General features: G+C 39.9%; 1 protein-coding gene across 3 annotated transcripts; it reads right to left on the bottom strand.

Annotated features, from left to right (window-relative positions):
- Window positions 1–38,824: 38,824 nt before the first annotated feature.
- IGF1 (insulin like growth factor 1) lies at window positions 38,825–113,016 on the bottom strand. Of its 3 annotated transcripts, none has more exons than XM_058191459.1 (5): window positions 112,983–113,016; window positions 106,168–106,330; window positions 54,556–54,737; window positions 48,903–48,958; window positions 38,825–40,464 (listed from the first exon to the last, which is right to left on the bottom strand). In XM_058191459.1, exons 2-5 carry the CDS (start codon window positions 106,322–106,324, stop codon window positions 40,425–40,427), a joined length of 435 nt encoding a protein of 144 aa, XP_058047442.1. In that variant the 5' UTR covers window positions 106,325–106,330; window positions 112,983–113,016; the 3' UTR covers window positions 38,825–40,424. The 3 variants fall into 3 exon arrangements, with proteins under 3 accessions (XP_058047442.1, XP_058047441.1, XP_058047440.1); XM_058191458.1 differs by lacking the exon at window positions 112,983–113,016 and adding an exon at window positions 112,726–112,949; XM_058191457.1 differs by lacking the exon at window positions 112,983–113,016 and adding an exon at window positions 110,219–110,451.
- Window positions 113,017–143,621: the final 30,605 nt, after the last annotated feature.

Raw genomic sequence — 143,621 nt, 5'->3', positions numbered from 1 at the left:
AAAACATAGTCACATGACTGCAGGACACTGAGCTATTAAGCATATTATTAGATTTATAGACAACAATATCCAAAGCATGCATAGCTATTAATTATATTATTAGATTTATGGACAACAATAACTAAAAGGTACATTGAATTCAATATCATTTTTTTGCCTCCAAAACAGTTGTTGAATAATATTAGCAAAGTAGCATCCAATACTGGCACATAAAATATAATAGTTTTATCTCAGAGGTGTAAATTTCAGCATAATCGCCTTTCCTGTTTAAGTTTCATAAATACATTTTAGCATGAAGAATTATAGCATTAAATAATAAACCAAAATTATTTTTAAAAAGTGAAGATGGCATACTTTTTTTAAAAAAAAGTAGTGACCATTTTCCTAAAATAAACAAGTAGAGAAAGATCAATATTAATAAACATAGTGTTTAAACAAATGTAGTCTACATTACCATTTATAGTTTTATATTTTTTGTAATTCTTTGCAATTTCCTTTTCTCTCATTTAATCATTTATAGTCCAGAACTCTTACAGGCAGTTAGTACTTTATGAAAGTAAAGTATTTCCAAAGTAAGCCAGTTTGTTCTAAGAATTTCTATGTGCTTATCGCAAGTCATTCTTGGTAAAAACAAAAAAACAAACATCTCTGTTTGAACCTAAGTTCATGGTAGCAAGAGAAATTCTGAGATTCTGAATTCTGCTTGTGAAGATTTCAGAAGAAACAAATTGGCACAAATGTCATCTAAAGACATTTCTAGGGCTCACTCTACCCCTCCACAATTTAAATATCCATTTTTCTTATATCACAGTTACTTTTGAGGAGGTGTAGTGGTGGTGGGGAATATGTAACTGATATTGATCTTGGGCCAAACTCAAAACTGTCTTGCAATCAGTGAAAAACAAGCAATGCTAAAAAACATAGGTTAAGTTTCCTAAAAGTACATGGCAACACTAAACAGTTGTGGCCAAATGTAGCATAGTACAGATCGTTCTCGACGTATGATCATAATTAAATCCAGAATTATGAACATAAGTCATGGCAGTCATTAAATAAGTCACCATATGACTGCATCCAGTTTTATGACCTTTTTTGTGGTGATCATTAAACAAATCCATTGTCCATTTTGCTGGAAATCAGAAGTAAGCACAGCTTTTGAGCCAAAAATCTCATAATTTGTAATCATATGACAATGGGACGCAGCAAAATGAGGGCTGGTTGCTGAGTGCCCAAAAGGTGATCATGTGACCATAGGCCAGCTGTCAGAGCTTTAAATCCAGGTCATAAGTAGCCCTGGTGGTGGGGGTTCCTTTGTAACTTCAAATGGTCATTAGGTGACCTGTTATAAGTCAAGAACTACTTGTAGTCACTGCCTATTCCTTCCTGTTGGAATACAGATACATAAGACATCTTTCATATGTTGTAACATTCACTAAAGGACAGAGAAAAATCCTTTCTTCAAATATTTTTCTTTCTTTAAATATCTTTCTTCAATTGTCTTGAAATTAGTTTCCAAGAAACAATGGATGGAAACTAATCAAGGAGAGAAGCAACCTGGAATTAAGGAGAAACTTCCTAACAGTGAGGACAATTAACCAATGGAATGCTTTGCCTTCAGAAGTTTTGGGTGCTTCATCACTGGAGGTTTTTCAGAGGAGACTGCACAGCCACCTGTCTGAAATAGGGTCTCCTGCTTGAGCAGGGGGTTGGACTAGAAGACCTCTGAAATCCCTTCCAGCTCTGTTCAGATTGAAATAACTGTCCTTTGAGAACTCATACTAAATTTCATATTGCTAGAAGACTGAAGATAGGCTAATGTTGGGATCAGTGGTGAAATCCAATTTTTTTTACTACTGGCTCTGTGGGCGTGGCTTGGTGGGCATGGCAGGGGAAGGATACTGTAAAATCTCCATTCCCATCCCACTCCAGGGGAAGGATACTGCGAAATCCCCATTTCCATCCTACTCTGGGGCCAGCCAGAGGTGGTATTTGCTGGTTCTCCGAATTACTCAAAATTTCTGCTACCGGGTCTTCAGAACCTGTCAGAACCTGCTGGATTTCACCCCTGGTTGGGATGATTATAAGCCTGGAAACCTCAAGACATCAAATTTCCCCACATAGTTTAATATACTTCCCATTCATTTGGAATGGCATGGGTTCATATACAGGTATAATTTTGCTTATTGCAAAAGCTCTGCTGAATTAAAAGCAAAGATACAACAGCATATTTCCTTCCACATTGTCCAAAAAGATGCTTCTGGGAAGGTCACAAACAAATACTGAATGCAATTCCTTCTTCAGGCTATTGTCACATGTAGCATATTCTGAAATAGAAGTTTGTGAATTTACATGGCATTCTGAAGTTATGGTGACTTGTTGAGCTAGGTTTCTATTATATTTACTTTCTAATTAGGAACAATCCAAGAATCTCTGTTTGATAAATAGATCAAAATGATTTGATTTTAATTAGGTCAGGAGACCATCACATCAGAAAGAAGGAAGCAGGATGGGAAAGGAGAAAAACAGTTCTTACAGATATATTTTTCTCTAGCATATTTGACCTGATAGATTTGAAAGTGTGAGATGAGTCATAATGCCAGGGAAGGTGACAATAAAATAATTTAAATGAGACCTAAGGAAGTATTTACAATCTGTACAAAAACATCTGTTTTGACATCAAGGTTTCTATGCATCCACTGACAGAATCTCAGTGATTTAGCTGAATAGGAGCCATTACAGATCAAATCCATTATTTATTTATTTATTATTTATTTATTTATCGTATTTATATACCGCCCTATCTCCCTAGGGACTCAGGGAGTCACATTACTGAAGCATTATTTATTAAACAAGCTTATATGGGTATCCAACTCACACATGACTCTGTCCAGCTTACAACAATTCCTCTGCTCGCAACAAAATACCTTATGCTACCAGACTTGAAATTTTGGGCTTAGACAACTTTGAACTTTGCCGTCTTCAGTCTGACCTAAGCACAGTACAAAAAATCATCTGCTACAATGTCCTACCTGACTATTTCACTACAACCAAAACAATACAAGAGCACACAATAGATACAAACTCATGGTAAACCGATCCAAACTAGACTGCAAAAATACGACTTCAGTAATAGAGTTGTCAATGCCTGGAATGCACTACCTGACTCTGTGGTTTCTTCCCCAAATCCCCAAAACTTTAACCTTTAACCTTCGACCTCACCCCATTCCTAAAAGATCTGTAAGGGGCGTGCATAAGCACACCAGCATCCCTACCGCCCCTGTCCTAATGTTTTCTTTTATTCATACCCTTTACATGTCTTTATAATTATGTTTACACTTGTATCTGTCATAAAATACATGCTTGACAAAAATAAATAAATAATAAATAAATAAATAAATTCATTCAAATATACAGAAGGGACATTTTTATATCAGAGCTGTTGGTGTTGGGGCAATTTTAAGATTGTTATATGTGGCAATTTACAGAAGTCAGTTATTTAAGAAGACCATCCTCTGTCTAAAGATGATTTTCCTGTTTAATGTGTAAATTGTGTAAATTATACAATTTAATGCAAATATTCCTGCCAACAATACTGATTAATCCAGGCCTGCTTTGGTTTGGAAGATGCAGTTCTATATAGTCAAGTCAGGATAAATCTGGGAATCAGATGTTTAGCTCATTCCAAGCAGCTACATCATACAGTATGTACAAAGGCAGTGAATAGTATACCTGGGGAACCTTTGATGAGACAAAAATTTATGGATGGGATAATGCTCTCACAGGGGGGCCCCAGCTGTTTATTCTGTGAGGTACATTTGAAGAGGCAGCAGGTCACAGAGGCTCTCTGTGGAGGTAGATGAAAGCCAAGGGTGAATTAGAAGTTGAAGGAATGCTCAACTTTTGCAAAAGCAGAAAAGCAGGGTAACTTCCAAGAAATAAAAATAGCAGATGCTTCATTTATTAAAAACTTATGATTTATGGTCATTTTACACGTTTCTCTGCCTGGAATTAGACCATCTTTGCCCTCACCAATTTTGGACAGTTTTGAAGAATGGTTTTGTCAGCCAGTTACAAATCCATCCGGTAGTCTTGATAAACTAGAAAAATGTGGGATAGACAGCATCGCCACCAGATGGCTTTGTAATTGGCTTACATCACCACCAGATGGCTTTGTAACGCTCACAAATCGTACTCAATGAGTAGTCCATGCATCTACATGGAGGGAAGTAAGCAGTGGGGTACCACAAGGTTCCGTCTTGGGCCCAATACTCTTCAATATCTTCATAAATGTCTTAGATGAGGGAATAGAAGGGGGACTCATCAAATTTTCAGATGGCACTAAGCTGGCAAGAATAGCCAACTCCCCCAGAAGACAAACTCACAATCCAAAAAGATCTTGACAGACTTGAACAATGGGCCCTATCCAACAAAATGGGATTTAATTTAGAAAAAAGCAAGGTTTTACACTTAGGCAGGAAAAACCAATGGTACAAGTACAGATTAGGTGAAACCTGGCTCAAAAACAATAACTGTGAGAGGACTCCCTTGCAGTCCTAGTAGATGATCACTTAAATACGACCTAGCAGTGTGCAGCAGCTGCCAAAAAAGCTAATACAATCCTTGGTTGTCTAAACACTGGCATAGAATCAAATCTTCTCCCAGTCGGGGAAAACAGCCGTCAGGACTGGGTAAATCTCCTCGTTGCTGATTGGACCGAGTCTTTAATTTGTTGCTCATAATCCCCGCCTTCTCTTATCTCCCTCCAGCTTTTTCGACTCGGTTTTGCTCGGATCGAATGTGTTTGGAATTACCTCAGGCATTTTTAGCATAGCTAGAGATTTCCAGACTTGTTGCTTGTAGTTTTTTTCTAGTTTTAATTTCTTTTCTCTTCAATACCTTTATCTTTTCAAAATATATATATATTTTTTTTAAACATTCTTTTTGTGACTCAGTGAGAAGGGACTGGCTCCCGAGTCCGCTGAGGGCCGCCGCGGCGGTTTCGCTGGCTAGCCGAACAGCTGGGAAGCGCTCATGGGCTTGTCCCCGACGCGCTGAGGCTGCGATTACAAATTAAAAGAGCAGTAATATTGGAGAGGCTCACGGGCAGGTCCCCGACGCTCTCTCTCGACTGGCGGCTCGCTCTTTCCGCTCCCCACTTCGCTCCCACTCTCACAGCGTTGGATTGCCTCAGGGAGCTTTGCAAAGCCGCGCCAGAAGCCGCGAGGTGAGCGGCTTGCCCCGCCTCTCGGCAGGCGGTTTTGGAGGCTAGAGAAGCACGGGGGAGCTTAATTAACGGCGATCGGGCTAGCGTTCGAGCGGCGGTAGCTGGAAGTGCGGCAGAAAAAAAGAGGTCACTTTAAAATTTGCCGCTTGACTACCAGCAATCAAGGAACTAGCCCCGCCAGCTGGGCATTGACAGATTGGCTTTCGGCAGCCTCCTCAAAGAGCCGGTGATTCAACAGAAAAACTGTGAGTAGGCCACAGCGGCCGTAAATTGGCGGGAGAGTTTCAAAATGGCGGACGCCAATAACAACCAGCCAGATTTGCCGGCTTCGCCTCCAGAGTATTTAAGCCGGGAAGATCCTGGGGAGGGCCCATCTTCAGCCCCTCAAGTCTCCCCTCCCAGGGGGCGAAAAGTAGCCAAGGCCAAGGCAAAAAAGGGGGTGTGTGCGGAAGAAAGGCGCCACAAGGCTCTCGAAAGGGTCTTTTCCAGGGCCTCTAAGAGGGCTCACAGGTCCCCTTCACCTAGAGACAGGGGGAAGCAGAATATGACAGACATTCCTGCCCCCCCCAAGCCCAGACCATATCTCCCAGACTATGCAGGGATCTTGGGCCTGGTTCCCAGACAGGACATATCCCTTACCTATGGTTCAGGCTGGGACTACCCCATTGTTCCGCACTCTGTCTGAGATGGAACTTCAAGATAATCCCGGCTCCATACCAGGCCAGTCAGTGAATGTGTCCCAAGGGACTTGGGCATCTGTACAACAACCAGAGACTAGTTTGCCCCGATTGCCAGTGTTTCAGCTTCCTGACTCCTTTGGGCTGATGATTCAACAGGCTCTACGCCAGGAGTTAGCTCAATCCCTTCATCGGGAGTCCCCGACCTCAGCTTCCAAATCCCGTAGTAGGGAGAGGCAGAGGAAATCTGCAAGTTCAGCATCAGCGATGTTCAGGCCTCAAAGGGATAGATCCTCGGAGGAGGACAGCCAAGCCTCAATATCTGGAGAGGAAGACACCGGAGAAGCCTTGTCGGAGGACGAAGGCCTCGGGACGGATCAACCCTCATTTGTGGGGCTCTTTAAGCCCCATATGTTTCGTTCCCTTCTGTTTAAAGCATTGGCAACCATGGGTCTGGGTGGGGTTCAGGCTCCTTCAGCAGATCCTCAGATCTTACCTAGCACTTCAACTAGTCTCTTTGTGGAGCCCACGGTGGTGGCAGAAGCCATTCCTGCGCCAAAGATGTTTGTGGACGTGGTCCAGCGGCAGTGGACTCATCTGGGTTCGGGCTCTAACCCCAGTACCACGGACAAAAAGTTCTATAACTGTGCTCCTGATCTGGAAAACATTCTACAGGTGCCCACAGTGGATGCTCCAGTAGTCGCCCTTACTACGGCCTCACACGTGACGGGTCCCGAGAATGAGGCTCTTCGTCCGGAAGACAAAAGGGCGGACCAATCCCTGGTCAAGTCCCATCAAGCCTCGGCCTGGGCCATCAGGTCCTCCATAGCATCTTCATTTTTTAATAGAGCATCAATTATGTGGCTCAAACAGCTTCAGGGCCGTTTATCATCATCAGACGTGAGAGTTCACCAGGACCTTAACAAGGTTATTGCAGCCTTAGAATTTTTGGCCGATTCGACTCTTAACGCAGCCAGATTCTCAGCCAAATCAATTGGGTCTATGGTTACATCCCGCCAGCTCTTATGGTTGCGCCACTGGAGGGCAGACACTAGAAACAAGTGGCGACTGGCATCTTCCGCTTATGCAGGTTCAAAATTGTTCGGAGCCTCTCTGGACCCAATCCTGGTGGAGACTAAAGACAAGAAAAAGGTGTTACCGTCTTTGTCGCGCAGGGGCGAACTGCGACAACAGCCTTATTTTCGTTCCTCGGCTTCCTCTTCTTCTTCCTTTCGTAGCCAGAAATTCGGAGGATCGGGGTTGCGACGACAAAGATTTTCACCGTATAGAGGAAACTCCCAACGGGCCGACCAGGTTAGAACAGGGTCCAAATTCATCGCCCGTAAACCATTCCGTGGGGGGCGGGGTAAACTGTACAACCGTTTCAAATAATCCCTCAGTGGATCTACCCATTGGAGGCTGGCTGGCTTATTTTTATTCCCAATGGGATTCTTCCACTTCAGATCGATGGGTCCTAGAGACCATCCAACAAGGTCTGGCTTTAGAATTCCTCTCCACCCCCCCGACGGTTTTCTTGCATTGCCCTGTTTCTAACCGCTCTTCCAGTGTTTCCCTTGTGGAGTCAGCGGTCAACCATCTTCTAACTATCCGGGCCATTCAACAGGTCCCTATTGATCAACAGAAACAGGGTTTCTATTCCAAACTCTTCGTAGTAAGCAAACCGTCGGGTGGCTGGAGGGCTATTCTTGACCTGAAAGCCCTGAACAAATATATTGTGTACCACCGCTTCAAAATGCACTCATTACGTTCCATCTTAGAGTGCATATGGCAGGGGGATTACATGGCTTCCATTGATTTGACGGAAGCTTATTTGCATATTCCCATTAGAAGAGATCACCGTAAGTTTCTCCGGTTTTGCTTTAAAGGCTCTCACTATCAATACAGGGCTTTACCCTTCGGGTTGTCTTTGGCCCCCAGGGTTTTCACTAAAGTTATGGCGGTGCTAATGGCCCATATTCGGGGGATTCCTGTTAGGCTTCAGGCCTACCTAGATGATATTCTCATTCTGTCGACCTCTAAGGAAAGGGCAAACAGGGATATCTCCTTGACCATAGAGATATTACAATCACACGGGTTCTCGATTAACTGGGATAAGAGCCACCTTGTCCCTTCTACCACCATTGTCCGCTTAGGGGCACAAATTGATTCACATGAGTCGATGGTCTATCTATCGGCGAATCGTCAGGCTAGTTTAGCTGAGTTAGCCAGTATCTCTAGGATGTCATGGCCAGTTCCCTTAGACCAACTTTCCCAGCTCCTAGGGAAAATGGTATCGTCCTACGATATTATTCCATGGTCTCGCCTCCACAGTCGGCCTCTTCAGTGGTTCCTCTTGCCACACCAGAGGAAACGACGCAGCTCATCAAGGCTTCGGGTGACTCTTCCACGGGAGGTGGAAGATTTTGGCATCTTTGGCATGGTGGAATCCAGAGATGGTAGCCAGAGGCTCGGTCTTCAGGGAGCCAGTGAGGGTCGTCATCACCACCGACGCCAGTCTATCGGGATGGGGAGCCCATCTCGACCAATACCTAGCCCAGGGCAAGTGGTCTCTCTCGGAAATCCGCCATGGCATCAACTTTCTGGAGCTGCGTGCCATCCGTCTGGCTCTTCTAGCTTTCGAGGATCTCATCCGGGACAGAAATGTCCTTGTCCTCATGGACAACGTGACGGTGAAGGCGCATATAAACAGGTGGGGTGGCACTCACTCTCGCACGCTGATGATGGAAACGCTCACCCTCGGTCATTGGACCGAATCCCACCTGTGTTCATTAAAGGCGGAACATATTGCGGGGATGGACAATTGCACGGCGGACTCCCTCAGCCGTCAGACTATCGATCATTCAGAATGGTCATTGTCCCCAGCGAACTTCCAAGAGTTATCAACCCGCTTCGGGCTTCCCCTGGTGGACTTGTTCTCCTCCAAGACCAACAATCAAGTCCCTCGGTTCTTTTCAAGGTTCCCCTCTTGGGGGGCGGAGTCAGTGGACGCCCTACGCAGCAGGTGGCCTCCGGGCCTTCTATATGCCTTTCCGCCAATTCTGCTGATCCCCAGAGTAATACGGAAGCTCCTCGCGGAGAAGGCAGAATTGGTATTGGTCGCCCCCTTCTGGCCCAGGAGACCCTGGTTTGCAGACCTGATGACTCTTTCAATCCGAGACCCGTGGAGGATCCCGGACAACCAGGTGTCTCTCCACCAGGGACCAGTCCTACACCCCGACCCGCAATGGCTTCGTCTAGCCGTGTGGAGATTGAGCGGGGCATCTTAACTAGGGCGAAAGTTCCAGACCAAGTCATTCCCACCATGCTGGCCTCGCGCCGGGACTCTACCAAGAGAATTTACGAGGCCACGTGGTGCACCTTTGATGGGTGGTGCTCGTCCCAGGGGTTAGTAGCATCTGCGGCTTCCGTCTTGGACATTCTGGCTTTTCTACAGCGAGGTCTCGACTCCGGACTGGCGACCAATACGCTCAAAAGACAAGTGGCGGCACTTTCCTCAGTGTTGAGATGTGGTTCACTTATTTCCCTTTCAAAAGAACCTCTCATTCAACAGTTCCTCCGAGGTGCTACTAATATCAACCCTCCTGTGGTCCACCATTTTCCAACCTGGCGACTGAACGCGGTACTCAATGCTCTGACTAAGACGCCGTTTGAACCACTTAGAGAATCGTCTCTTCACTTTCTGTCACTCAAGGTCGCTTTTTTAATAGCCATTACCTCGGCCCGCAGGATTTCAGAGCTGTCAGCCCTGTCTATCCGTCAGGACCTCTGCACGTTCTTCAACGATAGAGTGGTGTTACGACTAGACTCTACCTTTCACCCTAAGGTTAACAGCCAATTCCATAGGGCTCAAGAAGTAGTTTTGCCTAATTTCTGTCCGAATCCCAGGCACCACTTAGAGAAAGTGTAGCACACTCTAGACGTACGAAGAGCATTGAAAATTTACATTGATCAGACATCTGCATTCCGCAAAACAGAGGCCCTCTTTGTGTCGTTCCAACCACTTTCTCTGGGTCAGAAGGTGACCAAATCGGTTCTGGCTAGGTGGATCAGGGCAACGATAGCCACAGCATATGAGAGTCTGTCTCTCCCGGTGCCGCGCAATATTACGGCACACTCGACCAGGAGCGCAGCTTCTTCTGCCGCTTGGGGCGCCCAGGCATCAATCGACGAGATCTGCAAAACGGTGACGTGGTCCACTCCCTCTTCGTTCATTCGACACTACCGGGTGGACTCCTATGCGTCGGCCGACGCTGCGTTTGGCAGACGTGTCCTGCAGACGTTTCTCTCTCAACAACAATGACAAGCCGCCATCAACCCTCCCGGTAGGACATTGGGCTTTGGTATGTCCCAGTCCTGATGGCCGTTTTCCCCGACTGGGAGAAGGGAACGTTGTCTTACCTGAACGTCCCTTCTTGGAGAGGGGAAAACGGCCGTCAGCCCTACCCAAGGCGACTGTCTAAGATGGGTTCAGGGGCGGGAGGGCACTAATTCTTTCTCATTTCAGTACTACACGACGGCCTGCACTTGGATCCTTGCCGAAAAAGCTGGAGGGAGATAAGAGAAGGCGGGGACTATGAGCAACAAATTAAAGACTCGGTCCAATCAGCAACGAGGAGATTTACCCAGTCCAGACGGCCGTTTTCCCCTCTCCAAGAAGGGACGTTCAGGTAAGACAACGTTCCCATGTGAAGTATTAGTACCATTTTATAAATCCTTAGTAAGACCAGACATGAATACTGCATCCAGTTGTGGTGACCACATTACAAACAAACAAACAAACAAAAAATGCTCAGACTTTAGAAAAAGTGCAGAAAAGAGCAACTGAGATGATTAAAAGCTTGGAGACTAAAACACATGAAAAATGGTTGCAGGAATTAGGTGTGTCTAGTTTAATGAAAAGAAAGACTAAGGATGGATAGCAGTATTCCAGTATTTGAGGGGCTGCCACAAAGAAGGGGGGGGGGTCAACTTATTCTCCAAAGTACCAGAAGGCAAGACAAGAAACAATAGATGGAAACTAATCAAGGAGAGAAGCAACCTGGAATTAAAGAAAAACTTCCTAACTGTGAGAACAATTAACCATTAGAACAGATTGCTCTCAGACGTTGTGGCTGCTTCATCACTGGAGGTTTTTTTAAGAAGAGCCTGGACAGCCACTTGTCTGAAATGGTAAAGGGTCTCCTGCTTGTGGGCTGGACTACAAGATCTTCAAGGTCCCTTCCAGCTCTATTCTGATTCTGGTTTCTTCTTTAACAATTGTGCTAAGGAGGATTTCACTGACCTTACTTTCTATTTCAAAATTAGGTGTCATGGCAGAGTTTCTGTGCTGCCACAAATCTTGTGTCAGGATTTCTTGACTTTGCTGGAGACAAGAGGTGGAAGTAGATATGTAGGAAAAAGCACTGGCTATGAGACACCTTTTAAAAAATATGTGGCAGTGAAGATCAATATTGTCTGATCTTCACTTTGATCTCTGTTCTCAAACTCTTGTTTTCCAAGATTTTCTTCAGAACTGATACCTTCTATGTTTCATATCCAATTTTACAGTATTTTCAAAAACTTATTGTTCTACTATGCCGAAACAGAAATTGAAGCAAACAACATGACCCATCACAAAATTCCTCATAATCTTCAGAGGACAGAGGAGTTATAAAGCTAATGAGAAAAAGAAAGGCACATATCTTTCGTGAAATATGTTCAATTGACTTCTCAGGAATCAGTGATGGGAATTCAAACTGTAAAACATATTTTTCTCTGATATTTAGCCTAGAGAATTGTGTAGCTTTAGTCTCAAATGGTGCTTAAGTAATGATTGGCAAGTAAAACAAAATTCTAAAGCTGTTATAGAAAAAACAACACGGGGAAATTTATAGTGCTAGTTGTATATTTCATTTAACAGATCCAGCAGCAAAATATGTGGCAAAGCTTCTTTCCTTTGATCCACATATTTTTCTATTGGATCTTTATAAAGATTTTGAAATAAATGCTAAGCAAAAATAATTTCCCAGAGAAGATATTTCCTTTTATAATGGTCAGAAAAATCCTGAAAAATACTGCAACTTAATAGGCAAGTATGAAAGGCTTCACAATTGAAAGTGTATTTTATTGTGTTGAGGAATGAACCTATAGCATCAAAACCTCAGAAAATAGGAGAAATAGATACATATTCTGGTACTATAGAGCAAACATATTCAGGTTAATTCAGAACTAGGGTACATTTCTGAATGCAGTTATATCTAATTTAGGAGCTTATACAATTTACGCACCACTCTATTTTCAGAACAGTCAGTGCAATATTATTAACAACTCAAGCTCCATATAAGAAGGCACTACCCACCCAGAATCAAAAATGGATTATCCCTGGACACATGTAGTTTCAGAATCTATTGTCTCTGTAGAGTTTGCTTGTTTCTTCATATCTAAATTTTGAGATCCAGGCATCAAGTTACACCTTCTGCTTGACTTGGGATACTGCATCTTTGGTGTATTTTTTTATCTTTCCCATGAATGATTTCCTTCTGAGGCCTTATGTAGATGTTAAACAGCAGCATAGAGTTCCCTTATAGCACCTTATAATATAATCCAAGGTCTTGATTTTTTCCACTCACCAAAACAACTGGAATTGGCCATTCAGAAATGAAGAGAACCAGAGTGAACTCTCTTCCACTCAGCACATACACTTATCTAACTCTCGCATTTCATCCAGGACAATACCTTGGCTGATGGCATCAGGAGGTCCAGCAAAATTAGATCAGTCACACTCCATCCTGGTCCTGAGAAAAAGCATCAAATAAGAGCAACCAGGTCTGAATCCTGACCATATTAGTTCTAGAATGGGGGACTGCCTTAAACACTCAAAGAACCATTTGGATCCGTTTCCCACAGAAAAGAAAACACCAGGAGTCACAAAACCCTTCCCATGCCTGACCATTTCATATGTACTATATTATATGTAGATGAATTAAATGTTCTGTTTTCTTCTGAAACTTTTCTTTTCTTGGATTTATCCATGGTTAGCCTACCGAGGGTTGAAAAGCTCAATAAATTGCATGCTGGTTGGTGTCTCACATTGGTGGTTGTGACACATATTTTGAGTGACAGGGAACCACAGCAGTGGGTTGAAAGAGCCACATGTGGCTCCAGAGCTGTAGGTTGCTGACCCCTGGACTAGAGAGACAAGAAAATAATTTGTAGAAGAAGATACTGGCAACTTTCAACTTAATAATCATTCAAAGTTTAATTGGATCCATCCTTCCAAAGCTGCTTATGACAGGGGTCCCCAACCTCCAGACTGCAGTTGATTAATGGGCCATGGCCTATTCAGAACTGGGCCATGCAAGAGGTGGATGAACATGCGTATGTGCGCAGCCCCAGTTGCATGAGTGGCGGGCGCTTGCACTTGCAGCCTCTCTCATGTAAATGGTGGGCACTTGCTCTCGCAGCCCCATTTGCCCACCTGCCACTTACCCAAATGAAGCTATGCATGCATGCAAAACCATCCCCTCCCCCCCTGTGCCAGCCCACCAACCACTTATAACACAATTACAATGGCTGTTTCCTTTGCTGCGGTCATGTGATTGCATTTTGCTCACTTTTATAGCCATTTTCAGTGCCCTGCGGTCACATGACCATGATTTTTTTAAATTTGCATTTATATCCCGCCCTTCTCCGAAGATTCAGGGCGGCTTACACTATGTCAAGCAATAGTCTTCATCCATTTGTATATTATATACAAAGTCAACTTATTGCCTCCAACAATCTGGGTCCTCATTTTACCTACCTTATAAAGGATGGAAGGCTGAGTCAACCTTGGGCCTGGTGGGACTTGAACCTGCAGTAATTGCAAGCAGCTGCTGTTAATAACAGACTGTCTTAGCAGTCTGAGCCACCAGAGGCCCCTGATTTGTTTTTTATGGGGGGGGGTTTGCTGGTTTCTGGTGTTTGCTTCCAATTTCCAGCAAAAAACGCCTATTGGAGAAAATTTTCAGGCTATAATTTGGAACACCTTTACATATAATTTAATAGTAGGTTTTATTTTATCCCGGTCACTTTGTGTGAGATGAGTGGCCTAAAAATGTGACAAATAAGTTATTTATTTTTATTTATTTATTTATTTATTTTGTCACACAGTATATATAAACATAAGCATGAAAGTAACTATATAATATAAAAGTATATATATATATAAGCATAAGCATGCAATAACTATATTAATTGGATATAATGAAAGAAAACAATAGGACAGGAATGATAGGCACATTTGTGCATGCCCCTTACGGACCTCTTAGGAATGGGGTGAGGTCAATAGTAGACAGTTTTTGGTTAAAGCTTTGGGGATTTTGAGAAGAGACCACAAAGTCAGGTAGTGTGTTCCAAGCATTAACAACTCTGTTACAGAAGTCGTATTTTCTGCAATCAAGATTGAAGCAGTTAACATTAAGTTTAAATCTATTGTTTGCTCTTGTCTTGTCTTGTCTTGTCTTGTCTTGTCTTGTCTTGTATTACACCAAAGCTCCAGCTGGAAATAAAGTTATGCTCCAGATACAACTGAAGGACTACTTGTCTCCTATAACATGTTCCCAGCTGATTTGATAATCTGTAAGCTTGGCTCTCTTCAGATTCCTTCAGTTAAACAGCGTCATCTCTTAGAACCCTAGTACTATGTCTTCTCTGAAGCAGCATCTGCCCTCTGAAATGAATAGAATAGAATAGAATAGAATAGAATAGAATAGAATTTTTTTATTGGCCAAGTGTGATTGGACACCCAAGGAATTTGTCTTGGTGCATATGCTCTCAGTGCACATAAAAGAAAAGATACCTTCATCAAGGTACAACACTTACAACACTTAATGATAGTCATAGGGTACAAATTTAACATTTAATGATACAACACTTAATGATAGTCATAGGGTACAAATAAGCAATCAGGAAACAATCTCAATATAAATTGTAAGGATACGAGCAACAAAGTTACAGTCATGTAGTCATAAGTGGAAGGAGATGGGTGATGGGAATGATGAGAACATTAAAGTAGTGCAGATTTAGTAAATAGTTTGACATGTTGAGGGAATTATTTGTTTAGCAGAGTGATGGCATTCGGGAAAAAACTGTTCTTGTGTCTAGTTGTTCTGATGTGCAGTGCTCTATAGCGTCGTTTTGAGGGTAGGAGTTGAAACAGTTTATGTCTAGGATGTGAGGGGTCTGTAAATACTTTCACAGCCCTCTTTTTGACTCGTGCAGTATACAAGTCCTCAATGGAAGGCAGGTTGGTAGCAATGAGATTCAAATGGAATCTGTACAAATTCTACTGTTGTTTAGAAGTGTTCTGAAGACCTGGCTCTTCACCCAGGCCTCCTCCTCATTTAATTTGCTGTCTTTTTTTCTTTATTTGTTATTATGTTTTATTATAATTTCTTTGACTGTTGTGAGCCACCCAGAACTGTTGAGAGTTGAGTGACATACACAGTTAATAACTCATCATCACCATCATGGAAACCAACATTGCTTTCTCAGGTGAGTCTATGGGCAGAGGGCAACTGATAGTACTTTGCTGGTTCCTCCTCTTAATCGTTGCCCACGCTGCAAGTTCCTGTTGGGTTACATGATATGCTTCCAGGCTATATATATGCCTTTGCATGAGCATTGCAAAATGATTTGATGCTTGTGGACTTGCATAATGTTCTTTTTTAAAGACTATCCTAAATGTTTTCTCTTTCCTTCAACCTGCAGCTTCCTTGAGCAGACACATTCTCAACTGAATATTCATCTTCACAAACTACTTCACATGTTAACTTACATGTTTTATTTATTTATTTATTTTTGTCACAACAGTATACGTAAACATCGACATAAAACACATCATAAAAGAAAAGAACATATATATGAGCAAATTACTGTGAATACTCTTTTTTTAGATCTTCAGACTTACAATTCTTGTTGTATTCTTATTGTACTGAGCAGCTATTTATGTCTTGATCTCTGCACTAGACAAACTTCAGTGTCACTAGATGATAGACCCATCACCTAGGAAAACTCATCAATTCCTAATTATCAAAATGAGCAAGGGTTATACATACATTGTAGATTTCGAACATTTGTTTCAGATTTTAGTTATAGTTCACTGAACGTAACTAAAGGCAGGTTTACTCAAAAGTAATTCCATGTGCAGAAACAGAATAGAGAAAAAAATCTGGATCTTTTCCAGCTGAACTTTCTTTTTCCTTTACCAAGGCCATCTACTACTTTTTATATAATTAAAGGAAGGAGATAAATGTTTAACGATTTCATGAAAATCTAGGCTGTATTTTTTTTTTAAAAAAAGGTGGCCTGGTAATGTTAATCTGGCTGGTAGTCAAAGCTTCTCTATCAGCCAAAATGAAAAAAAAAATGAAAGAAAAGAAAGACCTGGCAGGAGTATTTCATTTTTCTACCAAAAACGCTAAAGACTACAGTTGATTTTTTACAGATGATTTGAAATTGTGTTGAGCATTGCAAACAGCAAAGGGCAGCTGTGAATAGGTGAACAGTCCAGCTTCCAAACACAATTTATTTGAAAATTCAGCATTGTTATGAAGAGTCCTTTGTCCTGAAAGCAACACTCTGATGTGTTGGGCTTTTCAACATTTTACATATTTAATTTATTCAGAAAATAGGAGGGATTTTAATGTAAAGGTTTGCTACATTTTTCACATTACTTTTTAGACAATAAAATCAGCATTTCATAAGTGACTATGTAAAATTGTAGCTGACAGCTCATTTATAACATTTTGTTACCTGAGAATGAAACTATGAAGACTGTTGATATGAAGACAATATCATACAGTAGACTTCTTCCAAAACCCAATTACTTATTAGCATAACTCTATCAAAAGCTATGGATATTTAGAAATAATGAAAAGATCTTTCAGCATTGTCTTTAAGTGAAAACCAATTTTGGCACAACCTTACATTGTTCAGCAGTTTTGGGACATATTTTCTATTGGTCTAAATTTAAATGACAAGAGACAGTGCCTTTTGTCTAAGAGAATAGGAACAGACAACAGAAAGCAATGACATTCTTGAAATATAATTTGCCCAGAGTTGTCTGAGACTTGGGTGGCCTTAAATAAATAAGAAGCAATAGCACACATTTTGCAATGGAATAGTATGAGGATGGTTAGCTTGAATATCTGACATTCAAATTATGATTTAAATGGAATAATAATTTGCAAAATTCTCATTTTAGTTGTACTTCACCTGCTCCACACTCAATGAGTAAAGAAGGCCCATAGATAGAGATAAGTTTACTCAAAATTGTTAGATCTATCGTGAAGAAGAAGAAGATACCAGCAGCAGTCTAGCATGTTACATATAAACTTGCATTTGTAATATGTTCATTTTTCACTGGTTTAATTTTTTTAATACAGTTACACTTTACATTTGTGTATGTGCAAAAGCATTTTATTTCTAATATTTTTTTAATAGGGTTGCCAGATCACTTGCCTATCCTACTATGTCATGACGTGTACTGATTTAGTGTCTTGGTTTTCACTTAAAGACAATGCTGAAGGATCTTTTCATTATCTCTACGTATCTATAGCTTTTGATAGAGTTATGCTAATAAATAATTGGGTTTTGGAAGAAGTCTACTGTATGCTATTGTCTTCATATCAACATAGTTTCATTCTCAGATAACAAGATCACAATTAAAGCCATCCCTGGAATCTCTTGGTTTTGCTTAACTCCTATAGGTACCAATGTGTCTGCTGATACCTCCTGCTTTACTGCAGGAGTTTCTGCCCCTCTCAATTTTCAAAGAGGTTCAGTCTAGATCAAGGGTTTTTCAATTCTCTTCAAGCCACAGAAATGCTTAGGAAAAAAAATATCTGATAATTCCTGATCAAGGGGGTAGACTTCTGAATATTAGATGACAAGCTATGCCTTTTCCACTGTACCTTAAGGGTTAAAAATAAACAAAAACAAGAGGTCCTTTCTAGAGACGTTTGGGTTTTACTCTCAAAGAGTACATTCAAATCCTTATGGAATCCTAGTGTGCTTAAACTTTGGCTATTTTGAGTCTGAAAAGTTATATTTACACTGAACTAATACTCAACTAATCACATTTTAGCCTAGTGGACTTTGTAGACTCAACCTTTGGGATTAAGGTTCAGTGTGCTAATGAATACAGAAAATTGGCTTAATGGGATAAACCAACATTTGGCTAAACAAGGATAGTCATTCTGTGTAAACGTAACTAGTTGTTGTATGAACCAAATCAACATAATTAATGATATGGTGTCACATAGCCAATAATAAAGAAAATGTCACTCATTTATAACAGGAAAACAGTACAAAGTAACTTAAGTCATGTGGGATCATAAATCATCCTGTATCAGGAGAAAGCAGCTGGCAAAGAAGCCTCCGCCAAAAAGTACTGGAGGTCGCAGAAAAAGCTGCTGCCGTCATCGCCATGTTCTTTGCACAAGCGCTCCCATTAACCTTGTAAGGCAATGGGATGCGCGTGCACGACAAACATGGCGGCGACTAACATGGCAGGTGGGTTGAGCGAGCAGTGACCAGGGGGACCGGTTCAGGGGGGTGGTCAGCTGGCCATCACTACCAGTTCAGTGACCTTGGCCAAATTTCTGCCAATGGTTTGTGTGAATCAGTGCGAACTGGCTGGATACTACCTCTGGTATAAAGACACTGCTGGCCAAAGTTGTACTTCAACATTCAGCAAAAATCCAGAACGACTCCTAAATTATGCACAAATTCTACCTGACAACCAATACTGGAAAGTTTCTGGGAACCGAGGGCCTTTATATTCCTACCTATTTGTAATGTATTTGAAATTTTGGAGGGAAATTTGGGCGGGAAAATACATGTTGCTGATTGGCTGGTGCCTCAGCCAAATACTATATAAAGAGAGGTGTTTGCCTGTTGTCTTTTGCTGGGTTTCACAATAAACTAAAGAGCTGTTGTCACTTGCATCGTCTCCTGCCTCTTCATTGCCCAAACCTAACACTACTCATCTACGTAACAACTTTTGTTTCTGGTCAAGATAAAATTAAAGAAGCTGTTGTCTGACATGTTCAGCTGAGACTGAGATCAAAGACAGCAGACATTTCACATCAATATCAAAACTCTTTCCTAGGAAGTGAAGGCAAGTCACTACCCTCATCTTTCATCTCCACCTCTGCCATAATAGCAAAAAATAATCTGGAACCAATGGAAAACCTACTATTCAGAACTTTAACCTGGCACACTGCCTCTTGAACCCCATAGATGCATTGCCGATTATGACTTCAATGTCAGAAGATGCTAACATAAGTTCATGTTACATTAATTTACGAGGCAGTTTGCTTCTTTACAGCCTAATATGTTTCCTGTATACAGGCATTGTGATTGATTGATCACAGTTTATGCTTAACAAGTTAAACTGAAGTTAAACAAATGAAGGCTTACGATATCAAAAAAAATTAAAACTTTACCACCAAAGATAACCATCAAAGCTTTCAATTTATTCCTAGCTATACATCTACATCCTAGGTACTGTGTACATCCAATCTAATTATACATTCATAATAGCCGTTGTTTCTGCCTATAATGTATTATCTCCCTTTTATTATAGTTATAAAGAAAAATTGCTTTGCTAATTGTTCAGGTTAGATTCCTACTGCCAGGACGACTCGTATATCCTCTAACACAGGGGTCTCCAACCTTGGTCCCTTTAAGACTTGTGGACTTCAACTCCCAGAGTCTTTGCTGGCTGAGCTTTGCTGGCTGAGGGACTCTGGGAGTTGAAGTCCACAAGTCTTAAAGGGACCAAGGTTGGAGACCCCTGCTCTAACACACACATGCTGAATGCTTTTGCCTTCAACAATAGGTGCAATTTTATTTTTGTAGGTATAATTTAATCAGGGAAACCACAATGAATTTACTGGGGTAGCTGAATCTGTCTAATATGTGTCTAGACACATTTCTGCTCAGTCCAAGCTTGACCTGAAATAACAATAAAAATGGGCTGAGGTGGCTCTGCAAAGTTGCAGCTAAACTTGCACAGGTAAAGCACTTTATCTTGGGGTTTGTTTTTTTTGACTCATGAGCTGAGCATGATCATAATCCTATAATCTTGAACTGAAGGGTTTTTAAAAATTATAAATGTACATTTTAACAAACTGTAGCCAGATAATACAGTTGTTTAGTAGTTTTGAAAGTAAGGCAGTTAAACAACAGAAAATTGGCTTAATGGGATAAACCAACATTTGGCTAAACAAGGATAGTCATTCTGTGTAAACGTAACTAGTTGTTGTATGAACCAAATCAACATAATTAATGATATGGTGTCACATAGCCAATAATAAAGAAAATGTCACTCATTTATAACAGGAAAACAGTACAAAGTAACTTAAGTCATGTGGGATCATAAATCATCCTGTATCAGGAGAAAGCAGCTGGCAAAGAAGCCTCCGCCAAAAAGTACTGGAGGTCGCAGAAAAAGCTGCTGCCGTCACCGCCATGTTCTTTGCACAAGCGCTCCCATTAACCTTGTAAGGCAATGGGATGCGCGTGCACGACAAACATGGCGGCGACTAACATGGCAGGTGGGTTGAGCGAGCAGTGACCAGGGGGACCGGTTCAGGGGGGTGGTCAGCTGGCCATCACTACCAGTTCAATGACCTTGGCCAAATTTCCGCCAATGGTTTGTGTGAACCAGTGCAAACTGGCTGAATACTACCTCTGGTATAAAGGCACTGCTGGCCAAAGTTGTACTTCAACATTCAGCAAAAATCCAGAAGGACTCCTAAATTATGCACAAATTCTACCTGACAACCAATACTGGAAAGTTTCTGGGAACCGAGGGCCTTTATATTCTTACCTACTTGTAATGTATTTGAAATTTTGGAGGGAAATTTGGGCGGGAAAATACACGTTGCTGATTGGCTGGTGCCTCAGCCAAATACTATATAAAGAGAGGTGTTTGCCTGTTGTCTTTTGCTGGATTTCACAATAAACTAAAGAGCTGTTGTCACTTGCATCGTCTCCTGCCTCTTCATTGCCCAAACCTAACACTACTCATCTACGTAACAACTTTTGTTTCTGGTCAAGATAAAATTAAAGAAGCTGTTGTCTGACATGTTCAGCTGAGACAGATCAAAGACAGCAGATATTTCACATCAATATCAAAACTCTTTCCTAGGAAGTGAAGGCAAGTCACTACCCTCATCTTTCATCTCCACCTCTGCCATAATAGCAAAGAATAATCTGGAACCAATGGAAAACCTACTATTCAGAACTTTAACCTGGCACACTGCCTCTTGAACCCCATAGATGCATTGCCGATTATGACTTCAATGTCAGAAGATGCTAACATAAGTTCATGTTACATTAATTTTCGAGGCAGTTTGCTTCTTTACGGCCTAATATGTTTCCTGTATACAGGCATTGTGATTGATTGATCACAGTTTATGCTTAGCAAGTTAAACTGAAGTTAAACAAATGAAGGTTTACAATATCAAAAAAAATTAAAACTTTACCACCAAAGATAACCATCAAAGCTTTCAATTTATTCCTAGCTATACATCTACATCCTAGGTACTGTGTACATCCAATCTAATTATACATCCATAATAGCCGTTGTTTCTGCCTATAATGTATTATCTCCCTTTTATTATAGTTATAAAGAAAAATTGCTTTGCTAATTGTTCAGGTTAGATTCCTACTGCCAGGACGACTCGTATATCCTCTAACACAGGGGTCTCCAACCTTGGTCCCTTTAAGACTTGTGGACTTCAACTCCCAGAATCTTTGCTGGCTGAGCTTTGGCTGAGGGACTCTGGGAGTTGAAGTCCACAAGTCTTAAAGGGACCAAGGTTGGAGACCCCTGCTCTAACACACACATGCTGAATGCTTTTGCCTTCAACAATAGGTGCAATTTTATTTTTGTAGGTATAATTTAATCAGGGAAACCACAATGAATTTACTGGGGTAGCTGAATCTGTCTAATATGTGTCTAGACACATTTCTGCTCAGTCCAAGCTTGACCTGAAATAACAATAAAAATGGGCTGAGGTGGCTCTGCAAAGTTGCAGCTAAACTTGCACAGGTAAAGCACTTTATCTTGGGGGGTTTTTTTTTGACTCATGAGCTGAGCATGATCATAATCCTATAATCTTGAACTGAAGGGTTTTTAAAAATTATAAATGTACATTTTAACAAACTGTAGCCAGATAATACAGTTGTTTAGTAGTTTTGAAAGTAAGGCAGTTAAACAACAGAAAGATAGAGCTTGGTTTATTCTTTAATAGCAGCAAAGAAATCTCATTTAAAAGTTTGCTTTTCTCTCCCTAGGTGACTCAGACGACCAGCCGTTTGAGGAAGGGAGAACATACAGATGTGCTATTGCACAACAACATTTCTGGACGATGGCCCTAATTTAAATTATATTTGGCAGGACCAAGATGTGTTTCCTGTTTGGTGTAATAGAGAACATAGTGATGCCAGAGTTCTCAGTCAGCACTTTTCTAGCAGCAGTGGATTCTAAAGTGAAATAGAAGTGGCAATTGGCATCATAAAAAACAGGAATTTTGAATACTGTTATTCCCTTGGTGCATCTCATCATCAGTCTACATGATGCAAATGACTTTCTGAGGACCCATCTGCTGTAATCTTGTTGGGAAGTCAAAAGCATGAGAGAAGCATCTGGTGGGGTTTCTCCCCCCTCCCCCATAATGGTTTCTTCCCAATTTTTGTGTAGGGACATCGTTTTCTAACTATACTTACATTAACCTACAGTTTGTAAATCCATTTTAATCAGAGTTACAAATTGCAGTTTGAGGCAAACTGTGGTAAAATTGCTGACACAAAAATAATGATGGACATCTCAAAGAAGGAGAAGAAGAGCCTCTAAAAACTGGTACCTTTGATTCTACATGTCAATTTGGAGGATGGAGAAAAAAAGTTGCTTTAACTCTCCATTCTACTTATATGCTTTTTTTTATGCCCGTGATAAATTACCTGTCATATCTTTTTTTCTATTTGGGGCAGATTTCAATATCCCACAAATGTTTTAGTGTATGTTCTGGAAATTTTTATCCTTTTATTGATGATGATAATAAAAATCTTACATATGTTCTGGCTTCCCTCCATTCTGTGCGATTGAACAAACATAAAGGGCAGAGGGCACCTGTGGGTTAACTTTCTTTATGCTTAAAAAGTAAAAAAATGGTAGCTGCAACTAGTTCAGGCTCCATTTATTATGTTTATGTGCAGAACATATGCTATATGCCTCAGAGGTAGACTTTCTTTGCCAAGATGCCATTTTGGTTTTAATTCTCCAGCAAACTTTTACCTTCATGTTTAAAGTTCAGCCAAGGACCTAAAGTAGATAAATGTGAAATGTGTCCTTAGAAAGCATTCAGCTTTTAAGAGCAATTAATAGTAATTATTCACCTTCTATTTTTATCTAGGTCATAGGTCATAGGATATAGTTAGAGAGATTTAACTATTATTAGCTGTAACTCTGTTGAAAATTGACATGCTTGCCCATATTCATGTACATTTTTTTAAAAAAAAAAGCTTATTTCCAAATTCCATTTCACAGACCAGATTCATGATATGACAGATTGCCTCAGTGTATTTGAATTAGCATTCTGTCTGCTTGTAACAACTGTGGTATTCCAAGGTCATCTGATGCATGGATGAGCAATCCCTTACCAAATTGAACAGTCTGCCATATTATTTACTGGCAAAAAACGGTAATATTTTACAGTGGATATGTGCCTTATCATTTGAGCTTTATCGTGCTCATGTATATTCCTGACATTGCAGAAGGACAGCTATGGTGGCAAAAAATTAGGAGTCTGGTAGCACCATTTCCAAACTAAGAAATTTTATTGAAAGACATACAATTTTGTGAGTTGTAGTTTTGTGAGTTGTAGTTCACCATGTAACGGGGTGAGCTCCTGTTACTTGTCCCAGCTTCTGCCAACCTAGCAGTTTCGAAAGCACGTAAAAATGCAAGTAGAAAAAATAGGGACCACCTTTGGTGGTAACAGCGTTCCATGCGCCTTTGGTGTTGAGTCATGCCGGCCACATGACCACGGAGACGTCTTCGGACAGCACTGGCTCTTCGGCTTTGAAAAGGAGATGAGCACCACCCCATAGAGTCGGCAACGACTAGCACATATGTGCGAGGGAAACCTTTAGTTCACTTCATCAGATGTGTAGCGTGGCAAGATTGATGTAGGACAGGGGTGTCCAAACTTGGTCCCTTTAAGACTTGTGGACTTCAACTCCCAGAGTTCCTCAGCCTGCTTTGCTGGCTGAGGGACTCTGGGAGTTGAAGTCCACAAGTCTTAAAGGGACCAAGTTTGGACACCCCTGATGTAGGATATAAATTGGGGGAGATAAGTTGGTTATACACATGCAGTGAGACAGATTAGAAGTAAAGTAGCAATTATAATGCATTAAAGATCCATTGTGGTGGCTGAGATCTTTTGCGACTGCCTAAAACTGTGTGAGTTTAATAATTTATCACTTGATGGTGCTATTAAAGTCCCACTTTTCTAAAACAGTCACTTTGAGACCTGCTATGGAATCTTCTGGAAAGTTGACATGTTCTGATATTAAGATGTCTTTTTCTTTCTTTCTTTCTTTCTTTCTTTCTTTCTTTCTTTCTTTCTTTCTTTCTTTCTCTTTCTTTCTTTCTTTCTTTATCAACAAGTACTAGGAAACAGTATCAGTATAGACGTAAACATGGACACATGAAAAATGGTACAAATAAATGGATATAAATAAGCAAAACATAGCCATAAACACATAAAATGAGTACATATAAATGCGGACAGCAGGACAGGGACAGTAAGCACGCTGGTGCGCTTATGCATGCCCCCTTAGGGATCTCTTCAGAAACATGTAAGGTCCATAGTAGGCAGTTTAAGGTAAAAGGTATGGGGAAAAACAGGATCAGGTAGAGTATTCCAGATATTTACTACTCTATTGCTGAAGTTATATTTTCTACAATCAAGATTAGCACGGATTACATTTAGTTTGTATCTATCGATAGCCCTTGTGTTATTGCGGTTGAAGTTAAAGTAGTCATTAACAGGTAGGACGTTATGGTAGATAATCTTGTGTACTAAGCTTAGGTCATAACGTAGACGGCATAGTTCAAGGTTATCCAGGCCTAAAATTTCAAGCCTGGTGGTATAAGGAATTTTATTGCGAGCAGAGGAGCTGAGTACTCTTCTTGTAAAATACCTCTGGACCGGGGATGAAATATAAAATTTGTTACTACCAGTTCCGTGGGTGTGGCTTGGTGGTTGTGGGTAATGCGACTGGGTGGGTATGGCCAACTTTTTTTTTTTACTTTTAAAAGCATTTTTTCTACAGCCTCTTCACCCGAAGAGCTTGTAGAAAACATGCTTTTAAAGGGTTCTGATGATCAGGCAACTCAGCTGGGATCATCAGAGGACCCTTTTAAAAGCATTTTTTTACAGCCTCTTCGGCTGAAGAGGTTGTAGAAACAATGTTTTTAAAGGGTTCTGACAATCCCAGCTGAGTTGCCTGATCGCCAGAAACCTTTAAAAGCATTTTTTTATAGCCTCTTCGGCCGAAGAGCTTGTAGAAAAAAATGCTTTGAAAAGGTTCTGACAATCCCAGCTGAGCCGCGCGATCATCAGAGGCTTTTTTTTTTTACTTTTTTTACTTTTACTTTTAGGCCAAAGAAAAAAATGCCTTTAAAAGTAAAAAAACCCTCTGATGATCGCATGGCTCAGCTGGGCATGCGGGGGTGGGGGTGGGGGTGGGGGGGAAGGATTTTTGCTACAGGTTCTCTGAACCACCCGCTGCCATAGCTACTGGATCGGGTGATCCGGTCTGAACCTGGAGCATTTCACCCCTGTTCTGGACTCTCTCTAATGTATTAATGTCCGAAATACAGTATGGGTTCCAGGCAGGAGAGCAGTATTCAAGGATAGGTCTGGCAAAAGTTTTGTATGCCCTAGTTAGAAGTATAGAGTTACCAGAGAGAAAACTTCGTGAAATAAGGTTGACAACTCTTAATGCCTTTTTAGCAATGTTGTTACAGTGAGCTCTAGGGCTTAGATCTTTTGAAATGAGTACTCCTAGATCCTTGACAGAGTGTGGGTCATCTTTTAGATCATTTCCACCCATTTTATATTTGATGTTCTGATTTTTATTGCCAATGTGTAGGACTGAGCATTTGTTAGCAGAGATTTGGAGCTGCCAATTGTTTGACCGTTCAGATACATAATCTAAGTTGTTTTGATAGTAGAATTGTCTGTGGTGTTAAATAGTTTTACATAGTCGGCAAAGAGGACTCAGCTGCTTGTAATATGATCACAAAGGTCGTTTTTATAGAGCAGAAAGAGCACTGCTAGAACACTGCCTTGAGGAACTCACTGTTAACTGGTGCAGGGTTTGATACAGCATTTCCAATTTTAACTACTTGTTGCCTGTTTGGTAGGAATGTAGCTATACACTTATGCAAAGATACAGAAATGCCATAAGAACTTAGTTTTAACAGAAATTTGTCATGTACCTGAATCAAAGGCTTTGCAGAAGTCTATGTAGATTGCATCTATTGTTTTACCCTGGTGGAGTTGAGAGGTCCAAATGTTTTTGCAGTGTATGAGTTGCAGATTACAAGAAAATTTTTTCCTGAAACCAAATTACTTATTAGAGAGTAGGTTATTTGTCACTAAGTGGAGGATGATGGATTGATTTATGATGGATTGCATGACTTTAAAGGTGACATAGCAAAGGGAGATTGGTCTATAATTCTTGACAAGGCCGGGATCACCTTTTTTGAAGATAGATATGACTATTGCTAATGACCATATGTCAGGCAAGGAGCTCATTCGAAAAGATACTTCATATATGGTGCTTAGAGGTTTGGCTATGGTGGAGGAGAGCTTTTTTAGCTTTAGTTTGTTTAGTGCCCTTTTGACGGTATCTTCAGTAAAATCAATGTGGATTAGATCATTGCAATTGGTACGACTAGGAAATATGTCCTTGTTTTGACTGCTGATTTCAAATTTTCATCCTTTAATTCTTTGGTGCAAAGTTTACCCCATTTGTTCTATGTAGAACCCAGCGGGACATTGATGGCAGATGACGGCATGTGAAGGTTCCTCTAATCTTGTGTGTGTATTTGTTGGGGCCTGTGATGGTGCTGTGAGTATAGATGCAGGGGCAAAGTAATCATGTGGGCTTGTTGCTTGTTCCAGTTCCCATGTTCGCATTATTATTCTGTTGTTCCTTGTTGCTTTTGAAAATCTGCTTCAGTTTGGTTGTTATTTTTATGCAATATTTGCCTGCCTCTCAATGCTCAAGGAAGTGTGCATCATTGTCCAGTATGGACTGTAGCTTATTAATGTTTTTGAGTTGTCTGAGCTGTATTTTTAAAAAAACATCTAAGAATTTTTTTAAAAAGATTGATTCGGTAAACCTTACCTAATCAAATGAGACTCGGTGTGTGAAGTGTGGCCTATGAATCTTAATTCCCTGTAGCCATCTAAGACAGTCTGCAAAACACCTTGGGACCTGGGAGATGTTCTCCTTGTATCCAAGGTAAACACTAGGCAGGAAAGAAAAAGTGGATAAACCAATGAATCAGAACAATAGTTATCAATAGTTATCATGACCAGTGAGCAGCTTTAATTTGATTTCAGTTTGATTTACTTATGGCAACATTTCTCTATTTTGTGTTCCCCAGTTGTGATGCATTCTGTCTCCCACAATCCCTGACCAGTCTTCCTTCTGGAAGATTAAATCAAGATTTAACAGATATTTAAGGACGTCAATGCTTGTTGCTGTGGCTCTCTTGACAATCATTCTTTCAACCTCTTCTCTAGTTAATCTGGAACTGGCTCAGTTTGGCTCCAGTTGCAAAAAATAATATATGGTCATAATGCTTTGTGAGAATGACTTCTCTGAACTTATAGCCAGGTCAGCTTGACTTTGGCTGCAGAGCAAATTGTTAAAAGCATTCTTATTACTGTGACAACTTCTTATAAACTCCATCCAAAGGAGAGAAATGGAGGGGAAAAGTAGGATAGCTAAAATAATTTTAGAGTTTATAAAAAATTTCTTACTCGCCAAATAATGATGGTTGATGTCACATACACAGTGTCCAAAGTTCAGAGGAAACAGTCCTCCCTCAATAGCCAAACTCACGTAGAAGAAATTGGGGAAAGGCTTGAGTTTCTAGGGATGCAGAATATTTTGTGGAAAAATAGATGAGGGACATGAAGACCGAAAACTCTCTGTACAACTGTTGTGGTCTGTCGGCCACTGGCCCCTCCAGCAGCCAAATCAGAGGAAGAGGAGGTGTGGGAGTCAGGGTTAGCATCAAGGCAACCTGAGAGCTCCAAGGGGGAAGAGGGAATACAGCTGTCAGAGAGAGAGACAGAGGCAGAGCCTGGGCCATCCGTCAGATGGAGAGTCAACAGACCCCAGGTCTGGAGGTGGCTGATGAGGAAGAGGAGGAACAGCTGGGTCCAATGCCTGACACACGGTTGCACAGAAAGCGGAGGAGAGGAGAGCAGTGGAAATCTGTGGGCCGATCCTTGGGACAGAAGAGCCACCACTGTTAGAGAAGCCCCATCCTAGGTCTGGGGATAAAAGGCAGGTGGCGGAGATGAATAGATGTGGCAGACAACTATTCATCTCCCTGCTGGACAGACTTGTTAGCCTGCGGTGAGAGAGAAACTTTTTGCCAGAACAGCTGGCGCTCCTGATAAAGGAATCATTGATTTCGCTTCAGAAGGTTTGTCGTGTTTGGGGAGCTGGGTCAGAACAGCAACCTTATAAGCACTCAGCTGAAGAAACATTGAATGCAAAGAAATCCATTGACAACGAGATGACTGGAATAAGATATTTAGGTATAAGAGAGGGTAGCATGTTTTAGTTTAGATATGCCATTTTCTAATTAACTTTGGGAAGCTATTTTAATTGCCATCTTCTTCAATCTTGGATTGTTGCAGAAGCAGGCAATATGGTGACATATATGAACCACAAAACTGCTGAGTCTCTTCCTGAAGTGTGTGTATAGAAATGCTACAGTAGCCCAGCAATGAATCTGCTCAAATGATCAGATTGTTGAGCTGCAAAATACCACCGGTGGAAGAGATAAAGTGATAAAAAGATTGGAAGAGCTTCATTTAGAACAGCAACATTTTGCTGGAAGACTAGGAGTTTCATCTACCTGCAGTCTGAGGCATTATGCCAGAAGACATAATAGAAGGACGTCTATTTTATTATTATTATTATTATTATTATTATTATTATTATTATTATTATTATTATTATTATTATTATTATTATTATTATTATTAAGCTGTCATAAATGGCACCATGTTGAGGCATTAGCATATTCTGGAAAATTAATGGGGAGGCTAAGGGAGCATTTGGACTTTCTACTAAATTGCAAGACTCCCTAATCTCAAAGCAGAGGGCTTTGATTTCCAAGCAGGCGGCATTGGAATGCTATCATTACAATCAGTATCAGTTGTTTCTGGCTTATTCTGCAATTGTTCAATGACAGCTGGTTGTCCCCATTCCTCTACAAATAAGCATCAAAGTCATTTTAAAGTTGATTCAGCAGTTTGTCTGCAAAGTGAACATGTCAGGCTTAAACGTCTGTATGAACTCAGGGAAAATTAAATAGAATAACAGAGCTTGAAGGGATTTTGTAGGTCATTTAGTCCAACCCACTGCTCAAGCAAGAGACCCTTTACCATTTCTGACAAGTGGCTGCCCAGTCTCTTTTTGAAAGCCTCCAGTGATAGAACACCCACAGCTTCTTCTTTAAGGCATCAGTCCTGAAACTCTATCTTAGAGGAGAATTGAAGTGCTTAAAAAGTACTTTTTCAATCCAGAACCTGGGCCCTGAAATCTTGATAGCTAATGGCTGAGCTCTTGCTACATCAGGGGTGTCAAACTTGTGGCCCACAGGCTGGATGTGTCATGTGCTGACACCGCCCCTGCCCGGTTTAGCAAAGGGGAAAAAAGTCCTGATACGTCACGTGGTGCTGCCGTGACAGTGCAAGTTTATATATATAATCCAGTAAATGTCAGGCCTGGAAACCATCTTTTGTATTGGGCCTTCAGACTTGCCACATTTACTACTGTGGGAAATTGGGAGGGGGGGTTGTGAAGAGCATGGGTGATATATAGCCATAACAACATTCTTTTCTCAGAGGTTCAAGGACATCTTGCCCTGCACCTGGGAAGCTGGATTTGGGAGGCATCTCTAGTTCAAACGGTGCCTTGATTGGACCATGTAATGGACTTGTGAGTGTTGGGAAGGGACTTGAACTTTCCTTTGGGTGGGGAAACCCTGGAAGCTTTCAGATTCGGGATCCCCCCCCCCCGATGTGACATCTCTAATAAACCGTAACTTTGAGGAAACTCAAGCCTCGGAGTTTTCTTTCATTCAAGAGAGAAGAAGAAAGACAACAATTAAATACATAAAATGTATTAAAAACAGATAATGTAATTTCTACCTGTTCATACAATAATTTTACCTATGGGAAAGTGTTTAGAGGATATGATGAATCATTGTGGTGATGAGTAGGGTCACTAACACTTTTACTTCTGGGCATTTTCTACAATTATGTAAAACCTGAAATGCTCTTCCATTTATCAAGGAATTCTGGGCAAAGAAGCTGGACAAGGGGAGCACAAATCATACAGCAAATATGACCAAATACAAAGCAGAACGTACAACTTTATTTACATCAGTGGTGGGTTTCTACTGGTTCAGATCAGTTTGGGTGAACCGTTAGCTCCGACTTTCAGCCGTGAGCAAACTGGTCCTCTCATTCTTTGAAGTGGGCCCGCCCGCCCGCCCCTGCCTTATCCTCACCTATATTTCTGCTTCCGAAGCCCAGCTGATTGGTGCGGCAGAGTGGATTGCCGCTCGTCAGATGTTTTCTTTGTTCTCAGCAAGTTCAAATTTCTGCAAACTGCACATGCACCACAGCTCAGTGAACCGGTTGTTAAATTGGTAGGATCCCACCCCTGATTTACATGGTGATGACAACAAGGGCTTACTTTTCTGATGTTACTGAACCCAAGTGCACTATCCAACAAGGCTTTCTTGGGAGTTGTATAATACAATTATAAGATACTTTGAGAATGAAGTTGCTCACATCTACTCCAAGTTAGTCATCACAATTACTGGAAAATCTATTCAATTTAGGGGATTCTCTTAGAATCATTTTCAGAGTTGCCACCCAAGGAAGTAGACATGTTGCATGTGGGGATTAAATGAATTATCTCTTTTCTAGACCTTTACCCATGCTTGCTGTTAAGCAGTTAGTGCATAATTGGATATGTTTTGGAAGACCGCCATACCTACTTAGGTGACGGTATTATGCCAATCAGTTTGAAAGTGATGACGATATGACCTCTCTTGAAAAAAAACACCTTAGAAGATGTTGGGCTTTTGGGCAACCAATTACAGGTTGCAAATATTTCTATGGAAAAGAGAAAGTATAGTTGCAAGAAGCTGGTCATCTTTAGGCTGGATATAACACTAAAGTCCTAGATATTGTTGCAAATATAATAGCCATGTTTGCCCGTATTAATTATCTTTACTGGAGAGAAATGTGGTCAATGCCTTTTCTGGAAGCAAATTCCAGTCAACTTACATCCCTTTTACTTACCTTCAGAAAGGAGCTAATATACTACTGCAACAAGTGGCCTGGGTACAACTCCGAGGCAGGGGTGAAATGCTCTCGGTTCTGACTGGATCTGGTGATCCAGTAGCAATCATGGCTGGTGGTTCGGTGATCTGATAGCGATGGTGGAGAGAAGCTCCACCCACCCGCTGGAGTGTGTTTTTTACCTTCTGTGCATGCACAGAAGGTTTTGTGCATGCACAGAAGGTCTGCGCGCCCGCAGCGTGTGCACTTCTGAACCGGTAAGGAAGGTAAGTAGATTTCCCCTGCTCTGAGGATATATAAATAGGAACAATACCCCAGATGTTCATGCTTGTATACCATTGATCATCATGCAATATTGCTCAAATAAGTCTCTGAGTTAGGAATAGGGCATGATACGTGGTGGTTCCATTCCCATTTGAAAGAATCATCTTCAGAAGTAGAAAAGTTCTATTTGGAATGTTGCATTCTTGCAATAGTATCCGGGGACATGTATATCTGCCTTCATTCGTGAGTTTTATTTGATCTTGTGATGCTTGATTGTTCCTCCTTTCCAAAGTCCTAGATTACATATAGAGGCAGTTTTCCAAAGAGTTCAAATATGTACCACCCTTATAACTAAGGGTATTTAATTCTGTCTTTCTCTCATACAAGATTTTGTACATCTCAGGATGGATGGCATTAGACTGCTCGTGTAAGGTATCATGCTGAACATCTGTTCTGCTGAATTAAAAATGTGGGACACAGCTAACTCACTTGTGAAACTTAGTGCACAGAAACTCATAAAACCCTCCTGCTTTGCTGACATGTTTATATTAGAAAAATAGTATATAAGAGAAGATTCACCAATTCTTCATTAACCACAATGATTAATACATTAGGAGCTTCCAGCTAATTTCATAGTAAAGAACAAAACAGGAATTGAGATAAAGTATCTCCTCTTCTACTTATGGTTTGGTCTTAATTAGCACTACAAAACTTGTTATGGAAGCCAAGAACTAAACAACAATTTGAATCCCATTTTCAATTTGATGTTTTGAGTCTGATATTATTTGAAATAGGTCTATGCTGTTCCATAAGAACTGCTTCCCAAAAGCATGGACAAGATTGCAAATCCACTACAGGATATGCTATTGGAACCAAAATTTACACACATCAATTAAGTTATGGGCATTTATATATATATAGGATGGTAGAGGACAGGAAGGCCTGGAGGAATGTTGTCCAAGGGGTCACAATGGGTCGGACATGACTTTGCAACTAACAACAACAACAACAACAACAACAACAGTATATTCTTCCATTTGGTCCAAACCTTCCATTTCAAATAAAGAGTGTCTGGACTAATAAAAATTCCTATTAATTGTTGGCTGTTAAAACAAAAACAGAACATAAAAGAACATATATATAAGAAAAATATAATATTTTTATTTTTATTTTTATTTATAAAAATATAAAAAAATATATAAGAAAAAAAAGAACATAGCTTTCCTGCAATCTAGACAGCATACTAAAAAGCAGAGACATCACCCTGCCAACAAAGGTGCGTATAGTCTTAGGGTATTAGAATTAGAAGACATGAATACAAAGTCAGAGCATTTGCAGACGATTTGGTTGCTATGTTGACTCAGCCTATAAATTCAAGTGTATATTTGTTGGAAGTAATTAATCAATATGGAAAGGTCTCAGGGTTTAAAGTGAATCAAAATAAAACAAAAGTGTTAACCAAAAATATGATTAAGAACCAGAAAGAAAAACTAGAGGAAATAACAGGATTTGAAATTGTAAAAAAGGTTAAATATTTAGGAGTCTTTCTTACTTCATCAAATGTAAAATTGTATAATTTTCTCCTGGATGGGGAGAAACAGGCTCAAGCTCAATCCCTCCAAGACAGAGTGGCTGTGGATGCCGGCATCCCGGTACAGTCAGCTAAATCCGCGGCTGACCATCGGTGGCGAGTCATTGGCCCCGATGGAGGGGGTGTGCAACTTAGGCGTCCTCCTGGACGAACGGCTGTCTTTGGAAGATCATTTGACGGCCGTCTCCAGGAGAGCGTTTTACCAGGTTCGCCTGGTGCGCCAGTTGCGCCCCTTTCTGGACCGAGATGCCCTGTGCACAGTCACCCACGCACTCGTGACGTCTCGCCTGGATTACTGCAATGCTCTCTACATGGGGCTCCGCTTGAAGGGCATCCGGAGGGTGGAGGTAGTCCAGAATGCGGCTGCGCGGGTGATAGAGGAGCCCTCGTGGCTCCCGTGATAACACCCATCCTGCGCAGACTGCACTGGCTACCTGTGGCCTTCCGGTGCGCTTCAAGGTTTTGGTGACCACCTTTAAAGCGCTCCATGGCATAGGGCCGGGTTATCTACGGGACCGCCTACTGCTACCGAATACCTCTCACCGACCCGTGCGCTCTCACAGAGAGGGACTCCTCAGGGTGCCGTCAGCGAGGCAATGTCGTCTGGTGACGCCCAGGGGAAGGGCCTTCTCTGTGGGGGCTCCCACCCTCTGGAATGAACTGCCCCCAGGACTTCGTCAGCTTCCGGACCTTCGGACCTTCCGCCGCGAGCTTAAAACATACCTATTTAACTGCGCAGGACTGAGTTAGATTTTAGTTTGTGGGTTTTAACTTGGGTTTTAATGTTTTATATTTTTAATTATTAGGCTTTTGAATAAGTTTTTTAATTGTTTTTAGATTGTATTTATTGCTTTTAAATGCCTGTAAACCGCCCTGAGTCCTTTGGGAGATAGGGCGGTATATAAATATAAACAATAAATAAATAAATAAATATAAGAATAATTATGATGTGTTATGGAAAAAAATTCAGAAGGAAATGAATACTTGGAAAAAAATTACAATTATCTTTGTTGGGGAGAATAGCAGCTATAAAAATGAATGTTTTGCCTAAATTCTTGTTCTTGTTTCAGATGATACCAATAATTAAGAAAGATAAAAATTTGGAAGAATGGCAGATTGGAATTAATAAATTTATATGGGAAGGGAAAAAAGCGAGAGTTAAAATGAAAATAATGCAAGATACACAGGAAAGAGGAGGATTAAAAATGCCTAATTTAAAATTGTATTATGAAGCAGTTGTTCTTCCTGTAATAAATGATTGGTTTAATTTGACAAAGGAAAGGATTTTGAATATAGAAGGTTATGATTTATTATATGGTTGGCATGCATATTTATTGTATGATAAGAAAGTAGATAAAGCTTTTAAGAATCATGTGTTGAGAATTTCTCTTCTGCGTGTCTGGAAAAAATATTATTATAAGTTAAATTATAAAATTCCTATATGGGCAAGTCCTCGGCACGCAGTAGAGAATATAAATATAGAACAGGAACAAGAAATGATTACTTATAAAGATCTTTTATATAATGAGAGGGGAAATCTTCAACTAAAATCTTTGGATACATTAAAAGAAGAAGGGAGGAATTATACTTGGTTTCAATATGGACAGTTAAAGGCTAGATGGAAAGAAGATCAGAAAATTGGTATTATTCAAAATGAAGAAAATTTGGTTAAACAAATTAGAAATCAAACCCAGGGGCATATAAAGAGATTGTATAATGTGTTGATAGAAATAGACTCTGAAAGAGATTTAATAAAGGATTGTATGATAAAATGGGCACAGAATATTCAGGAACCAATAATGTTGGAAACATGGGAAAAAATTTGGGTTAGAAATGTTAAATTTATGCAAGCGCAGAATTTAAGGGAAAATTTTTATAAGATGTTTTATAGATGGCATTTAGATCCTAAGAAATTATCATGTATGTATCCAGATATGCAAGCGAAATGTTGGAGATATAATTGTGATGATGCTACATATTTTCATGTATGAAAATTACTTGTAAGTAATTACAAGTATGACTTGTAAGAAAATTAAGTCTTTCTGGATAAGAATTTGGTGGATTATGCAGAATGTTCTGAAGAAGAAGATAAAGTTCCTACCGCAATTTTTCCTTTTGGGAATAACAACAGACTGTACAGTGATTGAGACTAAATTGATTTTGAACTTAATAACAGCAGCAAGACTGTTGATTGGACAATATTGGAAGAAAAAAGAATTACCCACAATAGAAGAATGGATATTGAAAGTTTCCAATTTGGCTGAGATGGCTAAAATCTCAGCCTTCTTGAAAGACAGTACTCAAGAAAAATGTCTAAACGAATGGAAGAATTGGATTGATTATATTCAAAATAGATATCAGATTAAAAAAATTCAGATTGCCTTTGAATGAAGGATGTTGTTTTTGATTTTAATGGAAGAAGTCAGGTTATGTGAGAGAGAAGGATTATAATTGTGTTAGATTTTAAAAATTTAATGTATGACAGTTTGTTTATTGAACTATATCTTGTGTTTGCTCCGGGAAGTCGGGGTGTGTGTGTGGGGGGGTTTGGGAGGGAGGAGGGAAGGAGGGGGAGGGGGGATGGGAGGGGAAAAATTTAATTGTTGTTGTAAAATTTTTTCAATTAAAAAAAAAAAGGTGCGTATAATCAAAGCTATGGTTTTCCCAGTTGCAATGTATGGCTGTGAAGGTTGGACCATAAGAAAGGCTGAGCGCCAAAGAATTGAGGCCCTTGAACTCTGGTGCTGGAGAAGACTCCTGCGAGTCCCTTGGACTGCAAGGCGAACAGACAAGTCAGTTCTAGAGGAGATCAACCCTGACTGCTCTTTAGAAGGCCAGATCCTGAAGATGAAACTGAAATACTTTGGCTACCTAATGAGAAAGAAGGACTCACTGGAGAAGAGCCTAATGCTGGGAAAGATTGAGGGCAAAAGAAGAAGGGGACGACAGAGAACCAGGTGGCTGGACGGAGTCACTGAAGCAGTAGGCATGAGTTTAAATGGACTCCAGGGGATGATATAGGACAGGAAGGCCTGGAGGAATGTTGTCCATGGGGTCGCGATGGGTCGGACACGACTTCACAACTAACAACAACAAAAAACAAAAACAGAGAGTTCTCTATAGTATCGCTTGAAGTTAGTTTCATATATCTTTGTATTGCAGAATTCTATACTGTATGTTATTAGAAGCAAAAGAACTCTGCTTAATCAGAGCAACTGCCAATCAAATCCAGAATCTTGGTTCCCATTTCAGTAGACGGATGCTTTAAGATTTTCTCAAGTCAGCTGTAACAGAACTATTTCTATCCAGTTGTTGCCCATATCAAGAATAATATTGATGATAAAGTTACAATTCTGAACATACTTTCTAAAAGAAAAAAGCATAAAATACCTTGAGACTTACTTCAGAATAAATTTAAATAGAATCATTTATACTAATCCATGATTGTTAGCTGGCAAATTGTTTACTAGAAGAGATGCAAATTGTAATGTATGGTTTTGATGTATTTTGAAATAGTCAAAATGATAAAGACGTATATGATGGACATTTATTTTTTTCATATTAACTTTTTTCAAAGAACCGTTTTCCATCAAGTGATTCATTCATACGCTAACATTGTTTTGTCAATATTTGTATATGTCCTTATTTGGGCTTTCTTCTAAGCCACAGGCCTTCTATCTATGGCTTTCATTGGGAGCCGGTTTTGCTGGTGGTTGTCTGTGTCAGGTGCTTCTGTTCAATGTTTTTCTTTAGGTCCTGCATATTTTGATGACAAAGTCATCAAAAATTTTCCTCTGTTTTATATTATATGCTGACATTTCATGAAAAGTCAGTTTGTATGACTTGGAATTCACCATTATTGGATAGGATACATGGTTTATGGGAGTATGACGGCTCAGTGGTTAAAGACGCAGAGCTTGTCAACTGAAAAGCTGGCAGCTCAGGTTCGAGACCTGAGAACTGCATGACAGGGTGAGCTCCCGTTATTGTCCCAGCTCCTGCCAACCTAGCAGTTCAAAAGCATGTAAATGCAAGAAGATTAATAGATCCCACTTCAATGGGAAGGTAACTTCCCCCTAAAGTCGAACATGACTGCACAGGGGAAACCTTTACCTTTTTAAATGTTTTACAACTTGAAAAATATAATCTTAAAAAATTGGGATCATATTTTATTTTTTTATCACATTAGGCTTTCTCCCCCTTGAAAACATGTCGTATTTCTGCAAACCTTTGATTTTCCTAAAGCATGATGATACTTCTGAGGGCCTGTGTTTTGGCTTAAATTCCATTGTCATCCAACCATTTGAATTTGCTTTTACAAAGAGTAATGTTTTGAAAATGTGTTCTGACCCTTAGGAGAAATTGGCCTCAGATTAGCCCATGTTCGAATTAATTTCAAGTCACTGCTGATCACTGCTTCAACTGCACAACTAACTTTTTCTAAATTCCAATCCACAGTGAGTATAAATTCAAACTTAGTGGAAGATGAAACTGTGCTGACATAAGAACAGTTGTATGCCATCAGTTATTGCCTGCAGAAATAGTAAAACTGAGCAGATTAAGGTGTATCATTGGAACAATAGTGTTTAAGAAGAATTCTGTGCTATTTTAGAGCTTATATGAGCTGCGGTGGCGCAGTGGTTAGAATGCAGTATTGCAAGCTACTTCTGCTGATTGACTGCTGCCTGCAATTTGGTAGTTCAAATCTCACCAGGCTCAAGGTTGACTCAGCCTTCCATCCTTCTGAGATAGGTAAAATGAGGACCCAAATTATTGGGAGCAATAGGCTGTAAACTCTGTAAACCGCTTAGAGAAGGTTGTAAAGCACTGTAAAGCGGTATATAAGTCTAATTGCTATTGCTATTTCTATTCCTGTCATAAAAACCATACATTATTATGTTCTCAAATCAGCTTTTGATTAGAAAGGATAGGAAGCATCATACTCAACGAGAACAGGTTTGATGTGTCCCAGATGCTGCCCTTCTTCTCATCAATAGCCAAAAGCTATGAGGGCTAAATTATGTCACTTTCCCCCCTACCCTGTGCTTTTCCATCATACTGATGGAAGGATTTCTAAGAATTGTTGTCCAACAGATCTGGAGAGCACCAAATTGGGGAAGGCTGGTTTGCAATAAAATTGTAGTTTTGGCTCAGGCTGATGGAAAGCCAGAAATACCCCAGGTATGTTTTAAAACAGGGGTCTCCAACCTGCAAAGCTGGCTGAGGAACTCTGGGAGTTAAAGTCCACAAGTCTTAAAGGGACCAAGATTGGAGACCCCTGTTTTAAAGCAGCCATCTTATGAGTAAAGAGATCAAGAGTTCTATGGAACAGAAGATGCTGAGACAGAGACATTTATTAACCATTATTATTTATTCAACCTCACAGAGGTGTAAACTATACATACAAATACATTAGAAAGGTACCCTCTTACAGCAATGTTTCACATTTTGACTTTGTTCCAAGAGGGCTGCAAATATTTCCATACATTCTACAAACCAAAGATTGCTTTTTGCTTTCATTCAATACAGTGTGACTGAGTCTATTTTTCTAAAAAAAGAAACTGCAGTCAATTAAAATGTAGAGATACAATGCAAAAAAAAAGTGAAAATCAGACAGCTAGCTTTTGAGAATGTTTGGACCTATCATGATAAACACTTAAAGCCTTTAAGAAGCATGAGCATGCTATTTGTTTATGGAACAATGTTTACTGTACTAAACATTTTAGACAGAGTTGGCACATGGGCTAAATGATTCTGAGTGACCTATGAAATGGTGAGATTTTCTTCTTATTCTTCTTTGTACAAAGCAATAACACTTTGGTCGTTGGGATTTCCTATGTGTCTGTGTGCAACTAATGAGTGCTAAATAGAGAGAATAACTGATGAGTAGTATTCGATAGAGTCATGGAATAGGAAATTCTGCAACATACTAATGGTACATACATAGTATGAAACATTATTTACTTGTCATGAAGTCATGACAGTTTGTATTCTGATGGAATACAAGGGAGAAAATGGTAAAGTAGAAATCCAAACATGGAAAGCCTTTTGCACAAACATTTATGCTCATGCATTTTTTGCATTCACATAGGAAGATCACTTGCACGATCTGAAGTGATTTGATCAATATAGATTTAGGGGAAAAAACTAAGAACTTTTTATTGTTAAAAGAATTACAGAATAACAGAGTTGGAAGGGACCTTGGAGGTTTTCTAGCCCAACCCCCTGCTCAGGCAGGAGACTTACACCATTCTGGACAAATGGCTGTGCAATCTGTTTTTGAAAACCTCCAGGGATGGAGCACCTACAACTTCTGAAGACAAGTCATTTCACTGCTTTATTATTCTCACTGTCAGGAAATTTCTCCTTAGTTCTAGGCTGCTTCTCTCCTTGACCACAAGGGAAATAAATGATCACAAGGGAAATACATCAACATTAATCTCAACATTTAGCACCTTGGCAGTTAAAACAATAAGAATATTCATAAATCGGAGGGCTACGTATGATGTGCTAGATTTGTAGGTGTCAGCCCATCTTCAGTCATGTTAGCTTCCAGAGAAGATTATGCAGGATTTATGCAAGTTGTTAGAGGCAAGTGACATTGCAAATGTGCATCAAGTTTTGTTACTGAAACCTCTTGGGATGTATTAAAATGCCTCACTTCAAACTTTCTCCAAAGTATGTAAAACATACCCCATAACATTCTGATTTTTTTAAAAAATAAAAGAAATACACATCTTGCATTGAAGAATCGTTCTTTTAGGTAGCAACACTAATTCCGGGGGGAAAAAATACCGTAAGACACCAGCTGGTAGTTTTGATATTCTTCTTGGGATGAAATTGAATTGAAATGTGTCAAAAGTCACTCTGTCATACCTCAAAGTAAAAGTTGTTCTCATTTACTCTCTATTGTCAGGAAACTTGCCCATGGGTTAGTTTGACGCAGGCAAGTTCCTTGCTTAAGATTCTGGTCCTCAATGTGGCTTGTGTCGGTGGAGCGCTTTGGGGTTTGGGCTGCAAGGGGAAATAAACCTAAATTACAACATAGTCCAGAAACAGGTGTTTAAGTTAATGGAATGATTACAAGAAAAAAAAAGCAACAGTACTTAAGACCAGGCACACAAACCTAGTGACATGAATGGAACTTTTCTCCCAAACATCAGGGCTAGCAGAGAAGTCTTCCAATTGGTATAGTGACTAAGTGCTGTTGCTATACTTGCAGAGCAAAACCTTGTAAATAACTAGCAATGACGTGTTGCTTTTTTTCCTTCTCAAGTTTTGAACAAAAATAATTAACCAACAGATGTCTAGATTGAAATCCACAAACCACTTTTCTGGGTTCAGATGAAACTTTCTTACATCTTAAATACTATGCAGCTCCCTCTCTCCCCTGATCCCCATCTAGAGTAGGGGTCTTCAACCTTAGCCATTTTAACACTTGTGGATTTCAACTCCCAGAATTCCTCAGCTGGCTTTCTGGCTGAGGAACTCTGGAAGCTGAAGTCCACAAGTCTTAAAGTGACCAAGGTTGGAGACCCCTGATCTAGAGAATGTCCCACAATTTGCAAAATATTGACACACATAGAAAAGAGATTAATCTACTGTAGTTGCCAAATTGTCGTTTAGTGCTGATATGGATCAGCTTTGACTCTAAATAAATTTATTTATTTGACTTAAGTAAGAGATTCAGCCTCTTTTGGATAATATTTCACTAGCTTGTTTTGGTAAATGAAATGTTATCCAAAAAAGACTAAAGTAGATAATTTCATCAGTTCATTTAAGAAGGCATCTATTCTTCTTTCATATATTTCAGTTATTTCCTCAGTGTTTTTTTCCTAGATATATATATTTGTTTCTTGGTGCAACATTTAGAGGTCCTATAATCGTTAAACACTCATATGTAAGTCTATTTAGAAAGTTCATTGATACAAATAGTGATATCATATTCACTGTTTTCCTGCAATAGTGTCGTTAACTTGAGCTAGATTCCAGTATGAACAATATAGAATATTTTTTTCACAGCGATTGTTACTCTACTATATTTGCCACTTATTTTCTGTGTACTGCATAGTGGAGTGTTGATACTCCCCAACTAAACATCAATGTATCAATTGATACTTCTTCTGGAAGAGCTGAAGAAGCTTCTTGGATGAGAAGCGAAATGTCTTCAAAGAAAAACCAGAAAGTCCAACTGCCTCTTGAAAAAGCAACTTTGGGACAACCATGACCTGGATGACTGAGAATCTCCATAGACAGTTAACTATGGCAAATTTTAAAATACATGTTGGAGGTGTCCTTTGTGGCAAGCTAGAGAGCCAATGAAGGAAACAATGACCGATACTTTTTTGAAAAAAGAAGAGTAATTTAAAAAGGTAAGGAATTCAATATGCTCACATTCAAGTGGGCAGAGAAGGAACTGTAATGATTGTAAACGTTAGGACTGGTTGTAAAATGATATTTTTGGTGCTGTAGGAACCTGAGCAGTAAATTTGTAAATTTGTAAATTGCTAAACAGTAAATTTGTAAAGTGAGCTCTGCCAGTATATATTTTGCTGTCTTGTCCTCTTGCATCTTGTAACATTTAACCTATAGTATAACCACATGATCTCTGCTTCTCTGCTATAAGTGCACAAATTCTGCATTTTCAACAAATGCAGTGCTCAGAGAACCCTGGTTCAGCTTCCAACAAACTTTTTATATGTAAGAAGTAATTCTGCAAAAATTGAAACTGACATGCCAAATAAATTTTCTTAGAAAATACGTAATACTAGCATCTGCAGGATGGTGCTTTGAAACCGTCTGTCCTTGACCCAAGAAAAGAATTAAACCTAAAAAGAGAAATAATAAGCGGTACTGGTAGTCCTCACTTTTGTTCAGCAACCATGTAAAGTTATGAACAGTGGTAATTCCGACTGGTCCTCTGAGTACGGCTGTTGCAACACATGAATCCCATGGTCATGTGATCAAAATTTGAGCAATTGGCAGCCTGCCTGCACTTAACGAACACAGCATGCACTCCCCCAACCTGCCTACCTCCTGCCCTTTCATTTCCCTGCTGACATCAAGTCTCAGTGGTGGGATTTAGCCAGTTCGCACCACTTCGGGAGAACCGGTTGTTAACTTTCTGAGCTGTCTGGCAAACTGGTTGTTGGAATAAATCATTAGGGCAGAGAACTGGTTATTAAATTACTTGAATCCCACTACTGCCTAGTCTTGCCATGCACAGCTGACCTTTAATATCTTTCTCTTCCTGCTGTTGAGCTGAGGCACTGCTGGCCCTTCATGAGATCTCCAGTGGTGATCAGAATGCAGGGCGACCAAAAGGGCAGAGATGGAGAAGAGATAGGCAGGTGGGAGAAACAGGGGTGGGCTTCAAAATTTTTAGCAAGGGGTTCTCTGCCTGGTTGCTGGGTGGGCGTGGCCATGGTAGGCGTGGCCTAGTTGGCCTTCTGCACCATGGTGGGGGTGGGGCGTTTTTGCCCTCCTCAGGCTCCGCAGGCTTTTCTTGAGCTTCCTGGAGGGCAAAAATGGCCTCCAAAAGTCCCCGGAGGCTGGAAACAGGCCTGTTTCTGGCCTTCCCAACTTTTGGTAGGACCATTTTTTGCCCTCCCTGAGCCTTCACGTCTGCCCTGCATTTACCTGCCTCCAAAACGGGCCACATGGGGATTCCTGGGAGGGGCTGGGTGGGAGGGGCTGGGTGGGCGGGCCCAGCCAGGAGTGGGATTTGGGGGTTCTCTGAACTGCACAGAATCTTAGCTAGAGGTTCTCCCAAACCCCTCCGAACCCCCAGCAGCCCACCCCTGAGGGGAAATTAAAGCAGAAACAAGTGTGGCAGGGCAGGAGAGTCATGAGGTATTTGCCTAATTACAATTCAGTTCTTACCTAATGACCAAAACTGGAACTGCCATCACTAAGTAGTGTGGTCACAAGATTTTTGTATAATGACTGCTTTGCTTAGTGATGGAAGTCAGGTCCCAATTAAGGTCATTAGTGAGGACAATTTGTAGCATAACAAAGATGTTTTCTTACGGGCAATGTTACTTCTATAATTCTATCTTCTCGCCTATGGAAATCTATCGTCCCAGGTCAGCTAAACTTAATTGCAACTAAATTGAAATCCACATTTACTAAGAGTAGCTACTTGTTGTTAGCTGCAATTTACTTGATTAGAAGGGAGGGAGGAGAGAGGATCTATCCATATCTACCCTTAGATCTTCCAGCCAAATGAAAACATTGTCCAGTGTTGTTTTATAGAGTAGTATCTCTTTACTGTATCATTTGTAGTCAAGTTTCAGATAATCTTATAATTTCCTTCATGTAAAAAATCAAGTTAAAAATGACCATAAGGTGCTGTTTTTGAACAAAATTAAAGCTTGTAGTGTGGTGATGAGCAAAAATGTGATAAAATAAAAATGAACATGGTCTGAAGACAGAGTTGCTTCTCTTCCAAGAGCAAAATGTGATGCATATGATTTACTGAATATGATTTAACTGAGGCAATTTACTTCTGCAAAAAATACACAAAGGGAGATTTGTGACTTATTAAATAACTAAAACATTTTGACAATTTAAAAAAAAATATCTGATCCCCCTTTTAAAAATAATCCCTAAACCCACAAGGATTTTCATTAGAGTGCCTATTTGCAACCAAAACAATAGAATGTCTGTTTAAATGATCTTTAAAATATATGTGGCATAGTTTTGCGTGAAGTAGTGCTATTTTTAAAAGAGGAGTCAGTTTGCTGGTTCATTTATTTGTTTGTTTAATGAGTTATTCAATTTATTTCCAGATGAAGAGAGCAGTCCTATATAAATGTATAGTCACATTTCATATAAAAGGTCTTGGTCCCAAATCAGTGGGATGGGACTTCTGCTTTAAAAGTAGTTTTAAAAATGAATTAAATGCTTATATTTTATACAAAAACATTTTCTTGTTTAGATTCAAATAATCTCTAATTGGGTTAACTTTCATTAAAAAAAGAACAACCCTGAAAATTAAAATATTATTTTTTTTCACGAGATAAAGTTTATGGAAATTACCATTTTAAATCATGTACATGGATCAAGATACAGGCATGTGCACTCACACAAACACACAAGCATACATAACTTAGGCTCCATAAAGTGTTAGCCATACATTTTCAACTCTTCCTCATAGACCTGTCCCTTTCTTTTCTTATGTGTCCCAGCTTGAAATGGATTTCCATATAATCTTTTTCAGGACAGAGAATTTGAACTGAGAGACGTATAGATGTGGTGTGAACTGAAAACATTTCATTGTGAAATCATCTTGAAATTGATAGGCCTATGTAAGTCTGATCAGAATAACAGAGTTGGAAAGGACCTTGGAGGTCTTCTAGTCCAGCGGTCACCAACTGGTGGTCCGTGGGAAAATTTTGATGGTCCGCAGAAACATTATTTGCATTTTTTATATTGCATTAAATCCGGGGTCCTCAAACTATGGCCCCTGGGCCAAATACATGCAATGAATGTTTGTGTTTCTGCAGAGTCTCTCCCTTTGGGGTCTTTTTGTGTGCGTTGGAGGGGGGCAGAAATTCTGATTTGGGGTCTGCTTCAGCCTCCTGGTGTGGGGCTTTGGGTAAAGGCTGGAGGGAAGTGCCCCTGGTGGCAAAGAGCCAGAGGGCCTCGTTTCAGTGAGACTGCATCATGGCCTGGAACTGGCTGACCATCTCAGCTCGCTGAGCCTCCAGGCACCGGTACCTGGCCTTCATTCCTGCAGGTCTTTCCTCTGCTTGGAAAGGCTATGCTCCTAGTCCTTAGTGAGGTGCTTCTGCTGAGCCTCCTTCTCGGTCAGATCCAATTTGAACTGAGCTGTTTTGCCAACTCTTTCTTATGGTGACTGGTTAGCTCTAACAACTGCTTCCTGTTCGGGCACTAAAGAGCCTGGGCGGGCAGGCGAGGAGGGCCTGGGAGGGGAGGGGCACGTAGAGGCCAGCGCCCTCAACATGAGTGACATCGAGTTGACCACAACCACCCAATCACATGACCATGTAGCCATATCCACCCAGCCGGTTATTAGGCAGATCATATTAGTGGTCCGCTGGATTTAAAATTATGAATTTAGTAGTCCCTGAGGTCTGAAAGGTTGGTGACCCCTGTTCTAGTCCAACCCGCTGCTCAAGGATGATAAATAGTAGATTCAAGTCCTTCTGCTATCTCCCAGAGAAGGAATTCCACACTTGAAGCTCAACTCACACTTTATGTGCTGGATTGAGACCTAAAGCAGTATATTTTGCAGTGCAATATCTAATTATTCCAGATAAGTCAGATCTATACCGTGTCCATTGCAACAAATGGAAATTAAGTATTTGCTTAACATCATCCTTTACCTCCTAAGAATATATGTAGCGATAGTATTCATTCCAAATTTAATTTTCTTGTTTTAAATTAGGCTAGCCTCTCAGTTCATAAAATCTTTCCTTTTTATAATCATAAAAAGTTGAAAAGTTATGGCTAAGCATATTTCAATTTTACATACAATCTCTATATGTGCAATTGGTTTATCTTAAAAAAAACGTATTTAAGTTTTGTTCTATGTCTTCGCTATTCAAGTACTTTCTCAAGCAGAACAATAGCACCACTTTGCATTGTTAACCAAGAACAGTAACAGGTAAAGCAAATTTTGCCACATATTTCGCTTTTCCACTCCATGCATTTATGACCATTTTCTAGGGCTGCATCCTGAACTGAAGACACTGTAGACCAGAGGTCTCCAACCTTGGCAACTTTAATCCTGGAGGACTTCAACTCCCAGAATTCCCCAGCCAGCTTTGCTTTGCAGGTTGGAGATCCCTGCTATAGACCATAGGCTCTCCAAGCTTCCTTTCAGGTTCTAAGGTTTTAAAATATCATCATAAACTAAAATTCCTGAGCATATTGCCATATAAATAAGATAGTATTACATTAGGTTGAATGCTGCTATCTTAGGGAGACTGGTGAAGGGCAGTTGCTGTTTTCATATGACAAAGGAAGTCAAGCTATAGTATTCCACAGTCTTCTTTTTCTATCACAACCACGCTAGTTTGAAGAGTCTTGGAAACTCATTCGGCTTTTCCACCTTGTTGCTAAAAAGGACCAATCTTTTCAAAGGTGCTTTTAAAGATAACATCTTAGCTTTTTCACAGTACCATGAATCGTAGATATCTTTTCTATTGCATATTAGTACAGGTAGTCCTTGACTATCAACCGCAACTGAGCCCATATTTAAGTGAGATAGTTGTTAAGTGAAGTTTGCCCAGGGGTGGGCTTCAAAAATTTTAGAAGGGGGTTCTCTCTCCGGTTGCTGGGTGGGCGTGGCAATGGGGGCGTTTTTGCCCTCCCTGGGCTCTGGAGGCTTTCCTTGAGTCTCCAGGAGGGCGAAAATTGCCTCCTCAGGCTCCAGAGCTATGGGCCGGGATAGCTCAGGCAATAGAGAAGCCTGTTATTAGAACACAAAGCCTGCAGTTACTGCAGGTTCGAGCCCGGCCCAAGGTTGACTCAGCCTTCCACCCTTTATAAGGTAGGTAAAATGAGGACCCAGATTGTTGGGGGGGGCAATAAGTTGACTTTGTAAAAAATATACAAATAGAATGAGACTATTGCCTTATACATTGTAAGCCGCCCTGAGTCTTCGGAGAAGGGCGGGGTATAAATGTAAACAAAAACAAAAAACAAAAAACAAAACAGAGGCCCTCTGATGCCAAAAACGGGCCCATTTCCAGCCTTCCCGAACTTATGGTAGGCCCGTTTTTTCCCCCAAGCCTCTGCGCATGCCCTGCATCCAAAACAGGCTGTGTGGGGATGCCTGGGAGGAGCGGGGTGGGGTGGGTGGGGCGGGGCCAGCCAGGAGTTGGATTTGGGGGTTCTCTGAACTGCACAGAATCTTAGCTAGAGGTTCTCCCAAACTCTTGTGAACCCCCAGCAGCCCACCCCTGGGTTTGCCCCATTTTCTGACTTTTCTTGCCAAAGTTGTTAAGTGAATCTGGCACTGACTTTCCTTAGCAGAAGATTGCAAAAGGTGATCACATGACTCCGGGACACTGCAACTATCATGAATAGTTGCCAAGTGCCTGGATATTGATCATGTGACCACAGGGCTACTGCAACATCATAAGGCTGAAACAAGGTCATAGGTCACTTTTTTCAGTGCCATTGTAACTTTGAACAGTCACTAAATAAACTGTATTACTCTTTGATATTAATGTTTTAATTAATTAGACACCTTAAATCAATTGTGCATCTTTTAACAAAACCCTTCTATCTAATCTTTGCCATTGTTTCCAACTCATTTCAAATATGCTACTTTGCTTGTACCTCTTACTGTTTTGGTAAGACCTTTTCATAAAATAAGCTACAGAATAGCACCATTGTACTATTAAAGAGATTTTTACATACTGTTGGTTATATGTGTATGATTAATATGCTAAATTTCTACGTATTGCCATATGGAAGAAAAAGACATTTATATTGTTGTGAATAAGTTATCTGAAAGAGTCACTGAGAATTTAAGGAAGCTCATATGTGCTCCCAGCTTACCTCAACAAAAATTACTATATTCTTCAAATGGCATATATTTCTATTTTCATCTGTTATCGGCAGGGGAATGACTATCTTAAAACCTAGACTGAGACTCTTGCTTTAGATATGGGAGTTTGCACAGGGAGTTCCAGTATATGCAAACTGTTCCATTAATTTCAGTGGCCAAAGATAGCTTTGCATAAGGATGCAATATGAACAGTAACATCCTCAATGGAATAAAATCATGTTTTGCACATATGTAAGAACTCTCTGTGGATCTTGGAACCTATAAGGATCTCTGAATGAGATGAACACATGAGACTTGTGTGCTGTTAAAAAGCCACTATAGTAGTGAAATGAACGTGTTAACTTTACTGCTGTTGCTACTGGGAATTCCAAACTGTGCAAATAGGGAAGGGAAATCAAACAGTGTTATCAGACACTGCAAAACAAACAATCTGTTGCTTATCTAGAAGTACAAATATTTAAAAAAAGTTTTTTTAAAAAAACCCCTCCACTTAGATAAGGCTGGTGAGTGACTCCAACAGCAGGGTTCATAAATTAATTTAGTGCAATTGAGTCCACTAAAGGCTTTTACATTTGCTGCTCCCTTTGAGGGCAGAAAACTTTTAAGAGGTGTGGGACTGGATCTATGTGAAGCATGTACAGTTTTTGTACATACTTGCGTGTAGCACATTTTATTGTAAGAAGTGAACAATTTACAGTAGCAATCTACCAGTCTCAGAAACATTTGAGCACTGAGTTGGCTTTTTGTTGGAATGTTTACTTGCATTGTTCCTTAGGGAGAATGCCCATTAGTGGAGAATTCATCAAACTTATTGAACTCTAGCTGTGTCCAATGTCTGACTATTTACAGCAAAGTATCCTGCAGGTGGCACATTCATTCTTCACTCTTACGGACGGAATTTTCTTACATTCTGTAGTTCTTGTTTCCTGTGTTTCCTCTACTTGTATTCTTCAAGTGCACTTCCTGAAAATAAAAGACATATTATTGTGTATGTGAGCACGGTTGACAATCCTTGTCACACTGAATGCGGCAATAGTTCTGTTCCTATTTTTTGAATGAGAAGCTAGTTTATATCAAGTAGGGATATGTGGCCCAATCAAAATCTACTCCATATTTAAATACTTAAAATTCTCTTCCATCATTTTTCTGCAAGTTAATAAAACACAGATTCAGAACAAATCATTCTGTTTGCTTTCATAGCTACTGGTATTTTCCCTAGAATACACATTCTAGATACTTTTCTAGATACAGTCTTTATTGACTAAATACACTTTTTAGTGTATAACGTTTTGTAATATAGAACTTTTTGTCTGTTGTTGCAAAAATATACTCATTTGCATTAAAATTCATTACTATCATTGATGCTATGTCAAATTTTGAGTATGGCATTTCATGCTAAACAGAAAGCCCTAATTGTGAAACTGTAAGTTTATTTATTGTATAAATTTTGTTTTTCAATTATGGTGTCTTGGATCTATGGAAGATACATCTGCATTGCTTCAACTTTGGGAAGAATGTTCTATAACATTTTGTTTTTATAAGATTTTTCTTTTAATGTAAATTTTTATATCTTGGGTTTCCCCTTCCTGTTTTTAATTTTATTGTTGTTTGCCACCCAGAGTTGCTTTTGTGAGATGAACGGCTGTATAAATTTGATTATAAATAAATTAATAAATACTAATTGGAAGCCACTTCCTGGGCAGATTTTGACTATATAGGCCTTTCCCCATTATTTGGCTGTATGGCTAAACTCTGTTAACTCCCAATTTTTCCAAGGTTTACTGTATTTGGAAATACATCAGGATTTAAATCAGAATTTGCAAGGGACAGTTCCACCGTGCCAATTTCAGTCCTATTCAGATTGCAATCTAAGACTATATTGAAGGCCATAGAACAGAAATAGGGACCTGGGAGCTACCAGATATTGCCAACAATGTGAAAGAGAGTTTCCTACTCCTATCCTAAGGAATGAGGCCAGGAAGTGGGGGCTGCGTGGCTCACGTGGTTAGGATGCTGAGTCAGAAGACTATTGAGAGGTCAACAGCTCAGCAGTTCAAAACCCAAGAGTGTGAGCCACAAGGTGGAATAAGTCCTCACCAATTTGTTCCAACTCCTGCCTACCTAGCAGTTCAAAAGCATGGAAATGCAAGTAGACAAATAGGTATTACTTCAGTGGGAAAATAACAGATACATTAAAGAAGGCCCCTCATGCATCCCATAGGCAATGGTGATGTCATTGGCTAATCCTTTCAACCTTGAAGTGCCTTGGTAAGTGCTTCCAACATAAATGTAGTCTATATAGGAAAGAACCATGCTGAGCCTGAGGGAGGGATCAAACACGTCATTAGTCATAAGTCTCTGTGCTCTCACAAGAGATCTAAGCAGGGGTGAAATCTAAAAGGTTCTGACAGGTTCTGGAAAACCGGAAGTGGAAATTTTGAGTAGTTCGGAGAACCGGCAAATGTCACCTCTGACTGGTCGCAGAGTGGGGTGGGAATGGAGATTTTGCAATATCCTTCCTCCAGGAATGGGCAGGGAATGGGGATTTTGCAGTATCCTTCCCCTGCCGCGCCCACCAAGCCGCGCCCACAGAACTGGTAGGTAAAAAATTTGGATTTCACCACTGGATCTAAGTCATGTTCACTTCCTGCTATTCTTACCTCCCATTAATTTCCCTTGATTGTGAGCAGTTCAGATTGTTGTAGAGAGCTTAAGTTTATAATAAATCTTTATACACATTTGAACTGCCTGGATCTCCTGATTTCCCTGGTGCTTAACATTAATCTGAAGTAACAGAAAAGAATTCAAGATGGATTGACTTAGATCTCATGCTCAGAAACTCATGACTGGTGGCACATTTGATTTCTTCCTCAGGCTCATCGTGGTCATCTCCCACAATATAATAGGACAGGTGGTAGATAGATTGATAGAGTGGGAGTTGTTAAAGTTGTTAGAGTTTACATTTAAAAGCCACTTACATCATGCGAAAGATTTCAAGCTGCTATGCTCCAAAATAAAGACTATTACATATGAATCTCCCATTATAATAACGAACAATCTGTTTTCTGGATATTTAGTTGAGGTTTAGTTGAAAATGTGTAGAAAAAATGGCTCCTTTGGGACTATGCCAATCTCCTGGTTGTTTAGCTGCAGCTATTTTTGTCTGCAATGGAAAATCTTGTACAACAAACTTTCTGACAAAGTTATAACAAGTTTAATTTGTGAAATGATATGACCAATGTGAGTCCAGCAATAACACTGCATTGAGTTTGAATGCTATTCCTTGGAGAATATAAAGTTAACCTTTCAAAGCATTATGTGTTAGCCACTAATAGCGTAAAAATCAGTGAAATATAATAGTTAAAGTGCTAGACCAAAATTAAAGAGATCAGGTTGAAGCCCACCACAACTATAGAAATTCAGTGGGCAATATCCTATCACCCCAACCTTCCCCACACCCTTGTGTGGGAGGGGGGAAACAGAAAGAGATAATGCTATGCATACCACTATATTCCTGATGGAAAAGTTTAATATAAAATTAGCAAATGTGCTTTATTTTATCCAGTGCTTTGTATCTTTGCCTTGGTTATCTTCAGTTTTGACACTGAAACATGATTCACCTGGGGCTGTCCCTGAAAACACGCAGAAGTCTAAATTGGTGCGTAATGTAACCACCTAGTTTGCAGAAGCTGAAGAAAATACAGACATAATATTAACTATGATCTGAAATATTTTCACTGTTTATATATGCTTACCAGACACACATTAAGTTGTCGATATTAACTTTTAAAGCACTGCTTAAAATCTAATTGTACAAATTAAATTCTTTCTTTTTAGCACTTAGGAGACAATTTCCACCTATAAGTTGCTTTTGACAAAATGGGCGGCATATAAGTTTAATAAATAAATTACTCCCACTTAATGGAATGAAGTCCTTTAGATGTTTTAACTGCACTCTTTCAGTGATTAAAAATGTTGTGACGGCTGTTTTGTCCCATTTTTAATTTTTAAATAATGTAGCAATAATGTCAATATTTTAACTTTCCCCTTTTTAAATAAATGTTATTGGTGAGTCAGTTTGAGCGTTCATTAGACTAGAAAGCAAAGTATAATTAGATTGAAGAAAGAAGCAAAATAAAAAAAGTGACTTTGGTCTAAGTAGCCCTGTTTCTGACTAACATGAATACCTGAGATGGTTTAAAATCAGTAGAAGCACCTAGTTTGTTTTTTGGCATTATTCTAATGAGACTTCTCTATCTGCTAGTGGTATTAACAGAATACAATCCCTTCTGACCTTGGTTTTATTCCATCAATTGATTTCTATAAGATCTCCTTGCATCCCAGCTAATAAGTTGAGCCTTACATATATATTTATTTATTTTCAAGCATGTATTAGATAACAGATATAAGTATAAATGTGATTATGAATACAGGAAATGGATACAAATAAATGGGGACATTAGGACAGGGACGGTAGGCACATTGGTGCCATTATGCACGCCCCTTTAAGATCTCTTAGGAATGGGGTGAGGATGTCAACAGTAGACAGTCTAAGGTTAAAATTTTGGGGGTTTGAGGATGAAACCAGAGTCAGGTAGTGCATTCCAGGCATTGACCACTCTTTTGCTGAAGTCATATTTTCTGCAATCAAATTTGGAGCGGTTTACCTTAAGTTTGTATCTATTGTGTGCTCATGTATTGTTGTGGTTGAAGCTTAAGTAGTCATTGACAGGTAGGATATTGTAGCATATAATTTTACGCTTAGGTCAGACCAAAGGTAGCGTAGTTCTAAATTGTTTCAAGTCTGGTGGCATAAGGTAGTCTGTTGCGAGCAGAGGAATGGAGGACTCTTCTCGTGAAATATCTCTGGATATTGTAAAGGTAGCCAAACTGCCCTAAAAAGGCCACATCTGAATCCTCATGAATTTGAAAGAATGTTAAAAGAAGCCAATTTATTATTTTACTAATTTAAATTCTAGATCACTCTAAAGCCTGGGGAAAAGTTAAAAAGTAAAAGTGACTCTAAAATGTTCAGATAAAAATCAGTTGTAAGATCAATGCTTGATCCCATGTGTAGGCAGCAGAAATAAATCCCACTGATTTCAGTGAGACTTAGTCTGAAATGACTACATTGGCGTGAAGCCTAAGGAAAGTACATAAGAACAGAGAGTACCGTTGGATCAGCCTATGTCCCTTCTAGTCCAGCATTCAGTGTCACACAATGGTCAACCACAGGCATTCATAAACATGGAGAGAAGTGTGATGGCAATACAAAAATGGACAACAAAGTTCATGAAAGTTAGTTGGGCCTAGAGCAGGGGTGAAATTCAGCTGGTTGTATCCGGCTCAGGCGAACTGGTAGCGGCGACTGCGGGAGGCTCCGCCCACCTGCACGGACATCATTATGTCACTTTTTGCGATGATTTTAAGCCTCTGAGCATGCGCAGAAGGCTTTGCGCATGCGCAGAAGGCTTTGCGCATACGCAGAAAGTTTTGTGCATGCATGGACGATGGCGTAAGTGAGTGAAGCAAGCGCGCACACAGTGCGCACACATTTGTGAATCGGTAGGGAAGGTAAGTGATTTTCACCCCTGGACTAGAGACTTTTAGTAAACTATCCTTTGCAAAGTTCAAAGATGAGTACAAGCCATTAAGTAGCTAAAGCAGCATCATTTCAATGGTGGGATTCAGCCAGTTCACACCTATTTGGGAGAACCGGTTATTAACTTTCTAAGCAGTTTGGCGAACCAGTTGATGGAAGAAATCTTATTTTGTTTTCTTCCACTTTACAGGGCTAATCCTGTAAGGAAGGCAGGAAGGAAAAATTCTGGTGTTATTTCTAGCCTAATCTTTATTGCCCTGCTTACAGAAACTGCCTCTCTGGTTAACCCTTATTACATTGTAACAGCTAAAGTGAAGCGCCCATCAATGTGAAAGACATTGAGTTGGCCACGCCCACACGGTCACATGACCACTGGACAACATTTACCCAGCTGGTCATTAGGGCAGAGAAGCGGTTGTTAAATTATTTGAATCCCACCACTGCATCATTTGTACACAAAAGATGATAACAAACATAAACAATCCTTAGAGAATAAATGATAAGCGAGGGGCAACAATTTCTAAAGTACCCAGTGATTTACTTCTCAGCAAGATTGTCAAATCTTTTGGGATAGAAGAAAGCAAGCTAGATAGGAATGAGGAAATAATGTGGCTAATTAGAAAAAAAGTGGAGCACTGCTACAATAAAGCAGGATGTTTCAAAAATAACACTGATCATTTATCAGGAGCTACTAATAGAGAAAGAAAAAAGAACGCAAAGACAAAGATGAGATATGGAATATACAGTTATATCTGTGGCTCTATTCATTTGATGTCTTCTGCTCCATTTCTATTTAATATTGGAAGACTACTGTTGTTTGGAAATGAAAGCTGCCCGTAGATATCAAATTTGGATTTCTGGTACTGTGCAACCATATGTCCATCCAATGCTTGGAGCAATGCAGGAAATCCTCCTATGTAACAAATAATCAGATTAAATTTGATCACATTTTAGCTACCTTTTGTGCTTTAGGCATATCAGTGTGTCGCTGAGCACGTAGAGATCGTGCAGATTTAGGTGGCTTGACAGGAGCACAGTACATCTCCAGCCGTATCAGGTCACAGCTCTGGAAACAGCATTCATCCACTATTCCCCTAGTAGAAGAGGAACGTCTATTTCCTCCATAACCTGCTGGTTTACCTAAAGGGAACAAAAAACAGTCATTGTAAAAGAACATAACAAAATCTTTACTATTCTTCTAATATTACAACATGACTAGGTATAATTACACCACAGAATAAGACACACAGAGATAATTGTATTGTATCCTTTATTGAATCAATATGCTAGCAGTATCTTACAGAACTACAAGAGTAGCCAGGTTCTCCTAATTTATTAATGTATTTCTCTTCCATTCACTCAGCAGTTAATATTCAAAACAACATCACTAAACTAACAGCTATCCCAAAGCATCATAACCCATTATAACATCTATAAATTGCAGTAAAAACACAAGAAGTAAAACCCAAGTATTTATAGCTTCAGCAATAAAGTATCCAAATGACAGTCTAAAATAATAGATTCTGAGTACAAAGCAGGGGTGAAATGTAAAATTTGTTACTACCAGTTCTGTGGGTGTGGCTTGGTGGTGGGGGGGTAATGTGACTGGGTGGGCATGGCCAACTTTTTTTTTTACTTTTAAAAGCATTTTTTCTACAGTCAAAGAGGTTGTGGAAAAAATGCTTTTAAAAGGCTCTTCTGATAATCTCAGCTGAGTTGCCTGATCATCAGAGGCTTTTCTTTTCTTTTAAAAGTATTTTTTGCCTTTAAAAGAAAAAAAAAGTTGCCTGACGATCAGGCAACTCAACTGAGATCATCAGAGGATCTTTTTAAAAGAATTTTTTCTACAACCTCTTCGGCCAAAGAGGTTATAAAAAATGCTTTTAAAAGCTTCTGATGATTAGGCAACTCAGCTGGGATCGTCAGAGGAGCCTTTCAAAAGAATTTTTTCTACAACCTCTTCGGCCGAAGAAGTTTTAAAAGCCTCTGACGCACGATCAGAGCCTTTTTTTTAACTTTTAAAAGCATTTTTTTGGCTGAAGAAAAAATGCTTTTAAAAGTAAAAAAAAACCTCTGATGATCGTGCGGTTCAGCCGGGAATGGGGGGGGGCAGGGATTTTTGCTACTGGTTCTCCAAACCACCTGCCACCATCGCTACCGGATCAGACAATCTGGTCTGAACCAGGAGCATTTCACCCCGGTACAAAGAATAAATATTTAATGTTGTCTTCAAGCAATCCAGAGAGGGACCCATCCTAATTATAACAGGGAGAGAATTTTACAAAAAAATGGTACACTTTTCTCCTGGCTGATTCTTTACAAACCACCCATAAAAAGAGGACAATCAGACAATCAATATTTCACCACATATGGGGAAGTTATTCCTTCAAATATATGGGTCCCAAAGGTTTTATATGGATTTGTATTTTTATACCAGCACCTTGAATTTAATTCAGAAAACTTAAGAGGGTAGTGAGTAGATATCACATATTGCTGAGAAACATTGATACTGCTGCATTTTGAATTCACTATACATCTAAGAGCATGTCTTGGTAGATTCATTACTTCAATTTAACCTAATTTGGGGGTAACCAGCGGATGTTGACTTTATATTAAAAGGAATTATTCTTTGTTGAAGAATAGTGCAATCCTAACCTCCTTAAAGATTAGAAAAACACACTATAAGAAGAAAAAGCAGGGACCTTGAAGTATTCAGATTGAAGTGGTTTATATGAGGAAAAATATGGCCCTTCAGAATTGTAACCCTAAATTTTGGGAGTAAGTTGGGCTCCTACTGGATCCAAAATTTGTAAGACAACTATTGTGCCCAATAGTGCTCCCACTTTTAATATAGTATGTACTAAACCCCTGTTAATCTATCTTAGTTTAGCTGAACAATTCTTACTTCAGTTTTGATTATGAAACTTTTTCCTAACAGTGTGAAAACACATTTTTATAATTTTGTCTCATGTATCCACTTAGTGGATTAAACTGCCATCAAACCGTCTCTCTGAAACCAGGGTGGATATAAGACATGTTTCTGCTTAAACGATAAACAACACTTCACAGCAAGTGCACTTCCAGAGTCCCCAAGATAAGTGAAGTGGTTTTGGCCTCTGAGAATGAAAATCCCTCATATCCCTGCCCTTGGCAGTGAAAATATGATCAAGTAAATGTTATGCTTTCATAAGACTTCAAATGGGCTAGAACAGCAAAATTTAACAGCTAATGAAAAGGCTGGACCATGAGGTAACAAACTGGGCTGTAATCATATGCGTATGTATATATATGTGTATGTATATATGTGTATATGTATAACCCTCAACTTACTGTATGCCCCATTGTATGTCATGATGGTTGTAAGTCAAGGCACCTCTGTGACCAACCCAATTTTATGGCATATTTTTTGTGGTATTTGTTAAATGAATGTGGTGGACGTTAAGTGAATAGCAGTGGATAAGCAAACCCATTTGCAGTGGGCATTTTTTGCTGGAAACCAATAGTATACATTGGTTTCTGGCAAAAATGTCATAAATTGCTGTCACATGACTATGAGATTCTGCAAGCAGTCGTAAATATGACTGCCCAAATGCAATCATGTGACCACTGGAAGGGGTGCTGGTGGCCAGAACTTTGAACAGATACTAAATTGAGGATTACCTGTACATGCATATCTGTGTACCTACTCAGACCCCTACATACATACATATATACACATGTACATACACACACACACTTAGGAATTATGTAAATGTAAACCCCACTGAATCGGGGAAATTTGTTGCTGTTGTTGGCACTGTGTTAGAATTTGCACTCTTGTTAATTCATTTGTTCACATAATATGTGATCCAATAATACGTAAAGAGGGAGACAGATGGTTAAGAGATATGAAATATAAATAAATAAATATTCCAAGAATATCTGTTTAATAGATCATAGCCCTTTCTAGTAATAAAATAAACATGACCATTTAGTCAGGGGAGCCCTTCAAACTATCTGCTTGATAAATTCCAATAGATTTGAAAAAAGGTTTTCCCCAGGATATACGTATAAAAAAGATATTTGTTTTGAATTTTACAAGTCAGGGAATTCCTCCAGTGATATATAACATAACCGCAGAGCAAAGCCATGCTCTGCTGCTAGGATATGTGCCATGATTATAAGAACAAAACATGGTATCAAATTAGGCACCTTAGCTAAGAGCCAAACAACACAAGACACTTGGAAATCTTTCACTAGATTTGTTTTTAAAGCAATATTGGTGTGAGACTAAATCAAATTGGATGGTCTGTTAGGAGCCACATTTTTACTTCCAAATTTTCCTTGTCTTCTTCCCTCCCCTCTTTCTGGAAGCTGCTTGGTGCCTCCAGAGAAAAATATATGTCAATTCAGCATGTTTTTCCACATGAACAAAAAAAGTAGCATCCAAAATTATTTCTAACCAGTAAACTGCAGTAGAATCTTGCTGTGACAAATATTGCTGTTTATTGTTCCACTTAATTATGCCCTATTCCAGGATATTCTATTCTATGTCCCTTCCCATTCAGTTCAAATCTTTCCTGTTCAACAAATCCCTAAGCATTCTGTGTTCATTGTGTATATTCAAATGTCATCAATTTCATTGATCTTTCATTGGGTTAACAATATTAACCTACTGAACCAAACCTTGCAAATCTAATTCCTATTAAAACAATTCTACTTTGCAGAATTTTAGCAGTGAGTCCAGGATCAAGATCAATGGCCTTTGTCTGAGTTAATGTTTATTATTCAAATAATTTATCTTGAAACTGGCTTTGCTGGGAAGGGCCAACTGGCTTAGGACATCACTGTCTCTGTGTCTACAACCAATCTATGCAACTGGAATTAAACCTGAGGTAGAAGCATGTTTGTTTAATGTTTATATGATTTCTCTGACAGATCAACATTTTTATATTGAGATCAAGTACATGGAAAAATTGCTTGCAAGATGTAGTTTTGAATGGTTGACCAGTTTTATTGTTCAAAATATTCAGGCAATGGGAGCTCAATATTAGTTATTATATGTGTATAATTAAAATTTTAGACCTAGATTTGGGGAGATTATACAATGGGATAAATATTCTGGTTATAAAATTGTAATACAACTAATATTTTGTGAACAACAATATGGTGTTAATGGAAATAAATAAAAACAAATTTGTTTTTTGTTCAGATTTTATTTATTTATTTATTTATTTCTGGAAAAATAACTTCCATGATGAATTTGAACCTTTCTGTTTATATAACATGGATTAATGATGACAAATTTAAAACCTATAGGGAAGAAAAATCTTGTAAAAATGAATATTACCTCAAGATTGGAATATATTTTAAGTGAGACATCTATGTTAATTCCACTTAGATATCTTAAAATAATTATCGGTGTTTGGTGGGAAATCTAAATTCTTATTCCTATTCTCATGGGAAACTAATCCTTGAAATTGGCAAATCTGAAGTAACCTGGAGGACCAATGGACGTCTGCATCTATGAAAATTTTGAGGGGTCCTTTGTCCTCTCTGAGCTTGCTTGTTTTCTTGCAGTTTCATTATCCAAACTAGATAACATTATCAGTGCTAAATTTTTCATGGAACATGCACCTGCCCACTCTATACCCCTGCCAAAAGGTCTTCCTGGGTGATCAGAAGGCTGATGCTTTGATCTTCCTTGATCAAGGTGTTGTGGACACTCATGGATGGAGGCCAAATGATAAAAACCTTGCAGCAAGTATGTAAAAGTGGAGTAGTTTCCGTCATTCTGACGTATTTGTTACACACCCTTCTGGAAGCTTCTAGGAAGCAGTTGCCATTTTCTTAGGATACCAAAATAATGGAAGTTCAAAAGATCCCTGTTGGCATTCACAGTCAACCAAGGTATCTTTTTGTCTAAGCTGACTTTGGCTGACACATGAATCCCTCTGCATATATCTTTGGAGAAATTATTACCAGGATGGGGCTGGTGGTGGTGGGGGTAGAGGAATTTCCCTCATTCCCTTCGTCAGCTCCCATGAGATGTCCTGTTATGTAAGTCAAGTTAGTTCCCAGTTTAATCTATTGGTAGTCAAATCTCTGGACTACATTTGGACAGACTCATAAGATTGAATCATACAATTTCAGTAGCTTTAGGAAAAGAACAGTCAGGCTTAATATTTGACTCATTCAGTAGCTGGCTTCTGTAGCAAAGGGCCTTCACTTTAAAGAGGACAGGAGCAATGATGTAATTCAGAAGTGCTTTCCCTTGCTTGAAATATCCTCTTCACTATTGTCATCAGCTCATTTTTCTGTCAGATATACGGGAGCTGAAGTTGTTTCCATAAAAGACATTTAAACAGCAGGTTCATTCTTCTGTCCACACATCTTAAATTTGCCAAGGTTGAGCAGTACTGCTCCAAAGCCTAGCTTTTATAGATTTCAGATATCAATCCCACCCACCCCAAATCTATGTTTGGTTTCTATATACATCACCTATGAGATTGCTAATTTTGGCATGACTTTAAGGTAAAGGTAAAGGTTCCCCTCACACATATGTGCTAGTCGTTCCCGACTCTAGGGGACAGTGCTCATCTCTGTTTCAAAGCCGAAGAGCCAGCGCTGTCCGAAGACATCTCCGTGGTCATGTGGCTGGCATAACTCAACGCCAAAGGCACACGGAATGCTTTTGCCTTCCCACCAAAGGTGGTCCCTATTTTTTCTACTTGCATTTTTTACCTGCTTTCGAAACTGCTAGGTTGGCAGAAGCTGGGACAAGTAACGGGAGCTCACCCAGTTACACGGCAGCACTAGGGATTCGAACCGCTGAGCTGCCGACCTTTCGATTGACAAGCTCAACGTCCTAGCTCCTGAGCCACCGCATCCCCTGGCATGACTTTACCATTCATTAAAATCAGAAAAGGAAATCTGACTTTTGAGACCTACCAGAGCTGGACTACAAAAATCCAAAAAGTCACTTCGTGTCAGCAAAAAGTTAAAGTCTTCCATATCTTGTTGCTGTTCTCCTATGGATTTTTTGCAGTGCAGTTCTAGTAGTCTTTATGGGACAATTCAAAAAGATATCTTTTCAGTAGCTACTCTGGAAACAGGAATGAATAGCATTGCTGGCTGTTAAGAAGGCTTTGAAAATATATTTCAGGCAAGCTTTTTTCATTGGGATTTTTGATAGTGTTAATCTGCTGTATAATTTTAATATATTAAACTATTTGATTTAGTGGATTATAGGCTGTATACACACAAGTACGTAGGTCAATCCAATAGTATATAGAATTGAGTGAAAATGAGTAATCTGAGTATTATTTAAAAACAAGTCTGTCGTCAATATCATAATAATTCTGATCTCATCATTTGGAAAGAAATATTAACATTTTACTGCCATTTCAGTTGAACTATACTCTGAAGTGTTTCTGAGAATATTTTTCCTTCCTGTTTTTCCTAGAAATTGGTATTTTGATGCCTGAGGCAAAGGGCAAACTTCAGGGAAATTTGTTTGAGAAGAGAAATGATGGCAAAGCCTGTGATTAGAGGAGCAAGGATTTTAAGGGAAGGCAACTTTGTACTTTCCAGCTGTTTTGGATTTCCGCTTTCATCAGCTCCAAGCAGCAAGACCAGTGGCAAAGGATTCTGAAAGCTGGAACTCTATATTTCCAGAAGACATAAAATCTTGTTTATCTCTATACTTTATGGTGACTTCAGTCTATAGTCCTTAAATTATTATTTGACTCCAACCTTGTGAGCCAACTGTTAGAATGGAGAGATGGGCACAAAGACCACAGATTGTTAACCTTTCATTATGGATTAAACAAGGCCTATGTGCATTCAAAGAATAGAATAAAATAGAATAGAATAGAATAGAACAAAATAGAATAGAATAACAGAGTTGGAAGGGTCCCTGGAGGTCTTCTAGTCCAACCCCCTGCTTAGGCAGGAAATCCTACACCACTTCAGACAAGTGATTATCCAACATCTTCTTAAAAATTTCCCGTGTTGGAGCATTCACAACGTCTGCAGGCAAGTTGTTCCACTAATTAATTGTTCTAACCATCAGGAAATTTCTCCTTAGTTATAAATTGCTTCTCTCCTTGATTTCTGCCCATTGATTCTTATCCTGCCCTCAGGTTCTTTAGAGAATAATTTGACTCCCTCTTCTTTGTGGCAGCATCTGAGATATTGGTACACTGCTATCATGTCTCCTCTAGTCCTTCTTTTCATACAAGTAGACATACCCAGTTCCTGCAACCGTTCTTCATATGTTTTAGCCTCCAGTCCTCTAATCATCTTTGTTGCTCTTCTCTGCACTCTTTCTAGAGTCTCAACATCTTTTTTATCGTGGCAGCCAAAACTGAATGCAATATTTATTTATTTATTTATTTATTATTCGAATTTATATACCGCCCTATCTCCCAAAGGACTCGGGGCGGTTTACAGGCATATAAAACATCAATATCAATATACAAATTAAAATAATCCTTAAAAAACTTATTCTAGCGCCCGAATTATTAAAAATAGAAATATAAGTATCAAATATAAATATTAAAATCAATTTAAAACCCCTCTAAATTTAAAAATCTAAGCCAGTCCTGCACAGATGAATAAATGTGTCTTGAGCTCGCGACGGAAGGTTCGAAGGTCAGGAAGTTGACGGAGTCCTGGGGGGAGTTCGTTCCAGAGGGTGGGAGCCCCAACAGAGAAGGCCCTTCCCTGGGTGTCGCCAACCGACACTGCCTAGCTGACGGCACCCTGAGGAGTCCCTCTGTGAGAGCGCACGGGTCGGTGAGAGGTATCTGGTCGCAGTAGGCGGTCCCAGATAACCCGCCCTATGCCATGGAGCGCTTTAAAGGTGGTCACCAAAACCTTGAAGCGCACCCGAAGGCCACAGGTAGCCAGTGCAGCCTGCGCAGGATGGGTGTTATGCGGGAGCCACGAGGGGCTCCCTCTATCACCCGCGCAGCCGCATTCTGAACTAACTGCAGCCTCCGGATGCCCTTCAAGGGAAGCCCCATGTAGAGAGCGTTGCAGTAATCCAGGCGAGGCGTCACAAGGGCGTGAGTGACCGTGCAAAGGGCCTCCCGGTCCAGAAAGGGCGAACTGGCGCACCAGGCGAACCTGGTAACGCTCTCCTGGAGACGGCCGTCAAATGATCTTCTAGAGACAGCCGCTCATCCAGGAGGACGCTGTTGCGCACCCTCTCCATCGGGGCCAATGACTCGCCACCGATGGTCAGCCGGATTTAGCTGACTGTACCGGGATGCCGCATCCACAGCCACTCTGTCTTGGAGGGATTGAGCTTGAGCCTGTTTCTCCCCATCCAGACCCGACGGCCTCCAGGCACCGGGACAGCACTTGATAGCCGTTGGGGTGGTCCGGTGTGGAAAAGTACAGCTGGGTGTCATCCGCATACAGCTGGTACCTCACACCGAACCCACTGATGATCTCACCCAGCGGCTTCATGTAGATGTTGAACAGAAGGGGCGAGAGGATCGATCCCTGCGGCACCCCACAAGTGAGGGGCCTCGGGGCCGACCTCTGCCCCCCTGTCAACACCGACTGCGGCCGGTCAGAGAGATAGGAGGAGAACCACCGGTAAACGGTGCCTCCCACTCCCAATCCCTCCAACCGGCGCAGCAGGATACCATGGTCGATGGTATCGAAAGCTGCTGAGAGGTCTAATAGGACCAGGGCAGAGGAACAACCCCTATCCCTGGCCCTCCAGAGATCATCCACCAACGCGACCAAAGCCGTCTCCGTGCTGTAACCGGGCCGGAAACCGGACTGGAACGGGTCTAGATAGACAGTTTCATCCAGGTGAAAGGGAACCTGATATCCCACCATACTCTCAACAACCTTCGCCGCGAAGCGAAGGTTGGAGACCGGACGATAATTACCTAAAACAGCCGGGTCCAGGGAAGGCTTCTTGAGGAGGGGCCTCACCACCGCCTCTTTCAAGGCGGCCGGAAAGACACCCTCCACCAAAGAAGCGCCAGAATCACCTGGAGCCAGCCTCGGTCACCTCCTGCGTGGCCAGCACCAACCAGGAGGGGCACGGGTCCAGTAAACATGTGGTGGCATTCAGCCTCCCCAACAACCTGTCCATGTCCTCGGAGCAACAGGGTCAAACTCATCCCATAAAATGTCACCAAGACCACCCTCAGCCGTCTCACCAGATCACCGCAATCTTGGTCCAAACCATCCCGAAGCTGAGCGATTTTATCGTATAGATAACCGTTAAACTCCTCAGCACGTCCCTGCAGCGGGTCATCCCGCTCCCCTGGTGTAGGAGGGAGCGGGTCACCAAACAGGGCGGCTGGGCGGTTATCTGCCGATGCAATGAGGGAGGAGGCGAGCTACGCCTCGCTTCCTCAATGCCACTAGGTAAGTCCTAGTATAGGACTTCACTAGTGTCCGATCAGCTTCTGAACGGCTAGACCTCCAGGAGCTCTCTAGGCGCCTTCTCCGCGCTTCATCCTCTCAGCTCCTCGGAGAACCAAGGAGCCGGTTGGGACCTGCGCCGGGTCAGAGGCCGCAAAGGCACGACACGGTCTAAGGCCCCGCCGCGCCCGCTCCCAGGCCGCAACAAGTTCCTCAACCGAGCCGTGAGCCAGACCTCAGGAAATGGCCCAAGCTCCGTCCGGAACCCATCCGGGTCCATCAGGCGCCTGGGACGGAACCAACGATCGGCTCCGCCTCCCTGCGGTGGTGAATGGCGGTCAGAAAGTCCAGGCGAAGAAGAGAGTGATCTGACCATGACAAAGGTTCAATGACTATTTCCTTTAAGTCCAGATCTCTCAACCACTGACCAGAGACAAAAATCAGGTCCAGAGTGCCACCCCCAATGTGAGTAGGGCCATCAACTACTTGGGTCAGGTCCAAGGCCGTCATGGAAGCCATGAACTCCCGAGCTGCCGTCGATGACGAGCCGGAAGATGGCAAGTTAAAGTCCCCCATGACTAAAAGTCTGGGGGTCTCAACTGCCACCCCAGCCAGCACCTCCAGGAGCTCGGGCAGGGCGGCTGTCACGCAGCAAGGAGCCAGGTACGTGACCAGCAAGCCCATCTGACACCTATGACCCCACCTCACAAAGAGGGATTCACACCCGGCAATCTGAGGTACATATTCCAAGTGTGGCCTTACCAAGGCATTATAAAGTGGTATTAACACTTCACATGATCTTGATTCTATTCCCCCTGTTTATGCAGCCTAGAACTGTGTTGGCTTTTTTGGCAGCTGTTGCACACTGCTGGTCATATTTAAATGGTTGTCCACTAGGACTCCAAGATCCCTCTCACAGTTACTGCTATTGAGCAAGGTACCACATATATGGTACCTGTGCATTTTCTTTTTCTTGCCTAAATGTAGAACCTTACAAGAGTGGGTATTAATGCCAAGCTAGATAAGGCTACCAAATCTGAGCTGCAAATCTGGACCATCATCAGATGGCAGCAAAAATGTTACAATTTATGCATCTTGTTGTTTCCATATTTTTTTTTGTTGCAGTCTAATGGTCATCCAGATAATTGAAACCTAGATCTGCCATTAGATAGACAGTCAGAAAAATGGGGAGATGAATAGACATTTTGTTTGAAAGTATGGAAACTGGACATTCTAACATGAGACAAAACCTTGGCAATCTGGCTGTGTTACATAGCCTTTTAACATTTCTATCTATCTATCTATCTATCTATCTATCTATCTATCTATCTATCTATCTATCTATCTATCTATCTATCTATCTATCTATCTATCTATCTATCATCTATCTATAACACCATCTATCTATCATCATCATCTATCTATCATCTATATCTATCTATCTATCTATTTATCTATCTATCTATCTATCATCTATCTATAACACCATCTATCTATCATCATCATCTATCTATCATCTATATCTATCTATCTATCTATCTATCTATCTATCTATCATCTATCTATCATCTATCTATCATCTATAGCTATCAATCATATCTATCTATCTGTCTATCTATCTATCTATGTCTGGGAGGGTAAAAAAAAATAGATATACATTGCTTGAATGTATCAGTTTTGAAGTTGGATGTTCAGGGTTCCAACTTGAAGAAGTTGGTGAAAGATTTCCCAGTGATGTTAAAAGTTCTCACTGTTTAAGGAATGTGGTCTCCCAGAGGAAACTCTGTAGTTTATGTTGGAACTAATGATGGTCCTTTGGAACTTGGCCTACTTTTACATAAGTATTATATCACTTCAATGTCTGCTTTAGGATTACTATTGTGTAATTCTATGGAATTATCACAATTAGCTAGGCTTCTTCTGCAGACAGAATAATGTTTAATACATTAACTGGCTTGGTAACTTCTAAAAAAAATCTAGAGCAATTTCAATGAAGAGATATTGACTAAGAGACTCTACCAGGCAGAAAAATATATTTCAGTGAAATCTCCATGTTTGGGTGGGGATCAGACTCACTTATTGGATAAAGGGAAGTGTGTGTTCTCAGCCTCAGGGATGGAAAAAGCCTGGAGGGAACAACTTATGTTCACTTAAAACACAGTAGAAATTAGCAGCTGAACACTTAAATTTCTATTCATGTTTTAAAAACATTAAGTAATTTATTTTTAAAGATGCTATCCTCAATATCAGAAAGCAGAAGACCACTTAGATAGGCAAAGGACTGCCTGGACCAGACTGTTTCTTTTAATCTCATGTGTAAAAGGAGGTAATTGATATTTTCTCTGATAAGTTAATAAACATTTATAGCAATAGCACTTAGACTTATATATCACTTCATTGTTTTTAGTCCAAGTTTTTGAGAGTTTGACATGAATCCCAAGAACATTAAAAGATGTTTTTCAGAGATATTTGTGATTATTATGTTTAACTGGCAGCTATCCTTTTCTCTTGCTGGATTCCATCTCTGGATTAAACAAACATAATAAATTATAGAATAGATGGATCTAGCCAAAGCCTGATCCAGAAGAACAGTTTTCACTTAATTGATTTATATCTGATTTAATTTTCCAAGTCAATGTACCTATATTAAAATTGCTCAATGATTTTTAGAACTTATCAACCACATTAATGTAATGTATATTTTTCAGTTTGTAGAAAAACAGACAATTTCTATAGAAATATACAATAATCCTAAAGATATTCATATTCATAATGCTCGTATCATTATCCCAGTTTTACTCCATTAGTAGTTAATTCTTCTATTGTTTCCCTAATATAGTTTAATTTTCCCTCTATTGCCATTGCCTGCAAAACCATTGCCAGGAAGTGTGAACTGAAGTGATTGATACTTTCACATTTCTTATCCATGTAGATATTAGTCAAAATAGTTATTAGAAGTAGTAGTAATAACACAGGTAGTCCTTGACTTACAGCAGTTCATTTAAGGTTGAGTAGTGACCCTGAGAATACAGATAAACCTTCAAATGGTCTCAACAATTTTCTAAAGAGAATGCAAATGACCAGCTGTCCACAAGGAATATAAATCCTTCCATTCCCCACCATCCAGTCAGAGCTGAAGAAGCTTCTTGGATGAGAAGCAAAATGTCTTCAAAGAAAAAACAAAAAAGTCCAGATGCCTCCTGAAAAAAAGGACCTTTGGGTCAACCCTGACCTGGATGATTGACTTGGATGATTGACAATTTCTAACAACTTAAAAAAACAACCCCAAAAGTTTATGAAATAGGGCAAAACTAAGTAACTGCTTTGCTTAAAAATGGAAATTTTGGACTCAATTGTGGTGGTAAGTCAAGTACTACCCATATGTAATTCAGCTCTTTTTATGGTTCTGGGCAGTAGTAGGATTCAATTTTTTTTACTACTGGTTCTGTGAGCATGGCTTGGTGGGCGTGGCATGGCTTGCTGGGCATGGCTCGGCTCGGTGGGTGTGGCGTGGTGGGTGTGGCAAGGGAAGGATACTGTAAAATCTCCATTCCCACCCTATTCCAGAGGAAGGATACTGTAAAATCTCCATTCCCTCCCCACTCCAGGGAAGGTTACTGCAAAATCCCTATTTCCTCCCAATCAGCTGCGACTTGGGAGGCAAAGAATAGATGGGGAAGGGGGCAGTCAGAGGTGGTATTTACCGGTTCTTCGAACTACTCAAAATTTCCGCTACCGGTTCTCCAGAACCTGCTGAATACCACCTCTGGTTCTGGGCTCTTCTCAATGTTTAGTTTTCTTCTACCTAGAGAAAGGATCAAAGATGTTAGTTCTCATCCCTTTCACTGCAATTATTGGTGGATGTTTTCTTACCCCAACAGATTATATGTGTGGAGTGGGGGAGGATAGCCAAGTCAGAGGATGTGTTGTGGAGGTACATTGCACCATTTGCAGTGAATCACAACAGATGCAACTGAGACAGGATAGGGATTGGCAATGGGGGCAACAGATGTCATGCCGGTATAGTTTACTGCTGACTCAAGCATGGGTGGATAGCACTTTAAATCAGCAATGGGGAAAGGCCCAAGGGTGCACATGTTCTTCTTGGCCCTATCTCTAGCACTTGGAATTTATCAAAGCCTCAAGAACAATGGGTCCTTTGTGCATGAGGGTGGCCAAAAGAATTATTTATTGTACAACATTGGAAGGCTAATGCTATACCTTATGCATAGCAGTGGATTGCTGTTAAGTGCTATTGGAAATAAACTTCTGAAATAAACTTTTTTTTTTCAACAGAAGGTCAAAAAAGAGAACATTCTACTAATCTGCTTAATTTTTCAGGGGTTCTTTTGTTCATGATGCAAATTTCCAGGTTCTTTTTTCCTGGAATTTTTTTTAATGTGTAGTTTTGTTGTTCAAAATCTACACATAAAAAAACTATTCAAAGGTGGAAGAATATATGGAGTTTTATTGCACAATAAAACAAGGTTGCAGAATAGATGGAGTTGATCAGATATACATTTTTCAAAAAAGTTAAAGATCAAGATAAAGTTTTCTTGAATAAAGTTTGAATCTACTGCTACATATGAAACAAGTATAAATATACTGTTAAATTCAGTATGTTCAGACTTATATTCACATATTGCAAATATAAATTTCTCTTCTGTTCTCTTTACTGGCAAGAACAATGTGTCTTTTCTACCTGCTTTCTTTCTAGCATTTCTTTCTGTAATGCTAAATAAACATTACAGAACAGGTGAGCCAATTCGGTGTAGAAGCCAGGAGAATGAGAGTTTTAATACTGCTTTAGATATGAGAGCCAAGTGGGTGATTTTGGGCCAGTCACTCTGTGTCAGCACTCAGAAAATAGCAATGGCAAATCGATTCAATGTTTATGTAGTCACCAGGAGTCAAGACTAACTTGGATAAAATAAATTCAGAGTAAGGAGGGGAATAACATTCTTATAGTAAACTAAGATCATGGCATCCTCTCAATTCCTGGCAGATAGATGGGGAAGAAATGGAGGTAGTGACAGATTTTATTTTCCTGGGCTCCAAAATCACTGCAGATGGGGACTTCAGCCAAGAAATTAAAAGACGCTTGCTCCTGGGGAGGAAAGCTATGGCAAATCTAGACAGCGTACTAAAAAGCAGAGACATCACCCTGCCAACAAAAGTGTGTATAGTCAAGGCGATGGTTTTCCCAGTTACAATGTACGGTTGTGAAAGTTGGACCATAAGAAAGGCTGAGCACCAAAGAATTGAGGCCATTGAATTCTGGTGCTGGAGAAGACTCCTGCGAGTCCCTTGCACTGCAAGGCGATCCAACCAGTCAGTCCTAGAGGAGATCAACCCTGACTGCTCTTTAGAAGGCCAGATCCTGAAGATGAAACTCAAATACTTTGGCCACCTAATGAGAAGGAAGGACTCACTGGAGAAGAGCCTAATGCTGGGAAAGATTGAAGGCAAAAGAAGAAGGGGACGACAGAGAATGAGGTGGCTGGATGGAGTCACTGAAGCAGTAGGCGTGAGCTTAAATGGACTCCAGAGGATGGTAGAGGGTAGGAAGGCCTGGAGGAACATTGTCCATGGGGTCGTGATGGGTCGGACACGACTTCACAACTAACAACAACAAAATATTCTTATACACGTTGTATTTTATAGTGAGTTTTTAATTATATCTATATGTTTCAGCTGGGTGTATATCTTATATTTATATTTTATTATATTTATATAGAATGTATTCTGATTGTAATGCTGTAATAAAAAATTAATATAACAGAGCTACTTTTTTTGAGTATATATATATGTACATTAGTCTTGCAAGTTTTGAGAATTCTTCAAAAACTGTTAATGCCTTTTTCACTTTAGACAGTGGTAGAATAATACAAAATCTCTCTCTCTCTTTCTGTATGCTTGATGTGTGTATGTGTATGCATTCATCATTGTGTTTAATATGGTTTAGCTAGCTGTATTTCATTTTATCAGGGAAAAAAAGTTACTTTCCTTGTCTTAAATCAGCACCTCTTAAACTGCTGTGAAAATATAGCTTGTAAAATTCTGGCAGTCTCTAAACTTCCTTTTGATGCTCCTTCTCTCAGTGCACCCATAAAAATAATAATTTTGTTGTTCTTTCATTTCCATCTTGATGATTGTAAAATCCTGCCCCCTCTTGTAGAGTAAGGGTTCATCGAGATGGCTTTGCATAGAAGCTTTCTGCCCTGCCGGGTTGATTATTCCTTCTTTAAAAGGCAAATGAAGAAAAAGATGAAGAAGAAAGAAGCTGACTCAAGTTTAATTCAAGATTCTTAAACCTTTGTTTTGTATTCAGATACTTTTGTATCAAAGTGATAAAGAATAAGAGTGTGAAGAAAATACTGTCAGGTGACATTCCATGTTTTGCAACTTTTTGGGAATCACACTCCAAACTTTGAGATATGCTATCTCAAACTACCTTTAAAGCATAATTAAAAAGGAGAAGTGCGTCTTAAAATACATGAGAATGATAGTCTGCTACTGAAAGTTAGGGAGAAATACTGCATCACTGCATTTGATAGAACTATCAGTAAAGCCGCCATAAATTAGCAGCGCAAGGACTCATGGGATACACTGACTGGCAACAATTCTCCAGTATTCCAGAGAAGAGTCTTCTCCAACAGCTACTTAGAGAGGCCAAATTGGTTTTTTAGCTTCTCTACTACTGGTAAAGCGCTGCAGGTTTTGGGCTACAGGTAACACAACAATAACAACCACGGACTGAAGCAAAGAATTAAACAGGCCTGTCAAAATGGTGGCCTGTGGGCCACCATTAAGGCCATGCCCATCCCAGCTCCGCGAAGGCAAAAAATGTTGTGATACAGCACAGTATGTCACATGACGTGATCGAGTTTGACACCCATGAATTAGAGTATTCTGAATCTCTGTGCTGCATCTAGTAATTCTTAATTTTTTTACAGTCTAAATCTGCAGCCCTTCTTGTTATGCCTGCCATTTCATATTGTACCCTTTTCCTTGACTACCAAATTGCTGCCAATAAAAAAATGAATTATCAAATGTTTGATAAAAAGTTATGAATGTTTGATAAAAAGACACACGTCTTCATTCAGTGGCTACATGTGTCTTCATTTCCTAATTGAACCTCTTTTGTAAAAACTTCAGACGTTCAACTCTTGAGACCTATAGGCAGGACTATCAGATTTGGGCTTAAAATTTCTGAATCTTTCCCAAGTTGATTTGAACAAGTGATTGGTTTTACTTTTTAACCATAAGAAGTATAGCAGGGGTGTTAAACTCGTGTCGTCACATTATCGTCTTGTGACGTATCGCAACCTTTTCCGCCTTTGCTAAACCGGGGGTGGGTGTGGCCAGTGTCTGACGCATCTGGCCCTCAGGCCACGAGTTTGACACCCCTGAAGTATAGCTATATACAAGATGCTGCTGCTAAATAAATCCATTATCTTAATGTTTATTATGTTAGACTCAGCAGTGTTTCATATATTTGACCATTCCATTTTTTTTTCTGTAGAAAGTTTTAAAATTGACATCTGATTTTGGAAGAGATTTTACCATTGGAGTCTTACTGAATATTAAAATAATGCTGTGTGGAAAGTGTTGCTGGATGATAAGGCATTTATTTCCACTGAAATAGGGGAGAGAGTTATAAAAATTGTAATTTGTTCCTTATTTGTTCCTTATTGCAATGCTCTCTACATGGGGCTGCCCTTGAAGTGCACCCGGAGGCTGCAGCTAGTCCAGAATGCAGCTGCGCGGGTAATAGTGGGAGCAACTCACTGCTCCCATATAACACCGATCCTGCGCGGCTTGCACTGGCTTCCTGTGGTCTTTCGGGTGCGCTTTAAGATTTTGGTTACCACCTTCAAAGCGCTCCATGGCTTAGGGCCCGGGTACTTACGGGACCGCCTGCTGCTACCTCATGCCTCCCACCGACCCGTATGCTCACACAGAGAGGGTCTTCTCAGGGTGCCGTCCGCCAAACTATGTTGGCTGGCGGCCCCCAGGGGTAGGGCCTTCTCTGTTGGAGCTCCTACTCTCTGGAACGAACTTCCCCCTGGATTGCGTCAATTTCCTGATCTTCGGACCTTTCGCCGTGAGCTGAAAACACATTTATTTATTCAAGCGGGACTGGCTTAATATTTTTAAATAATTTTAAATATTTTTTTAACCGGGGTTTTATTATTTTAGGGTTTGTAATTTTAAATTTTAAATTTTTTAATTGGCCATTTTCTAATATGCTCGGTTTTAAATTGTTGTTTTAATTGTATATTTCTTATGTTTTTTATCTTCTGGCTGTACACCGCCCCTGAGTCCCTAGGGAGAAGGGCGGTATAAAAATTTAATAAATAAATAAATAAATAAATAAAATGTCACATGAATTTCCAGGTCAGTTGTAATTTAACCCAAGTGTGTGTGTCTCTCTCTCTGTGTTATTCATTTAATATTCTTTATTATGAGAGATGATTCCAGCCTTTTCTCAAGGTGACAAACCAATCAAAAATTAGGAAAGTTTTTATGTTGTGAGCAACAGCATTTCAAACTCTAATGCTTATTTTGTTGTAATAAGAGCCACTAGATCTTTACAAATTAATACTGGTTTTAAAATCAATATTTATTTTGAAGTGCAATAGATAAATCTTTCCTCTCTTGACTTTGGGATGGGGAAAGGAGAGAGAAATAAAAGGGTGATCTAAGGATAAGCAAGCTTTGGGCTGCAGAGTTTCTCGCTTGCTTTGTCACATCTGGCCAAGTTCTCGAATATTATTCAAACTGAGATGTTACAAAACGCAACATTTGGGAGCTGAGCAGATTGTCAGCATCCGAGTGCTAAAGCTGGCAATAATTACACAGCTATTCAGTATTAACAGTCTTTATTTCAGCTTTCAAACATCAGTTTCTCATGTCAGACATGGTCCCAAGTGATGATTTAGTCCCCTTCCTTTACTACACCCAAGTATGTAGAAGATTCCTAAGAGTCAGGCTGTTATTTAGTAGTCATCTAAAAGTACTTTTGTGAACTTTTGTCTTGATGTAGCAGACTATGAGACATGTGCATAGTACAACCTGTACTTTCCTGAAGAAACCCTTGTGTATTCCCCAGTTTCCCATAGTCTTCTCTTTATCGTCATTAGCAAGCACCTTTCTGTAAGCGTTTTAACCTAACCCAATTCACTTCATGTTTAGTAATTTATGCCTGATTTCTGAGCCAAAGTCTCACGGCCACCTGGTTGGCATTCTGACCATTCTGATTTGGTGTTGGAGAAGGCTTTGCCCTTTGTTTTGAAATCAGAAGTGCACTTTATATTGGGATATATATACGTCGCCAAGACACTTCCAATTTTACACGGGAGAAAACCCGAACAACCAAAGACCTATATACAAACACCCGTGAAAACCTCAGAAAATATATATATATATATATATATATATATATATATATATATATGTAGGTCTTTGGTTATTCGGGTTTTCTCCCGCGTAAAATTTGAAGTGTCTTGGCGACGTTTCGATGAAATCCCATTCGTCATCATCAGGCTAGGTGCTTACAGCTTCCTATTTGTAGGAGAAATGTATGATCGCTGCTGTTTCTTCCTTTTAACTGCTAGTGGGGGTTTGAACTAATTGGTTGGGAGCTTGGCTGTGTTCTGATTGGGTGGAGGTGTGTTCTGATTGGTTGGGAGTTTGGCTGTGCTCTAATTGGATGGTGTGGTTGGCTGTGCTCTGATTGGCTGGGGGTGTGTTCTGTTGGGGGGGGCTTAGTTGTGCTAGGTTGGTTTGAGATGCAGGGGGATTTGAATTGGTGAGTTGCATTGCTGTTGTTTGGCTTTGCGTTTGTGGTCGTGCTCCATCTTCATGGTGGGTGTCAGTCTGCTGCATGTATGGATTGGAGGGGTTTGAAATGGCTAATGATGCAGCTGCAGTCTGGCTTCTGGTCCGTGGTCGTGCTTCATTATCGGTGTGGGTTTGAGTTTGCTTTCTGTATGGATGTGTGGTGGTGACATGCTGTGTGGCACTCACGAGTGTGGGTCTTGCGTCATTCTTCATGTTAGGGACTCGTTTGTCGATAAGGGCGGGTTTCCAAATGGCTGGTAGGCGGGAGGTATCATCTCGTTTATTCATGCTGTGTGGGCGTTTTCTATCTCGATGGCTTCTCGTGTCGAAGCCAAACAACAGCAATGCAGCTCACAGCTCAAATCCCCCTGCAACTCAGACTAATCTGAGCACAACCAAGCCCCCCCTAAACAGGACACAACCCATCCAATCAGAGCACAAAACCCCCCCATCCAATCAGAGCACAGCCAAGCTCCCACCCAATCAGTTCAAACCCCCACTAGCAGTTAAAAAGGAAGAAACAGCTGCAATCACACATTGCTCCCAGAAGCAGGAAGCTGAAGCCTGAAGATGACGAATGAGACTTCGTCGAAACGTCGCCAAGGTACTTCCAATTTTACGCGGGAGAAAACCCAAATAACCAAAGACCTACATACAAACACCTGCGAAAACCTCAGAAAACACACACACACACACACACACACACACACACACACACAGTGTATGTATGTGTGTGTGTATTCAAGCCATCTTATTGCTTGCAAGTACTGCTTAAAATCTGTTTCTAGCCAATACTGATTCAGCCTCCAAAACTCAGCATTTTGCAAGCCATGTCAGCCCAGACTGGACAATAATACCCTGATTCTTAGATATTAGATTTAGATTCTAAAACAATTGCTACCAACCAGCCTTCCATTGAGGACCTGTATACTGCACGAGTCAAAAAGAAGGCTGTGAAAATATCTACAGACCCCTCACATCCGGGACATAAATTGTTTCAACTTCTCAAAACGATGCTATAGGGTACTGCACACCAGAACAACTAGACACAAAGACAGTTTTTCCCTGAATGCCATCACTCTGCTAAACAACTAATTCTCACAACACTGTCAAATTATTTACTAAGACTGTATTACTATTATTCTCCTCTTCCTTACTAGTATCTCTCTCTTCCCACTTATGACTATAACCATGTTGCTTGTATCTTTCAATTTATACTGCTTTTACTTGTTTCCTAGTACGATTTGATAGCTTATTGGTAACCTTGACTATCACTAAACGTTACATCTTTTTATTCTTGATGAATGCATTTTATTTTCCTTATGTACACTGAGGACATATACACCAAAGACAAATTCCTTGTGTGTCTAATCACACTTGGCCAATAAAAAATTCTAATTCTAATCTATATTCTAAGATATATTTTCTAAAATTCTAAAATACTTGGGAATAGCAACCATTCCTCCCTCCCTCCCTCCCTCCCTCCCTCCCTCCCTCCCTCCCTCTTTCTTTCTTTCTTTCTTTCTTTCTTTCTTTCTTTCTTTCTTTCTTTCTTTCTTTCTTTCTCTCTCTCTCTCTCTCTCTCTCTCTCTCTCTTTCTTTCTTTCTTTTCTCCCTCCCAATTTTGCTTTTCTCAATTTTATATGTATACATTTCCTAACTAATAGTTTATAGAAGAATGTACATGGTGAGTTTTAGATGCTTTCTCCTTCCCTTTGCAACAAATCTACTCTAAAGAAGCAGAAGAACCCTTCAAGCTGATTTGGCTGACCCTATGGGAAAAAGGAAATGGCATTATTCCCTTGCAAAACCACCAGTGGTCTCTTTATCGGTTTGGCAAAAGACTATGCTACATCCAAGCAAGAATTCTGGCTATTCTTTAATAATTCATATACACATACTCTGCTGAATTGAGCTGCCAGTGTTCACATAGGACTAGTTTCCCTTGGAAAGACACCACTAATTGTGTTGCTGCTTACTCAAATATATAAGCAAAGTTAAGAGAATGATTCATAGCAACAACATATTGGTAGATTAATTTTCATTAATTTTCATTGTCTAAATCATTGTCTAAATCATTTCATTGTCTTACACCATCGCTGACTGTGGGGGAGGAAGTACTGACCCCCAGGGAGGGAGTGCGCAACTTAGGCGTTCTCCTGGACGACCGGCTGTCCTTAGAGGATCATTTGACAGCCGTCGCCAGGGGAGCTTTTTATCAGGTCCACCTGATTCGCCAGTTGCGCCCCTTCCTTGACCGGGACGCCTTACGCACAGTCACTCACGCCCTCGTCACTTCCCGCCTGGACTATTGCAATGCTCTCTACATGGGGCTCCCCTTGAAGAGCACCTGGAGGCTCCAGTTAGTCCAGAATGCAGCCGCGCGGGTGATAGAGGGAGCACCGCGTTGCTCCCATATAACACCTATCCTGCGCGGCCTGCACTGGCTACCGGTAGTCTTCCGGGTGCAATTCAAGGTTTTGGTTACCATCTTTAAAGCGCTCCATGGCTTAGGACTGGGATACCTTCGAGACCGCCTTCTGCCACCGATTGCCTCCCAATGACCGGTGCACTCCCACAGAGTGGCCCTCCTCAGGGTGCCGTCGACCAAACAATGTAGGTTGGCGACCCCCAAAGGGAGGGCCTTCTCTGTGGCGGCACCAGCCCTGTGGAATGAGCTTCCTCCAGGATTACGACAACTCCCTGACCTCCGGACCTTCAGACGTGAACTGAAGACTCTATTATTTCAGCGTGCGGGACTAGCCTAAGAACAATGTTTTAACCAAATTTTAATGGGGGTTTTATTGGTTCTTACTGTTTTAGTGATCAGGCTTTGATAATATTTAGTTTTAATCTGGGTTTTAAATGTTTATTTATTACATTGTTTTATATTGTTTTAATATGCCTGTGAACCGCCCTGAGTCCTACGGGAGATGGTGCGGTATATAAGTTTGATAAGTAAATAAATAAATAAATAAATAAATAAATAAATAAATAAATAAATAAATAAATAAATAAATAAATCAGTGATGGCTAACTTTTTTCCGGATTGAGTGCTCAAAGCATGTATGCCCCAAAGTGCAATGTGCGTGCAGCCCCCGCACATGCACCCCACCCCCATGCATGCATGCACCCCCTGTGCCCCCACACATGCATGCATGGCCCCCCACATGCCCCGAACCCATGCATGCGCACACGGCCCTCTGCATGTGCCCGCCCCCCACACATGTGTGCAGAGACCTGAAGACCAGCTGGCTGATGGGAGGCATGCGCACATGCACGGCAGAGCTGAACTGGGGCAATGGCTCACATGCCCACAGAGAGGGCGCTGAGTGCCACCTCTGGCACACGTGCCATAGGTTCACCATCACAGGTCTAGATTCTCATTCTCTGCCAGATTTCTGAAGAATCCATAGCATAATACAGCTTTTAGCAAGGGAAATGGTTCTTCTAACTTCTCTTTGCCTCATACGTGAGACATCCTTCCTTCCATAGCACATGTCACCTCTCTCTTTCCTTTGGTCCTGGCAGACTAGAATAGGAGTGGCTGCCTATATTTGCGCTCCCTCCCTCTCTCTTTCTCTCTCTCTCTCTCTCTCTCTCTCTCTCTCATCTCTCATCTCTCATCTCTCATCTCTCTATATATCTGCATATTTACTACATATAGTCCCCAGATATCTATTGGGTCATTTAAAAAATGGAAATAGAAGCAGTTTGATGATTATTATGTACCTGACCCCTCAAAAGTTGTTCTTCAGTATGCTAAAGTTTGTGTAATCTTTTGTTCAACTAACTTCTCATCCATATTCAGTTTTCACATTTCTTAGGTGAGGGAGAGATGTTCATTTTACAAACAAAGACCATGGACATCTACAGGGTGATCAAGATGGCATCTACAATGGTACAGTTGAACTTTGCCCCTATTTACTTGACACACAATGATGGATCCATTTCTAAGACAATTTATGATTGGCCAGTTTACCTATTTTAGCAGTTTCTTTAAAAAAAACAACAACTACGAATACTCTATTTTAGGGGTTGGTTGGGAATGTTTTGAGAGATAATTCATACTAATGAATACTACCCAATATAGTGAGACGCCTACTATAATGTTTTCCAGAAGCTAGTAAAATCTGAATTATTCTGGATAGTTTTGAGGAAACGAGGAAAGTGAGTACTGTTGGCTTGGTGGATTAGATTATTTCAGTGTTGTGACTTTATACTATTAATTGTGCTTTATTATGCTTTTATTATTGTATTGTTATTTCTCAGGAATCAATTATGTGATTAGATGAATGGATGGATAGGTAAATTGGTAGGTAGGTAGGGGGGTAAGTAGATAGATGATAGATTGATATTATCCCCTGATACTTACTACACTATTATTTATTTTCTATGTTTAAAGAGGAAGTTTCCAAATGCACCATTAGCATTCCTGCCACTAACACAAGTTGATAATCTTTGTGATACATTAGGGAAATAACAATCTATTAAGCTTATTCAGAAAACTTGAACATTGATGCGATTTTAAAATACAGAATATATTTGCAAAACCGACGTGAGTTACACAATAGTTTGATTAGTATTGTACTATTGATTAGTATTGTACTATTGAGCAATTAAAGTTCAATTTGGATGAGAAAGTTCACACACGAGAACTGTCCAACAGTTCTAGGAATTTTGTATCCGTAAAGCATTAGTTTTTTCCCCTTCTGATGTTAAGGCAAGGACTTTCCAAATCTGGCCTGTTATTTTCCAGAATTTTTAGTGAACTTCAGGTCACTAGATAACTTTCTCATTGGCTGTACTGAACTTTCAACTGCTCCCCTGGAAGATGGCATTAAAATTATTAAGCTTCATAGAATATATTTTTACACTTATTGCACTGACTGATAATCTGTCTTGGTTTAACATAGCTGGAAAGATTGTGACCTTCAAGATGTTGCAAAACAAAATCACACCCAGCTCTCTTCTCTCCACTGCCCAAGCTGTCTAATACTATAGCACTAGCAATAGCATTTAGACTTATATACCGCTTCACAGTGCTTTACAGCACTCTCTAAATGGTTTGCAGTTAGCCTACTGCCCCCAATAATCTGGGTCCTCAGAAGGATGGAAGGCTGAGTTAACCTTGAGCTGGTCAGGATCGAATTCCTGACAATGAACAGTGAGTTAGCCTGCAATACTGCATTCTAACCACTGGGCCACCATAGCTCATGAATGCTTAGGAACTGTCATCCTGTGACATCTGAAAGGCCATGAGTTCTCCATCCCTATCACATAGCCAAAAGAGTCACTTGATGAGCTGATGGTCACAAAAATGAAAAAAAAAGAGTTTATACAACATGGTACCCTCCAAATATATTGGAATTGCTTTGGCGTCATATTGGAATACAATATTCATACAAATAAAATTAAAGGAAAATATGATGTGTTGCAGGTAAATCAAAATGTATTCACATTTGGAATTAAAGCATTATTTTCACAACTACCCAGTTTCCCCCAAAATAAGACATTCCCTGATAATAAGTTCAATCAGGCTTTTGAGTGCATGGAAACAAGGCCAAGCCTTGTTTCAGGATTTCAAGCAATTTCAGGATTCAAAAAAATATAAGACAGGGTCTTATTTTCGGGGAAACACGGTAGTAAAGCCCCTGCCCATTTAATTTTCTAATTGCATCTTCTGTAATATTGTTTTCCTTTTTAAAAAATTTCTGGCCCTGGATTTAATAATAAATATCTAAAATCCTTCTGGATATATTCAAAGGCTATATTTTACAGTTCATTTATGCAGAATTAAAATGGGATAAGGAAACACTGAGCCATCCAAGCACTTTATATTGCGTGCATAGAGAAGATTCAGAGTCCTTTTCAAAATTTAGTGGTGTGATTATTGAAAGCTGACATCTGGCAAATGCATATAATGCGTACAGTAACCCTAACATAGACTGCCCACTTTTAAAAAGATAAAAACGGAACCCACTCTTTGACAAAATGATAGTTAAAGAATGATAGCTAAAGAAATGTGAATCTGGCTCATATAGGTAAGATAACTATAGCTTCCCATTACCATCTAATTTATCACTTAAGAAATGGAATGCTAGATCTTTGGTATAAACAGACTATATACATATATAGTCTGACAAACCAAAAAAATCTTGTCGCCTGGCAATTTGTTGACTTCTCCTTCAACCCTGCTTCATCGTTCACCCGTATCACCACACACACAATGAGACATAGTTAAAGACACTGGAAACCAACATTTGACCTTTGGGCACGCTTCGATCAGTAAACTTGGTTATACACACATATTTTTAACTGATGCAATAACTTGTCAAGAGAACTCCAATCTGTTATTTTGTATATTACCATCTTTGCATCTTTGTCTCCTATGCAAAGGAATTTCCAGTCTTTCTACAAAGCAGTTATTTCAATTCATGGGCAGATAATGAGGCCCAGTGGCTAACACTGCTTGCAATGTTGCACTTATCCCAGAGTTCCTCTGGCATTAACACACACTAATGCGCCGAGGGGTGAATTGTGCGTGGACAGTTGTATGTAAAATAGCGGTTATATGATTCATAACAACTACATGTACAAAAAAACCCCTTTCTGTAAACTTTATAAGCTTGGATAAAAGGACAAATGTTACATACAATATGCAGCATTAGAGCTGGAAATGTATGGCGCTGTCTTGCTTTCCTGATTACAATGCATGAAGAAAAATGCACCCATGTTTGCAAAATGCAATCTGCATCTGTTTTCTGAGAATTGAATAGGGATTGCACTATTTTCATGATACACTCATCTGCATCAACACTTTATTTGTATTTATTTAAAATATTATAAGCTGTCATGCCATCTATTAACATCCCTGTTTAATATATTCCAAATTAATAAAAAAAACCCAAAACCAAAAAACAAACCCAGCAACACAAAAAATCTTTCTAAAAATGGAAGTATAATCTGAGTATAGAACACATCATTTTGGCAATACTACCTGATATATTCCTGATAATAAAAAAACATGCAAATGAAAGGAGACCTTTTATAGTAATAGTTTTTGCAGAATAGTAAAAATAAATATACTAATATAGTATTATTTTAGAAATAATTTTATAGTGATAGTTTCTAACATTTTATTTCCTATGGGAGGCAATAAAGATTGCATCTCACTTGGGAGAGTATAGAAACTGTATGTCTATGGAGATTCTCATTCATCCAAGTCATGCTTGTCAAACTGGTGGCCCACAGGCTGGATACAGCCCGTGCAGGCCATGCCCACCCTGGCTCCGCAAAGGCAAAAAACAGTGCGATATGTCACAATCCAGCCAGTGACACAATTGAGTTTGACACCCCTGATGTTGTGGTCTGCCAGCAGCCTGCGGAGCTGGCAATGGAGTCAGACAGCGATGAGGCTGAGGAAGAACATGGGCCAGTCCTGGAGGATGGGGGAGGCCTGGATGAGGGCTCTGTGTCAGAGGCAGAGATGGGGCCAGGGCCATTGGACTCCAGACCTTCCAGAGGCTGACAGTAGTGAGGCAAAGGAACAGGAGGAGCCCATTCCTAATGCACGCATGAGAAGAGCTGCCATAAGGCAAGAGCAACTAAAGCAAGGAGGATGACTCGGGAGTAGGGCCAAGAGATGATTGGCCCCTCCCATAAGGCTTAAAAGACCAGCAACAGTGTTTGGGTTCTTTGCCGGAAAACAATACTGATAGCTTTGTCTTGCTGTATTTCTTTCTTGTTGGTGTCTTCTGCTTTTGAACTTTTGCCAAGAAAGGCCTTTGGCAGTTTGCCTAATTAAAACCAAGGTTGGTGATAAGACTGAGGAATTGTGTTGGGAAGAATTTGTTTTGATTTAGTTTGGACTACTCTGAGAATGAGTTAATTCTCAGCTGATCTAATAAAGTTTGTTTGTTTTTAAACTGACTGAGTTTCTACTACCTACTTGGGTCACAACACCTGATCCAAGTCATAATTGTCCCAAAGGTGTTTTTTTCTAAAAGGCAACTGGACATTTTGCTTCTCATCCAAGAAGCTTCTTCAGTTCAATTTAGTTCGGAACTGAAGAAGGATATGGGGAGAAGAGAACATTTGTGGTATTTTAGAGACTTGAAGTTTCCTTGTGATGTAGGGGAAAGTCGATTTTTATTTTTCTATTCTTTTTTTCTTTTCTGTTTTCTTTTCTTTACTGCACCTTTTATTTTCTATTTTTTGGTTTGTATTAGATTTTTATTTTAGTTACAATTTTTAATAAAATTACAATTAAAACATAATGGTGTAAAAAAAAAGTCTGAACAATATATTTTCCAAGTAGCAATAAAGCAACATGCCTTAAGCATGCCTCAAAGCATGGATATGGCTGAGGAAAGATGAATATCTCTCCCTCCTTCTCTTTATACACACCTGAGTATCAGAATGGTGTTAATCCATCTGGGTTGTGGGCCCAAGAATAACAGTAACATAATAGTTCTGTGCATTTCTATATTAACGGAACCATTCTAACTTCTTGATAACATTGATTCAAAACAAGTACTATAGTTACATTTTTTAAATATCTTGCCTTCTGACAATGTCCTATTTTTTTTTAAAAAAAATACATACCATGTGAACTCAAAATCTGTTGTCTATTACTTAATAGTTAATATAGTTCCAGCATACCGGATTTATTTAAAATTTATAACCTTTTCGACATGTTTAGATTTCATCTGTTTTGAATCAAGAGATGATCTTTGGGAAGGCTTCCACTGAAATCAATCACATAAGGCTATGTAGTACTGCCAACATTTGTTCATCAAGACCTTAGTAACAGATCCAGTGGTTTTCATGGTATCAACAACAACTACAGCTTTCAGAAATCAAGATAGGTTACCATATGTACACTATCAAATACAGTACTGTCTTTTAATCCAGAATATTGTTTAAAATAGCCAGGTACATTAGCATTGTTGATTGCACTGCTTTTTCATGATTCTGTTCATGATAGTATTACTGTCTAAATAATTTGTAATTGTTCATGTACCAAGTGCCTTCAAGTCTATTGTAGGGGGATAATACATCAGAAATGACTTGTTATAATGTTTAGTACTGTACACCAGAACAACTAGACACAAGAACAGTTTCTTCCCAAACGCCATCACTCTGCTAAACAAATAATTCCCTCAACACTGTCAAACTAGTTACTAAGTCTGCATTACTATTAATCTTCTCATTATTCCTATCACCCATCTCCTCCCACTTATGACTGTATGACTGTAACCTTGTTGCTGGTATCCTTAAGATTTATATTGATTGTTTCCCTATGACTATCATTAAGTGTTGTACCTTATGATTCTTGACGAATGTAACTTTTCTTTTATGTACACTGAGAGCATATGCACCAAGACAAATTCCTTGTGTGTCCAATCACCCTTGGCCAATAAAGAAGTCTATTCTATTCTATTCTATTCTATTCTATTCTATTCTATTCTATTCTATTCTATTCTATTCTATTCTATTCTATTCTATTCTATTCTATTCTATTCTATTCTAATAATCCAAAGGCGAAATGAGTATATTTCATGAATACATAGAAGTTCCTATGAAGTGGATAGACTGTAGCAAATAAAAAAAATAAATCTAAAAAGTAGTTTGTGCACATGAGTAGAAACCTATGTGAATTGAGTAGATGGGATCTTGTAACGCATTTGACTCCTTAGAGCAGGGGTGTCAAGCTCAATTTCATTGAGGGCCACATCAGGGTTGTGTTTGATCTTGGCAGGGTAGGGGGCGTGGCCAGGGTGGGCATGGCCAGCTCAACGTCAGTCATATCGAGGGCACCTGTGGTGGCCTGAGCGCTCTGCCAGCAAAAACAGAGTTCGGAAGGGCTGAGCACGGCCCTCATGAACTCCATTTTCACTGGCAGAGGCACTGCGGGCTGGTCCTTTGCTGTTTCCATGGTGGCCCAACGGGCCAGATCTAAGCACCCCATGGGCTGGATCCAGCCCATGGGACTTGAGTTTGACACCCCTACCTTAGAGTCAAACATGATTTTATATGACTATACAGATATGTCCATGTCGTTTTCTTGGTTGCAATATGGAAGTAGTCTTGTTTCAGCTTACCAGCCTAGTCTACCGACTCGAGATTTTGTAGTAATCTGCCATCCAAATATTAACCAAGCTCAATCTAGTTTAACCTTTTTTCCCCTCTTATGATCAGTTAAAATCTGATAGACATTGCAACATAACTGAATGCTTCAGGAATAATGTAAATGGAAATGCTTTCTTTGAAAATCGACAAATCCCTTCAGCTGCAGGATCTCGACAAATTCCAAGGACCAATTAAAATAGGTTGGGGAGCTGAATATGGTTTGCAGACTGTAAGTTTCTCAACAGGTTCTAGAAGCAAGATGGTGGGAGACTTTGTGTATGGTAGAGTAAAGCAAGTCAACGTTGTCCACATGTTCTGGACTCCCATTCAAATAATGCCAGGCCCAAATGGCCCAAAAACCTGGTGTACAACAGATCACCTATCTGAGACTTCATGTAAATCTTCACTTCTCTATACAATATGTTGGTTTGCTTGATTTAAAATGAGATTGAAATTTGACAGCTATGAAGCATATTTGAGAATGTAAGTTTGTGGTTAATAACCTAACTGAGCTCCTGGGTCATATTAGAAACTTGTAGTAGAACAATTACATAGCTATCCTATCCAATGCGATTTTGGAATAGAGCTTTCCAAAAACTAAACACTATGGAAAGAACTATCTATTGCCGTAAGAATGTGGTTTGAATTAGGAGTACTTTCCTTCCCATAACTGTACCTTTCCTTGGACTCCTTAGGTTCCTGTCCCATTTCATAGGTTGTGCCTGGCCCTCAAAAAGGACGGTATGAGTTTGGCTAATAGAGGAGTTCAGCAGAACAAACTTATCCATCTTGGTGCCCTTTAGATGTATTGGACTTCAGCAAAAAAGTCTGGCTGGGGTACATGGAAATTAAAGTCCAATGCAGCTGAATGGCACCACAGTGGAAAATGCTTCTATTAGGAGAACTTCTGATTATATTGCTGTAACAGTAGATGGGCCACAACAATTTCCACAATTTATTTTTTTAAAAAATACATTTTTTTCTAGGAATATGGGGTACATGGCACCTTCAACAAAAAGTAGTAGAGCAAAACCCCTTGCATACTCATCTATTCATTGCATACATAAATCTCTGCCTTTATTTTTTTTCTTCTATTGTCATTCTTGAAACACATAACTACCCAAACTTGGCAAAATCCACATTAAGTAAGGCTTCTAGTCTATGCCGCCAGTTTGGAAATTGCAACCACAGCAATTAGCTTTTCCAATTTCCAGTTCACAAGAGGTCAGAATATAAGATTATTCTTGGAACAGAAGTATGTTACCTCAAAGGAAAATGAAAAATGGACAGGAGCAAGCAAAAAAGACATTTCATTCTTATCTTGAAATAAGCACCGGCAAAATTTCCTTCATTAGTTCTTCTCCTTTTTGCTCACATCAATCAGCTTTCTGTCTTCTGCACAAACATGGTCAAAGTTGCCCCTACTTCTCATTTTATTATATTTATTATTGTTCCATGAGTCATATTTAATGTTACTAACCAGAACCAGATTTTAAGGTTTAGCATCTCCCAAGCAAACTTGGGAAAACAAGTATTGGTCATTCTTTGTTAAATGAACATCCTTTTCATTTTGTTAAATGTTTAGGACCCCTCACATCCTGGACATAAATTGTTTCAACTTCTACCCTCAAAACAACGCTATAGGGCACTGCACATCAGAACAACTAGACACAAGGATAGTTTTTACCTGAATGTCATCACTCTGCTAAACAACTAATTCCCATAATGCTGTCAAACTATTTACTAAGACTGTATTACTATTATTCTTCTCATCCTTCCTATTACCTATCTCCTCCCACATATGACTATAACCATGTTGCTTGTATCTTTATAATTTATATTGTTTTATTTGTTTCCTAGTATGATTTGATTTCTTATTGGTAATCTATGACTATCACTAAATGTTGTATCTTATGATTCTTGATTAATGTATTTTTTTCTTTTTATGTACACTGAGAGCATATGCACCAAAGATAAAATCCTTGTGTGTCCAATCACACTTGGCCAATAAAGAATTTTATTTTATTCTATTCTATCTTTCCTCCCAATCCCCTATCATCGTGGAAATGGATAATGTCACCACATGGTTATACACAGTAGGTGGAGTGTAAGCTCCAGGCAACTCAATAGCGGTGGTGGGTTTCTACTGGTTCATCCCAGTTCGGTTGAACCAGTAGTGGTGGCAGCGGGAGGCTCCACCCCCCCCAGACATCATCAGTGATGCTCTGCACATGCGCAGAAGTGCTACATGCGCTTCTGATTTCAAATCGGCAACCAAGGTAAGTGGAATCCACTACTGCTCAGTAGAACTTCCTTCTGAGTACAAATACAAGGGATTGTGCTCTCAGTTACTTTCTGAATTGCATTAACACTGAATATGAAATGCTGCCCCCTTACAATGATATTCAAGGCAAAAACAGAATCTACATGAGGAGATACATTCACTGTGCAATCTCTATCAGATTGCAACCAGATAGCCTCTTCCATCTTAATCTGTCCTCTTTCTAAAGTTTTACTTAATTAAATAAATAAATAATGGGGGGGGGGGGCGAGGAGGAGACTGTGTTAAAAGCTTTAGGCATTTTCCAATATTAAGGAATATAATAAAATGCATGCTTTTCCAAGCTTTTGTCACCTATTTTAAATCAATTTTAATGTTGGTTTTGATTTTAATCGTATTAACTTTGTCTTATTTTTTAATTTGTATTTTTATTGTACCTATATAAGAACAGAAAGGGAGGCTAAACTTCAATAATATATTTTTTAAAATACTTAAAAAATCTCTCTCGTCAGCACTACTATAATGAAATCTTCATGCACTAAGTTTGAATTATCTTTTTACTCATAACTACAGATGAAAATATTGAGCTGGTGCCATACTTCATACTAAGCCTTATATGTAAAATGGAATCCTTAACAATATCCTTTCTGTACAAAATGTGAAATATACTAAATGACATACTATTTCACAGTTGTAAGCACTTTTCTTAAATTACAGTGAAAATGCTTTCATGACCGTTGTTCAAATACAAATTGCATACAGAAGCTTAAAATGTATATATTAAACAGATAAAATAATTTGATTGAAAGAAACCTTACAACATGTGCATTATAAGTTACTCAAAGGAGGAAATAGTAATCCGGGTTATTTTGTCTGTAATTTCCATGCAAATGTAAAACAACATTTTCCTAGATAATGGAAATTCATTGGGTATCTTTAAGATAGTGGACTAGCTTATTTCCTCAATTTTTATTTTCATTCCTCAGATGTTAATGATGGCTTTTATTTCAGCAAGGTAATTTAAGACACCTCCCTCCCCATCAGTCTTTCACTGGCTAATTAAAAGCAGAAGGGCCATAACTTAGAGTAATAGCTATTTTGTATGCCAAAGGCTGGGATGTAAAGCAAGGAAGGTACCTTTCTGAGATACTGAAGGAGAGTTGCTGATCAATGCAGGCAATACTAAGATCTATGGATCAAATGAATGAATGGATATAAGGCTGTTCATTTCTTTAACTATATAGTGTAGTTGAATTGAGATATAAACACTCACAACAGTGTTTTGACCTTCTTAAATTCTGTGCTCTGGAAGAAATAGATGTTGTGGTCCACCAGCAGCCTGCAGACCTAGCAGCGGAGTCAGACAGTGAAGAGGCTGGGGAGGATAATGGACCAGTCCTGGAGTTAGGGGAAGGCCCAGAGAGGGGTCTGCATCGGAGGCAGAGATGGGGCCAGAGATGGGAGCGATGCGCGGACTTGGGAGCCTCCAGAAGTGGACAGCAGAGAAGCAGAGGAACAGGAGGAGCCTGTTCCTAGTGCATGCATGAGAAGAGCTGCCAGAAGGCAAGAGCAGCTGAAGCAAAAAGGGCGACTCGGGAGTAAGGCCAGAAGATGATTGGCCACTCCCATAAGGCTTAAAAGAGCAGCAACGAGCCATTGGGTTCTTTGTGGAAAAGCAACGTTGAATTCCATTGCTTCTTGTCAGCGTCTCTTGAACTTTGTGGGGGTTTTGTCAAGAAAAGCCTTTGGTTGCCAAAGACATCAAATGTTGTTGATAAAGCCAAAGGACTGTTTATGAAGAATTTGTTTTGGACTAAGCTGACAATGAATTAATTCTCAGCTCTTTTAATAAAATAAGTTTGGTAATCACTATTTGGGCCTTGGTCACAACAATAGATTAAAATAACCTAGAATAAGAAACTAATAATAAAATTGAAGATGTAAGGTCATTGAAACTTTAAATTTAATGAAAATTACCACTATGAAGTCACCATTTTAGCAAAGTGTATGAAAAGCTCTTCTTTACATTTAGCAGTATGATAAGATCGTATTATATATGGCAAGAAATAGATCCAGGCAAAATTTAAGCAAAGATCTGCAACAGCAGCAGTGGCTTTTATAATTTCAGTTGTTACTTTATGATTTTACCCACCCTGATTGCTGCTTCTTAGTTACACAAAGAGAAATTAGATACATTTTCAGTAGCTCATTCTCAAATCTTTTCTGTGAGTCACTGCTAGTGCTTTTGCCAAACTAAATATGTCTGAGCAAGGTTGGAAACGTTAATGGAAAGAAACACAACACTTGAAATGTATGTGTGTGTGTGTGTTGGGGCTGGGGAGTTGAGTAGCAAAGGAAGCAAGTTCTACCATGTTCAAGCATAATTCAGGATGCAGAAGTGAGATATATTTCGATATAAAGAACTGTGGGAATGATAATAACTCTGAATTTGTTAAACTGAAAAAAAAAATAGATGCAAAGAGTGAAGTTGCCTTATCACTAGGCAGCTAAGCTAAACTAAACCAAGCCAAGCCTAACCATTCTAAACCATACCAAATCAAGAAAGCTTCTACATGAACAGAACGAAGACAAAATCATGGATAATGCAATCAGTATTTTGGTATGATATATACATGGTGATAAAGTCCTCCAAATAATGCTTGAAATTAGATCAGTGTGCCATGTCTCTAATTTTGGAGGGCTTTATAATGACCAATGATCGATCAATGAAGGTTTTGTTGTCCAATCCTTCTTTAAACTCTTTTGACTTGAAGGCAATTGCATATGTTTTGGAAATGAATCTCCTCATTTGACTATGCATTATGTGAGGAAGGACTTCCCTTTGACGATCTTGAATCCTTCATTATAGAAAAATGAGACACATAAAAAAATTCCACTCTACTTTTCCATTTCATGGAAAGCTCTGTTATGTCTTCTCTTCATTGTTTTTCCTTCTACACTGAATGCTGTAGACCCGAACTTTTATGATTTCTTCTCATGAGGAGAAATCCTACACCTCCCTAATAGTTTGCTTTTTGTTGCCTTCTGGAAATATAATGTTGATTAAAATGCACCATTGCCCCCTATGACTACACCAGTGGTGGGTTTCAGAGGTGGGTTTCAGCAGGTTCTGACCAGTTCTGGAGAACCGGTAGTGGAAATTTTGAGTAGTTTGGAGAACCAGTAGTAAAAATTCTGACTGGCCCCGCCCCCATCTATTCTCTGCCTCCCAAGTCCCAGCTGATCAGGAGGAAATGGGGATTTTGCAGTAACCTTCCTCTGGAATGCGGCGGAAATGGAGATTTTACAGTATCCTTCCCTGCCACATCCACCAAGCCATGCCATGCCATGCCATGACATGTCCACCAAGCCATGCCATGCCCACCAAACCACATCCACAGAACTGGTAGTAAAAAAATTTGAAACCCATCAGTGGTAGGTATCTACCGGTTTGCTGTGGTTTGGGCGAACCGGTAGCAGTGGCAGGGGAGGCTCTGCCCACCGCCTGGATGTCATCACAGATGCTCTGCGCATACGCAGAAGGTTCTGTGCATGTGCAGAAGCACCACATGTGAGCGAAGCGAGTGCCTGCACATGGGTGCTCACAGTTCCAAACCCATAGCAAAGGTAAATGAAACCCACTACTGGACTGCACCTGGAAGAAGTAAATTTTAAATATTAAATATTTTTTCTTTATTTGAGGAAAGGCAATTCCAGACTGATCCTTCACCAAATTGACTATATAGTGTGTAAAGACATTCTTCTAATTCCCCTATCTTCAACAGACAAGTCCACGTTCTAATAGTGTACGGTGAAAAAAAATGTTTTCTACATAGTTCCCATTAGTTTATGGATCTCTTTAACTCATGATTCTTCTAAGCCCAACCCCCACCCCCAAATTCACTTTCCTCTTTCTTTCCATGAAAAACGGTTGTTGTTTCTAGTAGCTTTGATCAATGTTTACTGTACTTTTAGCAACTGTACAACATTCTTTTTGACATATAGGCACAAGAATTGTAACAGGATTCTAAAGGCACAGGACCTTCCATTGGTCAAGCCTTTTACTATCGAAATGGGGCAAAGCTCAGATAGGTTGTTCTGACTATTGAACTGCACAGATTGGCAAAGGGATGAGAATGTTTTCTTTCTTTCTTTCTTTCTTTCTTTCTTTCTTTCTTTCTTTCTTTCTTTCTTTCTTTCTTTCTTTCTTTCGTGTGTGTGTGTGTGTCTACACTATTCCAGCCAATTGGTGCTCATCTGCTGACCCCTAAGGATTGTATCATTTCTCTTTCTTCTCTGTACATAATTTCTACTTGTTATAAGTCTGTAGAGAGTCTCAGTCATCCAGGTCATGGTTGTTCCAAAGGTGCTTTTTCAGGAGGCAACTGCACTTTCTTGTCTTTTTTTCTTTTGAAGACGTTTCACTTCTCATCCAAGAAGCTTCTTCAGCTCTGACAGGATAGTGGGGAATGGAAGGATTTATATTCCTTGCAGACAGTTGCTCGTTTGTATCCTTTTAGAGGGTCGTTGAAGCACTTGGTGGTTTATCTATGTCCTCAGATAAACTGAGGAGTGCTCCTGGTCCTGTAGCCTGCAATTATTATTATTATTTTTTTGGAACGCCATTCCTACTCCCACACCATTCAAAGGGTGTTCATCCCAAATTGTATAGCTAAAAGTCTATAGCTCTGTGGAAGTAGGAATGGATTTGAAGGGAAACAACTGCAGACTACAGGAACTAGGAGCACTACTTAGGTGACCCTAAGGACACTGATGGGCGTGGCGTGGTGGGCGTGGCATGGCGCGGCGTGGCGGGTGTGGTTTGGTGGGTGTGACGGGGAAGGATACTGCAAAATCTCCATTCCCTCTCCACTCCAGGAGAAGGATACTGCAAAATCCCTATTCCCTCCGCACTCCTGGGGGAAGGATATTGCAAAATTTCCATTCCCTCCCCACTCTGGGGCCAGCCAGAGTGGTATTTGCCGGTTCTCCGAACTACTCAAAATTTCCACTACTGTTTTTCCAGAACCTGTGAGAATCTGCTGAATAACACCCCTGCATTCAAGACTACCTAACCAGTGTCAGACTACAGTTACTATATAGGTTGCCTTCAATATTTTGGGAAAAGGTTTTGATTAAGAGACTGTGTGGTCTTAGTAGACTGTATGATTTGCCCAAATGATTCTTGCTATCCATGCTCAAATATTGCAAAGCCATTAATAATATTAGGGCAAATAAAGGCAATCATGTGCAAACATTTTGGATGATTGCATAATGGAATATGCCAGAAATAAAACAAGTCAAGGATTTCTTGGTATTTAAGGTTTCATGAAAAAAATGAATTGGGGCAGTAATGCCAAGAACTGATACTGGGCTTGCCAAGTGCTTTTTAAACTAACATTTGCCAACATGACATTAAACAATGCATAGACAACATGTGCATGCACACATAGAGAGAGAGACAGAGACAAAGACAGTGACTATAGCTAAGCTTGCCAGTGTTAAATAATTCTTTATTTTCCTTTCTTTTCACTAAAACACTGATAAAATACCAGAAGCTACTGCAATGACTTGTCTAAAATAAAAGGGCAAATGAATTTTGGCTGTAAAACTTCTAATTTTCATTCCCTCACAAAGGCAGAACATGAAGATTTATCTGTCTGAAATGTCGCCTGGGACCAAGGCTCCAGTTCAAGCCATTTTTGGTAAGTCATTACCTCTGCTGCGGCAGTGCTAATTTCATTAAATTCTTGTCAAAAGGAGATGTTGCTGAGTTCAGTTTTATCTCCTTCAGATGCTGTCTTCTGCGGTGACCAGCTGGTGAGAATTAGATGAGCCTTCCGCGTTCTCTGAAAGCTAGAGACTTCCAGATATTTGGTCATGCTGGTTGGAGATTATGAGAGATGCAATCAAATATTTCTGAATCGTGCCAGGTTGGGGGAAATTGAACCAGGTTGCCAGAAAGTCATTTTAAGTAATTGGCTGAATGGATACCATTTAGATGGTATATATAAATGGTTGAAGGATACACATTCGTTCTACATATAGTATAGGCATAACATGCTAATTACTAATTTTAGAAGTTCTTTAGTTCTAAGCCATGATTGTTAGGCCCACACAATATATTAAACCAAAACCAAATCAACTACATTGTAACAGTATCAGAAGAGGCCTTGGAGGTCATCTAGACCAACCTCCTGCTCATGCAGGAAACATCTTGTGTGACCTAGACAACTGGCTATTTACTGTATGAGAATAAAAAAGTAGTGAGCTATTAATGCTTCTGTTATGCATATGTATAAGCAACTGATTTTATAGGACTTACATATATAGGAATAACCCTAACCAGAAATACTACACAATTGTTTTTTATAGAGAGCTTGCTTCATAAAGACTGTATCCACCAGAATTCTTGGATTAGGACTTCTTAACCTTTCTTCATTAATGAATGACTTATTATTATGAGTTTGCCTAATTGGTTACAATCTTTTCTTCTGTGTGAAGTTTGACATTTTCATTTCCTTAGTCTTCTGGGATTATTACATACTGATTCACAGTATGACTGCCACGCATAAAAACAAAATGTCACATGGAATTGGAACAGCCAGATATTTACTTTTAGTTTTAGCATTCTTTTTCGGTTTGTGCTTCGGGCATTTTGCTCCTGCTGATGGATAAGATTGTTGTTGTTAGTCACAAAGTTGTGTCCAACCCATTGCGACCCCATGGGCAACATTCCTCCAGGCCTTCCTGTCCTCTACCATCCCCTGGAGTTCATTTAAGCTCATGCCGACTGCTTCAGTGACTTCATCCAGCCACCTCATTCTCTGTCGTCCTGTCCTTCTTTTGCCCTCAATCTTTCCCAGCATTAGGTTTTTCTCCAGTGAGTCCTTCCTTCTCATTAGGTGGCCAAAGTATTTGAGTTTCATCTTCAGGATCTGGCCTTCTAAAAAGCAGTCAGGATTGATCTCCTCTATGACTGACCAGTTTGTTCGCCTTGCAGTGCAAGGGACTCGCAGGAGTCTTCTCTAGCACCATAGTTCAAAGGCCTCAATTCTTTGGCACTCAGCCTTTCTTATAGTCCAACTTTCACAGCCATACATTTCAACTTGGAAAACCATAGCTTTGATTATACACACTTTTGTTGGCAGGGTGAGGTCTCTGCTTTTTAGTATGCTGTCTAGATTTGCCGTAGCTTTCTTCTCCAGGAGCAAGCATCTTTTAATTTCTTGGATGAAGTCCCCATCTTGGAGCCCAGGAAAATAAAATCTGGATAAGATTAAGTGACTCCAGTTGTGTTATCTGCTTTGGTTTGCAGCAGTCTTCTCCAATCTGATGACTTTCAGATATTTTGGACTTCATCTCCCATAGCCCACAAACAATGTGTGTTGTGTCATGGTGGTTTAGGCTTAATGGAGCCAAAGTCAAACACATTTGGAAGGTGTGAGGTTCAGAACACTGAGAACTTTTATACTGGAGGCCCTCAAATTAGCTATGATCATAACAGAGAAACAGACAGAGGCAGTGATATTGTAGGGATTATTCTAGGCACCTGATAGAGGAAATCTTCTCAGAGTTGCATTCTGATAGGAGAAAGTTTCCACAGAGGTATCAACATGCCCTATTATATTTTGAAAGTGTTTGACCCTTCAGAAATGGTATAGAATTCTTGGTCCTGTTAATCCAGCCACTTGTCTGTAATACTTATTCCCTGTCTACTTAGATAAGAATTTCTGGGAGATGGCCTGAGGTTGGATCTGTGGTAAATGCTTCTTTGAGTGAGGAGACAATTTTCTTGCCTTTAAGAAATCATCAACTGGGGCAAACAGTTCTGCCCAATTTTATCCTATCTTTTCTTTCTGAAGAAAGTTATTGAGAGTATGGTTGGAGTTTCATAGGAAAAAGGAAGCAGATTATCTGGATGCTTAACAGTCTGGTTTCACACCAGGACATAGTACAGATAAGTTTGTTTACACTTGTCAATGACCTCTGGCATAGCCAGGATGGAGGTGATGTAACTGTCCTGGTATTTCTTGATCACTCATTGGCTTTTAATACCATTGAAAGCACCAATCAAGCTATTCTCCTGGACTGACTGTGGGAATTAAGAATGGGAGGCTTTGTGACCAGTTCCAGTTTATTTTGACAGAAGGGAGGAAGGTTGAGGGCCATGACATGTGGTGTATCAAGCATTGGCCCTTTTGCCCCTCCTGTTTAATATGTGAACGAAGCCACTAGGTGAGGCCATCTGATGACATTGGGTCATATATCATCAGGCTGATGATACCCAGTTCTAGAGCTCAAGCCTTTATTGAACAAGTGTGCTGTCAAGCTCTGGTCCCAGGATCTGAAAGAAACAAGCATGCTTAAACTCAACCCCAAATGACCAAATTGCTTTGTGTTCCTGGTTCTTCTGGTACCATGGCATGTCCCCAGAAAAACATGAGTGCCCAATTTAGGGCTCTTCAAGGTTCTGCTCTTCTGTGGCCAAGAGAGTCTTATCCCATATTCATTTAGTATGTCAATTGACTCTTTTCTGAACCGGATGTCTCTTCTCACAATCACTCATACCTTAGTTATCTTTTGTGTGAAGGGTTATAATCAGTGGTGGGTTTCTACTGGTTCCATTCGGTTTGGGAGAACCGGTAGCGATGGTGCGGGAGGTTCTGCCCACCCGCCCAGACGTCATCATGGATGCTCTGCGCATGCACAGAAGGTCCTACACATGCGCAGACATGGCGCGTGCTCACATTTGTGAACCAGTAGCAAACGTAAGTGAATCCCATTACTGGTTATAATGGACTTTACATCTGGATGTTGTTGAAGCTGCAGCTGGCACAGCATTTCTGATAGGTTTGAATAGACCCCTCCATGCTGTCTTCTAAACAGACTTGAAGCCCTGGATTTTTAACTTGGGCCCCATGTTAGGCAAAATATGTCGCCTCCTAAAAAAACACCTTTGGGGCAACCATGATCTAGATGACTGAGAATCTCCATATGTGTCCTAAATGCCATTGTGTTTATAGTGACGTATGTCGCTTCCCTGGTCATGTCTTTTTATAGTAAGTTTTTTGTTGTGAGTTAGGTTGCTTTATAAATTTAAACTATAAATAAATAAAATCAAAATTTTATTTAATTGAATATGCAGTTTAATTTATATTTTAGAAGATCAGTTTCCATGTTTTAAATAATTTGCCCCGGTGCTTTATTAAAAATTCTGGGATTTGCCTGCCTAACATTTCCTTCTACTCTAAGACTTAATATCTTCATATTGATAAACCCCACTAATATTTCTAGTATTAGACTCCATTAAACAAGAAACAGTTTTAGTTAATTTATCTTAGTTAATTGTAAAATATTAAGGCCTACAAAATTGCCTATTGCTGCTCTGTGAAGAATTTGTGAAATGCATCCATTATTTTGGAAATATGCATGCACTCTTTTGAAATATTATACACAATAATATTCTGTTTAATATAAAGCCAAGGATTTTGATTTTTATTTATAAGTAAATCCTCAAATGTATCCATGTAAATTTGCTTCCAACAAGGCAGTGGCTAAGTTTACATGTGATGCTAAGCCATAGTGTTATCAATAAAACAATTCACACTATGGCAGGGGTCTCCAACCTTGACAACTTTAAGCTTGGTGGACTTCAACTCCCAGAATTCCCCAGCCAGCTGAGCTGGCTGGGAATTTCTGGGAGTTGAAGTCCACCAGGCTTAAAGTTGCCAAGGTTGGAGACCCTGCACCATGGCTTAGTGTGTACTGTGTGAACCAAATCAAGGGAAGTATCTGTTTCTAAAATATTGGACTTTATACATAAATATATAAAATATTGGACACTTAATTAATTAAAAATGGAATCGAGGCAAGATTCTGGGTGGCAAAGCAAGAATGAAATCAAAGAAGGAGTTCATGCATAGCCTGTGAAGAAATACACAGAAGGATAGAATGTAATAGCTTCATATTAATACTTTCTATGCTAAGGGATGCGGTGACTTAGTGGGTAAAATGCTGAGCTTATTGATCGAAAGGTCGGCAGTTCAGCAGTTCGAGCTCCCGTTACTTGTCCCAGCTTCTGCCAACCTAGCAGTTCAAAAGCATGTAAAAAATGCAAGTAGAAAAATAGGGACCACCTTTGGTGGGAAGGTAACAGTGTTCTGTGCGCCTTTGGCATTGAGTCATGCTGGCCACATGACCATGGAGACATCTTCTGACAGAGCTGGCTCTTCGGCTTTGAAATGGAGATGAGCGCCACCCCCTAGAGTCGGGAACGACTAGCACGTATGTGCGAGGGGAACCTTTACCTTTATCTAATACTTTCTACGGCCTTGAAGGGTCAGGGACAGATACCTTTATAAATGTAACATATTTGGATATCACAAAAGTATGAAGATGAGTTAATGACAAGAAAAGCAGCAATCAAATGACATCATTGATGGACACAAACAGCGCCTAGTGCTGAATATCAAAGAAGTAAAAAACTATCCAATTCTTTTATGAAATTTCTTCTTCTAAAGCATGTGTGTGTTAGATCATTTTTTTCACCCAGTGCCAAGTCTTGTGGTTTTTCATTTTTAATGCAAGCAATGCCTCAGAAGATTTGCTTTAAACATAACAGTTGACTATTGTTAGTGGAAAAATGCATTCCATTTTGCGGCAGTCAAAAGCTCTAGGTAGTTTTTAGATTTATGGATGTTGAGTGAATAAACCAAGTATTCAATAATTTGGCTGTGACTCATTTCCCAGAGGACCATTGTTCTGTTTTTTATTAGCAAGTGTGGATTAGGTTGAAATTTTTCCATCAGTTTTCTTAGATGGAGGAAGTCCTCACAGACAGGGTCAGTGTCATAATTTTCTTTGAATTAATGACACAAATTAAGTGTTTCCTTTATAATTTCAAATACTGTTTTTTCTGGAAAATGGATGGAAAGATATTACCTTTGGAAGGTCCAAAATACATAACTAGTCACACTGTTATTAGAGTCAACTAAAATGTCATAAGAGGGTGAGCAGAGTTTCAAGTTTTCCAGAATATCTTGCAAGGCAAGCTCTTACAAAAAACTAGCATGGGAAAAAATGAAAGAAATAAAAAACTAGGGTAGATAAGGTCTGCAGTTCAAAGACAGTCTAAAGACCAAAACTGTAGTTGGTATGCAGTAAGGAAAGGTATTAATAATTGTCAATGTATGCACTGAAGAACAAAAAAAAAAGTTGTTCAATCGCTAAGTTGTGTGCGACTCCTTGCGACCCCATGGATCTGGGGTGGTATTCACTTACCTTTGCTACCAGTTCGCAAATGCGAGCTCACCTATCACCTCCGCGCATGCACAGGACCTTCTGCGCATGCGCAGAGCATCAAAAACGGGATGTGATGACATCCGGACTGGTGGGCAGAGCCTCCTGAAGCTGCCTCTACCAGTTCACCTGAACCGGATAGAACCATCTGAATACCACCACTGCCGTGGATCACAGCACACCAGGCCACCCTGTCCTCCACTCTCTCTTGGAGTCTGCCCAAACCCATGTCCATTGTGTCAATGACAATATCTAACCATCTTATCCTTTATTGCAGGGGTCTCCAACCTTAGTAACTTAAGGTTTAAGCAAAGCTGGCTGAGGAACTCTGGAAGTTGAAGTCCACAAGCCTTAAAGTTACTAAGGTTGGAGACCCCTGCTCTACTGTGCTCTTCTCCTTTTGCCTTCAATTTTTTCCAGCATCAGGGTCTTTTCCAATCATTTGGAGGCCAAAGTATTTGAACTTTAGCTTCAGTATTTGTCCTTCCAAAGAACAGTCAGGGTTGATTTCTGTTAAGATTGACTGAGCTGATCTCCCTGCAGTCCAACAGCCTCTCAAGAGTCTTTTACAGCACCACAATTCAAAAGCAACAATTTTTGATGCTCGGTCTAACTCTCATAGCCATATATTACTACTGGGAAAGCCATAGCTTTGACTATAAGGGCCTTTGTTGGCAAGGTGATGTCTCTGCTTTTTAATATGCTGTCTAGTTTTGCCATAGCTTTCATCCCAAGGAGCAGGGGTCTTTTAATTTCATGGCTGCAGTTGCTGTCTGCAGTCTGAAAACACAAATGCTTTCAATCTGTTTCCTGCTTCTCATTACCATTGAGTAGCATCATAATCTTATATCCTTGAAATCTGCGAAGTATATTAGATAAAACTTCAAGCCAAGTTACATTGTCTTACATAAAGGTAAAGTGATTCTTCCTCAAGCTAAGCTTGACTCCTAGTGCAGGGGTCCCCAATCCTTGGGCTGTGGCCCAGTGGTGGGATTCCAAATCTTTTCCTACTGGTTCTATGAGAGCACACTTTGTGCTTTGCATGTGTGTGCGCATGCGCAGCACTCAAAGACCGCCCTCAATGTCAGCGCTGGTGAGCTGAGCTGTTGTTTAGCTCAGCTGAGGCGTGGCAATCTGCTCTGCCTCACAAATCAGCTGAGTTAAAAAACAAGGGAATATAGGATAGGGAATGGTGGGGGTGGGAGGGTGGGGCCAGCCAGAGATGGTATTTGCCGGTACTCCGAACTACTCAAACTTTCTGCTATGGGTTCACCCAAACCGGTCTGAACTGGCTGAATACCATCTCTGCTGTGGCCAGTACAGGTGGCCACTTGTGCTCCCTTAGTGCAAGCAGCACGTATGTGCCCACTGCTCACACAAATGGAGCTGCACCTGCTTGTGTGTGCCTGCCTACCACTCACAGAGAACTATCCCCTCTCCCCCCCTTTGCCAAGCCACTAAGCCAGAAAGGTTGGAGACCACTTGTCTTAGTGAGAGTATGGATATATCTATGAATTTTTCTGGAGGACAAGAAGTGGTTCTTCTGCAATTGTTCAGTTTCAGTCTTACAACACGGTGAGTTCCTGATGATGATTCATCCAAGTAAGAAGCAGGTGTGGACCTACTTGGTCCTAATCAGATAAAGTTTCTAGGTGTTGTCAACAGATGATCTTAGTAGTATTTAAAGCTATTTCACTTCAGTATCTTTTACTTCAGTTAGAAAATTTTCCTCATGCTGTCTGCCCTTGAAACCAGCAACCTTTCTTTTCTTTTTTTACCTTAAAATCACTTAGAGATTTAATATAAGAATCCAATCTACTCAGTAGTGGGATTCAAGTAATTAAACAACAGGTTCTCTGCCCTAATGATTTCTTCCAACAACCAGTTTGCCAAACTGCTCAGAAAGTTAACAATCGGTTCTCCCGAAGTGGTGGGAACTGGATGAATCCCACCACTGAATCTACTCCTAAAACTTTGTTTTAATTAGAAGAAGGATGCTAGGAACAGAGAATCTGCTACTGATTCCCCCCCCCCGAACTAGTGGCACATCCCACCCCCCCAGCCAAAAAAAGTTCTCCAATCTGGGCTCAGAGAAAACTTTGAGGATTTATAAATAAAGAGAACTGATTCATGAAAGCTTATGAAATAATATATTTTACCCTTTAAGGAAGCACAGAACTTAAGTGTTCTCTAACGAGTAGTGAACTTTTCAAACCTCACATTTCTCTCTAACTAAAGTCAAAATGTGAGCTGAAGAATTTCTGATTTCTCATGTACCAGCCAGTCCTTCCTGCCCACCCAGATTCTGGTTTTCTTTTTCTCTTTTCCAAGTTTGATCAGTGGTGGTAATATGAAAAGTCTTTTCACAACCTAGGGTAGTCCATTAAATGTTTGTAAGAAGCTTAAATGTACATAGGAAATAAAATTCTTTTAAGACCTATTGAAATTGAGGTATAATCATAAAAAAAGGAAGAGGAAAAAATAGTTCTCCTCTGTTTTCTCTGTTATCCCATTATTGTTCCCAATATTTTACATGCAAAGAAGGAAGAAGGTTCAGAGGTGGGTTTCAGCAGGTTCTGACCAGTTCTGGAGAACCGGTAGTAAAAATTCTGACTCATCTATTCTCTGACTCCCAAGTCCCAGCTGATTAGGAGGAAATGAGGATTTTGCAGTAATCTTCTGCTGGATTGGGCAGGGAATGGAGATTTTACAGTATGCCCACCAAGGCATGCCCACCGAGCCATGCCACGCCCACCAAGCCAAACCCACAGAACCAGTAGTAAAAAAAAATTGAAACCCACCACTGAGAAGGTTTATTTGGGGCATATAGGAGAACTATGGGAGGGTGTTGAGAATAGGGAGAATCAGAGGGAAGGAAACTAATTTTTCCTGCTTGTTGGGGTTTTTCAGAAAAAGATGTTGTACATCCTTTAATGTTAAGCAGCATATGGGGGTAGTAGTGATAAGAATATCTTTTCCCCTCACTTTGTTTCAGGTTTTTTGTTACCTAATTTCTTTTGAATGCTGTTTTCTTTAGAAAAAGTAGAAAAATGAATTCTTTGGCTGTTTGCTAGCGTTGTACAATTCCTGGGTCAAGTGTGATGCATAAATTAGAGGTTGACAGCATTATTATTGTGGAAGGGGTTTTTTTTCCCCCTTTTACAAAAAACGAAATGCCAAAGTCTTGTCTCTAAATACCTGCAATTCCTTTTTAACCGAGACATAGGTTTTCACGTGATTTTCCAGCTGTTTGGATCCGAAGGACCAACATGCTCTTCACAGAGATTTCAATTGGTTGCCAAGCATCTCATTGTGAACTTGGAAAGCCAGAATTTCCCCCTGCCATGGAATTTAGGCTACTAAGCAGCTTGCTTTAACAGCAGATGATGGAATGCTCTACAAAGAGAAACAACCTGGAAACATTTTATGCTATTTGGCAACCAGTTCAAGATTACTTGACTCAGTGAAATATGACTTAGTCTTTATCACCTAGCTGTTCCTGGCCAGTTCCTTCTTCTGTTTTTTTCATCTATCTCTGCTTCCTACAGCTTAATGTGTATGTGAATTCTTTTTTTTTTCAAGCAATGGGCATACATATTGCTTTTTCTTTTGGTCAAATATTGGTTTATACAGTATATAAATCAAGATCTACCATGGCGCTGTAGGTAATACGTTGATCTGTGCAATTGGAGGTGCCTGGCTCAACTGTTGGAATATAGGACCATAAGAAGTTTAGAATAGAATAGAATAACAGAGTTGGAAGGGACCTTGGAGGTCTTCTAGTCCAACCCCCTGCCGAGGCAGGAAACCCTACACCATCTCAGACAGATGGTTATCCAACATTTTCTTAAGAATTTCCAGTATTGGAACATTCACAACTTCTGCAGGCAAGTTGTTCCACTGATTAATTGTTCTAACTGTCAGGAAATTTCTCCTTAGTTCTATGTTGCTTCTCTTCTTGATTAGTTTCCACCCATTGTTCTACCCTCAGGTGCTTTGGAGAATAGTTGCTTTATATGGACAAATAGTTGCTTTATATGGACAAAGTTCATATACTGCATTATAGTAGCTATATTTGTTTGGTTTTGCTGAGTTGGAATTCTGGGAGTTGATATCTAGATGTCTTAAAATCCCCAAGTTTGAGAAACATGGACATAATCCCTGGTTCTGCGGAAGAGACTCCAGAAACTCTGTTGGAAGCAAAGACAGAGAGACCTATCAACATGCACATACAAAATTTGGGTGGTCATCCCGCTTTAGGTGCACATAACCTGCCACCCAAAACAAGGCCTAAGGGAAAGAAATGGGAGCAGACCAAGGATAAGTTACAGCAGTGGTAGCAGAGCACCTGCTAGCTTAGCCATGATGGTCTGCTAGTGAGCTCTGCCTGGGCACAGGTTCATCCTTCCTCTGAGCCTGAAACTGTGGATTCAATGATTAGCCTTGTATCTCTCCACCAACTGTTCAGTGTTCAGCTATGGCCCAGGATTCACAGAACCTGAGTAAAATTATCAAACTGCTGCCACTGCCACTGTTCCTCTAGTACAGGGGTGTCAAGCTCCATTTCATTGAGGGCTGCATCAGGATTGTGTTTGACCTCAGGGGATCAGGGGTAAGTGGCCAGAGTGGGTGTGGCCAGCTCGATGTCACTCACCGAGGCTCCATTTTTGGCCACGATGGTTTCCTGCAGCTCTCTGCCAGGGAAAATGGAGCACGGGAGGGCTGTGTGTGCCCTCCTGAGCTCTGTTTTCACTGGCAGAGGCACTGCGGGCCAGTCCTTTGCTGTTTCCAGGGCAGACTGGCGGGCCAGATCTAAGCACTTGGCAGGCCAGATCCGGATGCCGGGCCTTGTTCTAATATTATCGAGCAATCTCTGTTCTGCAGTGCAGTGGTGGGTTTCAAAAATGTTTATTACTGGTTCTATGGGTGTGGCTTGGTGAGCGTGGCATGGCTTGGTGGGCATGGCAGGGGAAGGATACTGTAAAATTCCCTCCCCAATTCAGGGGAAAGTTACTGCTAAATCCCCATTTCCTCCTGATCAGTTGGGACTTGAGAGGCAGAGAATAGATGGGGGCAGGGCCAGTCAGAATTTTTACTACCGGTTCTCCGAACTACTCAAAATTTCTGTTACTGGTTCTCCAGAACTGGTCAGTATCTATTGAAACCCACCTCTGCTGCAGTGTGTGCAGGATGTAAGGCACTTTCTATTGTTCTTAATTGGAGCAGGTCACTCCTCCCTTTTCCCTATCTCCTTTTTTCCATCAGTCTGGTCTTTGACCTTGTCTCCTGGTGTCCCTTCACACTTTCTTTGGTGAGCCAATTGAGATGACAGAGAGTGACGCCTTTTTTCATTAGCTGACTGATGTGTGACCTGCAAGCCTTAGTTCTGCAACCAGATCCCTGTGCAAAGGACCCACCAAAGGATCCCACTGCACAGAAAGAGATTTTGATCTGTTTTTTGACCCATGAGATTCCTCCCAGGGGGAGGTGCACATTCCTGGAGGTACTGCAATACCAGGCCGATGCTTGGAGTGGACGGAGCAAGCCTCTACATATTGTCACAGGTCACAAAAAGTGACATGGAGCACCACAGATTGTCCATGAGGAAAAAGCATGAAGGCCCTGAAGTAGAATAAACTGTTTTTGTGGGTCATTAAGAATGCTATATTGATTCAACATGCACAATGCTTGAATGCTAAGTCCTTGAATATCATCATCAAATCCTTGAAAACATGGAGACCTTATTTGTGCAGAATGTGAAGGCATGAGTCACACTGAGTCTTGTTCTCTCTTTTCCCAGTATGCTGAAACCAGGAGGATTTCAGAATCCTTCACTCACATCCTCAATTTATTATAGTTTATTCAGCAGTAGCTATGGGTCAAGTAGGACTTCCAGGTCACATAGCTACCCCATCAAGAGGCACATTGGAATGAGATGAGAATCTTTAGGAGGAAATGGCAACCTGAAGGCCCTTCCACTCTTTTAATACTTTGAAATTATTTTAGTTTGAAACTAAAATAGTGTAAACTTTTAGTGTAATGTTTATGTATAGTTTTTAAAGCTTTTATGTATTATTATTATTATTATTTTATTTATTTACATTTATATCCCGCCCTTCTCCGAAGACTCAGGGCGGCTTACAGTGTGTAAGGCAATAGTCTCATTCTATTTGCATATTTACAAAGTCAACTTATTGCCCCCCCCCAACAATCTGGGTCCTCATTTTACCTACCTTATAAAGGATGGAAGGCTGAGTCAACCTTGGGCCTGGTGGGACTAGAACCTGCAGTAATTGCAGGCAGCTGTGTTTTAATAACAGGCTATCTTACAGCCTGAGCCACCATGGCCCTTGGTATTTGAATACCACCCAGAGTTCTTCTGTATAGGAGATGGATAGTTTCTAAATGTGATATAAATATAGTGATCAGACGTCCCGCTTTTGGCGGGACAGTCCCGCTTTTTAATAATTTGTCCCGTGTCCCACGGCAATTCCAAAAAGTCCTGATTTTTGTTTTGTTTCACTCCCATTCTGAAAATGGGAGGCAGCAACACAAGAGGAGGAGGCGGAGAAGGGGGAGTGGCGGAGAAGGGGGTGCGAGAGGGAGGAGAGACGCCACTTGACTTCACCTGAGAGAAAGAGAAGAGCGGAGAGGAGAGCCGAGGAGTGCCAAGCCTGCCTGGAAGAGCGGAGAAGCAGCAGCCGCTCCTCCTCCTTCAGGCAGGTGGCAAGACTCAGCGGGCATGCGCAGCCCCCCCCCCCGTCAATGGTGTCCCGCTTTGCCATCGCTGAAATCTGGTCACTTTAGATATAAATAAAAATAAATAGTTTTGTTTTAAGATTTACAGATTACAGTTTAACAGAGTTGGAAGGGACCTTGTCGGTCATCTAGTCCAGAGGTCTCCAACCTTGGCAACTTTAAGCCAAGCTTAAAGTTGCCAAGGTTGGAGACCCCTGATCTAGTTCATCCCCCCTGCCCATGCAGGAGACCCTGCAATTTCTTAATTGCAGACTGTTTTGTTATGTCCAGTTCTTACAGCTTACACACACACACCAAAATAAATAACAAAAAAGACACCTACAGCATCAACATCAAGACCAAGTGACGATATATTACTGGGTATCATTAGGTTATTGATGGTACAATGCCAAGTTGATGGATGACCCCTGATAACAGGTTAATATAGCTGTTAAACAAAGTGATGAAAGGAGGCAAGAACTATACCATAAGATATCCTATATGAAAAGGTGCTTAATGCCCAAATGTAAACATCTTCCAGGGGCCAATATCCATTACAGATGTCCAATAAAGAGGAGCTGAAAGTCAATGTGATCATCATAGGTTTTATTAAGGTGCTGTAAATACTTACAGGAGTAAACATGTTCCCTGTATAGGGCAACAGGTAACCATGTTCTGTTCTTGCCATGCCATGGCTATGCCAAGGGGCTGGTTTATAAAGTTTTTGTAACCATTCACAAAACAAATTGTGTGAGAAGCTAGCTTAGTAAAATGTTATTCCTGTGAACTCTTCAGTATCTCTGAAACCTGAAATTATCTGTGTGCATTTTAAGCTCTTAATTCATAATTTCAATTAAATATTTTTTAACCAAAGAGTTGGATATTAAAATCAAGATTTCTTATACACAAGCATGAAACGTTCCATTACATGATATTCCTTCTTAATTCATGAAGTCACATCCATGTGAAACTGTTCAAGCAAAATTATTCTCCAGCCTTGTTCCCCAAATATCTTGAAGTCAAAGCAATACAAAAGATTGTTCAATGCAGTATGCACCTCTTGGTAGTTGCTTTATGTTACCATTTCCTACCTCCTGCACTTCCCACTTCAATGACAATTCACATAACCACAAAAACCAGATGTTGGAAGAGAGTTGTAATAATGATATAACACCCAGTTTTTAATTTGCTTAAAAGAGAAATTGTGCAGGACTAAACCATTTCCAGATGCAGCATCTTGTACCAGAAGTTCTTAGGGTGGAAGAGAGGTGAAATTGGTAAGTATAGCAAGAGGAAAAGAAAAAGAATAGTTAGAAAGTATAATAGTGAGGAGTGAGTAGAAGATGTTAAACCCACACAAACATTTTTTGACCTATAAAGTAGAATTTGAGAGAAGCCTATTATATTATTATGTACATATACTATTATTTGATAAATACCATACAGACATGCATATACCCTCTTCCACATATACATCAGTGGTGGGTTTCAACCAGTGTTACAATTGGTTCACTTCGCTTCACTTCACACATGTGTGCAAGCGTATTGCATTTCAGAACAGCTGAGGTACAGCAATCTGCTCTTCCTTGCCTATCAGCTGGGCTAAAAACGAATGAATATAGGTAGGTATAGTGCAGGGACGGGCGGGAGGGCCCAGCTGATGGTCGGAGCGAACCGGTTGACTCTCAGCTCACCATCACCACTACCAGCTTGTCCGAACCGGGGTGAACCAGTAGAAACCCACCACTGATACACATGGGTGTGGAAACACTGTAGAAAGCACAGGAATTGGTAGCTGATGTGAATGACCCAAAAATTTACATTCCCAAGAAAAACAACAGGAAAAAGTGACCCAACTTTTCAGCGAGAAAAGGATCAATGGATGGTAAAACTTACTGAAATAAAAGCCTCTTTCTCCACAGACAAATTGAAGAGCATCAACCAACTCAGCACCACAAAGTGTTTCTTGGCCCGCAGCACCAACAGAGGAGCTGGTTAATGTGAGTAAACACAGGCCAATGTAGAAGAAATTAATGGATGTTGCAGTGAGCATCTTCACCTGTGAATGAAGTAAAAACAAAACTATGTCAGTGTTTTTTCAGAAAATCCCAATAAATAAGGTGCTTACTTAAGTAGAACCAAATTGATTGCTTTATTAGCACAGAGGCCCATTCAGAAAGAATGATTACATATTGAGGAAAATTCTGATCAAATAACCATGAATCTTGTCCAGCTAATATCTATGGGCAATTTTAAATTTCTATTTCTGATAGTTCCTTATTTTTAAACAGATTTGACTGGACAGCCCTTGAAACTTCATTCAAATAGGTCCTGGACAATATTTCAAGCAAACAACACTATAAACTAGGATACAGGGCTACTCCCAGGTGGGAAACCCAATTTTTTAGTTCTTTCTGACCTCTTGAGAATTGTTTGTTGTTTCACTTCATGCTTTTGCTCTGAGGTATACCCTCATCTGCTTCAAATTTGATTGAAGTAAAATCTGAAGCAAACTCAGGAAGGTACAAGCATTTTGAGCAAAATAGACTAAGAAAACATCTCATTTTCAGATAAAACTTTTGCTTTTTGTGCATTTTTAAAAATCAGATACATATGTACCTTAGTGTATTTTGTACGTTGGTGTGGCGGTTGATTTCTATTTTGCATTCTTTCTTTTTCTTAAAGAAATCCATGGGTCATTGTGTTGGCATCCAGGGCCATCTTCCATGCCTTAAATTCAAGTTCAACAAGTACTATAAACTAAGGCAGGGGTCTCCATCCTTGGCAACTTTCCGACTTGTGGACTTCAAGTCCCAGAATTCCTCAGCCAGCAAAGTTGAAGTCCACAAGTCGGAAAGTTGCCACGGTTGGAGACCCCTGAACTAAGGCATCTGCAGGATTTTGATGAACTCAACTCCATTGAAGAGTTACTTAATTTCAGTTCAAGCAAAACTTCTGTGTCTTTTAAACTTCACCAACTTTTCCAACTATTACAAGAAAACGGTGACATTAAAAATGGATCTATTTCCCTTTTAAATTATTAAAAGCAGAGGAGTTTCCACACCCAAATATATATTGAACTTGGCAGCTAATTGTTAAGTTTTCAGAGGCTTAACTCACAGATATAGTGTGGTCCAACCGTGAAGGGCAAGGCCAAAAAGATTGGGTGTGATCCAGCTACAAAAGCAGTTTTAAACCCCTATATAACTGATGTTTAAATTAGGATCAGCAGCTGTGTTGTGTTACTGGTGCAGCACAAGGCAGTTGCAGTCTACTAATCTTTTTTAAACATCTGAGACAATTAACTACCGGAGAAATGGGCAGAAATTACAAACACAAGCACCATCAAACTCTGAAAAGTGTAAAATGCCTAGATGAATTCACTAAGAATTGGGAGTACCTCAACAACTGCAGTATAGAAATTCTCACACTTGTAACAAAATATTGTAGTAAGGAATCTTTCAATTCCATGCTTAATGCAGGTAGCCATGCTTTCTTCTAGGATGTTCCATTCCATTTCTCTGTCCCTGCTACATATTGATATGAAGTATTCCATGATTATTCTATAGTATGGCAATCCTCATTGGGTTAGATTGATTTATTTGTTCATCATACTGATATGCTGCCCATCTCACAATCAAGTGACCCTTAGATTTAGAGGTATGGATTCTACTTCCACAAATATTTCTTGTATACTTGTGATAACTCAGAAACTGTGCTAATTCTACATGGGTTTTTCTCCAAGTAATTTAGCAAGTAATTTAGGGACACGGTGGCTCAGTGGCTAAGACACTGAACTTGTCAATCGAAAGGTCAGCAGTTCAGCGGTTCGAATCCCTAGTATCACGTAACATGGTGAGCTCCCGTTACTTGTCCCAGCTTCTGCCAACCTAGCAGTTCGAAAGCAAGTAAAAAATGCAAGTAGAAAAATAGGGACCTTTTAAGATATGGGATAAATTTTACCACTGGTTAGAAGAAAGGTACAGATAAGCAATGGATAATTATGTAAGAAAATGATAATAATGTATTTGTGGAAAAATGGTAATTTTTGAAGTAAAGAAAGAAAAAACAACAAAATGATGGAGCCAGGAAGAAAACACCGAGATGTCACATGGAAGGATTTGCTGATGTTTTAAATGTATGTTTGTCTATAAAATAAAAAAACTTTATAAAAAAAAAGAAAAATAGGGACCACCTTTGGTGGGAAGGTAACAGTGTTCCGTGTGCCTTTGGTGTTTAGTCATGCTGGCCACGTGACCATGGAAACGTCTTCGGACGGTGCTGGCTCTTCAGCTTTGAAACAGAGATGAGCACTGCCCCCTAGAGCCGGGAATGACTAGCACATACGTGCAAGGGGAACCTTTACCTTTACCTTAATTTAGCAATAGCAATAGCACTTAGACTTATATACCACTTCGCAGTGCTTTACAGCCCTCTCTAAGCGGTTTACAGTCAGTATATTGCCCCCAACAATCTGGGTCCTCATTTTCTCAGAAGGATAGAAGACTGAGTCAACCTTGAGCAGCTCAGAATCAAACTCCCAGAGTGAACGGTGAGTAAGACCTGCAGTGCTGCATTCTAACCACTGTGCTGCCACGGCCCTTAATTTATCTCCAAGATTGGTTTCTAAATGAGCTGTACTAGCATCATCATCATGATCATCCCTTTTTCTCAGCCTCCCAAAATGTTGCCACATTATAGGATTATTGAAAATTACAATGTTGCCTGGTAAGTAGAAAGAGATTTGATTGCCAAACACTTGATTGGCAATGGCTGGAAGGATTACACATGTTACTTGTCTTAATATCTTTGAAAAGCAGGTTTTCCTTCTATGAAACTTTTTCCAAGAGCATTCCTTTTCCTTGAGAGACACAGACAGAAAGACAGACAGACAGACAGACAGGCAGACAGGCAGACACACACATACACACACACACACACACACACACACAGAGAGAGAGAGAGAGAGAGAGAGAGAGATATTCAGACAGAATACACATACAATTTATTCCTGGAGGTGGGGGGGGCAATCAGAACCACAGACAGAAACCAGTTCTTAGCAATGCCTAGCTTGGCCTTCACATTAAATGCAAAATACTTCTCTACAAAAGCCCATCTACATATACTAGCCCATGGCTAGTATAATGACTAGCCAACCTAGCAGAGAACCTAGGGAACAGATGAGAGTAATAGGCAAGACCTTCATTTATGGAAACATCCAATATACAGAAAGAAAGATATTTAAAAGGCTCAATGAAGATGAAATAGCTGTTAGCATTTGCAAAACATGATAGTCCAGAATAGTAGAAAGGCAAACATGAGTGTGACTTCAGAAGCAGAAATGAGGTTCACTATATTCAATCATAGTCTCAGTTTTCATAATACCATTTCTCTCTATTTAATGATACCTCAAAAGTGTTTAAGGCAGAGGTAAGTCACCTGCTTTCACAGGCTTGCTCTCGAGGATGCAATTCAAAACGTTATCCCAGCATTGTCCCAATGAAATGGGATTGTGTACCTACTGAAGAACACTGTGTATTCAACACAGTGTTCTTTGATCCCAGTTGGCTTTGCCTCAGACATAAACTTCATTTAACAATGTTATTTTTTCTGAGACTGCAACAGACTTTGCACACTGTAAAAAAGAAGAAATATCAAATCTAGGACAAGAGAATGGAACTCTGTGTTATTCCCACTCCTTTATGTGAGCCAAGAATGTGACACCATACACTTGCCTAGAAGTTCAATATTTTCTCCTAGATCTCAAAATCATAATCTCTTTACAAAGTTTTGGAAAGAAGAAATAATGGCCAAATGGACCAAAAATCCTACCCCATCAATCATATAATAGTGTCTTTGAAGATTTATCCTTAAAAAAAATTCTCTGATGTATCTTAATATTTCTTCATTTAGATGAAAAGACTCAAGTCATTAAAGGAATACTTACGATAATCAACAATTTGGTTGCTGGTCTTTTCAATAGATCAGAGTGTCCCCAATTTATTGTCTGTCCCATTTGAACTGAAGGCAGAGGCCTTTAAAAGCAAGTCCTGGAAAGTGGGTGGGGTTTATCAGAGTGTCTGATTAAATTTGGACTCTGAGTCCAACTCTGTACTGTGCAGGACTGGCTAAACAATGTGGTAATGAATGACCAATTATGTTTCATAGCTGCAATTTCAACAGATCTTCTCCTTCAGAGAAGACCCAGTATCTTCTGCATCTGGAGTGCAGCAATCCAAAACAGTGGCTCTTAAAGTAGCCAGCAGATGGATTGCTCCTTGGCTTTAACACCTTCTTTTGCCCTCCCCCAACTCCTCCCCATTCGGCAAGCTTCAAATCAAGCAGCGCGTTCAAAAAAACGCATGAGCGAAATTTGGGCCCGCGCCGGTTTGGTGGCTATCTAAAATAACAACGTTTAGGGTTTCCTGAAAGCGCTTTTCGGAGACACAGCAGCTGGAATACTGTAGACAGAAGTATCAATCTGTGCTAAGGAAATACATATGTAAGCTGTCAGACATCATCATTAGGTAAATAAGGCAATGTATACAACCAACATGATACCAAGGAAGCATTGAATAAGAAAAAATATACTGTAAGTACATTGACCACCAGGACAAAGTGGACGGGTCTGTTCTGTTTGAGACTCATTATACCTAGGTAGCCAGATGTTATTCTATGGGGTTCAAATCCTCACCATTAACTCATGGACCTTAGCACTTTAAAATACTATATACAGTACATGAACTTTAGGAGCTATCCAGGTCCTGGCACTCAATAGGTAGAGAAAGTAATATATAGTATCTATTAGAATCACCTTTCCTTAAAATTTCAGAACAGAGAGATACAAATGTTATATCTTGTCATGCCTTTGTGTGCCAGGTATTCTTTTTCTACCTATTGGCATTCACAAACAATACTGAAGAACCAAATTCCTTCTGGAATCTATGGTAGAAGTCTAGCAGGATCAGTGCAGCTAGTATTATCCAGAAAGAAGTTGAGAAAAGTTCTCATGGCACTAATCTCAAGAATATCCTTATCTCAAGGATAGCCCTAGGAAGTCAGGAAAATATAATATTTGGAATTAAGGTTGCAGGTTTATGAACATGTACACTGTAATAATCCACATTTAACTTGTTGGATTTTCTCCCTGACATGCATGCATAAGATCCAGCTAACAAATCCTTCTAAACTTAATAGGATTTGGTTTTCAGCTAACATGTTTAGTGGTTTAGTACTGCCTTCTTTTATAAATTCAGTTTTGCTACACTCTGCTAATTAATTGTGATTTGGTATCTATATTATGTTGGGAAGCTTATAATAATAATAAAAATTACGTTCCTCTTTCCAATAAACTGGACATTGGATGCTGTCCATAGTTCTGCAGTTATAATCATGACCCTCCAATAGCTATTGATTTCAGCAATATTTGCAAGACACTGTTTATTCTTACTATAAACATGTTATAAAATTATTTCTTTCAAGTAAAGTAAAATGGATAAATCATACTTAGGCAAGGTAGGTTTTTTTTTTTTAGAAAAGTAAAAACAAAACTAAATTGGCACCTACAGCTTTGGAGACTGTCAGCTGCGCACAACTCTGCCTACAAAATGGAAAAACAAAACTTTATTCTTGAAGGATATAATTTTGCTGAGAATGGAAACTTGAGGCCAGCTGACAGAAACAGAGGTCAGTGGAACTACTGAAGTCAAATTTAGCTAAGAGGAGTTATGTTTCCAAGAAGCAGTGAATACAGGATATGATTTTAAAAATCCTATCAAACTTTGTTTAACAAAAGCTGCTTTGTGAAAGTAAAACAAAACTGCATAAAATAGTTTGTTCACTTACTGCATAAGCATGAATTTGAAAGAACAGAAAACTGTGCATGGTTCTTCTTTAAGAAAAGGAAAAACAATCCACTTCCATAGGAAACTATTAAAAAAAACTCTAAATGTAGATTGATGCCAATAAGCAGCTGCTATAAAGACTATATACTGAAATCTCTGAGTTACTTCTGTACTTCTGGGTATATAATAATCCTAGAGAACTGAAGCTGCTACTTGATGTCTAATGGGTATCACTATGTCAACATTTGCACCTGCAGTGCAATTCAAAACTGCTTGTATTCAACTCAGCAGTTATTAACCACAGCAAATGATGTAAGTGGGAATTTTAAATATGACAGAGCAAGGATTTTTGCAGAAAGTTTTTCTAATCCAAGTTGAATTCTTAAGTACCTTCACTGTTTCTAAGCTGTGTTCAGAGCAGTCATTCCATGCAGTCATTTTTCAACTGTGCTAAAATTGTTCAGCAGTTTAGAAATAAAATCCCACTGCAGAAATAATGCCACTGAAAGTGTCTATTGAAATCTTCAAGCCAAAATCTGATTACACATATAGCAACATTATAAATTATATATATACTTCAAAAAGAAATCAAATAGGAAGAAAGATTTACCTTCAAGAAATCACAAAAGCAGCACTTAAATAATAGTGTTGAAAGACTGCTGGTTTCCCCCATAGCTTCTTAAGTGCAAACTCTGGAAATGAATTGGTTAGCAGAGGAATAATGAGGGGGGAATAAAAAGGAAAAAAAAATCCAAGAGATATTCACATATCAATATTGAGGAGTTTTATTCCATTGCGCAGGCTTGATCTGCTGTGATTTGAGAATGAGATTTAGCAAACAGAAGAAGATTTAGAGAAAATCCTCACATTTATCTACATTACAGACACTGTAGACAGGAAACAGCTGGAGGAGCATTTGATTTCTCTCTCTCTCCCTCTCTTCTCTCCTTTCTCTTTCTCTCCTCTCTCTCTCTCCCTCTTCTGGCAAAGTTACTGAGTAAGGATTTTTGGGCACAATGACAAATAACATCATACCTTTGCATTTTGAAACTGGAGCACTGAAGTGTCGTTGGTTTTTTTTTTCCCACCCAATCCCCCTCCTTCTTTAAAAGAATGCACGCTTCTGAATGGAAGACAAGAAAATATAGTTGAAGAACTCTTGAGAAGCTGAAGCCGCAATAACAAATGAAACATGTAAATGGACATGTTTCAGCTGGCTGCAATAGATACCCAGAGATTAATTCAGATACCTTTGCGCTGTATTGTCCAAGAAGCTCCTGGGATTTCTGCATGTTGGCCACTGTGAGAACCAGCTCTTCCAAATATCAATTCTAAAATCACCTTTTGCCATCTGATTCCTACCAGAATGGCTAATTCATATACAGTGCACATCCTCAAGCCTTTTATAAAACCCGCTGGAATAAATGCATCTTGACAGAAGTGAAACATTTGGGGTTTTTTTTTTCCTTCTACCCCAGGGGCGTCAAACTCACATCATCACGGTGTCATCACCTGACGTATCATGACTTTTCCCCCCTTTGCTAAACCAGTCGTCGGCGTGACCAGTGGGTGATGCATCTGGCCTGCAGGCTGCAAGTTTGACAGCCCTGTTCTAGAATAGAATAGAATAGAATAGAATAGAATAGAATAGAATTTTTTATTGGCCAAGTGTGATTGGACACACAAGGAATTTGTCTTGGTGCATATGCTCTCAGTGTACATAAAAGAAAAGATACGTTCATCAAGGTATCATCATTCTACCCCATCATTCTACCCCATCTATTCATTGATGTTCCACAACCCTTTGCATTTTGTTTTGTTTTGTTTGCTTGATGATGTGAATGGGCAAAGAAAGCAATGAATTGAGTGATCATGTAAGATGGGTGCAGTCAAGGTGATCTGATTTTTCCCCCAAGATCTAATCTGGGTCGGTCCCTAGAACTAGAGATTTAGTCTTCTGAGCTTTTGGACTCAGACGCTGGAACCCATCTTCAGGGAATTTCTCTCTCATCGTCAAGGAAGCCCCCTGAGGATGGGGTGAGTCCAGTGTGAGTCTGAAAGCTTGGAAGACTAAACCTCTGGTCATAGTGACCAACCCAGATTGGATCTTGCAACATTATCCTTGGACACATATATTTGCCTTCACTGGGGATTTTTTTCCCCCAGATGAAGGATTTTTGCTTGTTTTTCAGGAGCGTTATTCCTTACTCTGGTATACATGTTATACTTTAACATTTATGTTTTGGTATGTATTTCACTCAAAATGGCAGTAAACTGTGCCACTGAATTTGGTAGTTGTGGATGGAAGAAGCTACATACTTCTGTATTAAATTATTAGAAGAGGTCTTTATGAAGGGACTGTGGTTTGAAGATACCAAGTTATTCCATAACAGTAACCCCAAGTCTAGAAAGTCTTTACTAAGACAGAAACCGGGTTGTAGATGGATGGTCCTACTCCCAATATAAGAAGATAGTAGCTAGTTAGATGAATAGTTTGACTTCACATAAGATAACTGAGATCTCAGAGAGTGAGACTTCTCAAATTCCTATCAGCAGCAGAAAAAAAAATTGGCCAGTGGAGCTGCTCATGGCAGGCAACACATTTTATCATCTGGCCGTATCTATAGATCAAGTTGGCCCTCAGATATCTTTGAAAAAGTACCTGAAAGGGTAAATATCCTTGGAGGTAGATGATCAAAACTGCTGCTATATCACATCGCATTAGTTATTGGATGTACATCTTTTTCATCTTTATTCTTTTTTCAGTTTTTTTTCCTGATTTATAATTAGCACATAGTGTCCAGAAATATGAGGATATGATGTTATTGATCAGTTAAATCAAGTTGAAAATATAAAAATCCAAAGTAATAGATATAATCTATTTAAATTATATACACTTTAGGACAAAGATAATTATCACGTGCAAGAATCAAAGCATGCTTTCTTGCAGTACATGTGTTCTGTTTTTCTTTGCAGGTTGTTGGGAGTTTCTTACTTAGTAAAAAGGAAGAGGAGAGCTACTTTTTCCGTGATCTGGATGAAATTATAAACCTGAAAAAATATTTCCTGCAAAATATTTGCAAACTTTACCATCATCAGAAGAATGAAACAGATTTTGAAGGATGAGAAGTGTTGGAATATAAAGTTGTATGTGCCATTAGGCCTGTACTATCTCATTTCAAAAGGCAGTTTCCTTCAAGTGTGTGAACAGTACTGTCCAATAGAGGCCAGACATGCTTGAAAATGCTTCAGAAAAGCTGAAGAAGCTGCAGTAATATGAGCACAGCACCTCATTAAAGCACCCATATCTTAAGCAGCCAGGCAAGCTGCAATATTCTTAATGCAATTTAATAAAACAGTCATAAGCTTCAGGCTTGTGATTCACCGGGGCAGAAGTTGCCTAGATCAGGGGTGTCAAACTTGCGTCATCACATCGTCGTCAAATGACGTATCGTGACTTCCACCGCCCCCCCTTTGCTAAACCAAGGGTGGGCGTGGCCAGTGTGTGATGCTTCTGGACCACGGGCCGCAAGTTTGACACCCCTGGCCTAGATAGATCCATAAGAAGGGTTGTTTTTTTAAAGATGTCCTACATTCATGTTCCTGCATATATCCAAGCATGTTTGAAGTATGTACAGCCCTGTCAGCGTAGAAATAAAATTCAGTTGCCAACCTGTTGTTTTTTTTAATGAGAGATTGAGGAGATATTCTTTTCTTCTTCACAAATAGACGAATATGCTGGAAAGGCCATGTTCTACTCAGTTTACAGATGGTTCAAGAACTGAAGCCTACTTTCTATGTTTCCCATATTGTATATTATAGCCAAATATAAGAATGACTGCTGTCAAATATAACACTATGCAAAGTGTTCACACATTAAAGTCAAATTTCATGGATTGGGGCCCTTTTCATTCACAGTAGTTGCACTTACCTGAAATTAATACTTTTCTCGTCCCATAACCTTGCTAGACCCTCTGCAACATTTCTAATTTAATTCCAGCCCAGGAAAAATCATGCAAAATCAATTCTTCAGCCTTCAGGCAGAAGGGGTAGTTTCTCATGGGCATGAATTATCACCTTGTGCAGCTTCCTAGTTCCCCCTTGCTGAAAATAAAGCCCCATAGCAGAGGTCTCCAACCTTGTCAACTTTAAGACTTGTGGACTTCAACTCCTAGAATTCTGGGAGTTGAAGTCCACAAGTCTTAAAGTTGACAAGGTTGGAGACCCCTGCCCCATGGTACTTGGCTCCATTTCACCATGGTTCTTAGGCAGTGGTGAAATGTAAAATTTGTTACTACCGGTTCTGTGGGCATAGCTTGTGGGGGGGGGGGAGGTAATGTGACTGGGTGGGCGTGGCCAACTTTTTTTTTTACTTTTAAAAGCATTTTTTCTACAACCTCTTTGGCCGAAGAGGTTGTAAAAATGCTTTTAAAAGGCTCTGACGATCCCAGCTGAGTTGCCTGATAGTCAGAGGCTTTTATTTTCTTTTAAAAGCATTTTTTTGCCTTTAAAAGAAAAAAAAGCCTCTGACGATCAGGCAACTCAGCTGGGATCATCAGAGCCTTTTAAAAGCATTTTTTACAACCTCTTCAGCTGAAGAGGTTTTAAAAGGCTCTGACGATTCCAGCTGAGCTGCATGATCATCAAAGGCTTTTTTAAAACTTTTAAAAGCATTTTTTCAGCCAAAGAAAAATGCTTTTAAAAGTAAAAAAAAAAGTCTGATGATTGCGTGGCTCAGCTGGACATGGGGCGGGGGGAGGGGTTTTTGCTACCAGTTCTCTGAACCACCCGCCGCCTTCGCTACCAGATCGGGCAATCCGGTCTGAACTGGGAGCATTTCACCCCTATTCTTAGGGATCTTTTTCATCCCGTCTCTTTGAAGCCTAACACCACCACAGAAAGTTGAAAGTTGGGTCTCTGGCTGGAAATGCTTAGATCTGACCCACAGGGTGCTTAGATCTGGCCCACAGGGCAGGGGTGAAATCTAAAAATTTTCCCTACCAGTTCTGTGGGTGTGGCTTAATTGGTGGGCGTGGTTTGGTGGTCAGGTGAGTAAATGGGCATGGCCAATAATAATAAATAATAAAAATAATAAAATATACAAAACTTGGGAGAGCACCAGTCTACCTTCTTTAAAAATAGAGGCACCGGTCTATTAATTGCCTTTTTTTGGGAGGCACCAGTCTACCTTCTTTAAAAATAGAGGCACCGGTCTACTAGCCGCCTACAGCGCTGGTCAGCTGTAGTGCGGTCCTTTGAAGCTCCGTGGCAGTCATTTAAGGCCGTTTGCAGCTATATCACCACCGAGAGCTTCAAGGACAGAGAAGAGGAACAGCGAGGTGTGGGCATTGCGGGGGGCAGGGATTTTTGCTACCAGTTCTCCGAACTACCCACCCGCATTGTGCGATCTGGTCCGAACTGGGAGCATTTCACCCCGCCATAGGGCCACCCTGGAAACAGTGAAAGACTGGCCTGCGGTGCCTCTGCCAGGGCAAACAGAGTTCGAGAGGGCTGCATGCAGCCCTCCCAAGCTCTGTTTTTGACCACAACAGCCTCCTGTAGTCCTCTGTCAGTGCTCCATATTTGCTGACAGAGAGTTGTAGGAGGCTGCTGAGGCCAAAAACAGAGTTTGGGAGCCTGTTTTCGCTGGCAGAGGGTTCAGGCCACCACAGGCATTCCCACACGAGTGACTCAAGCTGGCCATGCCCCCCCTCCCGAGGTCACAAACAACCCTGATGTGGCCCTCCATGAAATCAACACCCCTGCACTAAGACATATATTTTACTTGCTCATGAAATGTGTAGTATACGTAACAAATCTATGTGCAGTGCTCCAGCAAATGGGGAAAAACCCACTTTTTCCTAGGTGGGGAACAATTTTCTCCACCAACAATTCAAACCAAAAGTTAAGGAGCGGTGTGAAAAACTCTATATTGCCTTCAAGCTGAACATTGTTTTGCTAGTCATAGACCCTTATATTGAGTGTTAGGGTTGGATTCACTTTAAAAGAGTCATGACCTGTGTTTGGCCCTTCTGCAAGCATAGCATCCCTTTGCTTCCTAAAGGATAATGGTGTAAAAAAATGTCAAGGCAGGGACATCCTGAAAGGGGAATCATAAAACCTGAGTACACTGCAAAATTTGAAGGGCCTTTTCTTTTTACATGCAACATGTATGAAATTGGGCTGGGCTTTAGTTTTGTAGCCATAGCATATGACTTCCCCCTGCAGACACCTCTACCCAGGTTGGACCATGGTCAAGAGATCCCTACCATGCTTCAGCCAAGTGAAAAGAAGTGTATAATACAATCCCAATTGCTTTAGCTCTCTCTGTCTCTCTCTGTCTCTCTCTATGAATAGACCTTGGGGAGATGGTGATGTTGAAGAACATATTTCCATGTTGACAGACAAATGGGAAGAATAAAAGAAGATGTTGCATGTGCTGCTCCAGGGAAAGCAGGACCTTCAGTTTGGGGCAGGGCCTCACATCTATTTTAAATGCTCCAACCCTGGAAGTTTTTAAGAAGAGATTGGATAACCATTTGCCTGAAATAGTATAGGGTTTCCTGCCTGGGCAGGGGGTTGGACTGGAGGACTTTCAAGGTCCCTTCCAACTCTGTTATTCTATTCTATTCTATTCTATTCTATTCTATTCTATTCTGTTCTGTTCTGTTCTATTCTATTCTGTTCTGTTCTGTTCTGCTCTGCTCTGCTCTGCTCTGCTCTGCTCTGCTCTGCTCTGCTCTGCTCTGCTCTGCTCTGCCCTACCCTACCCTACCCTACCCTACCCTACCCTTGTCTTGTCTTGTCTTGTCTTGTCTTGTCTTGTCTTGTCTTGTCTTGTCTTGTCTTACTTCTGGATCTATGTGTTTAGATTGCTGGATGCCTTGGTTTTAGACTGCTACTCCATATGAAGATATATTGGGCCCTCTAGTTTTTTAAGTGATTGAATCATATTGGCCGAAAACAGCAAGTGAATATTATTAAAATAATGTTCAGAAAGATGTTAAGAATGGCAAAGCATGTCTGTTATTATCGACTCGGCAAATTATTGTCCAACTATGCTGTTCAAAATAACCTGTTTCTTGTTAGGGAGGGTCAAATTGGAAGAGACTCTCGCAGGAGGTGATACCAGCCACTTTGAAAGAGACAGGCATTATTTGACCCAACTGCAATTGGGCAAATGTAATCTCCAAACATTTGGGAAAAAGTCATGGAGAAGGTGATGTTTATATTTATGAAGTTAAACCAGGTGTTTGTTTTGGTTGGGATCATCTTCTTGGAGCAGGAGAACATCAGTCTTAGTATTTACCTTCATCAGCATGCTATTGAAATGGAAGGTGGCAGGTGAATGGTCCTTTCCATGCAAACCTTTAAATAGAATAATTTTCTCAGGATATTCTCTGTCCAAAATGAAATAAAGGGCAATGGTTTATAACTGCAAATGTTTTAACTTTGTGGAAGAATGGTTTACATATTTTCACAGTAACAGCATCACAATTTGGCAAGTTTTCTCACTTTTTATCTTACAATGACCTGATAAGAAATTTATTTACACATGTTTGAATGTCTGCATATTTCCTAGAAACTGCTGTCAGACTGGAGAGAGACAGAGAGAGCGAAGGGGAGAGAGAAAGAAAAAAGATTCAACAGGGGCAAATTAAGGCCAATCTGGTAATTGCTATTGAGGAGTTAGGAATCTTTCCTACTGCTACCTGGAGTGGAACCTTCTGTATACAAAACATTCATTGTATCACAAAATTTCTGCAATATTGCTCATGATATGGAATCAAAACAGTGGTGGGTTCCAACTAGTGTTACCACTGGTTCACTTCGCACACACGCTTTGCTCGCGATCGGCCAAATTTGCGCTTTGCACAAGCACACTGAATTTCTGGAACACCTGAGGCATGGCAATCCGCTCTGCCGCGCCTTTCAGCTGGGCTAAAAATGAAGGAATAAAGGAAGGTATAGCTCAGGGGCAGGTGGGAGGGCCCAGCTGACAGTCAGAGTGAACCGGTTCGCTCTCACATCAACACTTCCACTACTGTCACTCCCGAACCGCGGATAACCAGTAGCAATCCACCACTGAGTCAAAACCAATTGATTTCGATCCTCTAGCAGAGTAGAGGATATTTTCATTTCTTACATGTCTTCTAGTGGAAGGGAAAAGGCACCTTAGTCATCTAGAATAAGTGGTTCCTTTTATGCTGAACTCCTAGACCAAAGATATCAAAAAGCAAGCAAATGTGCAGGGCTGTGACAAAACCCTTCATTATGATACTGACTAGCTGGATATTCGTGCTCCTCTATGAAACTATGTGATTGGGCTTGATAAATCGACACTTACGGCTTGAAAATTAATGAGTAGTTACGACTGGCCTCGCCTCTCCCCTTCTCTCCCTCAGCCTTGCCCCACAGAAACCTCTCCTCTCCCAATAAGTAATGATGAATTGGTCCACCTTAGAAAATAATTGACATTAAGAGATAAATGTGAAATATCAAGCTACAATAAAAAAAAATAGAAATTAAATGACTATGTTTAAATTAAAGGGTTTCAATAGAATAAAGTAAATAAGAGAAAACAAATTGATGATGATTTACAAATGTAGTGATTTTGAGAAATATATGTGATAAATGGAGAAATAAGATAATGAAGTGAAATAAGATTACAATTGGAGGTTAGGGCGGATGGTAATATTGATTATATATTAAATATTAAGTAGAAGTAAAAAATAAAAAAGTAAAAAAAAAGAATATTATGGCCAAAATTGAAATATATAAATTATATTTGGAAAATACTTAAGTTATAAGCTGTATAAATTTTGACTTGGTCAATGCTCTGTTCAGAAAATATATATATATATATATATATATATATATATATATGACTTTGGTTATTCAGGTTTTCTCCCACGTAAAATTGGAAGTGTCTTGGCGACGTTTCGACAAAGTCTCATTCATCATCTTCAGGCTTCAGCTTCGTGCTTCTGGAAGCTTCTGGGAGCTGGGAAGCTGAAGCCTGAAGATGACGAATGAGACTTCGTCGAAACGTCGCCAAGACACTTCCAATTTTACGCGGGAGAAAACCCGAATAACCAAAGATCTACATACAAACACCCGCGAAAACCTCAGAATATATATATATATATATATATTTGTTTTCTGAGGTTTTCAGAATATATATATATGACTTTGTTATTCAGGTTTTCTCCGTGTAAAATTGGAAGTGTCTTGGCGACGTTTGACAAAGTCTCATTCATCATCTTCAGGCTTCAGCTTCGTGCTTCTGGAAGCTTCTGGGAGCTGGGAAGCTGAAGCCTGAAGATGACAAATGAGACTTCGTCAAACGCCGCCAAGACACTTCCAATTTACGCAGGAGAAAACCCGAATATATATATATATATATATATATATATATATATATATATATATATATATATATATATATATATATATATATATATATATATATATATATATATATATATATATATATATCCTTCGTCAACTTCCGGACCTCCGAACCTTTCGTTGCGAGCTTAAAACACACTTATTTATTTGCGCGGGACTGGATTAGATTTTAAAGTGACTGGTTTTAAGGGGTTTTTACTATTTATACTGTTTTTAATAATTTGGGCTATAGAATAAGTTTTTTAATTGTCGTTTTTAATTGTATTTATATGTATTTTAATTGCCTGTGAACCGCCCTGAGTCCTTAGGGAGATAGGGCGGTATATAAATATGAAAAATAAAAAATATAAAAAAATTATATAAAAAATTATATAAAAAATATAAATATATATATATATATATATATATATAAAGAAACCTCTCCTCTCCCCTTATCTCCCTCAGGCTGGCCCCATTGATCCCCTTCTCTACCTCAGTCTAACTCCTTAGCCTCAGGTGGGGAGGGGGAGTAGAATGCCTAAACTCCCAGCCTCCAGGCTGGATGAGTCACATGCTGGCCACACCCACATCCAAGTGGCAGTTGGAACAGAGTTCTTTTCAGGTGGGGAGGGGGAGTAGAACGTCTAACTCCTTAACATCAGAGCATGTTAATAATAATATAAGAAATACTAATGCTCTGATGGTCATTTCAAAAAATCCTTTCTTAACGAGCACCTAGAAACCAAGAGGAACATACGTGGCAAATTTCAAGTTTGTAGGCTTTATGGTTCTGGAGATTTTGTGATATTGTGTGATATTGTATTTCTTCAGGTAAATTAGGCTGAGAAGTTTTCCAAAAGTTGCTTAGCAACTTCCAACTCTTGTCCTGTTATGTGAACCTTCAGTAGAAGAAATTAGTGTAAAACTTGAGTTTCTGCCTTCTGTTGGGTTATTTTCTCTTTTCTGTCATAATAAATATGAAGAATTTAGTGCCATAAATGATTGGCTGCAACTTCTAATTTAGTGGGCTTTAGAAATGGTTTGTAGCCCAACCCTACACTTATACACTTGTAAATTCCACTGAACTCAGCTTATTCTTAAAAAGATATCCAGTACCTCAAATTGCAACCTTGGATATACATGTGGGATACGTGCAATATAGGGATGTATGAACCTGCAAATTCCTATCAGTTGTGGCTTTAAAAAAAAAAGTATATGCAAAAATGTACACACATTTTCATGCAACTTCCATATATGCATGTTGTATGTATTTTCCTAACATACACATTGCTGCAAGAAAGTTGTTTTGACATGCAATATTCTAGGAGTTATTTTCACTAATGCAGTCTCTGTGCATGTGTTTTATAGTATTGCAACATTCAAGACAGCTTGAATATTGAAGAATAGTTGCAGTTTGGATCATGTACAATTCAGGAAGTACAATGTAGGTATACTTGTAATAAAATACGAAGAAAATTTATCCCCATTCCCTTGATATAGATGTTGATAACTGCAGTATCTATTTAATATCTATTCCTTCATATAAGGTGTGAAGAAAATGAGGGAGAGCTGTTGGGATCCCATTCTTCTGATGGATTTCCTGGAAGTATCCGGTTTGACTACTGTGAGAAACTGGATATTGAATTAGGCAGAACTTCATTCAGATCCAGTAGGACCCTCCATATGTTCTTATGCGCAGTGTCCGGTATTCTTGGGTTGTTTCTCAGCAGGACATGACACCTGAATAAACAATTGCAAACACATTATTTAGAAAGAAGCTTCAGCTTACTCCATAAGACTTTATGGTGTTTGCTGTAAAAGTTTATAAACAGGCTTTTAAAATACAGTCCTGTTCTTATAACCTTTTTTTTTTTTAAAAAAAAATAGGAATTGACTTTTTTCATAGACTGCTTTTTAATAGTTTGTGCACGGCGGCTTTCTATTGTTTTTTGAATGTCTTCTTGCTTTCATGTATTTTATATGTTTGGACTATGGTTGAAGAAATGAAGCCCACTAAAAATAAAATAAAGTAAATGATGAGCCCTCTGGTGGTCACGTCATTTATTTTGCTACAGCCGTTTCACATTATTCAGGGCTCTGCCGTGAAGTTAAGTAGTGTGTTCTTTTCCCTCCTGAGAAAAGTGCTCCAATCTGGAGATCCAGTCAGCCATTGCTTCCAAACAATCGTTTTACCGCCTTGTTTTTCTTTTCCAACCAACACTCCATGTTCTGTGGCTCTTAAACCTCACTAGATGTTTTGAGAAGAACGTTTTCGCTTAGGTTTTTGCTTTCCTGAAAAGTCCTTCTGCAAACCTCAAGTTTCTGCCCTCAGCGAGCTTGCTTTTAGAGAATCCAACTGCAGGAAGGAAAATTCTGATGAGGGATGTGCTTGACATTTCTGTCCTGAAGGAAAAACATGAAACCTTTTACCTTGGCACAGGGGTCTGCAAACTTGGCTTTTTAAAGACTTGTAGACTTCAACTCCCAGAGTTGGGAGTTCAACTCTGGGAGTTGAAGTCCACAAGTCTTAAAAGAGCCAAGTTTGCAGACCCCTGTGCCAAGGTAACTCAAGTTTGATATGAGGGGGAAAAAAATAATTCTGCAAGCTTATAAAAGGAGCCCTTTTAATTGTGTTAGAATTTTCAGGGTGGCTCCAGTGTTGAAGAGACCACAGGAAGATGTAACAGAAAGTGTGAATGTCCCCTACCTGCAACTTCTGGCCAAGCCAGCATTGCTTTCTTGGAAACAAAACCTTCATCCTTTTTACCATTCAAAGGATTCCAATATTTCCTCCATGGGAAGAAGCCAAGATGTAGCAGTGGTCATGTTGAGAAGATAATACGAAAGGACCTCAAAGTCTTCTAGTGATTATATGCATTGTGTTCTACTCAGGGGTGTACTCAGGATATAGTCAATAAAGTCAATATGGCGGCTGCAATGGTGTCATGGAAACACCACCCATTTTTATGTGTGAAGTTCATAAAAAAAAAAAACAGGCAGAGGACCATTGTGGCCTCCATCTTGACTTTTTTGACCATTGGCCCTGGATACTCCTGGCTCTAATTTAGACCAGAGGGTTGGAGTAAGTTTGTGCATCAGAAAGAGTACTTCACTACAATTTTTCTTTGATTTTACTACTTTATTACCGGTACTTTCTATATTCAGATAAGTTTTTAAAATGTATTTGAAAACATTTAAAATGTATTTGGGAACATTTTTAATTGAACTGTTCTAAAGTTCTGTGCCAATCTCTGCGATATAAGGGAAAACTCTATCCTGGCTTGTCTTATTTTTTCTACTGCACAGATAAATATGTCAGACCTTGCCAATCCTGGCAAGTTTTTAATTATATTCCCCAATGGGCCTCAGTGTTGGAGAACGACACATCCATGAAAAGGGGAACTGGAACTTCTTGTTTTTTCCTTGAAAACATTTCGCTTCTTATCCAAGAAGCTTCTTTAGTTTATTACTTCAAGAGAACTGAAGAAGCTTCTTGGATGAGAAGTGAAATGTCTTCAATGAAAAAAAGAAAGTCCAGTTGCCTTTTGGAAAAGCATCTTTGGGGCACCCCTGATTTAGATGATTGAGCATCTCTATAAAGACATTCTTTGATCAGTGAGGCTCAGTCCTTGTCCCTAATGTTTCGAAGAACCATTTCTACTAATAAGTTCTCAGTAGCTTATTTTAGTAGCTTATTTTTAATTATTAAAATTACTTTTAAATGGGTTTTTTTAGCTTATTATATATTTTACTTCTCAGGCCAATTTTAAAATAAGTTTTTTAACTGCATTTTAAATTTGTATATTGTACCGTCTGTTTTATTCTTGCCTGTACACCGCCCTGAGTCCTTCGGGAGAAGGGCGGTATAGAAATCAAATAAATAAATAAATAAAAATAAATAAATATTCCTGAGACTGAATTTCCCTAACCTTTACCGAGTCTCACCCCCCCCCAACAAGCCCAAATAATGTAGATTGCTCTTAATTTGACACTAGATGTTTCTTCTAGGTGTAGTTCCTAGGTTGTTCTAAGAAGTTACGCTGACATTTCTCCTGGCTGAATTTTCTTAGAATTGGGCTTGTTGCCTTCTTGAGGCTTTACCTCAAATTCACAGCACAGCTTCATGCTTACTTCACAAACAATTCTGGTTTCCACATTCCCTCTAAACATATGGCATATTGCTTGCTGAGCTCCACTTTCTTCTGCCACAAATAACTGGCTTCAACTGTCAACCTTTTCTTTTTCAGAAATTCTTGGCTAGAACCGGGAACTTATCCCTACCCCACCCCCATTTATCATTTTTTTCCACTGCACATAGTAATGTATTGCATAGTTCTTAGAAGTGCAATTTGCAATATACATTCTGGAATATAATGTTACACAGCAATGGTGTATGAGTCAGCTTTTACTATTCTCATACCACCTCATTTTTATGAGTATGGTAGCTTGCCCTTTGTGTGGTTCCAAAAATGAAATTGAAGACCACATGAACTGAGATGCAGCGCTCCCCCCTCCCCTCAATTAACATATACTTTTCTGAAATAAGTGACATCAACAAAATATTGTAATTAAAATATTTTCCCCAGTTTCATCATAAATTCCTTCTGCCTGTTTTTCTTTTTTTTTAATATAAATTTTATTGAATTTTAACAATTAAACAATTTTCATTCAACTCTTGTGCATGACTGTGACCAGTTACGTATCATCCCATTAGTGTTCTCCTATACTCTATATAATTTTACTAAATTATATTACTAATTCTAATTAGAATTTCTAATTCTTACTAATTGTACTATCTGTTATTTCCCTTTTTTTCCTATTTTCGACCCAATTATACCATTTCTCCCATATTACATAAAAATCCAAATCCATCTGTCCTTTCAGTTCAAGTGTCATTTTGTCCATCTCGGCACAATCCAATATTTTTCTAATTATTAACTTTTCAGAGGGTATATTTGAGCTTCTCCAACATTGTGCAAATGCCAATCTTGCCGCCATTGTCATATGTAACCACCTGTTTTTCATATACACTATTCTCCTCACAAGACACTCAGTGTTCTCAAGCCATTAAGGGTATGCTCTACTCACTGGACATATTATGACTCTCATTTTATTTTTTTCTCTTTCCATAAGATTTTTGTACTACATTGTACTACATTGCAGCTTTCTCAAGCCTTCAGATTTATCCATCATTTAGATAGGTAGCACTAAATAAGCAATAGCACCATGAATAGCCAAAGAAAGATACCAGTAATCGTTTCAACAGAAGTATATTGAGTTAATTTGTGAATTACGTGAACCAGCTGACATTTATGATGTAACCATGTTAATGCTTTCTTGAGTTCTGTGCAAACTCACAACATCTTGTTTAAAATAAGACAATTTAATGAGGGCTACATCATGTATTCCAGATGTTACTCACAAAGCATTTCTAGTGAGCAAAAAGGAAGTTTCCCTGTAGTTAGTTTTATATAATGTTTATGTTCTCCTGATACCTTTAACCAAATAACAGAATAATAAAGTTGAAAGGGATCTTAGAGATCTTCTAATCCAACCCCCTACTCAGGCAGGAAACCCTATACCATTCAGACAAATGGTTATCCAATCTCTTCTTTAAAATTTCCAGTGTTGGAGCATCCACAACTTCTGGAGGCAAGTTGTTCCACTGATTAATTGTTCTCATTGTTTAATGTTTAATTGTACTTTGTACTCCCCTTTTCAGTTTGGACCAGAAAGTCTACTGAAAACCTCTAATCAAATGAAGTTTATTTTATGCAGAAAGGTCATCGAATGAGAACAATTTTGGGGAGGGCAGGAGGAACAGTAAATCTTTAGGTGGATCCTTAAAAAGAGGCATACTTACAGAACAGGACAGGGTTAATAACTTGGGAGTAAATATATTAACTACTTTCAATGACCTTAATTTAATCTTCATGATATTAATATGTTATGATATTAAATTTAGTTTTTGTCCTGCTCTCAACTGTTTTGAGGGATGTAGCCACTGACATATCACTAAAAAGTTCAGTGTTTCTTTCTCTTCTTACATCTCTTCAAACTGTGCATCCCTACTCTACACCAGGGATGAACTATTAACTCCAGTTACTAGGGGTTGGCTAGTTGGCAGGACAAATAACGAAGAAACGTAAGGATCACATACCAAGAGTATCTAGAAGGCTAAACATTTCCCACACAACAAGATGGCAAATTAAATTCTAGCATCTCAAGGAAGCTCATTTTGATCCCAACTCCCACCCAGTAAGTATCTGTGGGACATTTTTCCCTCTCGGTGCCCCTTCACAATTTCTCATGTCTCAGCTTTATAGAAACCCCTGAATACCATAGTGGCTGGATGTTTATAAAATAACAGTGTGATATAGCACTGAGTGGACCAGATGTTCCAGATAATGTGTTGACAGCAAAATTTTCATCCTTGAAGAAAATTTTCAGAGTGGTCATGACCCACTTGGTCATGGTAAGTTTTTTTTTTTAAATTGTTAATTGTTGTTGTTTTTGCTTCTGGCAAGGTACTACATGCCCTAAGACAATATTTGGCTAAGAATCTGCTTGAGTGTCTGTTTGACGCAGCAATACTGCCACTCCTCACAATTAATATGTCAATTATGTGCAGGAATTTAGATAGGAACATTTTTTTCTTTAGTTTCTTCCTCACTGAGAAACTTAGTTAAGACACTGTAGTGAATGATGAGGTGTCTTAAGTATTTCTGAGCCATTTGTGAAGCATCTGCTAAAAATAGCTAATCACTAATTACAAAATGTCTGGTCAAATACATCTGAGATAGCCACTAGGTTGAGAAAGACTGAAATACAGATTCCCCATTCACAAAACAGGCATGTTTTAAATCAGCGAATGTTGATTCTACAGTACAGCAGAGCCTCTTAGAGTCCATTTTTGTAGTCTTAACTCTGTTAGACTGACAAATGTTTTCCCTATGTAGCGATATCTTGCCTACATGAGGAAAAAAAAGGTGCAATAATTGACTCCACATTTAATCGTTTATTTTATGATCTTGAGGACAGATCAACCTAACTACCTGATGCTGAACCTCCAAATGCCTGCAGAATTTATTGTTTGCACCTGTCTAGGGCCGTATAATCAATATTTGTTTTCACCCTTTGTTCTGAAATGTTTAATTTCTCAAAATTCTAATGGAAGGGTGGCATTGTAGGAAAGGGTGTGTGTGTGTGGAAAGGCTGCTTTCAGTCACTCACTGTTAATTGGATTGTTGCTATGACTACCAAAGCTCATGAGTGGAAGATTGTGTTACCTATATTGATTTATTAAATAATATGTCTTTCCATCACAAATTGCATTCAGAGTAGCTATCCATGATAAATCTAGGCTCTTCAAATCAGAGGTGGGTTTTAGCAGGCTCTGACCAGTTCTGGAGAACTGGTAGTGGAAATTTTGAGTAGTTCAGAGAACTGGTAGTAAAAATTCTGACTGGCTCCGCCCCATCTATTCTCTGCCTCCCAATTCCCAGCTGATTGGGAGGAAATTGGGATTTTTGCAGTAACCTTCTCCTGGAGTGTGGTGGGAATGGATATTTTACAGTATCCTTCCCCTGCCACACCCATCAAGCCACACCCACCAACTGGTAGTAAAAATTTTTGAAACCCACCACTGCCTCAAATGCAATGTTTTATAGAAGTGTACGGTAAATCAGTTAAAAAAAACCCGTATATGAAGATCCCTTGTTGATTAAGCAGCAGTACATTAGTTTTCTGTCTTAGTTTTACTATGACTTTATACTATTTGATTTTTAAAAAAATAATCACTCTGCCTCATTACAATGCAAGACTTAAGGTGCATTTGTGAATGGTTAACATAACTTATTTCCCAAAAGTCATCCATTATAGATAAGCTATTGTAGCATTGCTATTTGTTTCCTCACCTATCCCAGAGATGTCAAACTCAAGGGCTGCCATGGGAACAGCGAAGGACTGGCCTGCAGTGTCCATGCCAGCAAAAATGGAGCTCAGGAGGGCTGCGTGTGGCTCTTCCGAGCTCCATTTTCTCTGGCAGAGCACTCAGGCCACCACAGGTGTGCCAACACAAGTGATGTTAGGCTGGCCACGCCCCCTGGCCACGCCTCCCCTTCGGAGGTCAAACACAACCCTAATGCAGCCCTCAATGAAATCAAGTTTGAAATCAACTATCCTATTGTTTCCTATGTGCCAGTGTGGTTTTTATTGGCTTTCAAAAGTCCTAGGTAATAAACAGAATCAGTAATGGGCATAGCATGAACATGCAAGAGGTGGAGATTAGAGATTCTAGGAAAATTAATATTTTAGTAAAAGCTTTCTAATTCCCTTTATAGCCTGTAAAGTTTGGCGGTAACTTTTGCCTGCCAAACAAGGAAGATCTGGCCAGCTTTTTAAAGGTAGCTAATTGGAAAGAAACTATGCCAAAGAATAACAGTGTTATTTTGATCAGGAGCAACTGACACGTAGATATTTTAGAGCGTATGGAAGTTCTGCCTTATTGATGCCATATGGCAAGTCTGATCAATGTCCAATTTTCCTATAATGAGTATCGCAGATGTCTGCATGCATGGTGATGCTTTCCAACCACAACTCTTTCTGACCTATATAAAATGAAAGGGTTGTTAATATACTGCTCAGTTATCTACATTAGACCTCTTCATGTTCAACTTCTGAGAGCCAACAGAGCACTAGGCATATTTTGTTTAGAAATATATGACCACTTTCTAGCCTGGTCATATTAATCTTGATGACTCATGTTCTCCTCCACAATACTTCACTCTATTACTCCTCCCACCCTCTCTTCTGCTTTCAGTGACTACTGAGCTTGTTCAGTTTGAATTATATGGCATATTGAAATTTCATTCCCTTAGGATTTTTCTGTTAAAGAGTTTTGGCAATTGGATAACTTGGAGTTTCTCCAACTCTGGTCTACCTCCCAGCTCTGGTGTTGTTTTGACTACATAATCAATGATAGCATTTATATCTTCACTGCAGAACTAGAGAGAATGATTATAATTTTGCAAGCACAATCCAATGGTTAAATTCCTGGTGTCATATGGAAGATACCCACTGATTTATTTCTGGGAAAGCCAGGATGGTGCCTTTATTTAGAATGTGCACAAATAGGGATCAAGTTAGAAGTCAGAAATAAGGATTCTGTTGAAGGGTCGGCTTCAAAAATTTTAGCAAGGGGTTCTCTGCCTGGCTGCTGGCTGGGCATCAGTAGTGGGTTGCTACTGGTTCTCCATGGTTCGGGAGAGCCGGTAGCGGAAATCTTAATGTGTGAGCGAACTGGTTCACTTCGCCCATCAATTGGGCCCTCTCACCCACCCCCGCGCTATACATACCTTTATTCCTTTGTTTTTAGCCCATCGGTAAGGCGTAAGTTTGGCACATGTGCGAGCATAGCGAGCATGCGCACAGCAATCGCGTGCAAAGTGCGTGCATGAAGAGAACTGGTTGTAAAACTGGTTAGAACCCACCACTGGTGGGCATGGCCATGGTGGTGGCATGACCTAGTCAGCCTCCTGCACCATGGCGGTAGGGGGGAGGTGTTTTTGCCCTCCCTGGGCTCCAGAGGCTTTCCTCAAGCCTCTGGGAGGGTGAAAACAGCCTTCCCAGGCTCTGGAGGCCAGAAACGGGCCCGTTTATGACTTTCCCAAAATTCCGGTAGACCCTTTTTTTGCCCTCCCTGAGCCTCTGCGCATGCCCTGCACTTACCTGCATCCAAAACTGGCCACGTGGGGACTCCTGGGAAGGAGGGGGTGGGCGGGAGGGGCCAGCCAGGAGTGGAGATTTGGGGGTTCTCCGAACTGCACAGAATCTTAGCTACAGGTTCTATCAGAGATGGGTTTCAGCAGGTTCTGACCAGTTCTGGAGAACTGGTAGTGGAAATTTTGAGTAGTTTGGAGAACCAGTAGTAAAAATTCTGACTGGCCCCACCCCCATCTATTCTCTGCCTCCCAAGTCCCAGCTGATCAGGAGGAAATGGGGATTTTGCAGTAACCTTCCCCTAGATTGGGGAGGGAATGGAGATTTTACAGTATCCTTCCCCTGCCACGCCCACCAAGCCATGCCACACCCACCAAGCCACACCCATAGAATCGGTAGTAAAAAAATTTGAAACCCACCACTGGGTTCTACCAAACCCCTGTGAACCCCCAGCAACCCACCCCTGGAAATAAGGATTCTGACCCTCTTCATGGACCTTTCCCTTTGTGAAATTCTGGGCTCTGTTTAGAATCCCCATTATTATCCAATATATTTTTCAGGCAGTAATATATGCTCCAAAGTCCACTGGAGTTGAGCAGCCAAAAAAATTTAAAATACTAATAATAATGCAGAGAATTGTAGAATGGTTTTATCCAGAGGTGGGATCTTTCTCTCACTCTCTCTTTTGTGACCACTTCAGGCCCTTCTAGTCTTAACTGCTCAAACTCACTGCCATGAAATGTTGCTACAATACCATAAGCGCTAAAATAGATTTGAGAGCATTTTTTTAAAAAAATAAGATTTTCTCCCCTACCGCCCTTAGGCTTACTACCTATAATGATTAGGTTTGCAAATTGCCATAAGACCAATTGTGTTTATCTTAGTCATGGTTTGTTCAATAAGTCAGAAGAGATGAGTGCACACATAACACTAAAGCACAAATGATAATAGCTGGACTTAAAGAATACTCATTCATTCATTCATTCATTCATTCATTCATTCATTCATTCATTCATTCATTCTGTACTCACCTTTCTCACATATATGATGTAAACCAAAACCAAATCAAGCAAAGCATATTTTTCCTTCATATTGCATTTAAAATTTCTTTAGATTTTTTTTAAAAGCCTTCTCCAATCTAGCTTCCTGTGGTTGAATTGAGCCTATATTTTTAGCCTGTGTTTTTTTTGCAGTCATCATATCAAATGTAAAGAAGAAACAACAAGAAAAATAAGTTGTTTTTCTCAGTTCTCTGGTATAGGAGGATTACTCCTTTAAAAAAAGTGTTGGATCCTGTGTGTTTATCTCCCCTTCCCCATTTCAAACCTGAAAAAAAGGATAAGGTAAAGGTAAAGGTAAAGGTTCCTCTCGCACATACGTGCTAGTCGTTGCCAACTCTAGGGGGCAGTGCTCATCTCCGTTTCAAAACCGAAGAGCCAGCGCTGTCCGAAGACGTCTCCGTGGTCATGTGGCTGGCATGACTCAATGCCAAAGGCACACGGAACACTGTTACCTTCCCACCAAAGGTGGTCCCTATTTTTTCTACTTGCATTTTTACGTGTTTTTGAAACTGCTAGGTTGGCAGAAGCTGGGACAAGCTCACCCCGTTACATGGCAGCACTAGGGATTCAAACTGCCGAGCTGCCGACCTTTCGATTGACAAGCTCAACGTCCTAGCCCGTGAGCCACCGCGTCCCTGCGGAAAAAAAAATACCATTGGGCAAACAGAGTAATTGTCAAGGGAAGCAGGTTGAACCTGGTGTATGGTTAGACCTTAAGAAAGAGGCGCTAGGAAAGGGCGAGGGTGCCTGGGGCTTGGAGCCAATACTGTACTTTAGGAGGGAGGTTTTGGCTGCAGAAAACTAGTTCAACTCTGTTTCAACACTTTGTTGGAAAATGTCTGTTTATCTTTGACAGAACTGAAACCAAATGAAAAGAAGCTTTTTTTAAAAAAAAAAAACCCTTTTAATTTAGAACCTAACCTTTGGGAATGTGTGCTTGTGTGTAAAAAATGTGCGTCTAGGATCTGCAAAACTAGACAAGATGTACTGGATTTTCTTAACATCTTTTCCCAAAGCAGCTACAACTGATGCTGAGCAGTAAATCAAATGGTACTCAACAAAGAAGGCATTGATCCTGTCATTTGACTTCTGCTTGACTTCATTGAGACTCGCCCAAATAACCCAAAAGGACAGATTCATCCCCAAGCCTTGGAGGCCATCAATCCAGGTCACAATACATTTGCATTAATTTGAGAATAGTAAAATGAAAACTGGAGCTTGCTCTGAAGGAAGGTGGGGAAAGCAGTGTTCTCTTAAAATAGTTCATTATATTTGTATTATAATTTCTTAGTTAACTGCGGTTGATACCAAAATGGCATCTTTTTGATTTGTTCCGGTTTCCCAACTTAGTGCCATGCACATGTGTTGGACTGCAACCCCTGTTGTCTTCAGCCAGCATGGTGAGGATAAGGATAGACTGAATTTAATAAGTGATAAGTCTCATTTGGCGATTGGATGTATGGAAGCACTTTCAAAATGTATATCTAAAAGTCACATTAAACCAGGGGTAGTCAACCTTTTTATACCTACTGCCCACTTTTGTATTTCTGTTAGTAGTAAAATTTTCTAACCGCCCTCTGGTTCCACAGTAATGCGCCGTGTGTCGTCATCTGCGCATGCCTCTTGCGCATCGTGGATTGGGTTTGGGGGATGGGGGGTACCAGCTACCAGCTCTGCTTGTCTGTTAGAGCTGGGTGGCGTTAGGGGAGATGTGCGACGAGGCTCTTTTGTTTATGATCACACTCTAGCGCCATTTAGTTTCACTTACATAACGTGAACTAAACTTATGAGCAGGCGATACAAATAGTATATTTTCAGAAATTTAAATTGTCACGGAATTTTATGAAAACCTAATGAAAATTTTTTAAAATAATGCTATGAAAATTGTTTAAAAAGTCAATTAAATTAAAAAAAAGGAAAGAAGATCAAAAAATTGGTATAATGCAAAGGGAGGAAAATTTAATGAAGCAAATTAGAAATCAGACCCAGGAGCATATAAAGAGATTGTATAATGTGTTGCTTGAAATAGATTCGGAAAAGGATTTGGTAAAGGATTGTATGATAAAATGGGCACAGAATATTCAGGAACCAATAATGTTGGAAACATGGGAGAAAATTTGGGTTAGAAATGTTAAGTTTACACAAGCACAGAATTTAAGGGAAAATTTTTATAAGATGTTTTATAGATGGCACTTAGATCCCAAAAAATTATCATGTATGTATCCTAATATCCAAGCGAAATGTTGGAGGTGTGATTGTGATGATGCTACATATTTTCATATTTGGTGGACTTGCAAGAAAATTAAGGTCTTTTGGATAAGAATTTGGCAGATAGTTTTAAAATTGCGAAAGGAACAAGGCAGGGGTGTCCTTTATCACCTTTATTGTTTATTTTATCTTTGGAACCTTTATTGGATAAGATAAGAGAGTTAAGGGAGATAGAGGGTATTAGAATTAGAAGATATGAATATAAAGTTAGAGCATTTGCAGATGATTTGGTTGTTATGTTGACTCAGCCTATAAATTCGAGTGTATATTTGTTGGAAGTAATTAATCAATATGGAAGGGTCTCAGGGTTTAAAGTGAATCAAAATAAAACAAAAGTGTTAACCAAAAATATGATTAAGAACCAGAAAGAAAAACTAGAGGAAATAACAGGATTTGAAATTGTAAAAAAGGTTAAATATTTAGGAGTCTTTCTTACTTCATCAAATGGAAAATTGTATAAGAATAATTATGATGTGTTATGGAAAAAATTCAGAAGGAAATGAATACTTGGAAAAATTACAATTATCTTTGTTAGGAGAATAGCAGCTATAAAATGAATGTTTTGCCTAAATTCTTGTTCTTGTTTCAGATGATACCAATAATTAAGAAAGATAAAAATTTGGATGAATGGCAGATTGGAATTAATAAATTTATATGGGAAGGAAAAAGCGAGAGTCAAAATGAAAATAATGCAAGATACACGGAAAGAGGAGGATTAAAATGCCTAATTTAAAACTGTATTATGAAGCAGTTGTTCTTTCGGTAATAAGTGATTGGTTTAATTTGACAGAGGAAAGGATTTTGAATATAGAAGGTTATGATTTATTATATGGTTGGCATGCATATTTATTGTATGATAAGAAAGTAGATAAAGCTTTTAAGAATCATGTGTTGAGATTTTCTCTTCTGCGTGTCTGGAAAAAATATTATTATAAGTTAAATTACAAAATTCCTATATGGGTATGTCCTCGCACGCAGTAGAGAATATAAATATAGAACAGGAACAAGAAATGATTACTTATAAAGATCTTTTATACAATGAGAGGAAATTTACAACTAAAATCTTTGGATACATTAAAAGAAGAAGGGAGGAATTATACTTGGTTTCAATATGGACAGTTAAAGGCTAGATGGAAAGAAGATCAGAAAATTGGTATCATTCAAAATGAAGAAAATCTGGTTAAACAAATTAGAAATCAAACTCAGGGGCATATAAAGAGATTGTATACTGTGTTGATAGAAATAGATTCTGAAAGAGATTTAATAAAGGATTGTATGATAAAATGGGCACAGAATATTCAAGAACCAATAATGTTGGAAACATGGGAAAAATTTGGGTTAGAAATGTTAAATTTACATAGCGCAGAATTTAAGGAAAATTTTTATAAGATGTTTTATAGATGGCATTTAGATCCTAAGAAATTATCATGTATGTATCCAGATATGCAAGCGAAATGTTGGAGATGTAATTGTGATGATGCTACATATTTTCATGTATGGTGGACTTGTAAGAAAATTAAGTCTTTCTGGATAAGAATCTGGTGGATTATGCAGAATGTTCTGAAGAAGAAGATAAAGTTTCTACCGCAATTTTTCCTTTTGGGAATAACAACGGACTGTACAGTGATTGAGACTAAGTTGATTTTGAACTTACTAACAGCACGTCTGTTGATTGGACAATATTGGAAGAAAAAAGAATTACCCACAATAGAAGAATGGATATTGAAAGTTTCCAATTTGGCTGAGATGGCTAAAATCTCAGCCTTCTTGAAAGACAGTACTCAAGAAAAATATTTAAATGAATGGAAGAACTGGATTGATTATATTCAAAATAGATATCAGTGTAAGAAATTTCGGATTGCTTTTGAATGAAGGATGTTATTTTGATTTTAATGGAAGAAGTCAGGTTATGTGAGAGAAAGATTATAATTGTGTTAGATTTAAAAAGTTTAATGTATGACTGTTTTGTTTAAGGAACTATACCTTGTGTTTGCTCCGGGAAGTCCGGGGGGGGGAGGGGGGTTTAGGAGGGAGGGGGGGAGGGGGAAAAATTTAATTGTTGTAAAACTTTTTTAATAAAAAAAAAAAAAAAAAGATCCATCTGGATCTTGAGCCTATCTTCTAGGGTGTTAGCTATTCCTGTCAGCTTAATATCATCTGCAAATTATATCATCTGCAAATATCATCTGGTGAGTTCCTCTTCTATCCCCCATCTAAGTCATTTATGAATATATTGAAGAGTACTGGGCCTAAGACAGAACTTTGTGGCACCCCACTGCTTGCTTACTCTCCATGTAGACTTAGACTCATTAAGGATTACTCGTTGAGTATGATTTGTCAGCCAGTTGCGAATCCATCTGGTGGTGAAGATATCTACACTGTCCTACTATCCCCATTTATAGGTAATCATTTTATGTGTTTATGGCTATGTTTCGCCTATTTATATCCATTTATTTGTGCCATTACAACATGATCTTTAGTGGTTCAGATGCCTGGTTGTTCTTGACTGAGTTTTGAAGCAAAGCAAGTTAGGACCAGGGAAATTCAGGGCTATCGACTAACCATGAAAAATGTAAAAAAGGATTCTAGGAGACAGAATAGCAAATAGCAAAGAACTTCCATACTCTTGCCAAGAAAACTTGATTGCAGAAAATACGACTTCAGCAATAGAGTTGTAAATGTCTGGAACACTCTACCTGATCCTGTTGTTAGTGTCTCTAACCCGCATACCTTTTACCTTAAACTGTCTACCGTGGACCTTTCATATTTCTTAAGAGATCCCTAAGGGGGTGTGCATAAGCGCACCAGTGTACCTACAGTCCCTATACTACTGTCCCCATTTATATGTAATCATTTTATGTGTTTATGGCTACTTTTGCCTATTGATATCCATTTATTTGTGGCATTTTTTTCACGTGTCCATGTCTATGTCTATACTGATACTTGTTTCCTTGTACTTGTTGACAAACAATTAAATAAATAAATAAATAAATAAAATAAAATGATACAGTATGATTATATCGATACTGTCATTAGCAGTCGCACTCAATTTGAGAGTGCAGTTACCCAAATAAATCTTACTGAAGGAAGACAGTAGCCATGGCAGTTTTGGGATTAGAGATTTTTGAATTTTAATACTTCTGTTAAGGTTGCTTTTAAAAAATGGACCTTTCTATCTCTGACCATATTTTCTTCTAGACCATATTTCATTTCTTGCCATATACACAATGAAAAGGCAAAGACTGTATCGGTTGAACATCTCTATAACTGGAATCAAATAAATAAGGGATGGAAAAACCAGCGCTAGATTATTTCTCCTACTAAGACAGGCATTTTACTGCTGAACAATTCTTTCTTGTCCAAAGCCACAAAAGATCTGAAGTGAGAGCCAGGATTAGAACCCAGGAGTTGCTGGCTCCTTCTGTTCTATTTAGACAAAGAGAACAAGCTGCAGTAAAACAACATTTTCCAAACATTAATAAGAACCATTTGAAATGACCTGAATAAATCATTATTTGTTGCTAAGATACCTTTGGTGGTTTGGACCAGCCTCATGGATCTGCAAGAGCTCATGGGAACGTATCTTCTCGTCTACCTCTGGTTTAGTTTCCATCAGCAGTTCTTTATTTTGATTGTTTTAAAGGGCAGAACTTATAAAACCATGACACAGTCATACCTTATTTCATCCAGTAATTCTAAAACTATTGACTCTTGTAATGGCAAACATCCCGTTTAGCTGTTAAAATGCCAATGGTGACTTATGAATTTGAGGAAGAAAGGTTGGCAGTCGTCCTGTGTGCAAGACAGAACAATGCACTGTGTATAGGCTTAGCTTTTAGACTCACCGCAATTTGGAACTATTACTTATATGTGGACGAAGGCAGGCGTGAAACGCTCTGAAGTCTGCTACCAGTTCGCTTTGCTACCGGTTCGCTTTGCGTGCGCATGCGTGGAGTGCACCAAACGCGCACTTCACATGCATGCACGCCACAGCGCTGAAAAAGGATTAAGAAGCCTTTTCTGAGTCTGCAAAGGTAAGTAGAACAGCAAGGGTGGGGGAACAGCTGTGCTGCATGATTCAGATTCACTAGAAAGCAGAATATCCTGCTTTCTAGCGAATATAAATTGCACAGCATGGCTGATCGTCAGAAATACTGATTCGCCTGAACCTGTAGCAATTTTTTTTTTTACTACTGGTTCGCCTGAACTGGTAGCATATTTTACTACCGGTTCAGGAGAACCCATCTGAACCGTTAGCATTTCACCCCTGGATGAAAGGCAAGTAAATAAGGCATAATCTGTTCAAATGGGACGAAACATATTTGGGTTTCTTTTTCTATGTCAATGTGCTGCATCAGAACCCATGGAATATTCATATATGCTTTGGTTGCAAAGCCAGCTAGATGTTAGATTGGATTTGGCATTTTGTCCACCTACTGAATCTTTCCCAGAAGCTGGGATAGGCAGATGTTACTGTTTGATGGTGTTAAAGGTATTGTTGCGGGATGTAAGCTGTTCCAATTACAGCTGCTTTTTACCATTGACTGATGGTCTTCCTATCCAGGGTTTTTAATTCTGCCTGAGTCCAGCCCATTATTCCAGGAGTGTGTCAATGGCTGTTAGTTGCTTGATTGTATTTTCTCCACTGAATTTGGATTTTCAGAATTTTTTCACTCACATCATGTATTCACTTCTAGCCTTCTTCTTGACTTCAGTGCGCTTGGTCTTGTCAGCTTGACGGATGCCCACGTATTTGTAATAATCTTCTTCATCCAAATTCTTCATGTTATTTCTGTAGCTCTTTTAATTCCTTCAGTTTTCATTCTTTTCCCCTGTCCATGATAAGGGTGGCACATTTGTCCAATCCAAACTCCATTGTGATATCTTGGCTGTATATAAGGATAAAGTTGAGCAGTGATTTTATTTCACATATTCTAGTGTTTTTACACATATCCTATGCATTTTTTCCATACAGCTTCAGAGTATTCATGTAAAGGAGGTGGAATAGGTTGGCAGATGTCTGATGTTTGATAGCCATGGCCTGACTTGTTCAGTATCGTTGACTGAGGGATCAATAAACACTAACAATGATAGTTTTTTGTTTTTTGTTTTTGTTTACATTTATACCCCGCCCTTCTCCGAAGACTCAGGGCGGCTTACAATGTATAAGGCAATAGTCTCATTCTATTTGTATATTTTTTTTACAAAGTCAACTTATTGCCCCCCCAACAATCTGGGTCCTCATTTTACCTACCTTATAAAGGGTGGAAGGCTGAGTCAACCTTGGGCCGGGCTCGAACCTGCAGTAATTGCAGGCTCTGTGTTTTTAATAACAGGCTTCTCTATTGCCTGAGCTATCCCGGCCCCTATAGTGATAGTGAGTCTCCTTGAAATTATTGCAGATAGTCCTTGATTTATGATCATAATTAATTAATAACCTTTCTTGCCACAGGTGTTAAGTGAATAACTGCAGTAGTTAAGTTAGTAACATGGTTGTTAAGCAAACCTGGCTTCCCCATTGTCTTTGTTTGTCAGAAGGTCACAAAAGGTGATCACATGACCCCAGGACACTGCAACCATCATAAATATGAGTCAGTTGCCAAGCGTCTGAATTTATAATCACGTGACCATAGAGATGCTGCAATGGTGGCAAGTGTAAAAATGGTCCTAACTCACTTTTTTTTCCAGTGCCGTTATAACTTCAAATGGTCACTAAATGAACTGTTGTAAATTGAGGTCGGCCTGTGTTATAGTTCGTCACACAGTCATACAGATGTTCAGACCAGATTTGGCATTTTTGTCCACCTATTGAGTCCACAGAATATAAGTTAGTTCTCTAAAGCAGGGGTCTCCAATCTTAGTAACTTTAAGGTTTGTGGACTTCAGCTCCCAGAGTTCAACTCTGGGAGTTGAAGTCCACAAGCCTTAAAGTTACTAAGGTTGGAGACCCCTGCTCTAAAGACTATTCTGAATTCATTGGAGGAAAGTTTAAATACAGGAAGTCCTTGACTTACAACAGTTCATTTAATGACAGTTACAACGGCACTAAAAAAAGTGACTTATGACCAGTTTTACACTTACCCTTATAGCATCTCCTTGGTCACATGATCAAAATTCAAATCCCTGGCACCTGACTCATATTTGAGGAGCAGTTGCAATGTCCCAGGGTCATGTGATCACCTTTTGCAACTGTTCTGTCTCCGTCCTCACTCTGGAGTAACGAGCTGGCCTACAGCCAGTGGGTTCACGGCTCCTATCAGTCCTGGCTGAGAAAACACAGCTGCCTGCCAAAAAGTTCAAACAGATTAAGACTTCAGCTCTCTTCGACACGGTTCAGCTACTTTGCTTCCCGTGGAACTGAGAGCAGTCCCAAAGCTCCTTATATATCCTGTGGGGTGGGGCTCCTGCCCCACCCTTCCCTCTGATGACGCCGCCGCCATACTAATCAAGCCTGGACGTCGATCCAGGCTTGATTAGTATGATTATTAGCTGTGTCTGAGGGCGTAGCCTGAGGAAGGGAGGAATCAGGGGATGTCGGCCTCATTTCGTCCTCCGACTGGCCTGGTTCTGGCTCCTGGAGCTGGGCCAAAGGAATCGGTGCTTCTGAGGTAAGCCTTACCGGCCCTTCCCCCTCACTCTTGGAGTCACTTTTGGGCATGGGGCCAGGTTCGGGGGCTGGAGCCACAACAGCAACCTTCTGATAAGCAAAGTCAATGGGGAAGCCAGTTTCACTTAACAACCAAGTTACTAACCTCACAACTGCTGTGATTCACTTAACATCTGTGGCAAGGTTGTAAAATGGGGCAAAATTCACTTAGCTCACTCACTTAGTAACTTAGTCATAAGTCAAAGACTACCTGTACAAAATCTCTGAACAGGCATATAGACGAGGCTGTAGCCTCTCACCCTTCTGGCTGAAGCAGGAAAGGTCTTGCAATTGGGTCTGAGAAAACTAAAATACTTTCATCTTTGCCCTTGGAATTGCTTCTTGAAAGAGTCTAAAAAGTGTTGAACTACACCAGCAATTTTCAACAGTACCACTAGACAGATGTCCTTAGGGCGTTCTTCACAATGTCATTTCCCTTCTCCAATTCCTCCAAAGCATTTAGAAGGAACCGTACTCACTTGCATCTAACCATGGCATAGATATTTATTTATTAAATTTATATGCTGTCACTACTGAGCAACTCACTGGAGAAGAGCCTAATGCTGGGAAAAATTGAGGGCAAAAGAAGAAAGGAACGAAGAGAACGAGGTGGCTGGATGGAGTCACTGAAAAAGTAGGCGTAAGCTTAAATGGACTCCAGAGGATGGTAGAGGACAGGAAGGCCTGGAGGAATGTTGTCCATGAGGTCGCAGTGGGTGAGATACGACTTTGCCACTAATAACAACAACAAAATGGGATACGTCATCAGAACACATTTTTTTTCTTCCACGATGCTGTCGCTATCTCAGTTAAACTATATTAATGTTGAAGTGACATTTTGCCCCTTATTCCAATACCATTCCTCTCATTGCCTTGAAGGAAAGACATGTATCCAAGCATCTTGAGGCTTAAGGCAGGAGAGACAGTAGACCAGGGGTGTCAAACTCACAGCATCACATTATCATTACATGATGTATCATGACCTCCCCCCCCTTTGCTAAACGGGGTGGGCGTGGCCAGTGCGTGATGCATCTGGCCCACGGGCCGCGAGTTTGACACCTCTGCAGTAGACAAATCAGCAGCTGGGAAGTGTCTTGCTATAGTTCGTCACACAGTCATACAGATGTTCAGACCAGATTTGGCATTTTTGTCCACCTATTGAGTCCACAGAATATAAGTTAGTTCTCTAAAGCAGGGGTCTCCAATCTTAGTAACTTTAAGGTTTGTGGACTTCAGCTCCCAGAGTTCAACTCTGGGAGTTGAAGTCCACAAGCCTTAAAGTTACTAAGGTTGGAGACCCCTGCTCTAAAGACTATTCTGAATTCATTGGAGGAAAGTTTAAATACAGGAAGTCCTTGACTTACAACAGTTCATTTAATGACAGTTACAACGGCACTAAAAAAAGTGACTTATGACCAGTTTTACACTTACCCTTATAGCATCTCCTTGGTCACATGATCAAAATTCAAATCCCTGGCACCTGACTCATATTTGAGGAGCAGTTGCAATGTCCCAGGGTCATGTGATCACCTTTTGCAACTGTTCTGTCTCCGTCCTCACTCTGGAGTAACGAGCTGGCCTACAGCCAGTGGGTTCACGGCTCCTATCAGTCCTGGCTGAGAAAACACAGCTGCCTGCCAAAAAGTTCAAACAGATTAAGACTTCAGCTCTCTTCGACACGGTTCAGCTACTTTGCTTCCCGTGGAACTGAGAGCAGTCCCAAAGCTCCTTATATATCCTGTGGGGTGGGGCTCCTGCCCCACCCTTCCCTCTGATGACGCCGCCGCCATACTAATCAAGCCTGGACGTCGATCCAGGCTTGATTAGTATGATTATTAGCTGCATCTGAGGGCGTAGCCTGAGGAAGGGAGGAATCAGGGGATGTCGGCCTCATTTCGTCCTCCGACTGGCCTGGTTCTGGCTCCTGGAGCTGGGCCAAAGGAATCGGTGCTTCTGAGGTAAGCCTTACCGGCCCTTCCCCCTCACTCTTGGAGTCACTTTTGGGCATGGGGCCAGGTTCGGGGGCTGGAGCCACAACAGCAACCTTCTGATAAGCAAAGTCAATGGGGAAGCCAGTTTCACTTAACAACCAAGTTACTAACCTCACAACTGCTGTGATTCACTTAACATCTGTGGCAAGGTTGTAAAATGGGGCAAAATTCACTTAGCTCACTCACTTAGTAACTTAGTCATAAGTCAAAGACTACCTGTACAAAATCTCTGAACAGGCATATAGACGAGGCTGTAGCCTCTCACCCTTCTGGCTGAAGCAGGAAAGGTCTTGCAATTGGGTCTGAGAAAACTAAAATACTTTCACCTTTGCCCTTGGAATTGCTTCTTGAAAGAGTCTAAAAAGTGTTGAACTACACCAGCAATTTTCAACAGTACCACTAGACAGATGTCCTTAGGGCGTTCTTCACA

Source organism: Ahaetulla prasina, chromosome 7 (genome assembly GCF_028640845.1).
Source record: "Ahaetulla prasina isolate Xishuangbanna chromosome 7, ASM2864084v1, whole genome shotgun sequence".
NCBI classification, from domain to species: domain Eukaryota; kingdom Metazoa; phylum Chordata; class Lepidosauria; order Squamata; family Colubridae; genus Ahaetulla; species Ahaetulla prasina.
Note: the sequence above shows the minus strand (reverse complement) of the source record. Positions and strands in the feature narration are given on the sequence as shown.

Bases quoted from the DNA above. Each gene is read 5' to 3' on its own strand.
- IGF1 (XM_058191457.1), bottom strand. From the start codon at position 110,287: ATGGGACAGACAATAAATTGGGGACACTCTGATCTATTGAAAAGACCA. The intron at 54,738-106,167 runs GTAAGTTTTACC...TGTTCCCTTTAG, and splicing joins AGAAAGAGGCTTTTATTTCA to GTAAACCAGCAGGTTATGGA. The intron at 40,465-48,902 runs GTAAGAAAATTC...TTCCCCTTGCAG, and splicing joins GGAAACAAGAACTACAGAAT to CCCAAACCCCAAAGCGCTCC.